This window comes from Phocoena phocoena, chromosome 4, assembly GCF_963924675.1.
Source record: "Phocoena phocoena chromosome 4, mPhoPho1.1, whole genome shotgun sequence".
NCBI lineage: Eukaryota > Metazoa > Chordata > Mammalia > Artiodactyla > Phocoenidae > Phocoena > Phocoena phocoena.
In genome coordinates this window covers 66,127,922-66,272,100 of record NC_089222.1, presented here as the reverse complement: position 1 = coordinate 66,272,100, position 144,179 = coordinate 66,127,922, and positions in this window count along the sequence as shown.

Below are 144,179 nucleotides of genomic sequence, written 5' to 3'. Positions count from 1 at the left end.
AGACATTACTCTTTCTCTCTGTAGAAGCTGGACTCTTTATCAAAAGCCCCAGGTGCAGGAGTGTTTCAGATGATTTTTGGAAACTGAAATGATTTCAGAGATAATAGGCATCAAGACCGTGGGTGTAAAATACAAACAGTAGGTGAGTTCATAGTGAAATCTTTGCATTGAGAAGTGGGTTTTCCTTTTTGTTGCTTTTTTTTTTTTTTTCCAAAAGCATCATCATTTATGTGGTTTAAAAATGATCTTTCCTCTGGAAACTAGACTTCGTGACATACAACACAGAAATGTATCTGATTAATTGTATGAACGGCTCAATCTCTTCTGAGCACGGCTTTGTCCTCCTTCAGGCATGGCAGCCTACAAGAATGAATTTGCTTTGAGTCATATATTTTACATAAACCAAAGAGGTTACCCCTAAGATGAACTGTCTGGCTTACTGTTCCCCACCCCACTGCGTCCCACACGCAGGAAGGTATTAGCAGTTTCAAAACTTGAACTTTCTCTCAAACATTTCTTTACTTGAACCAAGCAGGATTTCTATATTTAAAAAAATGATTATCACTGTACCAGTTGTAATGAACGATTATGGGCATGTTGTCCTTTTAGATGTAAAGCTAATGGGATAGTACTTCTCACTTGCCATCAGTGTGGCAAGTACTGGGGAGAGGTTTGCCCTGCTGGATCCAGCTGTGTTTTTTGTCTCTCTGGTCACACTGTGAACAAAGACAAGCAGTCGCAAGAGGCCGACCATGATTAGGGTTCTTGAAGCTCATCTAGTTTACCCCCCACCTCTTCTATTTTGGAAAGATTGAGGTCCAAAGAGAGAGAGTGACTTGCCGAAGGTCATGGAGGGGTTAGAACCTAGAACTTTTGAATCGCAGTCCAGGATTCTAACAATAGAACAAAAGATTAACAGTAGCCCATAACCACGGTGCTCCCATAAAGCGTAATAACATGATACGATAATATCTGGCTTGAATGGTTGTTATGGGGATAAATAAGATAAGGAATGTGAAATTTTCATGTAAAATCTTAAAGCACTACCTAGGTGGGTGATAAAAAGTGCCAAACATCTACCTAGGTCAAGGGAAAAATAAGAATTGTTTTCTTCCTGCAAATAAAACAGAAGTCCCAAGGTCATTTTAAATGTGTTTGCCTGTATGCCTTCTTTCAGCCTGAAGTTTCATTGCATAGTTCAGCACTAGGGAGTTTCATGTCATTTTAGGACAAAAGATAATTTGTCTCAGTCTATCATACAACTAGCGATCTCTAACCAAGCACAAATGTGGCTGAGGTCAAAAGCAGAAACACTACCTTAAACTTGAAGATGGCATTTGCAGACCTAAACCCAGAGCAGGAAGTCTACACTCAGAGTGGAGGATCCCCAATCAAACAGGTAAATAATACCTTTGGCATCACAAAGACTTCCCCTAGAGCAAGGAAGATGGGAAGAGACGGTAGACGGTTAGTTCACAGGATACTTTGGGCTTGAGAATGGAAGTACATGCCGCTCATGGGACTTTTAAGATAGGGATTTAAGACAAGTCAAGTCACCTGTGAGATTGGCAGCAACACATTGGATGCTGGTGGAAGCAGGATCAGACTTCTTCGGAGCCAACCACAGGAGGAAGCTCTCATGAGACAAAGTGTGGTTTAGAACTTTCGGACAATCTAAACTGTTAAAACACGGAGCCAGGCTGCCTCTGAGAGGAGAGCACGTCAACCCAGAAGCTGTCCTCCAGGGGCTGTGGAAGGGATGCTGAAAGGAAGAGTCAAGCTGAGAAGGGCTACAGACCAGATAAAAACCCTGTGCTCTGCCATACCCCAGAGTCTCTCCAAGAGTCTAGAATTCCTTTTTCCAAAGAGGAAGGATGCTGGAAGAGCCACAGGAGTCAGAATGACAATAGATAGAGTGGAAAATCCTTAAGCGGTCTCACCTTTCTTCTCTCGCGAAAAGAGGGTGATGGTACCCTGCTCTCAGGGAAATGAAAGGGCAGTAACTTTCCAAAGCAATCAAAGGAGCTGCCTCTAGTCCTATATTCAGGCCACATGTGCCAGTGCTTTCTTTCTGATGGATTGTGGTGGCTTCTCTTCAGCACAGAGGCTTCTGTGGCTGAAGTGATGCGATCCAGATCATGCAGTTGGATTGCTCCATGCTAGGTGGTACCCAGCGTGGAGGACCACCCACCATGGCCTAGCAAGTACAACACTGGTGTGGGGCGCAGCGAGAGGTGGTGGTGGTGCTGGAGTGGTTGTAATATTTCTCTTGGAATCTGTGATGCTGCTTTAAAAGACCAATGGGATCATCAGAGAATTTCCCGCTATTTATCAGTTTATCAAAATGGGCTCCATAGAACATTAATTCCATGAGATCCACGTTCTAGGGCTAACTTAGAGGAATGTTTCACATCCATAGTCTCCCTCCCCACGTAGATTTGCATGTAAAGGCTCTGAGAAGGGCCAGCGCAAAGCAACCTGTTTCATTTTGAATAATCCTGCTTTTTTCTAACTTATTTGACCATGGTAACCATTTTTACTTTATACTACAGTCATCCTGGGCACTGATGCTCCAGGGTGAATCCTCTGGGTAATATTTTTGGGTAATCCCATGGATTCAGTAGTCATTGACACAGGGACCCACAGAACGTTAGATCTGAAAGCAACACAGGATTTAATGCCTTCCTCTACATTTTAAATAAAGAAAGCAGAGACCTAGAAGGGTTGTACAAAAAGTAATGACCAACAGCCATTAACCCAGACCTATAAGAACCTAAAATTTAAAAATGTCGACACATGACTACATAACATTAGGTCATGGATTATGATGTAATATTATATTATATATAAGGTTAAAAGGGAGTTACAAGAATACTGGAGTTTGAATGAATAGAACTGGCTTCTAATCTGAGGTCTATGGCTTTTCCACTCTCACTGCTTGGGCCCATCACTTTTACTAGCACTGGGTACTCTCTCCTGTCTAAACTGGGGAGGATAATACTTGTCTGTATAATTTCACAAGTTCTGGTGAGAATGAACAGAGATAAAGGATGAGAAAGTAGTTTATAACTTGTAAGGTACTATATAAATGGTAGAGATCCTTCTCCCCCCTAATAGGTTGATGTGTCAGTTGGCATTGGGAGGATGTATACATTTTCCATCACTTTCCTGTTTCTTGAGGTTTGCATACACCTCTCCACACACTCCATCTTTTAACCACTTTCCTGGGCTAGTGAGGTGACCTTTTACCTTCGTGTGGAATCTCTCAGCAAAGTCAGTTGCCCCCTGGAATGAGACATGGAATCTAGGACCTTAACTCACACACAGCCAAGCTGACTCGCAAGAGAAAGCAGAAAGCTATGCGCAGGGCCAAACCCTCAGCAGTTTTAGATATTTGCCTCCTACTTCTCATAAACACCTGTGAAGAACACGAAGACCTCCAAATTCTGTGTTGTCAGGACTGAACAAAAGAAAAAGAAAAAAAAACAACAACATTAGCACCAAGAGAAAAGAGAGTGACAGAGACGGAATGACTCGGCTGACAAGCCTGGGTATCTTATCTCTGGAATGTTATTGATGATCTGAGTGTAGTGTGAGATCTTAAGTGAAATGAATTGGTGGTTTCAGTTCCGGATATGGTATGCAAAGAAAAAAAAAATTGCTCTTTGAAATTCAGAGCTTCCTCGTCTGGGCTTCAGGAAGCCACACGCCTGAAGTTGAGTGTGGAAACTGACTCATTTCTCGCCCTTTGAGATTAGTCTCTCCAGCCCCCAGACTGTGGGCAGGATCTGAGGCCTAATGGGAAACCAGAATTGGCTCCGGCCAAGCCTGGAGCAGGAGATCACAAAGAAGGGTGTCGGATGCACACCTCTTTTAAGGTGCTTGGCCTCCCAGAAGGTTCTACAGGCAGTGGACCTTCTGGACAAACTGTCCCCAAAGCTTTTCAACTTACAGTTGGTGGTGGGTGGGTGGCCTGAAGTGAGAGGAAAGAAAAATTCAAATGCAGCACTTACTTCATTTTCAAAGTCACGTTAAAGCAGGTTAGCTGGCTGACCCACCTGGGGGACCAACTTGACCCTGAGGTTCTGAGTGTAAACGATATCATATGTTTTTCCACACTGTCCAGCCCTCAGAAGCAATGAGTCATTCTCCACAACTGTCCCAACAGTCTGTGGATTTGGTATTCTCTGCTCCACTCAGGGACAGGGGAGGCCTAGGAGAGGTATCTTAAATAACTTCTTTAGAAGAGAAAGGCATGTTAAAGATCACATTTCCCCATTTTCCCTTTACACCTCAAACAGAGTTGCACATGATGTGCTAGTTAAACTGAAGCATGGAACCCCAGGAGGACAGAGGGGAACTCAAATTTTCTAGAAGAACCATTTCAAGCTCGACGCTTTAGACCTTAAATCAGTGGTTTCCAGACTGCCTGCAGACCATCTCAGCAAGAGAAACAACAACTAAGATGACCTTTTGTTTCAATCTGATCGACACATTAAAAAACCCCAAACAACTTGTTTGAGGATAATAAGACGAATGCTGGTTTAAATGGAAGCCAGTGAGAGACAAGGTGATATGGGGAGTGGGGACCAACAAAAGACACGGCTCTGGGTCAGAAGATCTGAGTTTACTAACTCTGTGACTTCGGGCAAGCCACTTAATCCCTCAAAACCTCAATTTTCTCATCTATAAAGGGAGAACACTAATTACAAATGACGGCACACATATGAAGCCATTTGCCTTATTTAGTGGTAAGGATTATGCAAAGGTCCATAGCTGTTATTACATATAAGCTTTTAAATATAAATGACTAATTTGTGTTAGAAGTGAAATTTCAGACTTCATCATAGAATAAGCATTCATCTTCCAAACTTTCTCACCTGGAAAGCACTCATGAAACATATTAACCCACATTATTGATTTATTTGCATGGCACTTCCCAAAAGTATCCAAAGTAACTCATAAGACATAGAGACAACAGCCTCATCAAAACACAGATAAAAGATTAAGACCTGGCCAGGAAAGAAGAGGACAGTGAGGAGGAAGAAAACTCAGAATCAGAGTAACTTTACTGAAGCGTATAGTGTGATTTTGAGCTTCCCAGCAGCTTAGACAAAAAGGGAAATGCGCGGTATTATGCAGTGCTTCTCATTCAGTAAAGGAAGAATGGCTATGTATGGATTGTGAAGGGGGACCAAGTCCTTCCTGTCTCTAAATGCCACAAGAAATGTATCACGGATATCTTTATTTAAGGGATTTGAAAAAATAAAAAGGGCAGGATCTTCAAAAGGAGATGCAGCAAAGATACTGTTCCAATCTAACCACTAGGCGATATTTTCCTCTGTGAAGCAGTGCTTGCCTTCCCAGAACGAATAAACAGCAAGATGATTAATAGAAGAAGTAGGCTGCCTTTAAAAAACAGGGCAGTGAATATTAGAATGTTTGTCCGTGGCTGGGGCACGTACTCACTGGCCCGGGTACTCATGGAGGCAGTCACCATTCATTAGGGGAGTACAGTCAACAAGGCAGTCTACAAGGTGCCTTGCACAAGGTCACTTGGTGTCTCTGAAACTGACTCTGCATTCTGAGTTCCTTAATATTATTTTTTTAGGTCACAGTGTTCTAGGCAAAGCTCCCTATTGATGTACATCTCTCATGCAAGATTTAGATCACCTCTTTTCGGGCAGAGCTCCATGGAAACACCGCCCATGGTTTCTGAAGTGGAGACTGATTGGGTCCCGGTAATGCCTAGCTGCAGTGGACAGTGAGTCTGCAGTTGACCCGTTGCTGGACAGTTGGTAAGCCTGAGATTCCCAGAATCTAGTCTGTAGAGGCTACCATTATTTTTTTTTTATTTTTTCATACATACACTGTATTTTATTTTTACAAGAGATAAATCAACTGACACCAAGCATTGTAAATGGATGGCCACAAGAAAAGCAACGTCATAATATTGACATTCAGTCCAGCAGTCCTCCACTGGAACAGCTCCTTTACTCTGCAGTGAAACTTGATTTGTATATTTTTTGTAGAGGCTACTACTATTTTGATGCTACAGTAAATTCCCATTTACCTGAGAGGGCTAGGGAATGGGGTATTCTGGGCAACGGAAAATTCCGGTTTGTCTGTTTACTGTCTATATCATTTACTGATGCTTGGCTTCCAAATAGTAAATTACAACACACTTTGCTAAACACTGAAATCATACGCTGGTATGATTTAACCTTTCTTTGATAATTCGTAAGACACGTCAACATCTATTCGCATTCAATATTAGCATTAAGATCATAACCTCATTTTCTGGGATCCTGGGTGCAAATGCAGAAGGTGTGGAAAATTGGGCTGCTTCTGTACTAACTCCCCACCAGGCCATCGGAATTGTTGCTGTGGTTTAGTTGAATCATTTCGTCCTGGATATCACTATGTTGGTTGGTGAAATAATAAATGTAAACGTATTAGCCTAGTGCCTGGTAAACGGTAAGTTATTGTTTTACCATTTTTTTTCCCCTCATGGACATCAGGAAAAAAAGGAATCTGATTCATTGAATTGGCTAAAGCGTCTGAACAAATTCAATTCACAGTTCATTTCATTAGTTCTGTCAGGGGCCACAAAAATAACATGCCGAATTCCCTGGATTCCTATAAAAGAAAACTAAGGCCCAGAAAGAGAGTGTGACTCTGCCAGTCTCGTGGCTCTTAAGGGCTGGACTTGGTGCAGAAGCCATATGTCCTAGGCTAAGGCCAGTGCTCTGCCTAGCGGTCTGACTCCTACCGCTAGGCAGAGTTTCTGCACAGCGGGAAGTCAAGATGGAGGAGAAATGTCCCCTTTTTGAATGGACTCTGGGAATCCATCGTTATCAGTACCGTTGGAAGGTTCTCAAAGTCTTCTCTGCATAAAAGCCTGGCCGTGGCTCTCAGACAGTTCACAGGGTAAAGGACCAATGACGTCCCCAGCATCCTGTCAAAATGAAAACTTTTCAAATATTGCCAAGACACACATTGCGAAGCAATTATACTCCAATAAAGATGTTAAAAAAAAAAAAAAAAGCCAAGAGCCATACAACTCCCCACATCAGCAACAGTAAACTTATAAAAAGCCACCAGACGAGTTTCAATTCCTAGCATCTTTCTTTGCGTTGCCTGTTCTGCAGCTTGATTCATTCCTACTTCTGCCTCTTGGATACTTTGAAAAGTAAGTTTGTACTCAACTTCCAGATTAATTTACGGTAAAGCCACTCCCTGCGTAGGAAGGGGAAGAAGGAAATGAGTGATCTGAATGCTGATTACATTTTTGAAAGGCAGGCCTCAATCCCTTCAAAATGAGCTGCTCTTTGGGTTTAGAAGTGTTTTCTTTTCCCTGGTTTCAAATTCTGACTTGTCTCTTTTCTCTTACCAGTCTCTGCAAGCTCTCTCCTGCCTTAATCCTGGGCCTGGGAATCTGCTGTTTGCACATGAGCGACCAGAGGGCTAAGATCTCTACTGCCTTCCAGAGGAAATCTCACAGGAGACCCATCCTAGCGTCTGAGGGCCCCAACCCCTGCTCTTACTGTTGTCAGAAAGGTACGTTTGGTATCTGGTGTTCTATATCACATCTTTTTAACGCCAGGAGACTTATTCTCAGAACTGTGTGTGTGTATCCTGATATTTCCTGTTAAAGTCTTGTGTCGATTAGAAATAGTAATTGATCACGTAACCTCCTAGGAAGGGATTACAGAGGTCATATAGGGAAAAGCAAGGTTCTCCACACTGTCAAACTCATCCCCATTCAGGATCCTCCAGTGGGTCCCATCGCTTACAGGATGCATTCTAAACGTTGGATATTGACCCTCAAAGGTAGGAACAGGGCCTGGCAAAAATTGGCACTGGATAAATACTGTGTGAATAAATAACGAGGCAGGTGTCTAACAGCTGGCTGACCCCTTCTGCCCCACCTCTTCCAGCATGGTGAAACCTCCCCCTCCCCTTCCTTCTCTTATGAACCTCTGCTGTAGCCAAACACACTGCCCACCTTCCTCCACTGCTCTGACTCTGATCCTTCCATGCCCTTGTTTGAGCACTCTTCCTGAGCGACACGGTCAGTGCCATTTCTGTCTGTTGCCTACACCTCCTTTTTTGTGAAGTATTCCTTCCTTCCTTCCTTCCCCAGCCTTCATCCACATGAACTTCCTTTCTTCTCTGCTCCCCAAAGAACTTACATCTCTTAAGTACACCACTGGCCTCCCTCACTCAAGTATAAGCTCCTTGAGGACAGTTGGGACCCATTTCATCTCTCTCTGCCCTCTGCACAGCCCCTGACAGAGGGCCGAGCATGTAGCTGCCATGCAGACAGGCTCTCTGGCTTGAACTGAATCTCTGGTCACCTTCTCCTCTAGCCCGATAAGGAGGGAATGCTGTGTCCTCACTCTTTTCTCCTCCATGAAAAGCTGAGTTAGGAATTATTTCTGTCCTCACCTCTGACCTAAATCTACACAAGTCTGTCCTGACAACCGCACCCACAGACAATGGGTAAGCAAAACTAGCCACTGGAGCTGTGTAACACAGTGGCCCATGCTTGCCTCTCCAGGCCCTCACTCGGCCCTGGAAATTTCCAGGCATGCATAGCTGTGCTATTGCGGAGCCAGCTCGAAACCTGTTCTGCTTGAGGCTTCTTCCCTCAGCAGTTATGTCAGGCTATGAGCGTTGCCAGCTGGGACAGGAGGGCACCCAGCCCATGCCCAGGCTTTCTTTATCCCAGTGCAGCAGGGCTCCAGGGGATTTTTGATCCTTAATCATGAACCTGGGAGCCCTTTGAGTTCTCTCAAGCAGTCAAGCCAAGAAGGCTTTCTGATTCCAATGGCAATAACCACTCGTGATTTATGGACTCTCAGAACCTGGAACATCAGAGCTGGAGGTAACCTTCAGAATCACCTAGTCTGATTCTTCATTTCACAGATGGCAGACCAGATTAGAATTGTCTTGCTTTTAAAATGAGGGGGGATAGACTGTATCCATCCATCTAGTAATTCCTTCATCCACCTACCCATCCTTCCATCCAGTGGTCTACCAGTCAACCCATTTGCTAAGTGGCCACTAACAGTAGGTGACCAGCTCTGCTAGAAACTGGACAGAAAGCACAACTAAGGCATGTTCTCTGCTTGCCAAGCATACACACACACACACACACGCACACACACACACACACAATTACAATCCTGTGTGATACGTTATAATGCAAGTGTGAACAAAATGTGTTATGAGCACATAGAAGGCAGTGACTAATTTGCTCTGCATGGAAGAGTGGGAGAAGACTTTTTAGAAGGGGAGGCATAACCTTAAAGGAAGGGAAACACAACCTTAAAGGAAGGGAAAGGGTTTTATAAAGGAGGGAAGAGGGTATCACAGAGTGAGGGCAGCCTGTGCCAATGCCCAGCCTCAGAAGAGTGGGCAGCATGCAAGTAGGGCAGTGAGCATCCTCAGGGGCTCTGGAAGAGGCTGCGTGGGGTGGGAGGTGGGACATGTCCTGAGGCTGCAGCAACGCTGATGCAGAGCCTCTGGTGGAGATCTCAGTAGCTGTGCCTACTGTCTGAGCTTGATCTTGGGGCTGACAGGGAGTTTCTGAAAGTTTCAAAACTTTCAAATAAAATTTACATTTTATTAAGACCTCTTTGGCCAGCCTTTACTAAGGGCTGGTGTAATTGTCTTAGAATAATAAAAGCAGACAGTGAGCTTTCGAACATAATTCAGATCACATCACCTCCTTGCTTACTACCCTCCGTACTTGTCCACTAACTGTAATTTTCATCACAAATTCCTGTTGTTCGTTTTTTTTTTTCTCCATAGAACTTACTACCCTCCGTACTTGTCCACTAACTGTAATTTTCATCACAAATTCCTGTTGTTCGTTTTTTTTCTCCATAGTACTTACTACTGTATTAAATCATCTTGTTTATTTGTTTGCATGTGAATTGTCTGTCTCCAATCCTAAAACGAGAGCCCCATCAGGTCAGAGCTATGTGTGTCTTACTCACTACTGTGTCTCTAGGCTTAGTACAGCACCTGGGACGTAACAGGTGCCCACAAATGTTTACAGAGTGATTGACAAGACCTTGACCTCAGGAAATGGTAATGAGGATGGAGAGGAGATGGCCTTAAAGGCAGAAAAACAGATCCTCCCTTTGCAGACTCATTATGTACTTAATGAGTGAATGGTAGATGGTCTTCAGCAGACAGAGGATAAGGTTATTCTCTTAGCTGACTGATGTTACTACCCACTTCTGAGAATTTTTATGACAGGCAACCCTATCTTTCCTCTTGCTCTCTTCACTCCAAGTGTTTCCACAAATTATCAGTCTCTAGAATATAACCATCCAAGGACCCTCTCCTTGGGCTTCTGCTCTAGACCCGGCTCAGCCACTAACCTTGTGGGGTAGACAACATACTTTTCTCAGCACTTCAGTTTCTTTTACTGTAAAATGAGAGTGCTAGCCCAGGACCTATAAGATGCTTGTTAACTTACATGCAATGGTTCTCAAGTTTCCTTAGCTAAGGCAAGAGTTCTCTGTTTTCATTTTTTAAGTATATAAACACCGACTATCTACAAAATCTCATAAAACAAATACTTCTTTTATATTTCTCTGTTGTCCCTTTCAATTTCTAGCCATAAGTATTTTCACAGAGCTGTAATCAGAGAGCATGTACAATTTTGCGTTCCACTCTTATCCTTGAATGTTATTTGTTATGCGCATTTCATGTTGTCACAATCCTTCCATGTATCATTTTAATGGCTACATAATTTTCCACAGAGTTAATATATCATAAATGATTTAACCATTCCCAAACTGCTGGGAATTTGGGTTCTCTCCAGGTTTTGATATTTTAAAGGGCTTTGAACAAATAGGTTTTTTTTTTTTTCTTTCTTAGAGTTATTTTCCTTAGGGTAAATCCCTCAGAGTGGGATTATTAGATGTGTTTTATGGCTCTTGAAAAGTATTGCCAAATGGCTCTCCAAAAGGATTGTTTCAATTTGTATTCGATTTGTGTTCCATGCGGGAGTGTACCAATTTCACAGAAACCTTGCCAGCATGTTTTTAAAAATCAATTTTTTTAAAGTTGAACTTGTATGCAATGGGGCTTCCTGGTTGTTGCTGTATCGGAGCCATCATCAGTCAGGCTAAAGTTATAATACAGTGCTCGGCAAATAGAAGCGCTCAATAACCAGTATTGTTATTATTATAGAAAGAGAGATCTTAGGAGAGCCAAGCATGCTTGTCCTGCCCTCGAACTCAATTTTTTTTCTAACATGGTCTCCAGTTCAGCTCACTGCAGATACATACCCCTTACCTTCAATGTTTCCTCCAATCAAAGTGCCACGAAGTGCCCTCTATTCTAAGGTGGCCAAGGTTCCTTAGACTTAGAAATCATGGGTCAAGCTCCACCCCTTGCTGATTCTCTCCTCCCTTCAATTTTCTGTGAGGAGATGGTCCTCGCTAGAGATGGGATGCTGACTGCTTCCCCCCACCAAATGCTGCTTCTATTAATCTGAAGTAATTCTCCATAGCTTCTCCCATTCCACATCTTCCTCAAGATAGCCCACTGGCTATTGGAAGATGGGAAATTAGTTCCCCAGTGCCTATTTTCTTCTCCAAGTTGGATATCTCATTTTAAATCTATCCCTTATCCTATTCAGGTTTTCACGGTCCTGGTTGCTCTCCTCTGAGTTCCGGTTTGTAAAGCTCTCCCTTGAAGTGTTGGGCCTTTTCATTTATTAAATTTACGGAGCATCTTCTGAGTGACAAGCAAGATATGAAGATGAATAAGCCCTAGTTCCTGGCCTCAATATGCACAGAGTCCAGTGGGTCAGAATGGAGCCCAGGTGTCCAAGGTTCTGGTCTTAGAGAACTCTTAGGCAGCATTGAAACTCTTAGAAAGGCATCCCAGAGCCTGAATTTCTGAGGTTCCAGCCATGAGAAGAGTTCTAGGAAGAGTAGGGGATGACCACCCACCAGACAGAGCTGATTCTGAGCCACATAGATCATGGAGGCTAAAACACCTAGGCAGATTCATTATTGAAGCTGCTGCCCATTCAGGGAGCTGGTACAAGTCTAAGAAAAGCCAGTTTCTTAGGGAGGAAGAAAGGGAATCTACTCTTAACCAGCAAGGAGATGAATGGAGAAAACTCTAATCCTGGTCTGCCATTGTTGGGTGACCTGAGTTATGTCACTTAACCTCTCTGGAAGTCAGTTTCTTCATGTGTAGTAATGGGTAGGGTTGGACTATTTATTTGATCTGTAGATGTCCCTTCCAACTCTGAGAATTTATGATCCACAGAACAGCAAATCCTGACTTGTCAAATCCCTTCAACGACTCCTCGCATGCTCCCTCATCCGTTCCAGAAAAGCACAGGAAAGAAGATGACCTCCTTGGTCACTGGACGGATGTTGGGAGAGTCCATTGGGATTCCGTGGCCTCTGTAGCTACTACGGTGACCATGCCCAGTTGCAGCTAAAATCTGTTGCTGGCAGGGTTTATACCCCATTTACTGAGCCTGGTGCTGTAACTGCTGACTTTTACTTCCTCTCATTAAGGCAAAGCACCATCTTATTTTGTTTTGTTTTCCCTGCATGTTTTGAGTTTGCTGCTTCCCAGCTCTTGTTATTAGAACAGACATAATTAATAACTCTTGGCACACAGAGCAGCCAGATTGGACAGTCTGCCTTTTGCTTTCTCGAACTGTCTTTTGAGCAATCTGCAAGCCTGAATTTATAGCCTGGACCCCGTACAGTGGATTGTTTTGTAATCCCCAGAAAGAATCAGGAACGCGCCACATTGCCAGCCTGAAAAAATAAAATTCTCTTTGTAGTTCATAGTGGAAGTTTTATCCAACCTCTTCAGTTAACAACCGAAAGCAACATGTGGTCTCATCCTTTCTTAAACCTCTCCTGAGAAGACGATTCTGTGGACCCCTTTGGTCAGCATTCTAGAATTTTTCACTCGGGATTATCAGGAGTTGGTTCCTAAGGTCTAATCCACTCAACTTTTGTGGCAGCCTAGACCCACTTCCTTAGCAGAGATTAAAAGTAGAGACTCATGGGCTTCCCTGGTGGCACAGTGGTTAAGAATCTGCCTGCCAATGCAGCGGACACAGGTTCGAGCCTTGGTCCGGGAAGATCCCACATGCTGCAGAGCAACTAAGCCCGTGCGCCACAACTACTGAGCCTGTGCTCTAGAGCCCACGAGACACAAGTACTGAAGCCCGTGCACCTAGAGCCCGAGCTGCACATCGAAGAGTAGCCCCCACTTGACGCAACTAGAGAAAGCCGCACAGCAACAAAGACCCAATGCAGCCAAAAATAAATAATAAATAAATTTATTAAAAAAAAAATAGAGACGCACCATTCTCATTTTACTTTTTCTTGTGATTGGAAAAAATGACTAAAAACCTTATCAGAGTCCTCTATTTTCACCCTAAGCAATCACAGTTTGTTGGCCTTTTCCACTTCAGGAAACACTCCAAAACATCAGGCATTTCCAATCCTGTCATTTGGACTTTTGTTAATTTGTCCATGTTTAAATTGTTAGAACCTAAATTAGACAGATGCAATCATTTAATAATATCCACCGAGCTACTACTTTTATCGTGAGGGATACATATTTAAATAAAATAAGATTTCTGCTCTCCAGTAGCTTACAGTTTATAATCATAGTACAGTAATTATAACCCAAGGCTGAGCTGTACCGATTTACAGCAGTACTACAAACTTGTCTGCACATTGGATCTCCTGGGGAGCTTATGAAACTACTGAGGACTGTATCCCAGCCCCAGAGAAGTTCTGATTTAACTCTTTTGCATGTATGTCTTGGGCTTTGGAAGTTTTAAAATATTCTCAGGTGATTTTAATGTGCAAACCACTGTGGGGACCACTGGTATATTTGAAGGACTGAGACACACACACACACACACACACACACACACACACACTCACACACGACATTTCAATAGAGAAATTGAGAAAGTCTTCACAGAAGAGTTTAGTATAAAATTCTGTTGGAGATTCAGTTTACTAGTGAGGATTAAGTTACTGGTTTTGAGGTGATGCAAACTAGAATTTGAACATCAGCTCTGTCTCTTAGTGGCTGTGTGTTCCTGGGTGAGTCACTTACCCTTTCTGAGGGACAGCCATGGGCAAGAGCACACAGAATCTGAAGGAATGTAGGGGTCATGAAGGAAGTAGTAGGAGGTAAGGTGGCAGGTGGGAGACATAGTTTTTCCTGCTGAGAAAAGGGGGGGATTTGCAGGAGGGCAGGCTCAGAGGAGACACAAAGGAAGTGGTGGATGATACAGATGTTATAGAGGAGGAACTTTTCCTAATGTCCAAACATCTCTCCTCTCCATCCAACCCACCCCTCCAAATCAAAGCCAGTTCAGTTGACTCCCTGTTATGAACCAGATCAAAAATCTATGGCTAAAGACTCAGACCAGAGTCATGTTTGAGCAACTGATTCCGATGAGCAGAGTATATATGTAGCTTCTTCATCAGCTGCTTCCTATCTCTCTGTTACTTAGATTCTTCGGCATTCCCATTGAGAACAAAGGAAATCATAAAAAAAATTACGCAGAATATATAATGAAACGTGGACAGAATTAGAAATTGAGACTGAAAAAGAGAAGGCTGGGAATAAAATACTTCTACTCTGAATAAATCCAGATATGCCCAAGTTAGCATTAATTGCTTTTCATGGTTCCATTGTAAGGTTTATTTAAGTAACAAGTGGTTATTACGCTGTGAATGTTGGTTCCTTAAGTTCTGTCATGTGGCCCATGACTGGGCTAAAAGGAAGTACACCTACAACTGCAAGTGAAGAACTCGTTTTGCTAGAGCAGACTGATGAATTCCAAGGAGAATGTCATGTAAATTGCAAACGCATGGAAGAGAAAGCTGTAGACATTTCGCAGAATAGAATCAAGTTATAAAATGTAGGGGTTAGAAAGGCCTTTGGAGTTCCTCTCATCCAACATTCAAAGTGTACAGATGAGGAGATGGGGGCGCAGGGTAGGTAACGTGATTTGTATAGGGTCACACAGTGAAATAACTGCTGGGGAGAGGAGGAAAATTAAGTGTTTTTTTCTCCTGGTGCTCATTTACCATGAGATAAACAATCTTTTTTGGTTTTTCAATCAGGAAGAGCTGGTCTTTTCTGGAATGACAGGTTACCTTTCAGCCACTGAAGCTTGTCACATCCCTACAACATGGCCAAAGGATTCTGTATGCATTTTGCAAATCAACCTGATTTCTTGAGTCCAGCTTGGTACTCTAGCACCATTACTTTGTTTTGTCTCATTTTCTTTCTTTCTTTTTTTTGCATTAATTTCACTTTTGTATATTAGAAACATGAGCGCAAATTGTCTTAATTCCTTTGTGGAACAAGGTAGCATAAAAAGATAAGTAGCTTTATTCCACTTGTACCATGTTCTCAGAAGAGAGAAGAGAACTTATATTTATTGTTATCAATTATGTGTTTATATACATTACTTTGTTTTAATTCTCTCAACATCACCATGAGGTATGTACTATTATCTTCATTTTACACGGGGAAACTGAGTCTCATAGAATTTAAGAAATTGCCTGAATCTTGTAACTGGCAAGTGGGAGGGATGAGGTTAAATCCAGGTTTGACTTGTCCCAGCGCTCATGTTCCTTCCCCTACCCTGTGTGACTCCCTGGAGATATTTACTGCCCTGAAGCAGGAAAGCTGCCCGAGCTCTGCTGAATGGCCCGAGTGTGCTGTTTCCCACAGTGCTTTGCTGCTTTATTCTTTAGAAGTGCCTAATTATTTCACTCAACGAGACCTCAAATCTTACTCCAAACAACTGGCTTCCAAAGAATTGGCTATATTCCCTATTTCTAGTGTTGGGGAAAGAAACTCAACCAGCTATTTTTTCTTTTTTACTCCATTACTTTACAAGAACAAAAATAGTGGCATTAAGATGTCAAAAATTAATTTTAAATGTGCAAATGTGGGAGAGAGATACCTCCTGTCTGGGAGAGTCCAAAGGAGTTTAAATAGACTCATGTGTGTTCTTTGTGTGAAATGCAGTGGCCACAGTTCAAATTAAGATGTTAATAGGACATTAATAAGAATGAGCTGGGGGATAAACACAGGACTGCAAAATAAGTTCATAAAGTCATGTAAGTGAGAAGCACATTATGTGATTGGGACTGTGCACTGTCCTGTCCCCGTTATCAGTGCTGACCCCACAGGGACAGGCTTCCTTCTTGCTACTGCTTCTACCAAGTAGATTGCAGTACCCTCTCTGCACCCAATCCTGAGCCAGATTCTTCAGCAGAGCAAAGGCACTAGTTTGTGCCCTTCAGAACTCCAGTATGGTTGATGAGTTTGACTTTGGTTACAGTGAGCAAAGCTTATACTCCAGAAACAATTAGAATTCATCTTACGAGGCAAAAAGCTAAGTTTCAGGGCTGAATGAAGTGATGCCACAAGTTTGGATGGCAGTAAAGTCTTGCAATGATGGCGCTTGAGGGAACCTCGGCGACAACAGTCTGTACCTTCACTTTGTATAGGAAGTTTCCAAGGAGGCCCAGGGAGAGGAAGGGGCTGGCCCAGGGTCATACAGTTAATACATGGTCATAATCATGGCTACTTGTTAGGTACCAGACCCTGTGCTACGCACTTAACATATTCAACTTCTTATACAATCCATGACAATGCTCTGAGGTAGTTATTATCCCCATTTGGAGATGAGAAAACTAAGGCATAGAGTTGGGAGCTGTTTGCCTGAGATCACACAGCTAGTAAGTTGTAGAGGAGAGATTTGAACACCAGTACAACTGACTGGAAAGTCCGCCTTCCTTTTAACCATTAACAGCAGAGCTGGGACTGGCATCAGAGTCAGGTTCATCTCGGAAATACTTTCTTTCGCATAGAGAATCTTTGAGTATATTCAGTGATTTTTCTGGTTCATATTGTTCTGAGGATCCACTATGAGCGGATCTTGGGCTAGACCCTGGGGATATCAAAAATTAATAAGTGCAGGTTCTTAACCTCCTGGATCTTAAATAATGGAGTGACTGACACTTGAACGGGAAAATTACAGTACAGTGTGGTAAGTGTTATTATGAGATATAAACAAGTGCTGTGGGAGATCAGGACAGAGTAAAAGTTCTGCCTGGAAGCAATGAGGGGTGACCTCACAGAGATGGTGAAATGGGAGTTGGGTCATGACATATGACTGAGTTTTCCAATCAGAGAAGGGAAGAGATACATTCCAGAAAAAGGGAACAGCACGTGCAAAAGCCCCAAATTGTGAAAGACATCGGTATGTTGGGGTAAGAAGTTCAGGGCAACTACATGAGGTGAGGAGGCAGGCGATAAAGCCTGGGATCAGGTTGTGAAGGGTGTTATGTGCTCCCATCAAGGAATTTTGTCTCAATTCTGTAGGCAGCAGGTCATCAACAGGGATTCCTAAGCAAGAACATATCTTGGTTAGATTTGCTTTTTGAGAATATAACGCAAGGAGACATGGCAGACAGGGGGCAGAAGTTGCAGTGGTCTGGCTGAAAACTGATGAGAGCCTGAGCCCAAGGCATTGTGGATGGAGAGGCAGGATGGATGAGAGCTATTAGTTTCCGGAGTCAAGCTCCCAGGGTGTGATGACTGGCTTGTGGAGGGAGAGGGAAGGACGTGTCTGAAGATGACCCCATGATTTCTAGCTCTAGAGGTGGAGTGAATGCAATACTCGTAACCGGGACCGAACACAAAGGATGTGGAGCAGGTTCAGTGAAGCTTGGGTGAGAGGTGGGGGAAAGGGCGTTCTCTACTCAGCCTGCCGTTTTAAGCTTTTACACAAACACGCCACTGGAGATGAGGGGCGCATTTGGAAGACAAATGCTGTGGTTAGGAGAGATGGAGGAGATGGAGAGAGAGATTCAGGAGACCTCAGGATATCGATGGTACTTAATACTCTAGAACCAAGTGAGTGTCCCCAGGGAGATCTTCAGGGCTGGAATAGTTGAAGTCCCATGGTAGACCATGAGCGTATTCTATGTTCCCTCTTAAGAGCCCCTTAAGCAGGCAGGGATTCCCATAGGGCTGGTTCTCACTGAAGTCACCCTGCCTTCCTCGAGTAGGATGTGGACCAAGAGATCACTCCATGCTGACGGCAAAGTCTCTACTAATTTACGGTTTTTTCAAATAATTTTCTAAAATTATTAACCTAATAACTAGTTATTGAGAGCATCGTGGCTGGTAGGGCATGGAGTGATGAATCAGACACAACCTCTGTCTTCAAGGAGTTTCTGTCTAATATTACAGGGTGCTATACAGCAAACTAAACAGCAAGTTGACAATGCTTAGCAGGGTGCCTGACTTAATAGGTGAGAAATTATTATTATTATTATTTTTTTTCTTTTTTTTGCGATACGCGGGCCTCTCGCTGTTGTGGCCCCTCCCGTTGCGGAGCACAGGCTCCGGACGCACAGGCTCAGAGGCCATGGTCCACGGGCCCAGCCACTCCGCGGCATGTGGGATCTTCCTGGACCGGGGCACGAACCCGCGTCCCCTGCATCGGCAGGCGGACTCTCAACCACTGCGCCACCAGAGAAGCCCCGAGAAATTATTTTCATTAAAAAAATGTTATCCATAAGTATCTGAGAGAAGGGATAAAGATGGTTCTGAGGAAGAGGAGATTCCTAGATTTATCAGAGGCATGGGGGAAGGCTTCTTAGAAGAGGTGGGATACAGGCCTGAGGTGTGGGTAGAGTTGGAGCAGGCAGAGGTGACAGTTGTTGGGGACAGGGACACATTGTCTGATAAGCAACTATGCTTACAGGTGGGACCACCTGTTAAGAGAGGCCCCCGGCAGTGTAGTGCCTCCTGTCCCACAGCAATGGAGCACGAGAACTGAGACTCATGCCAGACACTGGGTTCACAGGGCTGAGTGACCAGAAGCAAGACTTGTTCCCAAGAAGGGTCAGAGGGCTCCAGCCTCACACTCCCTTCCCCCATCCTGACTCATTGTGGGATGAAGCTGTTTTAGTGCTTCATTTCCCTTGGTCAAACCAGGATGATTTGAATGCACCTGCCTCTCTTCCGTCCCCACTGCCTAGCAAGGGTGGCCGTTGTGAGGGGCAGGGAGTGTTTCCTAATTGTGGTCCTGTGGCCCAAGCGCCACGTGAGGGCTCTTGGCGGTCTCACTCAAATGAGGTGGGGGCCGGCTGACTGCTCAGCCGCAGTTGGAGGACGCCTTGGTTATTCCTTCTCAGTAGACTTCTGGTCTGGTTTTGAAGTTGCACATTTCAGAAGCTCGCTGCTTCTCTTTAAAAAAGGTGAGGGGAGGAAGCGGGGGTGGCGGGGGTGGGTGAACGGACTTCCACCTGCCAGATGGCTGCCAGGCCTCGGCAGTGGCGCTCTGCATCTCACTCCCGTGGACCCACCATTGAACCTCCCAGCCACCCTCCTCCCCACCAAATTAGACACATTTGAAATGCAGAGCAAGTGGTCTCATCGAAAAAAAGAGAAAGATGAAAACCCCCCAAAAACCCAAAAAACAGTAAAAGCTATAAAATACCACCGTGCTCCTGAAAGGGTCTTAGGGTCCTTTCACACAAAGTGGATTTTTCGGGGAACGCCTACTTCATCGTGCGAGGGGTCACCCTGTTTATCTGCAAGGGCACAGGACCTTGGCTTCTCCATTCAGAGCTCTGCTCCCACCAACCACACCTGCACAGTGGCCAAGAAACCACAGAACCTTGAGCCACCATCCCCAGGGACTGCGAGACAGTTGGGGTCAATGTTTTAAACACAGCAATTAGAGATGTTGACCCGTTTGAATTCTCTTGGTCTGCGGGGCACTTGATGTTGATGATGAGGATGAGAATAATGCCATCAGTAACTTTCTGTAGTCGTGAGTCATACTGCTACAAAGCACTTTCACATTTATTGACTAATTTTCTCTCAAAAACATACTGGAGATCCCAGCTGCTTTCATAGTATCCCCAAAAGATAAGCTACCACCTCTAGCAACGTGAACTTAAATGTGGATTCATTATTTAGAGCTGCGCACGGGGGAACTTTTCAGATTTGCATTGTGGTCTTGCCCTTGCCAGCTGGGTGACCTTGGACAAATCACTTCACACCTCCTAGCCCTTAGCTTCTTCATATGTAAAATGTGTTAATAATAACGGTCTCAGAGGGCTATTGTAGGGATTTAAATGACTTCATGTAAATAGAAAAGGACATTATAGCCTCTAAAGCATTATGCAAATATTAATCACCATCTATACCAGGGTGCGGTATTTGCAAAAAAATGAACGTAAATATAGCTTTGAGCTGGCCAGTAGGATGTGCCTGAAAGAGCACTTCACTTGGAATCGGAAGACATGGGCTCTATTCTGGCCTCTACATGTCAGGTGACAGCGAAGAGTGTGGCTTTCAGACAGACAAACACAGCCATGCGAGTGATGCATTTACCAGCAAAAAAACGGCTGCCGCCATCCACCTGCCACCTTGTCACCTGTAGTAGGTTGAGTAACGACCCCAAAGGTGCCCATGTTCTAATCCCAGGAACCTGTGACTATGTTACCTTCCATGGTAAACGGACTTTGTAGATGTGACTGCCTTAAGGATTTTGAGATGGGAAGATTTTCCTGGATTATCCAGATGGGTCCAATGTGATCACAGAGGTCTTTGTAAGAGGGATGTGGGAGAGTCAGAGTCAGAGAGATGGCTGTGTGACAATGGGAGCAGAAATTGGGGTGATGGTCTTGAAGATGGAGGAAGACGAAACCAAAGAGTACAAGTAGCCTCTAGAAGCTGAAAAAGGCAAGGAAACACATTCTGTATAGAGCCTCCAGAAGGAACCCTCTCTGCTAACACCTTTGACTTTAAAGCCAGAAAAACCAGTTTTGGACTTCTGGCTTGCAGAACTGTAAGGGAATAGCTTTGTGTTGTTTTAAGCCATCTATGGTGGTAATTTGTTACAGCAGCAATAGGAAACTCATACACCACTTTTACCCCGAGCTCCCCAGTCCCTGAGCACTGGGGCTCCTGTTTTCTTCCTTCCAACCTGTACCTAGCACCTGAGTAGGCTAGTGGGCAGTGCCCAAGCGTCCCTCTACCAGCTTCCCAGTTTGGGCGGACCAGCATGTAGCTCACGTATTACTGGGATTGGAAACTGATGAACTCCTCGGCTCCGTACCTCTAATTGGCCAGAGACCTTCCTGGGGCACCGTGTCTCAGGAAACACACCTTGACTGTGGGTAAGTCATTTAAACCCTCAAACTGTCTATTTTCTCGTCTATCATTTGGGGATAAAATTTCCTTCCACCTCTACCTCACAGGGTATTCGGGAAACTTAACAGAAGCTCTAGCAATGAAAGCGCTTTGCCATCTATAAAATGCTCTGCAAGTGTGTACTCCTATCACTATAATCACCAGTAATTTAGAAACATAGAATTTTCCAGCTTAATCTCTTCTTCACTCAATATATATGTCATGGCACGTGACAAGCGCTCTGATTCTAAAGTGGAAGGGAAAAGTTTTTGGAAGGGGATTATCCAGTTGGGCATTCGATTTTGGACATATGGATTACCCATGAACTTGCACTTTCAATATGGACCTAAAACTATTAAAAATAAAACCAAACAGATGTTGTGAGGACATTAAATATTGCTCAGTAATATTGCCCATTTAGAGATGGTGAGATGGGGCAAATTTCACTTGCCTTTCTCTTTGTGGAACTAAAAATGGAAACGACACTTTGTTAATCAGTAACACAGAGTCTTCTGAAAACAGGAGCTTTTAAAACATCTTTCAGCCACAAGACTGCTGAGAGCCGAGAAGCTGTGTGTTACTGCAGACCTGTGCTTGTGCATCTTGCCACCAAAAAATGGAAACCCCCGCTAGTTATGGGCTCTTTCTTAAACATTAAAACCACAATTTACCTAAAACTCACCCTCGACCCTCAGAATGGTTTATGCACCATGACCTCACTAACCTTCTCTGACTTCATTAGGGTCAGAAAAAAGCAAGCAATCGTCTGGTAAATTTGGTCAGAGAGCAGAGAATATTAGAATGTAAGGCGAAGGAGTTGGTGGAAGGGAAAAAACATTTACCAACCACTTAGTTCAAGATGCAAGACTATGCTTTTCCACACATAGTATCTAATTTAATTCTCACTGCAATCTCTTTATGTAGCTATTATTCTCAGTTTACAGATGTAGAAGCTGGGGCTCAGAAAGATTACGTAACTTTCCAGAACATCACAGTAGAACACGGTAGAGCTGGCTTTTCAGACCACTTCTAGTTCATCCCTTTACAAAAGAAGGAACAGGAGAGGACTGATTACCCTGGAATCATATATTTACTTAGTGCCCTTACAACTTCTAAAATTTAGGTTCACTAAATAGGTTTTGACTCTCCCCTTCGAAACTTCCTCAAAGCTCTCTAAGTCCTTGCAAACCCAAGAGAACTAAATAACACTCCAGAACCATCTTCCTTGGACCCCAAATTTGGTACTTGAAGGTGTATTACCTTGGGTTCTGAGTGTGTTGAGGCCCATGGCTTTCCCATAAGAGGCTGAAGTACCTTCCTTGACTGTTTGCCATGTTCTGCTTTGTGATGAACAGCACTCAACTGGAAGCGCTGAGCAGAAGGTTTGCAATTTTTTTTCTCTGTGCCCAATGCCAGGGGTAAAACACATCTTGGCTTTGAAGCCACAATACTGGAGGTCAAGACCCAGGTTGGCTATTATCTCACTTTGCCATTGTGGGTCAGCCAGGAGTGGGCTAGGTAACCTCCCAGGTGGGGATTTCTCACTTCTAGGAGATTAATTTGATTGGGTTGGTTGAAATCCCAAATATATGAGGTTAGTGAGGGAAGCTCTAAATGGATTCTGGCTTTGGCTGTCTGAAATATAAACTCTTGTTCATTCATGGAGAATTCAAAACAATCCAGCACCCCTTCTCATGTTTCTTTGAGAGTGATGATCCAAGGGGAAACTATAAGGCTGTGATCAGCTGAGTCTGTACGAAGCTGGTAGAGCTGAAGATGGAGAGAGGGTTGGTTAGAGGCAGCAGAAAAAATGGAGCAGACTCTTAGGGAAGAGAGATAGGATATAAGTGGAGAGGAAACTAGAACAGGTTAGAGACCCTGGTATTCCATGAGATGGTGCAGACCAGGGCCAGGTTCCAGAAAGCAGAAGATCTGGACTCTGGCTCTGACTGGACCAAGTGCTCCTTGGACCTACCTAAGTCATTAAAGCTCTTTGGATATCATTTTCCTCCACTGACAAGAGGGATAATGGCATCTTCCCAGCTGCCTCAAAAAGTTGTTGTAACGATTAAAACGAGACGGTGTATGTGAACTTTCTCAGAAGAATGTGGAGTGAGTGTTGTACAATATAATAAAAAGCATTATCTGTAGAGCCCTCTCAGATGGTGCTGTTGGGAAACAATTCTTATTCGCCTTTTTCTGTTCAGGGAAACCAGGTCTGAGATGTGATCTTACTAAGAGCATTCATGTGGTAGGTGAAGGAACCAGGGTGTCGCTACTAACAAAGAGCAGAAGAAAGGGACATGGCTGAGTGTTTTCCTGGATACCGGAGATGCACTGACAGTAACCAGGTGCAGTGCAGGATGGAGAAAGGGGTATGTGCCAGTCGCTATGGCTGCGTTTAGCGATTTAAACTGTGAGTAAGGAGTTTAGTAGCAGCTGGTCTGCGTAGTTCTGGCTCAGGGGCTCTTGTATTGTTTCAGACAGGGGCTAGAGCTGGAAGAGTTGGGGAGGGGGTACTGGAGCAGCTGGGGGCAGGCCAGGCATCTCTCAGGACCCCTCCATGTGGTCCCTCTGTGTGGGGACCACACAGCGTGGCAGATTCAGGGCAGTTGGACTGCTTCTTTGGCAACTCAGGGCTCCATGTGAACAAGGAGGAAGCAGCATCATTGCCTTGAGCGACATAGCTTCAGAAACCATACATCGTCTCTTACACTGTATTGAAATGATTAACACCCAGTCATAACCCCGCTCAGATTCAAAAGAAGACTTAGACCCCCACCTTCTGATGGGAGGAGGGGCAAGTTTCTAGAAGAGCACATGGTATGGGAGAGATTGTTGCAGTCATCTTCAAAAAAATGCAGTCTGCCAAGGAAGGAAAGTCTGCAACATTGTTGGAATGAAGATTAAGGGTCTTGAATCCTGGGAGAAAGAGCAGTTACTTCTGCACCAAGGATGTTGACTATAAAGCACAGTCTCATTGACAGATAAGTCCTTTCATGAAGAGAGACTGAAAAAATACCAGCAATGTCCTATCATGTAACAAAGGAGTGTGTTAAACTAGAAATGGGATGGGGGCATTATTAGGGAAGGTCCTGAAATTATATCTGGGCACATCAGTCAGTTTGTTGAGAGGCTAACAGAGAAGATGTTTATGGAAGCAAACAGGAAGAGCTCTTTACAAATGGCCAGATTGTAACTTACGGACTCAACTTCTTTTTTTTCTTTTTCTTTTTTTTTAATTGAAGTAGAGTTGATTTACAGTGTTGTGCCCATCTCTGCTGTACAGCCAAGTGACTCAGTTATCCACATCTAGACATTCTTTTGTTTATATCCTTTTCTATTATGGTTTATCACTGGGTGTTGAATATAGTTCCCTGTACTATATAGTAGGACCTTGTTGTTTATCCATTCTAAATGTCATAGTTTGCATCTACCAGCTCCAAACTTCCAGTCCATCCCTCCCCCAGCCTCCTCCCCCTTGGCAACCACAAGTCTGTTCTTTATGTTTATGCAGACTCAACTTCTTGTTTGAAACCCTTGGCAAGCTCAGGTTTTCTACATGGCTTAATTATCTTGGAACATCCCTGTCTTCCTTTTGGCTTAGCTGAAAGTTGATGGATTCTGGATAGAAATCAAAGACGCCTTCCCACCCAATTATTCCTCAATAAAATTATTTTTGAAAAAGAAATATTAATTTATCTATCAGGTCACTATTTATTTAATTAAACTAATTTAAATTAAATTAATTAATTTACTTATTTATTTTCAACTGATATTTCACCTTGTGCAGAGAGAGCACTGTGATATCTCCTGGGACAAACAGATGCGAGGAGAGTGTCCTGCCCTCAACAGCCAAGAGCTTCCCCTTCACTAGAAAGGAGGTGAGAGAAGAGGGAGTCAAGTGTGGCCTGGGAATGGAAGCCCAGGTCCAGGTTTCTGGACTGTATAAGAGACTGTATTGAAATCCTGCTGTGTATATGACCTGGTTTAAACCTTGCTCCAAGCGTATGGTTACTGGTGAGAGTCCTCCTTGGGTCTCAACAGGCATTAAAAGAAATGGTGTATGTGAAGCACTTGTCATGTGGATGGCACTCTGAAAAGTGCACTTTTGTTATTAGGCTGTGTGTTTTTATTATAATTCAATCCTAACATTAAAGTATGAATAATAACTTCCTATTTACAAATTACTGATATTTTTCATGTCATTTAATATCAAAAATCTTGTCATTTAGGCAATGCAATTATGCCCCCGGTCTCCCAGTTTTACAGATTAGGACATTGATGTTCAGAGAGGTTAAGTGACTTACCCGGGGTCTCCTGGCTGATAACTGGCAGAGCTGGGATTTCGAACCAGGTTACCGCCCCAAAGTCATCCCTTTCCACCCTACCGTGTTGTTTCCTAAATTGCCAAGTGACCTCGTGCAAGCATTCTACATCCCGTCCCCCAATCTGGCCTTCAATTTCTACATCTGCAAAGTGAGAGGAATTAAATCATGCCTGAGGTCCCCTCCTGGTCCCAGTGTCTCTGATTAAAAGCGTATGTTCAGGAATGGACGCTGCTTGCTGCCGGGCTCTGAGATGCACAAGGAGCCTGGGCTCAGGGGGCTGGAGACTGGACCTGCGCCCAAACACAGGCTGGCTTGGCGTTCAGTACTGTATCTGGCTGCCAAAAGGCCAGAATTCTCTAGAGAACCTGAGTCCTATCTGGCCAACTTCTGATGGCCTTAAGTTATCCTCTGACCTCGAACTTGTGATTATCTGAAGCTTATTTTTAAAAAAGACTTAGGAATAGCCATTCTATCTCTCTGGAGACCCGCTTCCTTTCTTACTTTCTTTATGTTCTTCCAACAACAGGGAATGGGAACTAGGAGCCAGGCAATCTATCTGTAATTTTTGCTTCTGCTGCTGTCTTTCTCATGACTCTGGGCAAATCACATCCAAAGCAGGATTATCAAAAAGAAAGTGTTCCCCTGGCTGGAGGGTTTGTGAAGCCACATGGCTTCCTCTTGAAGAAGAAATGGAAGACCAAGGTTATATGCACCTTTAAGATATGAAACCTATCAGATTTACTAATAACGATGTCTGATATTCAGGGCTGGTCCACTTCAATTCCTTCTTTAAAAAGAGCTTTTCTACTGTATTACAAAGGAAATAGGTGAGGAAAATGCTCTCTGTATCTGGCCCCAAGAGCAGTTGTAAGGCTCAAAGGTAATACTAGGTTTAAAGCATAATTCCTTTTCCTTCTGCATACCTCCTTCCCCATTTTTGATGGGATGTGAAGTGACTCACAGTCACTCAGGAAGTACGTCTCTGAGCCATGCTGGATGGAGTCTGTCTGCACCTTGACCGAGCGTTGCTTCTCCTGGGTCAAGTGCCTTGCTCTGGTCTCACCCATCATCTGGTTTCATTCTGCAGAGACTGAAGCAGGAGATCCACCTGCCCCCAGGAGAAGGGCCTTCATAATCCCTGATGCTGGGGCCCTGCATAAGCTGAGGCTGAGGGGCACTCTCCTCCAGCCTCTCTGACCTGTAAGTTAAAGAGCTGGTTTTGCTTTGGAAGAAAGAGCCGATTTGATCCTTGCTCCACTTCCAGGGCAAAGACTGCTCAGACCCCTCCCCCACAGCCCTCTGTGTGCTTGTAATGGCCTAGGCTCATTTCAGACAGAAACTTCAGACAGGATATTGGGTAAGAGCAGGGTCAGCTTGGCAACTTGGCATCGTATATAGACAAAGAATTGCAGTAACCACCAAGAAACCCATGTTCTATGTCCAGCTTGGCCCGTAAATCACTTTGTGACCTTGAACAGGCCTCATTTTCCTTCCAAGCCTCAATTTCCCCGTATTTAAAACAAGTTGATTGAACTAGATAATCCCTAAGGTACCTTCCAGCTCTGCTATTCCCTAGCAGAATATTGCCCAATCTTTTAATTCCTTAGGGGATCTTGCTTAGAAACTGGGAGAATGATCTTTGCCACAGGAAGTCTGAGAATGTTTTCAGGATCATAAAACAAATATTAGGAAAAAAACATAAGAATATTATGTTGTCCTGTGCTTTGGGCTCATGTTTTCTAAGGTCCATGTCAAATATTTGCAGCATAACCACATTTTCATTTTCATATGCAGAGAGGAAGAAGGGGAAATAGGAGTAACAATTGCTATGGAAATTAGCCACGCTATATCAAAATATGATTGTATCTGGTGAGCCATGGATCCTCAGCATCCTGGACATAAATTCTGCCTTCAGAGCTTATATCTACCAGGGATCCCAGACATAGAGATAAGTAACTCAAATACAAAGTACGACATTTTAAAGCCAATATAAAGGACCTTAGAGGGGAGAGAGATCACTTGCTGTTTAGGGGTATCAGAAAAGTCTTCATGGAGAATTTTGCATTTGATCTTGGTTTAGGGAAAGAAATGGTCATGAGAAGCAAGAGGAGGCCAATCAGAGGAAATACTGTGAACAAAGGCAGAGGCAGGGAAACCATGCGAAGTTCGGTAACTAGTGAATAGATCGTTTGTTTGGCTAGAGCACAAAGCTGTGAAATGAAGTAGTGGGAAAAAGACTACTTAAATTTATGTGTTATATTTCCCTGGTTAGCATATACATTATTTTAGGGCAAAAATCTTAGCTCAATTTATCTTTGTAGCCCTATCAAAGATGACACATAATCATCCCTTAAAACTTGTTTAATGAATAGATAAATTATATTAAGTGGTACTTTTCCCTCTAAACCATCAATGCATATATCTTAGAATCTCAGAAGTTAAGTTGAACATGACACTTGTTGTGTTGACTGTCATGGATCTGAAGTGCCATCCCTCAGTCCTATAAATGTAGGTAGGTGATTTCATCTGGAGAAGGAGGTTGTGTCATTTTCATCAGCTTCTAACAGTTAAAATGTGATGTGTATTGGACAAGTACAAGAGGCTGAATTCAGCAATTCGGTTGCAGAAATAAGCCCATCAACCATTGTCCCTTGCAATGGCCTGTGAGGCCAGTTCTAGGGATAATAGAACAAAGGAGACCCTAGAAACACCCATGAGTTGTAACAAATGAAACTAAGGTAATGCACTGATACGTGTTCCGGTGAGTTTCCATCACTTAGCAGTGTAGTGTCCAAACTGCTGCAGAAAGGATGAAAAGAAATCTGGACTTTTCTGTATCTTGACTATGGTACTCAGTAATAAGATTACACATGTGATAAATATGTATACATGTGTATACTAAATGCTAAATTCTCACACAAATGGGAAATACAAATAAGAGAGGTGGACTGTATCAATGGTAATATCTTGGTTGTGATATTGCACTATAGTATTGCAAGATGTATCATTGTGGGGAACTGGGTAAAGGGCACATGGGATCTCTCTGTATTATTTCTTAGGCCTGAGTGTGAATCTATAAATATCTCAGTAAATATTTTTAAAAAATTGGGGCCCAGGTAGATTCAACAGTGAATTCTACAAAACTTCAAAGGAAGAAATTGTATTAATTCTCTACAATCTTTTCCAGAAAATAGAAGCAGAGGGAATACTTCCTAACTCCCTTTATGAGACCAGTATTACACTAATACCAAAACCAGTCAAAGATGAAGAAAACTATAGACCAGTACCTCTCATGAACATAGATACAAACATCTTCAACAAAATGTTAGCAAATTGAATTTAACAATGTATAAAAATAATTATAGGGGCTTCCCTGGTGGTGCAGTGGTTGGGAGTCCGCCTGCTGATGCAGGGGACGCGGGTTCGTGCCCCGATCCAGGAAGATCCCACATGCCGCGAAGCGGTTGGGCCCGTGAGCCATGGCCTCTGGGCCTGCGCTCCGCAATGGGAGAGGCCACAATGGTGAGAAGCCCGCGTACCACAAAAATAAATAAATAAATAAATAAAATAAAAAATAATTATATAACATGACAAAGTGAGATTTATTTCAGGAATGCAAGAACAGTTCAACATTCAAAAGTCAATTAATGTAATCCATTATACCAACAGGATAAAAAAGAAAAATCACATGATCATATCAACAGACGCAGAAAAAGCATTGGACAAAATTCAGCACTTTTTCACGATAAAAACTCTCAGCAGTCTAGGAATAGAGGAGAACTTCTTCGACTTGATAAAGAACATCTAAAAATCACCTACAACTAACATCATACATAGTGAAACTCTGTTTTCCCTCTAAGATCAAGAATAAGGCTGCTTTTCAACATCGTACTGGAAGTCCTTACTAATGCAATAAAGCATGAAAAATAGATAAAAGGCATACAGATTGGGAAGGAAGAAATGAAACCGTCTTTTTTCTTAGTTAACATGACTGTCTACATAGCAAATCTGAAAGAATCAACCAAAAAAACTCTTGGAATTAGTAAGTGATTATAGCAAGGTTGCAGGATACAAGATTAATATACAAAAGTCAATTACTTCCCTATAGACCAGAAATGAACAAGTAGAATTTGAAATTAAAAACACTACATTTACATTAGCACTCCAAAAAAAAATAAAATACTTAGGTATAAACCTAACAAAAAATATAAGAGCTATATGAGGAAAACCACAAAACTCTGACAAAAAATATCAAAGAAGGACTAAATAAATGAAGAAATATTCCATGTTTATGGTAGAAAGACTCAATATTGTCAAGATGCCAGCTCTTCCCAACTTGATCTATAGATTCAATGCAATCCCAGTAAAAATTTCAGCAAGTTTTTTTTTTTTGGTAAGCACTGATGAATTAATTCTAAAGTTTATGTGGAGAGACAAAAAGACACAGAATAGTCAACTCATATTGAAGGAGAAGACCAAAGACAGAAGACTAATACTAACCAACTTTAAGATTTACTCTAAAGCTGCAATATTCAAGACAGTGTGGTATTGGCAAAAAAAAAAAAAAAAAAAAAAAAATCAATGGAACAAAGTAGAGAACCAAGAAATAGATTCTCTTAGATACAGTCAACTGATCTTTGACAAAGGAGCAAAGGCAATACAATGGAGCAAAGATAGTCTTTTCAACAAATGGTACTGGGACAAATGAATATACATATATAAAAAAAAATCTAGACACAAACCTTCAACCTTTCACAAAAATTAACTCAAAATGGATTGTAGACCTAAATATGAGACACAGACCTCTAAAAGTCCTGGAAGATAGCATAGGAGAAAATCTAAATGACCTTGAGTTTGGCAACAATTTTTTAGAAAAACCATGATCAATGGAAGAAATAATTGAAAAGCTGGACTCCATTAAAAGTATAAACTTCTGCTCTGTGAAAGACAGTGTCAAGAGAATGAGAAGACAAGTTACAGACTGGAAGAACATATTTGCAAAAAACATATTTAATAAAGGATTGTTATCCAAAATATACAAAGAACACTTAAAACTCAAAACTAAGAAAATGAACTAATAGATTTTAAAAAATGGGCAAAAGACCTGAACAGACACCTTGCCAAAGAAGATATATAGAGGACAAGTAAGCATATGAAAAGATGCTTCACATCATATGTCATTAGGGAATTGAAAATTAAAACAACAATAAGACACAACTACACACCTATTAGAATGCCAAAATCTATAACAATAACACCACCAAATGCTGGCCGGGATGTAGAGCAACAGGAGCTCTCATTCACTGGTGGGAATGCAAAAAGGTACAGCCATGTTGGAAGAAAGCTTGGCAGTTTCTACAAAACTAAACATACTCTTATTGTACAATCCAACGGTTACACTCTTTGGTATTTACCCAAGTAAACTGAAAACTTATGTCCTCACAAAAATTTGCACATGGATGTTTATAGCAGCTTTATCTATAATTGCTAAAACTTGGAAACAACCAAGATATCTTTCAGTAGGTGAATAGATAAATAAACTGTGGTATATCCAGATAATGGAATGTTTTCAGCACTAAAAATATGACCTACCAAGCGATGAAAAGACGTGAGGAAACATAAATGCATATTACTAAGTGAAAGAAGACAATCTGACAAGACTACATACCATATAATTCCAACTATATGACATTCTGGAAAAGGCAAAATTATAGAGACAGTAAAAAGATAAGTGATTGCCAGGAGCTAGGGGGCAAGGAAGGCTCAATAGGCAGAAAACAGAAGATTTTTAAAGCAATGAAACAATTCTCTTTGATGCTACAATGGCAGATACATGACATTATACTTTTTTCCAAACCCATGGAATGTACAACACCAAGGAGGAAACCTAATGTGAACTGTGGACTCTGGGTGATAACGATGTGTCAGTTCAATCATAATGAATATACAACTCTGGTGCAGGATGTTGTTAATGTGGGAGGCTACGCATGTATAAGAGCAGGGTATTTATGGGAAATCTATCTACCCTCCACTCAATTTTGCTGTGAATCTAAAACTGCTCAAAAAAGAACAAAAGAAGGGAAGTAAGAAATAGCTTGGCCAAATGAAGATCCATAGCTGAAAATGCTCTAAGATGTGACCAACATGAGAACCATGACAAGTACTGTTCTTTCTGGTTCCCATATTCAAAGTAAATATATCTTCCCAACTGAGAAGTTACCAAGGTTAAGAGATCGTCTATAGATGTGAAAAAGATATAGGCCCACCTCTTGGTTTTCTCCAAGGATGAGCTTCTTAACTGCTATGCACTGGAGAACAATCAACTTTCCCCCTGCAGGGTCAAGGTGACATTTGCAAATTCTTGCAGGGTCTGAGTCTGACTTACAAATCCCTTTACATCTCTTCCAAGTTAGCTGCTGAAAGGGTGATTTCCTATGCAGCTAGCATTCTGGACAGCCTGAACAAGTCATGAAAACAGGGTATAGCTACCCTGTGCTCTAAATGGATTCTGAAGGTCTGGCACTGAAGACATCATCTTCAGCTGGTAATGTTAGGTTTTTCTTTTTTCCTGTCTCTGTGATACTTTTTTCAAGGTTTTTGATGAAAATATTTTACAATTGTCTGAGTATTGCTTAGTCAGAAGACCCTTAGAAGGAGCCTGTGGGAAGGGGTGAATGGCTTCAAGTCAAGGACAGAGGACTTGATACCAAACAGCTGACCACATTTCCTCCTACCAGCTGGAGATGTTCCATGATCGTACAACCTGAGAGAGATGTACACCTCCCCAAAATCGTGCATATACAATCCTAGAATTTTAGAGATGAGTAGAGTTTTGAGCCAACCTATCCATTTTATAGATGAGGAAAATGGCCTGAAGGGAGGAAACCACTTTTCCCAGATCTCACAGTGAGCCAGAGCCATGGTCTTCGAAAAGGGCATGTTTAGAGGTGCATCCAACAATCCACTGGGTTGCCACAAAGATATAAGAACTTTTATTTATGCAATTTTTGTAATAATTATGGATTTGCAGGAAGTTGCAAAGACAGAATTGAAGGAGATGGAATTATACCCTTCACCTAGTGGTAGCATCTTGCATAATTATAGTCTAGTATCAAAATAAGGAAATCTACATTGGTACAGTCCACAGACCCTGTTTAGATTTCTCCAATTTTCACTTAGACTTATTTGTGTGTGTGTATATGTATGTGTGTAGTTCTATGCAATTTTCACATATGTAGATTTATGTATCCACTGAGAATTTCTATTTTTATAATATAAATCTAAAAAAGGAAGAAAACTTTACCAATGTTTAATAAGTGGATGGGCACTGCTACCCATATTGGTGCTAATACATACATGAGACAATTGCATTCTTGTAACATACCTGAGATGTCTTGAAGGCAGAATGGGAGTTGAATGGTGTGGCAATCACATTCATTCTTTTTAGGCTCTCAGTGTATTGTGACATTCTCAAGTTTACATGAGCCCTATCAAGTGGCTCTATGGGTTATATTATCCAGTTTCAACTAAACTAACCTTTCTGAAATGAACTTAAATGAGTTAGAATGGTTTCTGCCTTAAAAGGGTTTGACAAGCAGCGGATTGAAGAAGATACCTATGCTGCAAGCATAAACAAACAAGGAAATGGAAATACCGACCCTTCTACTCCTTGTAAAAACTCTCTGCCAGTCATATTTCAAGGAAAATTCAGTAATCATCTCACCTGAGCCGACAGGAAGTCAACCCAAAATAATCAAAATTATTAAGATATTTAAAAAATGGATTTAATATTTCTGTCCAAAATGTACGTGCATATCGTGTCATGAGATGTATATTGTATCATTGACAGGATAAGCATCATGACGTGTAAGACATCTGGAACATGATGACAAGCCTTTATAAAATTTTCCGCCATGCTTAAAATCAGGTAATACATAAGGCAAAATACATACCATTAAGGAATATTTATTCCTCTTACAGTGTAGCAGCAAACTCAAGGGCAATCATTTGCTCACTTATTATCTGTGAGACTTTCGGTATAACATTAGGTCCCAGCCACAGTGCTTTTGGAGGACCCAGGAAGAGAAAGATGTGAACATGCTTTGTAAATGCTAAACTTCTGTGCTGATGGGATACTATTATTAATTTTTTTAACATAAAATTTCAGAAGAAAATTAATTGAACAGGAATTTTATCATCTAATAAGCAACTATTTGAATCTCAGATGAGAAATTTTTTGGTGGTCTGCCTGGAGAAACAATTCTTTGAGGCAGAAAACAATATTTAAGAGTAGCAGTATGGTGGGGTATCTCCAGACCCGGGTTTCAGGGCTGACTTACTACTGCTGTGAACTTGGGACAGGTTCTTAATCTCTCCAAGCATCTGTTTTCTTGTTTGTAAAGTCTACTAATAAATAACCCATGTCATAGAGTCATCGTGAGAATTGAGTAAGACAATATGTAAAGAGCCTGGCACAGTACCTGGTACATTGCAGGTTCTCAAGCCTCATTAGTCCTCTTCCTCCTCCCTCTCTTTTAGGAAGCCCAGAAGAAAGCCTCCATTCTACCAGCATTACATTTATTTCCTGTCCTCTTAACTATCCTGAATTTTCTTAGGGGACTGAATCGAGTACCCTAATTCCTCCAGAAAACTCACAACATTGAACAGTTTTCTGCTTGCAGTAGGCATTTAATAAAAGCTTATTAAATGAAAGGTTGAAATTAATGATCTCTAACAGGGAGCAAATGTGTGGCCTCAGGCCAAGACCCTTTGATCTCAGAATTTCAGACACTGACTGCCACTGAAGGATTATGAGTGCCCTCCTATCCTGAGCCATTAGTGGACGGATATAATATAAATGTAAGAATTCCTTTGATTTGTACAGAGCATCACAGTTTCCAAAGTGCTTTCACATCCATCATCCTATCTGACCCACACAACAAACTTTTGAGTTATTCAGTCAGTATTCCTAAAGAGAAGCCTTAGCCCCAGAAAAAGAAAGTGGCTGCTAGGTCAGTCATAGAACACAATACTGGTACCAGCCACCATTTTCCGCACGTGTGGTTTTTACCAGGTACTTTATGTAAATTATTATGTTCAGTCCTCAGAAAAATCTTTTTTTAAAAATTTATTTATTTATTTATTTTTGGCTGCGTTGGGTCTTCATTGCTGCGTGCAGGCTTCCTCTAGTTGTGGCGAGCGGGGCTGCTCTTCATTGTGGTGCACGGACTTCTCATTGTGGTGGCTTCTCTTGTTGCAGAGCATGGGCTCTAGATGCGTGGGCTTCAGTAGTTGTGGCACGCAGGCTCAGTAGTTGTGGCGCATGGGCTTAGCTGCTCTGTGGCATGTGGCATCATCCTGGACCAGGGCTCGAACCCGTGTTCCCTGCATTGGCAGGCAGATTCTTAACCACTACGCCACCAGGGAAGTCCCCTCAGAAAAATCTTTGATTTGGTTTCTATTGCTGCTTTAAAAACAACCCCAGGGAATTCCCTGGTTGTCTAGTGGTTAGGATTGGATGCTTTCACTGTCATGGCCCGAGTTCAACCCCTGGTCGGGGAACTTGACCACGTCAAGTTCAGAATCATTTGCACTATTTAAATTGTCCTCTCATTTTTCTGAGTGCTAATATTTAAATTCCCATAGATTTGATGCATTTTAAAGGGTAGATCCAGAATTGACTCAAGTCAGTCTGACTCCAAAGCCCAAGTGACAGGGTCAGGCCATGTCACTTGGTCAAGCCAAGTGACACGGCCAAATAAATAAATAAAATTTGTTTTAAAAAAAGACCCCAAAACTTGGTGGCATAAAAGAACAATTTTATAATGAGCATTGGTTCTGGAGGTCAGGAGCTCAGACGGGTCACAAAAAGAATAGCTTGTTTCTGCTCCACGATGTCCGAGACCTCAGCTGGGAGATACAAAGGCTGAGGGGCTCAACAGCTGTGGATTGGAATCATCTGGAGGTGTCATGAATCGCATGTCGAGCAGATGCTACTCTTTCCACTGGGATGGGAGCACCTACATGTGGCCACTCTCTGTGGCCTGGGTTTCTACGCAGCATGGTGACCTCAGGGTAATTGAAGTTCTTTCTAATTCTATAATAGTTCCTTCTTCATGGAGGCTCAGTGCTCTAAAAGCCAGTGTGCCAGGAAAGAAAAGGTGGAAGCTGGGTTGCCTTTTATGATCTAGTTCTGAAGTCAGATTATATTCCTTTTGCTTTACTTTATTGGTTATAAGCAAGTCACTAATCCACTTGTATTGCAGGGGGAAAGACATAGTTCCCGCTCTTTGTGGAAAGAGAGCTCAGATGGGATGGCAGATGTTGCTGTGATCATTTTTGGAAAATACAACCTGACTCCCTCTGAAAAGAGTTGAAGAATAAGGAAATCAAAGCTCAGGGAGATTGAGAGACCTGTTCAAATTCATAGCTCATACACCGGAGTAGCATTTCACCCAGTAGGATTTCAAAATCGGTGAATAAGGTAAACATTGCTGATAGTCAAAATTATCTTGGAAACCCTCTAATTTGCCAGTAAAGTACAGTGTATGTGGTTTTGCATAAGCAACAGTTTCTAGTGTGTCTTCTCATGCTTGCTGAGGTACAGTGCTAACTTAATGAAATGATAGGCAGAATCATTTGCTCTATTTCAAATTGTCCTCTCATTTTTCTGAGTGCTAATATTTAAATTTCCATAGAATTGGTGCATTTTAAAGGATAGATCCAGAATTGACTCAAGTCCGTCTGACTCCAAAGCCCAAGCTCTTTCTACACTGCTGCCTAGAAACCAACTCTGGGAGATAGGGAAAGAGATCAGAGTTTCATGCCCACCTAGGCTGGCACTACTGACACAGGTGCAGGTCACCAGAATCAGGCCTCAGTTGCAACCTGGATGTGATATGCAGGCTCTGTCACTGGTTTAACTCTGTGTGTCTAGACTTTGTCCGTGTTAAAGATGCAGTTATTTTTGAACCCCTGGATAGTCCCACCCTTCCTGCCCATTGCCTTCTCCCTCCAGGTCTTCATAGATTAGGAGGAAGGGGAGCTGAGATTTGAAAATGAGTGAAATGTCAGCAGGTAAGGATAAGGGTATTTCAGACAGACAGAACAGCATGTGCAAAGGCAGGCTGGTGTGGAATTGCAGGAAGTACTCAGGGATCGTTGAATAATACAATGCTATTTTGCTGGGGAAGGATCACTGAGGCCCTATAATACCCTGCCAAAGACTTGATCTAGAGATAGTGATGTAAGAAAAGTTTTGCAATTTAGCAGTAACTCTCTGGAGGCAGTATGGAGAAGAACTGCAAGGGAGGGTGGGGCTTAGGTCAGGAGACTGGTTGGGATACTTCTGCTGCAGCAGGAGCCATTCCCAACCTCTGGTTAATGTCAGGGTGTCTGAGTACGGAAATTTAGTCCTTGCACATGATCTTTACAACAGGTTTGGTACCAAAATTTATGGCACTAGGCAGGTCTACGGGGCTAATGGAGCAAATGGCCACTAAATACATGACTCAGCTCTGCTCAAAGAAATCTCCACCTCTAGGGTCTCAGTGCCTGCAGTCTCCATTTGAAATATTTCTTTTAGCTCTCAGGGATTTAGAACTGGATTAATCATAATCCTTCTTTCATGTATGACACTACTATATTTACTTATTTCGTTAATCTAATGTATTAAGCATTTGTAAATGACCCTTCACATGTGAACACTAAGACTTTGACAGTAGCTTGACTGCATCTTCCCCTATGGTCTTCCCTTACTCAATCGCCGGCACCGCCCCCCCCACCCAGGGTAACCACCATCATGCATCGTGTATTCATCATTCCCTTGCTTTCCTTTTTAAATAGTTTTGTCTCATCTATAGGTATTCCTTTAAAAAGTATATTTTATTAATATTGTTCTTAATATTACAAAAAAGACATCATGCACAAATAGTTTTGATATTTTTACTTTTTAATTAATATTATGTTTTGAAGACTCATCCATATTGTTGCTTGTTGTAGTCATTTAATAAGCTACAGCTTATTCATCATTCCCTATTGATGGGAATTTTTTTGTTAATTTGTAGAGTAGTGCAATGAACATCCTTATCCACATTTTCTAGTAAACATATGCAAAATTTCCTTTAAGCATAGTCATAGGAGCAGAATTGTTGGGTTATAGAGTCCATAAAGTTCAACTTTACGAGATAATACCAAGCTGTTTTTCTAAGTGGTTTTACAAATTTCTAGTTCCGGCCATGACTAATTTTCTCACCAAAAAAAAAAAATGTGAAAGTTGGTCACAAAATCACATCATCTGAAAATAATGGTAATTTTATTTCCTCCTTTTCAATTATTAAGCCTTGAATTTCTTTTTCTTATTGTATTAGCAATATTTAGCTGATATGGTAAATTACGCTTACAGATTTTCTAATGTTAAGCCTATCCTCATGTACCTGAGAAAAGTCCAGTGTGGTATATGATCATTTTGATGCCCTATTGAATTTGATTTACTAAACCGTTTTTTAGGATTTTCACATTTATAGCAGTAAGTGGTATAGTTATGTAGTTATCCTTACAGCTCTTTGCTAGTTTTGGTATAAAGATTGTGATCCTCATAGTATCTGATAGTATTATATCAGTGCCAGCTTTATTTTGTTCTACTTGCCTGATTAATCATTTTTTATCCTTCTATTTTTTGCATACATGTTGCTTAGGAATGTGTCTAGTGAATAGAAAATAACTGGATTTTAAAAAAAATTTGGCAAGTTAGTTCATTTTCATCTCTAGTAGTTACCATATATTAGGACTTTCTTCTACTTTATTATTCCAATTTGTCACACTTTTCCCCATGTTTTGTATTTTTTGTTTATTGTTTTAAAGTTGTCTATGTCTCCTCTCATATTAGATAAGGACATTAATATACTCTGACGTCCCTTGGTCTTCCCTTACTCTATCATATTGAGTTCATCTAGACTTTTAATTCTTCGTTTTTATGGACAAGCTTTTGTTTTCTCTTTTCTTTGGTCTCAGTTATTTTTTAAGGCAAACACAAACTTTAAAAAGATCTTTTATCACCTTTTCTTCACATATTTCTTCCATCATCCCTTATATTGGCTTCTATGTAATGTCATTAAAAAATGTTTCATGCATGGATCTTTGTGTGACAAATACTCTGAGACTGTGTGTGTCTTAGAGTATTTTTATCAGGCCTCACATTTGAATGAAAGTTTAGCTGGGTATGAAATTCTGTACTTGCATCCTTGCATGTGGTTGAAAACCCTGATATCAACATTATTCTTATTCCTTTGTAAGGGATCTTCTTTCTTTCTTTCTTTCTCTCTGGAAATTTTTGTTTTTGTTTATGTTTTTTGGTGTTTTTTGTGTTTTGTTTTTTACAATTTTACCTTATCTTTGATAAGGTAAAATTTGATATTCTTGAATTTTAACATAATTTATGTTGATATTTGATATCTTGAATTGATATCTGATTCAATATTGATATTCTTGAATTGTAACATAATTTATGTCTAAGAGTGTGATATTCCTTATTGCTCTTCTTTTGCTATGATTCCTATCAATCTGAGGCTTTTCATCATTCATTAATTCTGGGGGAATTATCTCCATTATTCCTTTAAATATTTCCTCCTTCAATTTGGATCTATTTTTTCCTTTTCCTTTTTTTCTTCCTGGGACTACTTTTGCCTTTTATACCTTAAGTAGTTTCCATTTTTAAAATAATTTTCTGCTGAGGAGAATTCCTCAATCTGATCTCCCATTTTTCTAATTCATTCCTCAGGTGAATCTATTCTACTAATCACCATCCATTGTGCTCATTATCTCAATGATTATATATTCATACTCAACATTTCTACTTGATTATTTTTTCTTTATATATTGCTAATATCATTCCTTATTTTGTAAATATAAAAAATTAAATTCTTAAAAATATATGTAAATTCTTGACCTGTCAGTTCTAATACCTCTGGTTCCTATGGAATCTGTAACTCAGTTTGTTGTTTTACTTTGGAAATATTAGTGCTTCTCTTTTCTCCCATGAGCTTCCATTCCTCTGGGGTTATGGGCTACTTGGTCCAGCAGTACTGATGGCAAAACTGATGAAGGGCAGACCTCCATCTATGTCGACACCAATGTGTTCAAAGTGGGGGTTGAGGATGGAGGATAAACCCAGAAGTGGAGGATTCCAGGCATCAGAAAACCAGAGCTAATCACCCCTGGCCCTACCAAATAGCATCTCAGATGTATTCTTTACTTTAGGAAGAATTAGTATCTAGAAAAGATTATAATCCACCAGCCCTGGGGGTTTAGAAGGAGAGGGTGGGGCAGTGACCACCTGAGACCAATCAATCTGCATGTGTTTTCCTCACTTCCACTCGGCATAAGGTTTCTGCACTGCCCTGCTTTACACCCCAGTCATACTCACTCAAGAAGTCTAAGCTCCAGCCCTTGTCTGTCCCAAGGCAGTAAGGGTGGGGAGAGAGGGGAGATGAAGACCCCAAGAAGAAATGGCTCCTTTCTTGTTTTATTCTGAAACAGCAGCCTTGGATACCCTCTGCCTTAGGTAAGGACCATTTCAGGCACATGTACATGCCAAATAAAAACAGCTCTGCCTCTCCAGGGAGATCTTACAGCTTTCCCTGCAACTTAATGTTTTTCCTCTGTAGTTCCTCAGAGTGGATCTTGAGGGAAGGAGCCAGTAGGTCACGCTAGTTCAGCATCTTCTTAGCAACCTCCCTTGACTTCTTCAAGGCTATACACTCTTCTTCCCATTCTGCCTTTCTTTAACACATAGGTGTCCCTGGGATGGCAGTACACTGAATACTAGTGTGAGTGGGTGCGCTGGGTCAGTGTGTCCCCTTGGAGTGGAAGAAGAGGCAGCATACAGGAGAAATTGGGGCTGGGCTTATGTTCTTTTCAGTCATTGACATGCTGTGTGGACTTAACACAAGTCATTTCACTTCCCTGAGCCTCAGTGTCCTCCTCTGAAACATGAAATTAAAATAACACCAACCTCTTTGGGCTGACACAAGATTAAAGTGAGAAATTGGTGCAAAAGGGGCTTTGTAAACTGATTTTATTGATTATCTGGAGTCAGGGAAAGGCGTCTAGGGCTGGGCGAAAGTTCACTTGCACAACCTCAAAATTTTACTAAGTGCTGGCCCTGCTAAGAAAGCCTGATGCAACGGAACATTCTCTTATTATAGAAAATGTTGAATCTGTGTTTGATGCCAGAGTTGTCACATTCTTCCAAGAGTACAGATTTTTATGGGCCCCTGGAAGCTCTGCTGGGGACTATTTCTGAGGACGGGAACATTGTGCCTTGTTGGCAAGGCTTGTTAAACCAAGGCCACTTGCGGTCATTGAAGAATCTGGGTCTGCCTTTGCTACACTGGGGGGGAGATGTCAGATCCTATCTGACATCTGCAGATTTGGATACACGGCTTCTGAACTTGGCGCCTTTAGCTTTGTTGTTTGGGAAGGGTCTTTTTCCACTCTAGTTAGAGGAGTGAGAAGTGGGAGAACAGGATGGAGCACGTCCAAATCAAAGACAAGTAGCAGAGGTAGAAATGAATAAGAATAATGTGTTCTCTCTGGGAATTTATACAAGGACAAAGCTAATGAGACTTTGTTTTCAATTACTTAAAATGTAGTCTGTCATTGAAAAGATGATGTAATGACTTTAAAACAGAACACAAGCCAGAATTCTACAACATATTCAACTATTTGTATTTTTGCACATTCTTGTCTATTTCTCATTGTCATCATCATGCATGCATAATGCACATTTCATTTTGTGGCCTGATTTTTTTTAAATTGTATAATAGGAATTATTCTTTTAAAATTGTATATTAATAACTACATAATAATTTTTCATACTGTTTTATAATTAGTAAAGCCATTTCCCTACTTGGGCTCACTTGGGTTGTCTTCAATTTTTTTTTCTTTTTAACATCTTTATTGGAGTATAAGTGCTTTACATTGTGTTGTGTTAGTTTCTGCTGTATAACAAAGTGAATCAGCTATACATATACATATATCCCCATATCTCTTCCCTCTTGCATCTCCCTCCCTCCCACCCTCCCTATCCCACCCCTCTAGGTGGTCACAAAGCACCAAGCTGATCTCCCTGTGCTCTGCGGCTGCTTCCCACTAGCTATCTATTTTACGTTTGGTAGTGTATATATGTCCATGCCACTCTCTCACTTTGTCACAGCTTACCCTTTCCCCTCCCCATATCCTCAAGTCCATTCTCTAGTAGGTCTGTGTCTTTATTCTTGTCTTACCCCTAGGTTCTTCATGACATTTTTTTTTTTTTTTAGATTCCATATATATGTGTTAGCATACGGTATTTGTCTTTCTCTTTCTGACTTACTTCACTCTGTATGAAAGACTCTAGGTCCATCCACCTCACTACAAATAACTCAATTTTGTTTCTTTTTATGGCTGAGTAATATTCCATTGTATATATGTGCCACAACTTCTTTAACCATTCATCAGATGATGGACACTTAGGTTGCTCCCATGTCCTGGCTATTGTAAATAGAGCTGCAATGAACATTGTGCTACATGACTTTGAATTATGGTTTGCTCAGGGTATATGCCCAGTAGTGGGATTGCTGGGTCATATGGTAGTTCTGTTCTTAGTTTTTTAAGGAACCTCCATACTGTTCTCCATAGTTACTGTATCAATTTACCTTCCCACCAACAGTGTAGGAGGGTTCCCTTTTCTCCACACCCTCTCCAACATTTATTGTTTGTCGATTTTTTGTTGATGACCATTCTGACCAGTGTGAGATGATACCTCATTGTAGCTTTGATTTGCATTTCTCTAATGATTAGTGATGTTGAGCATCCTTTCATGTGTTTGTTGGCAATCTGTATATCTTCTTTGGAGGAATGTCTATTTAGATCTTCTGCCCATTTTTGGATTGGGTTGTTTGTTTTTTGATATTGAGCTACAAGAGTTGCTTGTATATTTTGGAGATTAATCCTTTGTCCATTTCTTCATTTGCAAATATTTTCTCCCATTCTGAGGGCTGTCTTTTCATCTTGTTTATGGTTTCCTTTGCTGTGCAAAACCATTTAAGTTTCATTAGGTCCCATTTGTTTATTTTTGTTTTTATTTCCATTTCTCTAGGAGGTGGGTCTAAAGGATCTTGCTGTGATTTATGGCATGGAGTGTTCTGCCTATGTTTTCCTCTAAGAATTTGATAGTGTCTGGCCTTACATTTAGGTCTTTAATCCATTTTGAGTTTATTTTTGTGTATGGTGTTAGGGAGTGTTCTAATTTCATTCTTTTACATGTAGCTGTCCAGTTTTCTCAGCACCACTTATTGAAGAGGCTGTGTTTTCTCCATTGTATATTCTTGCCTCCTTTATCAAAGACAAGGTGACCATATGTGCATGGGTTTATCTCTGGGCTTTCTATCCTGTTCCATTGATCTATATTTCTGTTTTTGTGCCAGTACCATACTGTCTTGATTACTGTAGCTTTGTAGTATAATCTGAAGTCAGGAAGCCAGATTCCTCCAGCTCCATTTTTCTTTCTCAAGATTACTCTGCTTTTCAGGGTCTTTTGTGTTTCCATACAAATTGTGAAATTCTTTGTTGTAGGTCTGTGAAAAATGCCATTGGTAGTTTGACAGGGATTGCATTGAACCTGTAGATTGCTTTGGGTAGTAGAGTCATTTTCACAATGTTGATTCTTTCATTCCAAGAACATGCTATATCTCTCCATCTGTTTGTATCATCTTTGATTTCTTTCATCAGTGTCTTATAGTTTTCTGCATACAGGTCTTTTTTCTCCTTAGGTAGGTTATTCCTAGGTATTTTATTCTTTTTGTTGCAATGGTAAATGGGAGTGTTTCCTTACTTCTTTTTCAGATTTTTCATCATTAGTGTATAGGAATGCAAGAGATTTCTGTGCATTTATTTTGTATCCTGCTACTTTACCAAATTCATTGATTGGCTCTAGTAGTTTTCTGGTAGCATCTTTAGGATTCTCTATTTATAGTATCATGTCAGATGACACACAGTGACAGTTTTACTTCTTTTCTGTTTTGGATTCCTTTTATTTCTTTTTCTTCTCTGATTTCCGTGGCTAAAACTTCCAAAACTATGTTGAATAATAGCAGTGAGAGTGGGCAACCTTGTCTTGTTCCTGATCTTAGAGGAAATGGTTTCAGTTTTGCACCATTGAGAATGATGCTTGCTGTGGGTTTCTCATATATGGCCTTTATTATGTTGAGGTAGGTTCCCTCTATGCCTGCTTTCTGGAGATTTTTTATCATAAATCAGTGTTGAATTTTGTCGAAAGTTTTTTCTGCATCTATTAAGATGATCATATGGTTTTTCTCCTTCAATTTGTTAATATGGTGTATCACATTGATTGATTTGTGTATACTGAAGAATCCTTGCATTCCTGGGATAAATCCCACTTGATCATGGTGTATGATCCTTTTAATGTGCTGTTGGACTCTGTTTGCTAGTATTTTGTTGAGGATTTTTGCATCTATGTTTATCAGTGATATTGGCCTGTAGTTTTGTTTCTTTTTGAGATCTTTGTCTGGTTTTGGTATCAGGGTGATGGTGGCCTCGTAGAATGAGTTTGGGAGTGTTCCTCCCTCTGCTATATTTTGGAAGAGTTTGAGAAGGATAGGTTTTATCTCTTCTCTAAATGTTGGATAGAATACACCTGTGAAGCCATCTGGCCCTGGGCTTTTGTTTGTTGGAAGATTTTTTATCACAGATTCAATTTCAGTGCTTGTGATTGGTCTGTTTATATTTTCTATTTCTCCCTGGTTCAGTCTCGGAAGGTTGTGCTTTTCTCAGAATTTGTCCATTTCTTCCAGGTTGTCCATTTTATTGGCATATAGTTGCTTGTAGTAATCTCTCATGATCCTTTGTATTTCTGCAGTGTCAGTTGTTACTTCTCCTTTTTCATTTCTAATTCTATTGATTTGAGTCTTCTCCCTTTTTTTCTTGTTGAGTCTGGCTAATGGTTTATCAATTTTGTTTATCTTCTCAAAGAACCAGCTTTTAGTTTTATTGATCTTTACTATCATATTCTTCATTTCTTTTGCATTGATTTCTGATCTGATCTTTATGATTTCTTTCCTTCTGCTAACTTTGGGCTTTTTTGTTTTTCTTTCTCTAATTGCTCTAGGTGTAAAGTTAGGTTGTTTATTTGAGACGTTTCTTGTTTCTTGAGGTAGGATTGTATTGCTATAACTTCCCTCTTAGAACTGTTTTTGCTGCATGCCATAGGTTTCAGGTCATTTTGTTTTCATTGTCATTTGTTTCTAGGTATTTTTGATTTCTTCAGTGATCTCTTGGTTATTTAGTAGTGTATTGTTTAGCCTCCATGTGTTTTTATTTTATACAGTTATTTCCTGTAATTGATATCTAGTCTCATAGCGTTGTGGTCAGAAAAGATACTTGATATAATTTCAGTTTTCTTAAATTTACCAAGGCTTGATTTGTGACCCAAGATATGATCTATCCTGTAGAATGTTCCATGAGCACTTGAGAAGAAAGTGTATTCTGTTGTTTTTGGATGGAATGTCCTATAAATATCAATTAAGTCCATCTTGTTGAATGCATCATTTAAAGCTTGTGTTTCCTTATTTATTTTCATTTTGGATGATCTGTCCATTGGTGAAAGTGGGGTGTTAAAGTCCCCTACTATGATTGTGTTAATGTTGATTTCCCCTTTTATGGCTGTTAGCATTTCCCTCATGTATTGAGGTGCTCCTATGTTGGGTGCATAAATATTTACAATTGTTACATCTTCTTCTTGGATTGATCCCTATGATCAATCCATATTGATCATTATGTAGTGTCCTCCTTTGTCTCTTGTAATAGTCTTTATTTTAAAGTCTATTTTGTCTGATATGAGAATTGCTATTCCAGCTTTCTTTTGATTTCCATTTGCATTGAATATCTTTTTCCATCCGCTCACTTTCATTCTGTATGTGTCCCTAGGTCTGAAGTTGGTGTCTTGTAGATAGCATATATACGGGTCTTGTTTTTGTATCCATTCAGCCAGTCTATGTCTTTTGCTTGGAGCATTTAATCCATTTACATTTAAGGTAGTTATCGATATGTATGTTTCTATTACCATTTTCTTAATTATTTTGGTTTTATTTTTGTAGGTCTTTTCCTTCTCTTGTGTTTCCTGCCTGAAGAAGTTCCTTTAGCATTTGTTGTGAAGCTGGTTTGGTGGTGCTGAATTCTCTTAGCTTTTGCTTGTCTGTAAAGGTTTTAATTTCTCCATCAAATCTGAATGAGATCCTTGCTGGTTAAGGTAATCTTGGGTGTAGGTTTTTCCCTTTCATCACTTTAAATATGTCCTGCTACTCCTTTCTGGCTTTCAGAGTTTCTGTTGAAAGATCAGTTGTTACCCTTATGTGGATTACCTTGTATGTTATTTGTTGCTTTTCCCTTGCTGCTTTTAATATTTTTTCTTTCATTTAATTTTTGATAGTTTGATTGATATGTGTCTTGGCGTGTTTCTCCTTGGATTTATCCTGAATGGGGCTCTCTCTGCTTCCTGGACTTGACTATTTCTTTTCCCATATTAGGGAAGTTTTCAACTATAATCTCTTCAAATATTTTCTCAGACCCTTTCTTTTTCTCTTCTTCTTCTGGGACCCTTATCATTCGAATGTTGGTGCATTTAATGTTGTCCCCGAGGTCTCTGAGACTGTCCTCAATTCTTTTCATTCTTTTTTCTTTATTCTGCTCTGAGGTAGTTATTTCCACTATTTCATCTTCCAGGTCACTTATCCGTTCTTCTGCCTCAGTTATTCTGTTATTGATTCCTTCTAGAGAATTTTTAATTTCATTTATTGTAGTGTTCCTCATTGTTTGTTTGCTCTTTAGTTCTTCTAGGTCCTTATTAAACATTTCTTGTATTTTCTCCATTCTATTTCCAAGATTTTGGATCATCTTTACTATCATTACTCTGAATTCTTTTTCAGGTAGACTGCCTATTTCCTCTTCATTTGTTTGGTCTGGTGGGTTTTTACCTTGCTCCTTCATCTGCTGCGTATTTCTCTGTCTTCTCATTTTGCTTAACTTACTGTGTTTGGGGTCTCCTTTTCGCGGGCTGCAGGTTCATAGTTCCCTTTGTTTTTGGTGTCTGCCCCCAGTGGGTAAGGTTGGTTCAGTGGGCTGTGTAGGCTTCCTGGTGGAGGGGACTGGTGCCTGTGTTCAGGTGGGTGGGGCTAGATCTTGTCTTTCTGGTGGGCAGAAGTATGTCTGGTGGTGTGTTTTTGGGTGTCTGTGAACTTATTATGAGTTTAGGCAGCCTCTCTGCTAATGGGTGGGGTTGTTTTCCTGTCTTGCTAGTTGTTTGGTATGGGGCGTCCAGCACTGGAGCTTGCTGGTAGTTGAGTGGAGCTGGGTCATAGCGTTGAGATGGAGATCTCTGGGAGAACTCTTGCCAATTGATATTATGTGGGGCCAGGAGGTCTCTGGTGGACCAATGTTCTGAACTCGGCTCTCCCACCTCAGAGACTCAGGCCTGACAGCTGGCTGGAGCACCAGCACAGTGTTAGTCACACGGCTCTGGTACTGATCAAGCGGCTGGCTTGTTTTGACGATTGGCCAACACTAAAAAGGGTAAAGTGCATAATTGTGGGTACTGAAGAGCTGAGTGCAGTTCACTTCTAGCAGTCTCTAAATCATCTTCTAAAGAGGCACTGCCTAAAACATACATTACTCCTTGAGATCCTTGGTTGTAGCGGCTCCAGTATTTCTGGATATTATCAGCCCCTCCAAGTTCTTTTACATTCAAGATGGCATTCTGGAATGGCACTGCTTTTATACTAAAACCTGTGGTTGACACAATGCTGTCGGGATTTTCACTGCAGAGATTAGACAGCAGGCTGGTCTTGCCAGAGCCCGTGAGGCCTATGCAGACCAGGTCATACTCTGGGCATGCAGGTGGTGGTCCCTTGCAGCAGAGTGCTCTAAAACACTTGCTCTAACTTTGAACTTCTCATTGTAGTCTGACTTCTGGAGACTCAGTACAGGATATTATTTACATCCTTCTAATAACTGAAGCCACTGATCACAGTGTCTCCTTCTTTAAAGGTATCATCTTCCAAAAAGGATTTGCTGGGTCTTGGAGTATTAAAGCATGATAAGGCATTTAAAAAAAAAATGAAGAATCAGGGACTTCCCCAGTGGTCCAGGGGTTAAGATGCCACACTTCCAATGCAGGGAGCACGGGTTTGATTCCCCAGCCAGGGAACTTGGAAGTATTCCACAATTGGTTTCTCCTGAGACCTCTCTCTGTAGCTGGCAGATCTCTCTTCAATTTTTTTGTTTGTTGTTTATTTGTTTGCTTTTTTGCTATTATAGTGAATGCTCTTACAGACATGTTTGTGCAATTTGCACATTTTGCTTTTTTTGTTGTTGTTCTTGAATTGTTACCTTTGCATGAATTCTAAACTTTCTATGAATGAGATGACTGGGGAAATATGCCTGGGCATTTTTATAGCTCTCATATATTGTTTAAAAAAAGTGTTAATTTAAAATGCCACTAGCCAATTTAACCACAGCTCTTTCAAGCATTAATTGTTTTGTTTGCTTAAAGTTTTTCCTACTTTATTGTATTAAAAACAGGGCTTCAAATTTGTTTTCATCTGTACTTCCCTGCTTAACAGCAAAGTTTAATATTTTTCATGTGTTTTTGTTTTCATCTAGACCATGTTATTAAAATTAAAAATAAGCTGCCATACATTTTGAGAAATTTTTGAAAACCCCCACCAAAATGCCCCCCAAAATACTTCCTAAGGAACTCAAATTTCCAAATAAATCAGATATAATGAATCAAAGAGAAGTGTCAAATTAATTTGTCTTTCCTTTAGCTGGTTAAGTGCCTTTCATGTGTAATTCAAGTCCTGTTAGGAGTATTTTAAAGGATATTAAACATGGATGACCTCCCCAAAGTTTACATTCCAGTACAGTTATTACCATATGACTGACCAGGATTCAAAAATTGTTAAATGTTGTAAGAAAAGAACAGAACGAGAGTTATGGGGATTCAAAGAATGGGGAGATTATTTCTAACTTTAGTGATAGGATGTGAAGAGTCAGAGAAGGCTTCTTGGAGGAAACTGCATCTGAGTCGAATGACAAGGATCTGAGGTAGGGACCTATTTCAGGGCGGTGGGGGAAGTGTGTTGGTGAGAATTTTTTGCCCATCTTACATGAGGGAGCTCCTGAGATTTTTTTTTTTAATATTATTGGCGTATAGTTGATTTACAATGTTGTGTTAGTTTCAGGTGTATGGCAAAGTGATTTAGTTATACATATACATATATTCATTCTTTAAGTCTTCTAAGGGATAGCTAGTCTTCTTCATGTAGGCAAATGGAGTCAGGCAGGGACGACCAATCCATGATCAGCAGGTCACACAAAAGGGACAGGTTTCCACCTAAGTTTAATTTTAAAAACAAACATGAAGAACACTAAAATTGGCCAGTTGCAATTGCCTCCACAATATTAAAATTATATTATGTATTTTCAAAGGCCTAAAAGTTACAATGAAGCTCAGTGCTTCCCAGCCCCTTCCAAGACATGATACACGAAGAAACTGATAGTATTTATTTGTTATACTGGAATAAACAGACCAGATGCTACTGGAGGTAAGTGGCTCAGAACCCTGGCTGTTCCACGTCCTGCTGATGGTGCAGAAGGCTGAAAGGATCAATCTCTGGGCACTCTTGGAACCCATCGGGCAAACGCCACATGGAAAATTCTGCAGGTAGATAAAAATGATTGATAAAAACAGTTACTGGATTTATTCTGCATGAGAAATAATCAGTGAATTGGGCACAGAGATTGGTATAGAAAATGGAAAAATTATTATGGTCCTTAATTGGTCTGACTTTTACCAGGCAGTCTACCTTGAGATAAAGAAATTTTCAGTATTACACAGAAAGTAACATAATTGAACCCTGAAATTTTGACCATCTGTGTGATCAGATACGTTTCTTTTTGAGTTATCTTCTAAAGAGCAAGCCTTCACTAGTACTCTTTTTGTCTCCCAACACAGATTGTCTCAACAATTGATTAGAAAAGTAGAACCTCATGTTTTGAAGTTATTGTTAAGGGAGAGTCTAGTCTATTCTTCTTCCCAATGAAAGTGTCTGTTCTGCAGTTTCCCTAATAAGTCACTGGCGCTAACAGTCCAAGCTTGAAAATCATCTAGAGACAAGAAATTTAACTATAGAAGATATTATGGGACTGGCTGATGAGAATAATATTTTGCATTTATCTAGCGGTCCCATTTCAGTGAGTTCAAAACAGGGGATCAAATAATGCTCACATCCCAAGCAGGTAGAAAGATAGCAGACAGATTTCTTAGGATCTCCATTCAACAAAAAGAGTACTTCCGTCTAAGTATTTGTTTATTTAATTAAACCCTGTCTTGCTCTAGAAGCTGTTTCAACTAGACAGAATACATTGGCCATCAAGGATTTAATAGTTTAGAAGTTGAGAGGTTAGAAAACAATTTAAAAGGTGGTCTTTGCATAATAGAAAGAAATGGATTTGCAAGAATATTTTTCTAAAAGTTACACAATTGGGTGCAGTGCTTTTGTGGAAAAATTCCTGAAAACATTTGGTGTACCACCATACTTATTATTATATTAGAAATTCTAGCAGCTGTGCTTTTCTTCGAAATTAAGAAAATAAAGCAATATCATGAGCTAATGCCACATCAAAGTGGCATGTTTCAACACTTCAGTGTCATGTGTTGCCAGAGTTGAGTTTTCCAAGAGCCCTGGCTCTCCCCACTCTTCTTGGAGGCCGATGTTGAGGTGGTCACTCCAGGCCAGGGAAGTAGCAATTCTTGGTTCTCCTTCCAGATTGTGGTGAGGCTTTGGATACACTTTATCCCACCTCAGTTTCTCGGGTGAGGCCCTTTACCATGTAAAATGGTTGTGGTCAAATGGAAATATTTGAAGTGTTGCCACGTGGAAGAGGGATTTAACCTATTCTGCAAGGTCCCAGAGGATAAAACTGGGACCAAGAAGATGGTAATTGCTACAGAGAGATGGATTTGGACTCTACATGAAGATGGACTGTACGAAAAAAAAATAAGACTCATTAACACTCCTTCTTACTAGGACAAACACCTCAACTGAACTATTTAATTTAATTCTTTCAACAACCCAAGAGGTAGGTGTTATTAATTTTTACAGACTTAGAAACTGAGACTCGGAGAGAATAAGTCATTTGACTAAGGGCACACCACGACTGAATGAGCCAGAACTGAGACCCCCAGATCACTTCGAGACTCCAACTTGATCCATGGTATGGAATTAGCTCACAGAATTAACCACTGAGTTACACTCCCTTAAAAAAATGAAGTAGGGGAAAAAATCTCAAAATTAAACATTATTTAACAAGCAACAAGTTACTATGGGACTTGTGAATGATCAAGATGGACCTAAAGTCTAAAGGCAAAGGTTTAGGACTGGAGGTGGGAATACCTGCTGAGGCAAGACATCTGCAACCCAGCTGTCTTGCTGGAGACAGATCCCAAGGAAATAGCTGGTGAGCTGACTGCTGATGGTATTCAGGCTTGTGTTTTTTGTTGTTTTTTTTTTTGTGGTACGCGGGCCTCTCACTTCTGCGGCCCCTCCCGCTGCGGAGCACAGGCTCTGGACGCGCAGGCTCAGCGGCCATGGCTCACAGGCCCAGCTGCTCCGTGGCATGAGGGATCCTCCCGGACCGGGGCACGAACCCGCGTCCCCTGAATCGGCAGGCGGACTCCCAACCAGTGCGCCACCAGGGAAGCCCTCAGGCTTGTTTTAATTAAGGGAGCTGTCAGCTTTCCTTTGAAAAACTGCTAGTAAATAGAACTGCCCCAGATGAAATTAGCTGCCATGGGAGACACTGAGATCCTTGCTCCTGGGGATGTTCAGACAGAGCCTGGATGGGTAGATGCTCAGATGGAAGAAGGTCAAGATGTAAAGACCCTCAGGTCTCTCCCAGCCCAGAGAGTCTGTAATTTCTTCTGTGCAGGGGGTCTGAGCTAAAATATTTTAAAAAAGAAAGAGAAAGTGGGCACGTTTGAAAGAATTAGAGGAGATCAAGGTCTATAACATACTCAGGTTTCTGCAAATTTCTGTCCACGCAGTCAGGGTTAAGGCCATGCGCTGCTCCAAGGAATCCCCGTGTAAAAATGAGCAGTGTTAGCCACATGACCTGTGTTTTGAAGAAAGAGTCCCAGGCAATGGAAGAGGGACTCTTCCTGCTCCACCTCTGTCAAGGAAAAGGAGGGAAGATCTTCCTTTCAAGACCTTGTAGAAGAGTGGACATTAAACCGTAAATGAGGTCCAGAAAAAGGAATTAATCTTCCCAGCAAGGCAAAGTCAGGCTCTGCATAGGCACCCAGATCTCCTGACTTCCAAGCTTATGGAGTTCCCTTCTTCTGAGCAACTTTGCCTGCCCATCTCCATTCTTATTGAGGATCTTATTTTGCCCCAGGCTGAGGGCTCTGTGAGGGCACATCTCTCACATCTCTCCCTCATTTTTAACCCCTGCCTGCCCTGTGCTAGGTCCTCTATCTATCCCTGGGACCCCAACCTACTTTCCTAGTCTGATTTCCACACTTCCCGTTTGCTAAGCTAAGGTACTCAACTGACCTAAAAATACCAGTTAGAAATGGAAAATGTCTCAGAGATCATCTAATTTAACCCTGGCATTTTGCAGATGAGAAAACAGGAAGTCAGAGAGGAGTAAGTTAGGCATCTCAGCCTCTGATCAACATTATGTGAAGTGCTTATTAGATGCCATGCCTGGTGCTAGGAGGTGCCAGGAGCTACCACAGCCTGTGAACACCAGGCCTCCGCTCCCTGGGAGGACACAGAGCCTGGAGTGGGAAGGTCCTGGTGGCTGAGTGTGAGAAGCAGGAGCAGGAATTGAGTCCTGGGTGCTGGTGTTTTTAATGCGGATCGCAGGCAGACGTTGCATTTGTCCTGGGCTTCAGTTTCTCCAAGGATACCATGAGAGAGTTAATGTTTTCCATATTTCTCCTCTCAGGGCTGGTGCAGTGGTGGCAGGATTGTACCTGGAGAATTTGGAGAGGGTGCCGCAGAGGAGCTGGAGCACTGTTGTATGTTCCACACGGCTCTGTGGAGTGTCCTGCCCGTGAGCTCACCTTGTTAATTCAGGGAGGGCCTGGGGAGAGACTGGGGGAGGGAGTGGGGTGGAGTGGGAGTGGGGGAGACTCCATATTCCCACTGCTTACGGGCTTGAAGTTGTAGCGGTCAAACAGACTTGGCCTGGCACATGGCATAACAAAGAGACCCTCCCTGAGTGAGTCACTTCCTTTGAGGAAACTCCCTTCACCCGAACTTGCTCCTACAGGGCAAGGACCTTGACTCAAGGCTGCTCTGGGTACAGAACTCAGCTCATTCTGGGCACCAACCATGCGTCTAGGGTGTGTGTTTTCCTCCCGCAAGGAGCATCTTAGGATGAGGAGATACTGTGGTTACTCGCTCCATTTTCTCAAGTTATAAAAGTGTACACCAGTCCACTCTTTTGCAAAGGATTCTGACTGTTCTGAAAGTGAGTGGGGTGGCTGCAGCTTCAGGGAAGGTCTCCAGCACTGTGGGGCAGTGGAAGAATATTTAATATCTGAGAACTGGGTCTGTGCTGGGAGAACTTAGATGAGTCACAGACATCTGTACATAGCACTTTAAGGTTTAAAATCTTGCACGTACATGATTTTATATCATCTTTACGACAGCCTTCTGCAAGTGACATGATTTCCCCATTCTATCCCATTTTATAGAGAAGGAAAATCAGTCTCAGGGAGTTTAAGGGACTGCAGGGTCCCAGGAGAACTTGGCAGTGCTGAACTTGGATATGTCTTGCCAACCTCAGAGCTTCTTTCCACAAATGTTCATGTTATAGCCTAAGCCCCAGGTTTCCTCTCTGGAAACAAGAGTATTGGACAATCTCTGCAATCTGGTCCCATTCTGACAATCTGTTGTTCTGTGGAGTGGGTCATGTGCATTTTCTCTCTAATGCTATGTCCTTAGCACCCGAGTTTAAGGTTATACTGCCAAGCTGTGAGACAGAGAGAGACTTCAAAGGAAAAGTGACATGATTGCTATCACCTTTGGAGGGTGGGGTCAGAAAGGGAGAAGGGGATTGGCTTGGAGCCAGACCAAGGCAGGATGAAATCTTGACTCTTCCATTTCTTAGCACTGAGACTTTGAACAAATCACTCAACCTCTTTAAGCCTCGGCTTCCTCTCTTGAATTTTCAAATTGGGGCAATGACACCGATTTTGCAGGTGGTTGGTTGTGGAGATCAAGTGAAATTGTTTTAAAAAGGCTGATACACTTATCACCTGTTAGATAGGTAGCAGTGCTTATTTGAAGTTAGTTCCCTTATCTTACTTTCATCTGGTAGATATGCATATCAAACCTGTTGTCAACAACAAGGGTTTGCTTAATTTCTGGTGGTGATGACAGTATAGGTTGTATCTATTGGAAAGGGGCCTAAGACTACTGGCCTGCCTATCCACTGGCGTGTGCCCAGGGGCAAAGGAGAACAAATGTGCATTATTTGGTTGGAGTTGAGAGCGAACGGACACAGCTAGAAGTGCCCCTGTAGGTGAAAAATAATTTGGGGGACCATTTTTCACCTTAGATCCTGTAAATTATGCACATTATTCCATAATATATCCATGTTTACTTTGATAATAAAATAGTGTTTAAAACAGTACCTGGCATGTAGCCAAAACTTGATAAGCATTTGTTGACCAAGTGAATTAATTTTTGAGTAAAAAATAATGTTTTCCATCAGTGGATGGACCTAGAGACTGTCATATGGAGTGAAGTAAGTCAGAAAGAGAAAAACAAATATCATACATTAAGGCATATATGTGGAATCTGGAAAAATGGGACAGATGATTTTATTTGCAAAGCAGAAATAGAGACACAGACATAGAGAAGAAGGTATGGATACCAAGGGCAAAACGGGGGGTGGGATGAATTGGAAGATTGGGATTAACATATATACACTATTGATGCTATGTATAAAATAGATAACTAATGAGAACATACTGTATAGCACAGGGAACCCTACTCAGTGTTCTGTGGTGACCAAAATGGGAAGGAAATCCAAAAAAGAGGGGATATATGTATATGTATAGCTGATTCACTTTGTTTTACAGTAGAAACTAACACAACATTGTAAAACAACTATACTCCAATAAAACTTTAAAAAAATAATAAAATAAAATGTTTGCCATCAGGTAAAATTGATGTTCCAGGAAGATGAATTGTACTTGACAGTGGCCTCCAGCATCTGACTGTATAGCCCTACACACTCACCCCAAGGAACACGAGCCCCACAGAGATTCATCCTTTTACCACACAGTTGAGAAATCTAGGTTCACGTCTGTAAAGCGATAAGCTGAGCTGGTCTAAAACCCAGGTCTCCCGAGCCCCACCCCAGGCTCATACAACTAAATGTTCAATTCTTCATCCTGATGTTTCAAGATCTTCAAGCTTTTGGTTTCCCTGCATCTACTTCTTTGGTTCCTCCATACAGTAGCTAGAGGCCAGATTAAATTGGCTGGGGCTGTCCTTTGCTGGGGCTGTGTTTCACAGTTGTGACAAACACTTTGTTTGACCATGTTTGTTTCCAGAATCTCCCGTACTAACTGCTTGAATATTTATGAAGGGCTTTATGATGGTTTTGATGATTTCTTACATTTTTGTCTCAAGAGTATTTCAGTAAGACAGCACATTAAAAGGATCATACACCATGATCAAGTGGGGTTTATCCCAGGAATGCAAGGATTCTTCAATATATGCGAATCAATCACTGTGATACACCATATTAACAAACTGAAGGATAAAAAACATGATAATCTCAATATATGCAGAAAAAGCTTTCGACAAAATTCAACACTGATTTATGATAAAAATTCTCCTGAAAGTAGGCATAGAGGGCACCTACCTCAACATAATAAAGGCCATATATGACAAACCCACAGCCAACATTGTTCTCAGTGGTGAAAAACCGAAACCATTTCCTCTAAGATCAGGAACAACACAAGATTGCCCATTCTCACTGCTATTACTCAACATAGTTTTGGGAGTTTTAGCCATAGCAATCAGAGAAGAAAAAGAAATAAAAAGAATACAAATCAGAAAAGAAGAAGTAAAACTGTCACTGTGTACAGATGACATGATACTTACTATACATAGAGAATCCTAAAGATGATACCGGAAAACTACTAGAGCTAATCAATGAATTTGGTAAATTAACAAAATTAATGCACAGAAATCTCTTGCATTCCTATACACTAATGATGAAAAATCTAAAAGAGAAATTGAGGAAACACTCCCATTTACCATTGCAAAAAAAAGAATAAAATACCTAGGAAGAAACCTACCTAGGGAGAAAAAAGACCTGTATGCAGAAAACTATAAGACACTGATGAAAGAAATTAAAGATGATACCAATAGATGGAGAGATATACCATGTCCTTGGATTGGAAGAATCAGCATTGTGAAAATGACTATACTACCCAAAGCAATCTACAGATTCAAGGTAATCCCTATCAAACTACCAATGGCAATTTTCACACAACTAGATCAAAGAATTTTGCAATTTCTATGGAAACACAAAAGACCCGAATAGCAAAAACAATCTTGAGAAAGAAAACTGGAATGGGAGGAATCTGGCTCCCTGACTTCAGACTATACTACAAAGCTACAGTAATCAAGACAGTATGGTACTGGCACAAAAACAGAAATATAGATCAATGGAACAGGATAGAAAGCCCAGAGATAAACCCATGCACATATGGTCACCTTATCTTTGATAAAGGAGGCAAGAGTATACAATGGAGAAAAGACAGCCTCTTCAATAAGTGGTGCTGGGAAAACTGGACAGCTACATGTAAAAGAATGAAATTAGAACACTCCCTAACTCAGTATACAAAAATAAACTCAAAATGGATTAAAGACCTAAATGTAAGGCCAGACACTATAAAACTCTTAAAGGAAAACATAGGCAGAACACTCTATGATATAAATCACAGCACCTAGAAAAAATGGAAATAAGAACAAAAATAAACAAATGGGACCTAATCAAACTTAAAAGCTTTTGCACAGCAAGGAAACCATAAACAAGACAAAAAGACAGCCCTCAGAATGGGAGAAAATATTTGCGAATGAAGAAACTGACAAAGGATTAATCTCCAAAATATACAAGCATCTCATGCAGCTCAGTATCAAAAAACAAACAACCCAATCAAAAAATGGGCAGAAGACCTAAATAGACATTTCTCCAGAGAAGATATATAGATTGCCAACAAACACATGAAAGGATGCTCAACAGCACTAATCATTAGAGAAATGCAAATTAAAACTACAATGAGGTATCACCTCACACCAGTCAGAATGGGCAGCATCAAAAAATTGACAAACAATAAATGCTGGAGAGGGTGTGGAGAAAAGGGAACCTTCCTGCACTGTTGGTGGGAATGTAGATTGATACAGCCACTATGGAGAACGGTATGGAGGTTCCTTAAAAAACTAAAAATAGAACTACCATACAACCCAGGAATCCCACTACTGGGCGTATACCCTGAGAAAATCATAATTCAGAAAGAGACATGCACCACAATGTTCACTGCAGCACTATTTACAATAGCCAGGACATGGAAGCAAACTAAGTGTCCATCGACAGATGAATGGATAAAGAAGATGTGGCACATATATACAATGGAATATTACTCAGTCATAGAAAGAAACGAAATTGAGTTATTTGTAGTGAGGTGGATAGAGCTAGAGTCTGCCATACAGAGTGAAATAAATCAGAAAGAGAAAAACAAATACCATATGCTAACACATATATATGGAATCTTAAAAAAAAATAGTTCTGACAAACCTAGGGGCAGGACAGGAATAAAGACGCAGACGTAGAGAATGGACTTGAGGACATGGGGAGGGGGAAGGGTAAGCTGAGATGAAGTGAGAGAGTGGCACGGACGTATATACACTACCAAACGTAGGGTGGACAGCTAGTGGGAAGCAGCCACATAGCACAGGGAGATCAGCTGGGTGTTTTGTGACCACCTAGAGGGGTGAGATAGGAAGCATGGGAGGGAGATGCAAGAGGGAGGGGATATGGGGACATATGTATATGTATAGCTGATTAACTTTGTTATACAGCAGAAACTAACAAACCATTGTAAAGCAATTATACTCCAATAAAGATGTTAAAAAAAAAAAAAAGTATTTCCAAAGGGAGCATCTGGGGGTTTGTGGGAAAGATTCCAATTCTGGCCTTGTTTCTAAGGAGAGAAATTGAGATCCAGAGTGAAGAAAACATCTCAGCCAGATGTAATCCCAAGATGGCAACCTGAGTTCTCTAATTGTGTTCCTTTCGGGGACCTGTAGCAGACAGGTTTGCCTGCTTGTGCACAACCTTCCTGAAGCCTCATCTGGGAAATCTTCCAGAGACATCCAGTTTTGTTAACCTAGCTGCCACCTTTCCCAAGATCTCCTTTTACCACCATCCCAACAATTTCCTTTTTCTTCTTTTCACCACCCTCCCTTCCTCCCCTAGATCTCTTCCTCTGCCCAACATTTCCCTGGCTGTCAGAACTTGTTTCCTGTCAGTTGCTTCTCCCTAAGCCTAGATCCACCTCGGTGCAGTATCCTTGACAAAACAGTTGTGGTGATGCAAGAGCCCAAGGTGTCAAAGCCATTAGGTAATTAAAGCCGGGGAAGGGTTTCTTCTGTCTAGAAAGACAAACACGCACACTAAGAGAAAATCTAAACAAGGAAGACAATTTCACATCTCCTGGTCTCTTCCCTGCTCCTGGGCCATGACCCCATAGCCTTTGTACCTACAGTGGATCCTCTCAGGGCACTGGACTAAGAACCCACCTGACTTAGAAGGCGTGGGCAAGTTTGAACACCAAGGAATAGAACTTTGTCAAGATTTCAACACACCCCTGTTTTTGCCTTCTCTGTTTATTTTCCCATCAGCTGTACCCTAGGCTCCTGCTGCTGCAACAGCCCCAGTAGTGGCTCAGTGCCTTGGATGGGACATTGCTCAAAGGGGCCTGTGGGCGTAGCGGGCAAGGTCTCCGCCCAGGAAACCAAGCCCCTGAGGTCACCTTCCCTTGAAGGTGCATTCATTCAACACTCAACACTTGGTAAAGGCCTGCTATATTCTAGGGATTGTGCTTGGAGCAAGGGGATGCGGCGGGGAGGACGCAGAGTTGAATAGAAAATGGCTTCTGTTCTGCAGGATCTCACCGTCTATAGTGAGAAGTCTGGGCATACAGGCAAGCATCACAGGCTGCTGTGATGATGGGACTCTAACTTAGGTCTGAATAAAGTTCTAGAAGCCTCAGGGGAGTATGTGACCAACCCCCTCTGGGGGTCTAGGAGCCAATGACCCAGGAGGTGACACTTGAATTATAACCTGAAGGATGAGTAAGGTTTCTCCAGACAGGTGGGAGGAAACAGGGTGTTCTAGCCAAAGGGGCAGTGTATTCACAGGTGGGAAGGCTGAGAGAGCAGATTGTTTTCTGAGAATATGGGGTTCAAGGAGACTAAAATCGGGGCTGTGCTGGGGGGAGGTGGGAATGGGGGAGATGTCGCTGAATAAGTTGGTTGGGGCAAGATTGGGGTTTTTATTTTAAACATCTTGCTGAGGAGTGTGGCCTGTCCTGAAGGCACCAAGGCACCAAAAGAGGTTTCGGGGGCAAGGGAGAGTTGCGAGTAGATCCATGTGGCAGTGGCAGCACCTCTCTTCCCCAGTCGTCTTCCTGCTGGGGATCCACACTCTCAGGGTTCATCTCATCTATATTCAACCCTACTGTCCTCAGCCAGCAAAAAGGCAGCTTTCAGCACCAGCCCTTTCCCAGAAAGAGCCTCCCTTCAGATGACTGACTCCAGGGAGCTGGAGATGCAGCCATCCGTCTGGGGTAAGATGTGGAGTGGTTAGGCTAAGAGCTTTGGCTTCAGACAGCTCTGGTTTTAAAACGTGGCTCTGCCTCTTCTCAACTCTGCTGTCTTGAGCAAGTCGTTTCCCTCTTCTAAAGACTCAGTTTGCCCTTTAGGAGATGGGCTTGATGGACAGTAATGCCTTCCTTGTTGGGTTCCCTTGAAGAGGGCCTGATCTGTAGTACATGGAAGTGCTCCATCAACTGTATCTGCTGGAGGTCTGTCCAACCCGGCTATCAGTCCCTTAGCCATGTTACTTATCACATCCATGTGACTCTTACTGCCCTGAGACCCAGGCAAGAAGGCCCCAAGTTCACCTTTGAGGAAAGGTACCGTGGCATATCACAAACATGAAAACAAATAAATCTGAAAAAGACGGCATGGGCTCTTCTGTCATTCAGAATCTGGTACTCAGAGCTGGCACAGCAAGAACCATAACCAGAAACATCAGTTCTTGTGACAAACGCCAGTCAGGTCCCCAGATCTTCAGATCTTTTGCCCTATACTGCTTTGGAGAACAGGGAGGATTTGAATGGTTAAAGCACTTAGGTAAGAGAAATTAAACAATGAATTAACTTGTCACATCCTTCCTCTCAGATGGCATAAATATAATAGACCCTTAACAGGAAAGTACTGCTGGGTGTGCGTTTTCTTGTTTCTCTTTATGCTCTAATTCATGACTCTGGTAGTTCTGAATGAGCACGAATTTCCAGCAGTTTTACATGACAGTTGAGGAATACTTTGCAAAATAAACAATTCATATTACTCTTCAATTTGTATCTACGGAGGTTGAAACATAATCTCTCTGACAAGTGTGATATCGATTTATAACATTTGCAACTAAGCGGGCATTAAAAGCCGGCATTTTCAATAGTTTAATTTTTTACAGAGATAAATACAATTTGATTAAATTTTAAAAATTATACTTTAAAATTAGCTTTACTTAAATAATTTTTATTTACAATGTTAATATCTATTAATTATAACTTATTTGTAGTTTCCTTTTTAACTGGAGTTAATAATTTTTGATATTTAAGATGTTTCTGAAAATGCATATGGAAAGTAATTTTAATTTTTAAATGCATTACATTTACTTTCATGTACATTTTTCATGACATTATATTCAAATGTTATACGCTTTGAATACAATGAACAATTTGTTTTGTAATCCTTTAGATCAGTGTTGTCCAGTAGAACTTCCTGCTATGATGAAAATGGTCTACATCTGTGCTGCCAAAATGGTAGTCACTAGACACACGTGCCTACTGATCATGTGACATGTGGCTACTGGAACTGAGGAACTTTTACTTTAATAATTTCTATTCAATTTTAACTAATTTAAAATTTAAATATCCACATGTGGCTAGTGGCAATTATATTGAATAGCACATTTTTAGATCATTAAAAATGAGAACCTGTCTAGATAACAGAAATAGAAAAAGCACAGGAGGACCTAAGAAAAGATGAAAGTTTGAGGAGAAAAAGAAATAAAGAGGTGGTCTGCTTAATTCTTTAAAATAGAAGTAATGAAAGTGAACATATTGACATGTACACAGAAAAGCCTACTTAAGAGTAGGTGGTGGACTGAAAAATTAAAAAGCTGGAAAAAACAGCAGTTGATAAAATGCAACAGAGACAAAGAAAAGCTAACATTTGCTTTGAATATTAGTATAAAGTTTTTAGATTAATATTATTTAGCCAATACTTAGCCAAACATGATGGTGCTTTTCACGGTACAAATGGATCAATCTTTCCAGGAAAATTTGTGGATCTAGTAAAAATTATTTGGAATGAGGAACTGGGATGTCTCAAACCTAGAAGACAGATTAATTTCATTATTTGGGATGGCAATTTCAAAATGAGACTATTAATTAAATGGGTAGTAAAGTGCAAAAAAAAAAAAAGTAAAATTTTATAAAGTAAATATCATCTAGTACAACTAGATTGCTTCAGGGGCAAAAGTCATGAACAACTAACAATTATTATATATGTCATTGAACTATGCCAGATAGGAAAATAAAGAAATCAAAATTAATTTTCTTGGTTTTACATCCCTTGTTATAAAGTTCAGGTTTTGATTTAAGTAAAAAAATAAAAAGGAATTTTCAGCTTTTGGCATTTATTTAAACAATTGCCTTTTGTACATCTTCTTTGATGAAATTGTCTATTCAGTTCCTTTGCCCATTTTCAAATTGGATTAATTGTTGTTTGTTATTGAGTTGTAGGAGTTTCTTATGTATTTTGGATGATAGCCCTTTATCAGATACATGGTTTGCAACAATTTCTCCCATTCTGTTGGTTACCTTTTCATTTTGTTGATTGTTTCCTTCACTGTGCAGAAGCTTTTTAGTTTGATGCAATCCCACTTGACTATTTTGCTTTTGTTGCCTGCTCCTTTGATGTCATATCCAAGAAATCACTGCTAAAGCCAATATCAGGAAGCTTTCTTCCTATATTTTCTTCTAGGAGTTTTATGGTTTCAGATTTTATGTTTAAGTTTTTAATCCATTTTGACATAATACCACTTACATGAGGAATATAAAATAGTAAAACTCATAGAAGCAGAGAGTAGAATGGTGGTTGCCAGGGGTTGAGGAGCAGGAGAAAGGGGGAGGTATTAGTCAAAGGGTACAAAGTTTCAGTTATACAAGATGAATAAGTCCTAGACATCTACTGTACAACATAGTAGCTATAGTTAAAAATGCCGTATTGTATTTTTAAAATTTTGCAAAGAGGGTAGATATTATGTTAAGTGTTCTTATCACACATATAATAATAACAATAATAATAATAAATAAGAATGGGAAAATAAACTTTTGGAGGGAATGGATATGTTTTTGACATGGAGTGTAGTGATGTTTTCATGGATGGATACTTATCTCCAGACTCATTAAATGTATACATTAAATACGTGTAACTTTTTGTAAGTCAATAATATCTCAATAAAGTGGTTCAATAAAAATGATTGCCAAAAGCAAGTCTATAATGACACTAACATGGATGACAAGGAAAAAAGCTTATAAACTGGGATTCTACCCCAAAACCAAAGCACTCTCTGTGCTCTATATGGTTCATAGTTTAAATTTGTTACTGCAAGATGAGCCTCACTTGGATCCCTTAAACATGGTCTCCCTTAATTTTTAAGCTCTCATGCATTTTGAAGGGCATTGAAATCCACACATTCATAATCTTTCCACTCTTCATATACAGGCATCATTTTGCATGAGGCATTTGGTACATGAGAGGACTCATGAGGTCTATCTTTCCAGGGGAATTATATCCATACCCATGTGTGCATCCATATCTGTATCCATATCCATATCCATATCCATATCCATATCCATATCCATAGCTATGGGTCCAAAGTCTTTCTGACTTTCAAGTACACGATTTCAAACTTGTCACCAGTGAAACAAATCTAAGCTGGACCTGTGTTTGAAGATGAGGGTTCGGAAAAGATCACGTCTCGTGTTTAACCTTTCCGAAATGGCAACTGGGTGCAACATACCTCATGTTAAGGTGTTTTTCTTTTTCTTTTAAGTATCTGATGAACATCCATTTTGTTTTATATTATACAAATACATAATACCATGATTATGGAAATAAAAAGCCACCCACAAGCTTACTATCTTTATAGATCCTCTATTTCTATTCTTTCCTGTCTTTTCCAAAAAATCATATTTTCTCACAGTGTTGGACATGTAGCACAAATATAATTTTGCATTCTAATCTTTGTCATAGGCACCACACAATGAACAATTCCAATGTGGTCTTTATAATGACCCATTTGAATGGCTTCAAAATATAACTTTAGTGAATACATTGTCATTTATATCAGCATTTCGAAATTATGCTGGGCCATTGATATTATCTCCAATTCACTTCTGTTATCAAGAATACCTCTTTGGGCACTTTCCTGCCATCCCTTTTCCAAGGCTTGGATTATTTTCTTAGAATAAATCTCCAGTAGTGGAACTATTGGGCCAAAAGAGATGAGAACTTGATAAAATTGTTGGTTGTTACCTCCTTTAATGTACTTATTTTTAATCATAGTCTTCCCCCTTCATTTAAGCAAACTACCTTACTAGTTCACCAAGTCATTAATTAACTAGCCCAGTGTCCCAGTTTCCTGGTCTGTTCCTTTTCACATCCACCTGGTTCACAGAGTCCCTCATATTTGTTCCTTTCTGACAATGAGTCTCTGGTTCACATATTTTTACACAAATAAGTTGCAGTGATAATTTTTCCCCCTGAAGCTTGATCTCTTCACAGATCTATTGTCTGGCTTCAAGGAATTACCCATCTGTAAAGGTGTCCATGAGACACAGTTTCAGTGATTGTGAAAGGGGTATGCTGATAAGCCAGGTAAAGGCTGGGCTCTTGGCCATCTGTTTTTCTGCCTCTGACCAATTAAGTCTCTGCTTGGGCTCTGTCACCAACCTGTTCCACCAGCTCTTGCCAAAGTGCAGGCAACCAGGTGAACATGGGCATGAGTACTCACCATGTACCCACTCTACCTAGAATTGGCCTAGATCTCATGAGGGACCCTTTGGACACTCAGATTTAATCTCTACCCTCAAGAACCCTTTGAAGAGATAAGATATATATGCTCTAAGGCTATGGCTGAGAGCCTATGGTTCTATAGAGGTTCAGAAGAGATGGACAACATCATGGGCCCTGAGCTGGGGCTAGAAGGACAGATAAAAATAGAAGAGGCAGAAAGGAGTACAAAGGACATTTAGTTTGGAGGCATTAATCTATTCATTATTCAATCAATAAGCGTGGACCACATAGCAGGCTCTGGGCTAGGTGCTGGGCATACACAGATGAGTTAGATAGTATCCCAGTTCTTCAGGAGATCACAATCTCTTCAGGGAGAGACACTCATAAGATGATCAACAGCATATGGTGTAATGCACTGCTATCACAGAGAAATTGACAAATCAATGGTCATGCAACGGCCAGACCTGCTGGGGAAAGACAAAAGGAGTAACAGAAAAGGGAACTTCCCTCCAGACCAAAGGGATCTGGAGTGTTTTATGAAGATCACATGAACAAAATAGAGTGGAAAGAAGACTCTGCTTTTAGCCAGAAGACCTGGGTTTTCACCTGACTCTCCTCCTTTCCAGCTGTGTGATTGGGATCAGGTTCCTCAAAGTCTCTCTGGGCCTCAGTTTTGTCGCAAGTAAAATGGGGATCATGATACTTCCACGTGAACTGCTGGGTGATTGAAAGAGAAAGGAGGAGATAGAGGGCCAAGTGAAAGAATTTATTATTAATTATTATCATCATCATCACATACGAAAGTACTTCGGAAATTCTCTATCCCAGTACACGTGAGCAAAGCTACTGGTGTGATGACTTAATTATCACCACGATTACGTGCTCCTGTCCTCCAGGCGCTGGCTTATGTCTGGAAACAGAGAGATTGGCTATGAATGAGCATGGCTCACTCCTGTCACCCGCCACATCTTTTTGCTTTGTGTGAGTCTCACCCTGGAAGGCCTCGGAATGTTAACTTTGCATCTGTAAGTCCTTCTGAGCATGACTATCAGCACTCTTTCTTTTCTTTAAGGAAATTAAATCACGTGGAGTTCACTAAACCTAAGGATATTTAAAGTGCGTGGAGCGTTGGCCACATGCCCAGGATTCACCCAGTCACCCAGGCATTACTGCACAGTCCATTTATTTCATAATTTCTCACGAGAAACTGTGGCAATAGCCAGATATGACAGAGGTGACAGATGAGTCAAGGAGAGAGGGTGACTCAGAGGCAGCCATCTTGGCCCTGCCCGCCACCCCGCAACCGGCAGCCTTGAGTGTGCTGGCTTCCATAGAGATTTATACTTTTGTTTGGATGTTGCTTTAAGGAGATTAAAGGATCTGTATTCCTGGAAGCCTCCTTCCTCATTTCTTCCCCAGGGCCCCTCCGACCATGCTCCAGTTCATTCCTTTGTAATGAGAAGAACTCACATGCCTTGGGAATTTATTCTATGCTGAAAATCACACTCTGTCTTTCACGCCCATTGTCTTATTTACTCCTCACCACTACCGCACAGGTATGATGGTTAACCTCAACTTACAGATGAGGAAATCATGGCATAAAGAAAGTAAGGAATTGGCTAAGGTGAGTCCAGGAATACCTGGTAGAACTGGATGTAGATTGTCTAAGTGCAGAGCCCATGCCTCTGACCGTTCTGAAATTCTGCCTCTTTCAGGCAGGAAAGCCTGGAGCTCCCATGTCACAACGATAATCTCGCTCACCTCTGCTGTAAGTCAAAGCTGAGGACTGTTTCAGGATTGGTTTCTCATAAAGCTAGAACTGCAGAAGAGAGGAAATTAGCTGAAGGATGTTCTACGCAATCTTCTTCCTGTGCAGACAGCCAAAGAAAGCCTGGCTCTGGGAACATGTCCTACAGAGCTCCTGCTGCCAGATGCAGGAGGCCTGTGGTTTACCTTCGTAAGGAAGAGAGAACAACGTCTCTGAAAGAGGAAGAGCCAAGTTTAATGACTCTCTTTCAGACTCCACCTCTCTGATTCCTTGTGCAACACTTTTTTTTCCCTTGAGAATATGTGATCACATTTATCACCACAGACACAGCTCTCATCATGCCTCCCACTGTTGAAGGACTTCCAAGAATGATTTCTCTTGGCCCCAGTCAGCAGTCTCCAAACTCATCTGAGCATGGAGCCTCACCAGTTAAAAAGATTTATAATTTGTGTGCCCATCTTGATTTATAATACGTGTGTATGCATGTGCACCAAACCATGCCAATATACTATGCACATTATAAAAATAAAGCAAAAATAGAAATGACAAAAGGAGAGATACATAAGAATTAGAGAATGCTTTAAAATATGTGTTAATCTTCAAAACATCATACTATCTTTTCTACCATCCCAAGACATGATCAACACTGTAGGTGGGGTTCATCATTAATCACAGGAATGTAAACCCATATGTCAAGCATTCTTCCTGAGAATTTTAAGGGTATTTTATTGATTGATTGATTGATTTGCCTACTGCTTGTTATATGTGATTAGATCATCGTTGGCTTTAACCCCTGAAATGTGGCCAGTGACAAGCCAAGAATAGGAGAAAAATCAGCGTTGCCATTTTCTTGTTGTTTGCTTGTATTTGTTACAAGAGTCATTCTCAATCCATGAGTTCTTTGCAGGAATCTTTCAAAACCACGTGTCCATTTTGTGAAGATTTATTAAGTTAGATAAAGGTAAAGATTCCATAAATCCAAAAAATTATCTAAATGAGAACAGCAGTGTGGGTACCTCATGGACACTCTAGGGCATAGAATCCCTACCCCTCCCTCAGAATAACCAGAGTTGGAGATGTGACATGGAATCTTTTGACTTATGGATCTGACATGGGTCCCCTAGTCAATCTATAAAGGAAGTAATATGAATTTTAACTTCTTTTATGTAAATAAAAGTAAATATAAAAGAAGATTCCAATATGATTTGCACACCCTCCTGGGAGCATGCACTCCTCTTTGGAAACCCTTGTACCAAACTCAGAGCCCTCAGCCTTCTGAGATCGGTGACCTACTTCTTTAGCCATACCTCCAACCCTTGCTAACTCCACCCATTCCCATGATCACCCACACACTGCATTGTACAAACACACAGGGCTGGACATCTTTTTCTGAAAACTTTCTTCCCCTGAGCCCTTGCTCAGAATGTTCCCTCTGCTTTCCCTTGCTAGCTTTTGAAATCTTACTCAGCCCTAGAGGCTCACCTCAACCTCCACCTTCTGTGGGAAATAATAACAATATCAACTGACATTTATTGACTTCTTACTACATGTTGGATACTGCATTATCTCATTTAACCTTTACAACAATTGCAGGCGATAGGTACTATTATGAGAAATCTGAGGAATGGAGAATTGCTCAAAGCCACACAGCTAAGAAATGGGGAAACCAGGAACAAAACACAGGGGGACTCAAAATGCCCACACTCTAGCACTGTATGTGTGTTTTAATTTGATTTTATTTGTTTTGAGCAGGTAAAGTCTACACTAAGCCCTCCTCCTCTTCCCGCTAGTGGGGAGCAGGAATTGTTCTCTCCTCAAGTTTCCAAAGCAGGATGTTTGTAAATATCGTGCAGTACTTACTTCACTTTGCCATATGTTGCTGTTATATGTGCTCATCTCTCAAATCCCCACCTATACTGTAACCTCTTTAGACAGGAACCACTTTGAATACTTCACAGCACATAGCAGAGATGTAGTAAATGTGTCCATGGAGTGGATGAATTAATGGGTGGATGAAAGGATAAATGGATGGATGGAAAAAGCAACAACACCAAAGGTTCTAGGTGGGTGTGATTTTTTAGAATGTAACTTGATATTTTCCTGGTGGCCTGAGGTGCAAACTACAAAGATACACGTGTGTGGGTCCGTAACATATTACAAAGATTTCAAACTAGAATGGAAGACAAAAGTTCCTTTTCCCAAGACTTATAAAAGCAGTTAAGAGCCGTGTTATACTCTTTAATGTATACTTACTGGTTGATAAAGACTCAAACCTATTTATGTAATCTAACTTTCAAAAAAATTGAATGCGGTAAAAAGCTGTCACCTTACAGACTAGCACTTGCTATATTGGATGACTGGAGAAGGACGTCTGGGCAGACCATTCTAAAGTTGACAGTAGTTAACGCAGTTTACGGAAGAAACTTCCGCACATTTAATCCTGAAAACAGTGAGCTCGCACACTTGTACACACACACACAGCCATACACCCCACAGTTCAGGAATTTTTTTCTCCATTTTACTGATTCAGAAACAGGCTTATAGAGGTGAAGTGACCTGCCCAATAGTCACATAGCCAAGAAGCAACAGAGTCTATAGCCAGACCTAGGCTTTTGGACTCAAATCCCTTAATCTTTCCCCACTCTGCTTCTCAAACACAAAATGAATCCTAGAATGTCAGGCATCTGAGCCATCAGAAACTCTTTACCCTGGGCATAGAATATATAGCCTCAGTCTGGGTGTCTTTGAAATGCTCTTCCCTATAAGCCTGTGGTCTTGAGGATTGTTCATGGTAGGGAGGGACCAGTGGCTTCTAATCCCTACATGACTAAACAGAAGCCTAGTCCACCTGTGATAAATAGCCCTTCCAAGGGCCACAGGTGCACACGACAGAGCTAGCATCATTTTTTCTGCCTCAGTGCCGAAATCATCATAGACGCATTTCATCCTCCGCTAAATCAATTAATCCTTCCTTCCTTCCTTTCTAAATTGTCCTCCTAATGTTTGACTATGTCCTCATGCGGAGGTACAATACGCACCGCTCTGACAATAAGCTGCAGAGTAAAATGGACAGGCTGCCTGCATCTACTGAAGTCAGGGGGTAAAGGGAGCTCTTCGTTCTTAGTCCTCAAGGGCTGGAAGAGACAAAGGCAGGACCCAATGCCTCAGTGCCACTTTTCCCACCTTCTCTGAACATGGCATCCACACCTGTGGGCTCCCTTGAAAGAAAAGCCATTAAAGCCCCCTTCAAGTACATCCTGTATATAAAGGATAGAAGTGGGGGTCGACGCTAGATTTACTTTGGGGAGTCCCTAGAGGACAGAACTAGAGAAAAAGGATGAAAATTAAAGGCAACCAGCCTCATAAGGCAGAGCTTCCTGCCAGAGACGTACAACGGAGAAATGAGTCGTCTTCTGGAACAGTGAGCTTGCCATCACCGGAAGCATTCAAGCAGAGGCCGGGCCATGCCTCCCTGAGAGTGGTGTATAAGCATATATTTAGGGAGTAGATGGTCTGGCTAGATAACTGCTAAAATACCCCTTCCAGCCACAGCATTTTTTGTGCCTCCAAGTACTGCCCACTTGAATGCTTTGGGAGATGGGTTCAGACAAAGTGCATCTGTTCCATAATAATTGGCCACAGTACAAGCCTGCTGCCTGGTCACGAAGCATTCCATAGGCAGCTGTTACCACGCTTATTTCAGAAATGCGGTGAAAAGGGGATTCAGAGACAGGTGAGGGACCTGCAACCACGTGAGCAGGTACCAAGAGGCCCCCAGCTCCAGAGCTGCCCAGGGTCTGAGCCAACACTCTTCTCAACTGGATCTGAACTCAGTGATTTCCAACCCTGAGCAATGATCCCGACACCCCTGGGAAGGCCTTTGAGTTTTCCCCTTCTAGGTTATAAAGTCACACCATCTCAGTATTTGAATAGCCTTTGAAGTCATAGAGTCAAGCTCTCTGGAATCCACAGGAAAGTAATGATTCCCGCTGACTCTAGTTGAGAACTAGAAAATGGAATGAGCCCCAGGGAATCCTAAGAAATTCTGTCTGGGCTCAGGGATAAATAGGGCAAAAGTCACAGCCGAGTCTCCTGTCAGCTTGTCCCAAGGAAGCACTGAGGCAGTCTTTGTGGCGGGAAAAGGCTGAGTTCCAGGAGTGGGGCAAATGTAATAAAGTTTGTTAAGGTTGCGAGCATTTGGAGCCACAAGAGGCAATAATGGCCCAACAAGGAGCAATCTTTCTCTTGAAAGGTCTTTGCATTTCACAGATGGGGAAGCAGCAGAATCTCGGAGAAAGCAATGAACTGAGAATCAGAAAACCTGGGCCACCGCTGATCTCGGGAGAGCACTTCACCTCTTGGAGCCTCGGTTTCCTCACGAGGCTGACAATTTGCGCCTAAGCTCGATTAGAGGATCGATGAGGTGAGGGACGTGAAGCATTCTAACGCTAGACAAATGGGAGGTGCTAATATGATCATGCCTGCTTCGTGTGCTTTTCTAAAGCGAGTTGATTTTTGTATTATCCTCCATTTTCCAGATGTGGAAATCAGGGCACAGAGATACGAAGGGATGTGGGTCCCGTTCCTTAGTGCCAGGACCAAGAGAAGTGGTCTCCCTACATTGGGAGGGCTCTAGTGCCTCCTCAGGGCCTGGTACTTCCTCTCCTTCTGAGACTGACAGGGTTCCACACCTGTCTGGGGCAATGCTCCAGACTGGGGAGATTTCCTTCTGTTCAGCTGCGTGAGACACACGTATCCTGGCAGGGCATCAGGTAGATGGCCACTTTCGCGTCAACTCGGGAGCCCTGGCACCTACCTCTCTTCTCCACACACTCCCACTGTCCACCTTCCCCCACCCCCTGCTGTTGGGATGGTCTCTGCTATTGGCCAAAGGCTGCACCCACCAGTGCTACCTCAGATCAGGAAGTAATCTGTGGCCTCTGTCTGGTTCTCTGCCTCAAGGCAGGTCCCACCATCATCTACACTTTCTAACAGTCCCCAAAGCCTTCTCTCTTCTGCTTCTCCACCAACTTGGCCTCTTCTGCGAAGTTCTCTAACCATGGGTTTCCCCAACACCTCCCCCCCTGACCCGCAGGCTCCCCCTCACCATCATCTTCATTTCAGAAAATGAAATAAAAAAGAAATTCAAGTGACTCATCGGTCCACATGGCAGGAGGGGAAGAAGCAGAGAGAGTGAGTCTGTGGGCCCAGACAAGGATGTCTGCAGGCCTCTTGCCTGCTTCCCGTGGTCTGCTGAGCTTCACGAGAGGGAAGATCGAAAAATCTGGGCGATGCCATATTGTCTCCAAGAGCAGCTAGAGTGAAAATGAAGTGTGACTGCCGCCTCCCCAAAATGCAGGGCAGCTCCTGCTTCACGGGCTCAAACGTGGCTCAGCGGCCGGCTGCGCAGCCTCAGGACGGATGCTGCCGTGGCGGTCAGCATCACTGAGCCTCAGCTACCATCCTGGCCCAGGGTTCCCCCAGGCCTCAACGCCACCCTCCCTAATGCCTGAGGCCCACTCCGTATCAGGCCCCCTGGGGACCCTGAGCAGGGAGCCACCAAGGGGTGCCTGCTTGGGAACCCACCATCAGCCCCGGGGTTTGGCAAGCCCCGAATTCTACGCCTGCCGGCTGGCTGGAAACCTGCTAGATGGGGGATCATACCAGGCAGAGTGTGCTTAATGGGGAAGAGTCAGAGTGGGTGGGACTCAGCCTCTCCATCAACAAGAGGGGCTCTGCTCTAATCCGCTTTACATATGGGCATCTGCCTGAGATTTCACTGGGGGGGAAAAAAAACAACGGGAGTCTACTGCAATTACAAACCAAAAAAAGCAAACAACCTTAAAAGCCCCAACAGTCTAGCCCAGTGTTCCTCAAACTTGAACATGCCTCAGATCTCCTGGAGGGCTAGATAAAACACAGATGGCTGGGCCCCTGCCCAAAGTCGCTGATTCAGCATTTCAAGGTGAGGCTGAGAGTCTGTACTTCTAACAAGCTCCTAGGGGACTCCAGCGTTGCTCTTCTGGGGAGAAACTTGAAGAACCATGGATCTAGCCCAAATTTTCCCTTCAGAGCCAGGACAGGTGATTCCTCCAAGCTTCCTTAGCCAGTTAGAGATGAGCTAGAATACAGCCCACTCCCCCACAGGCCCCCCCTGCCTTGTCCAGGCCTTGTGCCTCACATCCTGCATCTGCTCCAGCATGACAGGGCCCTGGACACAGAAGGCCGGTCTGACCTGGGCTCTCGGGCTGCTTTATCCCTGGGACAATGATCAAAGGGGACAATTCCTAACCCAGAGCCCATGCTCAGAAGGCCTGTGTCCCCCATTTGGGGAAGTTGCATCATATCCCCAGGTCATCAGGATGCTTCTCCGTACTTCACTTATTCAGGCCTTCATTCATTATTGAGCTTTCCATGATCTCATTCCTTTGTTCTTTCGCTCAACACATCCTGATTGAGACTTTCTAGGTGCTGGGTGCTGTCTTAGATCCTGAGATACAGAGACTTCTGAACCTGAGGGATGGGTTCCTCCCTGCTCTCAAGGACTTTGCAGTCAGAGTGGAAAAATAAGTCCAATCAAGTTAGTACATTGTGAAGGGGAAAGAAGGGGGTGTGTTGAAAGGTGAATAAAGGAGAGGAGTGGGGAGGGTTGCATCAGGCGGGCAGGATGATGTTAACAGACAAGAGAGATGGGCATGGGGTAGGGAAGACATATTCAGTGTAAGGATTGAACAATGAGAAGTATTTACCGAGTGTTCGATCGCTGTACATCGATTGCTTTCCATACTTCTTTTATCCTCACAACCATCCCTACAGGAGATGCCATTATTAAATCCTCATTTACAGACGAGGAACCTGAAGCTCAGAGAGGTTATGCAACTTCCCCAAGGCCACACAGCTACTCAGACTCAGGTTTTCTGACCCCAGAACCTGATCTCTTAACTACTGTATCATCTCACCACGCTCAGCAAGGGAAAGAGACAGCTTGCTCCTGTCTGGAGGGAAGCAAGGAGTAGGTTTCCTGAAGCACTGGACAGGTGTGGGGAGTAGATGGAATGCAGAGGGAGAGGTAAGCTGGGGCTTTGTTTATTGAGGGGCTTGACTGCCAGGGAGAGGAATTTGAATGCAACTCAGGAGGCTGTGAGGCCACTGAAGGATTTTGAGCCGGAGCGGGGTACACAGCAAAACTGTGTTTAGGAAAATTGCTCTGATAGCAGTGGGCAGATTGGGTTGGAGAAGGGAGAAAACTGGTGACCAGAGTCTACTGCAGAATCTCAGAAGTGAAAAAAATGAGGCCTGGCTTGGGGAGGGTGGGAGACTCAAAAGCAGATGCTCTTCTTACCACTGTTATTACAAATATTTTTTGACTGCTGACCACAGGCTTTACCTCTATTAACTCATTTAATCCTGATAGCAGCTTGTACATCTGATCTCTGCCCTTCTGATATTTCTTGACCCTCCTTTATCTACACGCCTGGCAGTTTTCCTATTAGGGGATCAGGGCTTGAGATTTCTTCCTTGAAGACGAATCATGGGCTGAGACGACTCAGGATCAAGAAGTTATGATCAGTTTCAGAACTATTTATTCACCTCATCTTACAGGTGAGGAAGCTGACGTTTGGAGGGGATCAGTAACTTGTCCCCTCTGGCCAGAGGTGGGAAGTCTCCCCCGCCCTCACTTTCCTCTTTCTCCTGTCCTCCCGCTTCCTAGGGCTAGGCTGGAGGCCCTGAAGCTGCGGTGGGTGCCAGATGACATCTCAGTCACCAGGAAGGAGGACATCCGAGGACCCTGTGGTCAGCCCCAGGCTGGCAGCCCATCCCCACATCACCACTGTGGGCACGGGGCAGAGGCAGTGAGTGAAGGGAGCACGTGGGATAGAGAGGGCTGGAATGCGGTGACTCACGCCCCGTGTAGAGCTGCTCACAGCTGTTCCGAGGGCACCCCAGCCCGGGTGAGGCAGCTGCCATCTTCAATTTGTCAGTCACTCTTGGCCTAGGCAGCCACCACGGTAGGAGCAGAGGGGAGGGAGCTGGGCTGTAAACGGACAGCACTGGGCAGAAGAGCTAGTGCCCACCAGGGAGTTGGAAAACCTCAGCTCCACTCCCAGCTCTGCTCTTTGCTCTTTCCAGCGGTGTGAGCTTGGGTATGACATCACCTGAACTGGATGAGCCTGACTCCTCTCACGTGTTCATGGCTACATTGGAGAGTGACCAGTAAGCTAATGCACGGAAGAAAAAATAATAATAAAGCCTTTTGCAAATCTAGAGGGGTTTACACACGTGTTTTAGTCTGTTCAGGCTGCTACAATGAAATACCACAGACTGAGTGGCTTATAAAGAACAGAAACTTATTTCTCACAGTTCTGGCGGGTGGGAAGTCGAAGGTCAAGGTGCCGCCAGCATGGTGGCGTTCTGGTGATGGCCCACTTCCTGGTTCACACCTGGCACCTTCTCACCTTGTCCTCAGATGGAGGAAGACACAAAAGAGCTCTCTGGAGCCTCTTTCATAAGGCACTAATCCCATTCCTGAGAGCTTCTCCTTCATGACCTAATCACTTCCCAAAGGCCCTACTTCCTAAAATCACCTTGGGGGTTAGGATTTCAACATATGAATTTTGGTACTATTATCATTGTGAATGCTAATATTAACATCATTAAACATTCTCTAAGCAAACATGGTGGTAAAATGTTAACATCTCTCTGCGAAGGGTGTGTTTGAACCCTTTGTGCTATTTTTGCAACTCTTCTGTAAACTTAAAATTACTTCAAAATAAAATGTTTTTTAAAATGTTACCTTCTCTGTAATTACATTCTCTTTCATTCAGCCAAGTTCACTATGAGGCAGGCAAACGTCAGGAAGATCGCTGCCTCGTAGAGCTGACATCCCAACGGGCAAAGACAAATAGTAATCAGCACAAGAAATACAAAAAGTGTCCTGTTAGAAGGTGTTAAGTCTTACGAGGGGTAAAAGTAGGATGGATAACAGAAGAGGGAGCAGATGTCCTAGGTTTGAGGTGGTGGGGTGGGACTTGCAGGCTGATGTATCAATAGTCAAGGTGGGCCTGACTGAGCAGACTCCAGGAGGGAGGGAGGGAGAGGAGGGGATTACCCAAGCAGATAACTGGGAAGAGCCTGTCAGGGGCAAGCAGCCAGGAGGCCAGCATGGCTGGGGCAGTGTGGTCGGGTTGTGACCATGGAGGGTCATAGGAGATTAGGTCAGAGAGGCACTGTGCAGCCACGTCTGGTGGGGCCTTGAAGGCTATTTGGAGGCCCTGGGATTTCTCTCTGAAAGAAATGGGACACCAAGGCAGGGTTTTCAGCAGAGGAGTGACAGAATCCAATGCACATCCTGCAAGAGTTATTCTGAAAATATACGAAGGAGCACAAGGGTAGAAGCAGGGAGACCAGGTAGGAGGCGACTGCAACAATCCTTAGCGATGGCTGCAGGGGGTGAAAAGTGATGAGATTTGGGATCTGTATTTTAAAAGTGGAGCCAACACAATCTCCTTGACCCAAATTCAATTTCTAAGTCCCCTTCCAGCCTCCAAACCCTTTGACTGCACTAGAATTCCATCATCACCTCCACAAAGTCCCCTACCCAAGCGTGGAGAGAGAGACACCGGGATACTTTTTAAAAATAGATACAACTCTTCCAAGGGTCCTGTTTGTCTACATGATTTTTTTTCCCATTTTCTTTCTTTCTTTTCTTTTTTGTCTTAACTGAAGTGTAGTTGATGTACAATATCATATGTTACAGGTATACAATGCAGTGATTCACAACTTTTAAAGGTTATGCTCCATTTATAGTTATTGTAAAATACTGGCTATATTTCCCATGTTGTACAATATATGCTGGTAGCTTATTTTATACCTAAGAGTTTGTACCTATTAATCCCCTACCCCTATATTGCCCCTCCCCGCTCCCTCTCCCCGCGGGTAACCACTAGTTTGTTCTCTATAGATATAGAGAGTCTGCTTATTTTTAGTTATATTCACTAGTTTCTTGTATTTTTTAGATTCCAATAGTTTGTTGTATTTTTTAGATTCCACTCCCCCACCCCAGTAAGGCCCCTCCTTCCACTGGTTTGTTGTCTACATCTCTGAATCTGCTTCTTCTCTGTTATATTCACTAGTTTGTCATATTTTTCAGATTCCACATATGAGTGATATCACACAGTATTTGTCTTTCTCTGTCTGACTTATTTCACTTAGCATAATACCCTCCAGGTCCATCCATGTTGCTGCAAATGGCAAGATTTCATTCTTTTTTTTAAGGCTGAGTAGTATTTCATTGTGTGTGTGTGTATATGTATATGTGTGTATATATATACCACATCTTCTTTATATATTCATCTCCTGATGGACACTTAAGTTGCTTCCATGTCTTCCATGTCTTCCATAAATAATGCTGCTATGAACACTGGGGTGCACATATCTTTTTGAAGTAGTGTTTTTGTTTTTCAACATGATTATTAAGCCCACATGGAAGTTGTGACTCCCATTCCATGGCCCAAGGTTTCTGGGATGATGTTTACTCAGTCCTATTCTGTGCCCAAGTATAAGTATGGTGTGAAAGAAAACAAAAGAAAAGTCTGTCTTTCCCTCAATCAGAGGAACTGACAACCCCAGAGGCCAATCCAGAGGACAATGGAGAGGCTGGAAGTGTCCATAAAAGAGAGGTCTGAGTAAGAAGGTACCCTCCGGGCTTCCCTGGTGGCACAGTGGTTGAATGTCCGCCTGCCGATGCAGGGGGCACGAGTTCATGCCCCGGTGCGGGAAGATCCCACATGCCGCGGAGCGGATGGGCCCGTGAGCCATGGCCACTGAGCCTGTGCGTCCAGTGCCTGTGTTCCGCAATGGGAGAGGCCACAACAGTGAGAGGCCCGCGTACCGCAAAAAAAAAAAAGGTACCCTCCATATGAAGTGTCTGGTCCCTTAAGGACAAACTCCATCCTTGTCACTGTACCACACTAAGACAAACGTGCATGATCTGTCATCTAGACAATCCCTGTAATCTGCTACCTGGTCTCCAGCACTCCCCTCTCAAGCCTTCCTCTGCGTTGCCACCAGATGCATGGTCCCCAAGCAAATGAGGATGGCTCCTCCTGCCCTTGCCCTGTCCTTGCACCCCAGTATCTATGTTGGGTCCCAGCTTTAAGGACTCTCCTCCTTAGAAACCACCCGCTGCTCTCCCAGGTGCCCTGTCCATGGAGGAGGACATTCAGTTGGGGCAGGAGGCTGAGTTCAATCCGGAGGCATCGCATTCTCTTGACCTCAGTTCCACCTCAGCACTTACAGCGCGATGCAGCCTTCTTCACTTCCTGCCCTAATTGCTGTGCAGTGTTACTGTGGTCTGTTAAACAGCTGCCACTTTCCACCCCAGACCTGGATGCCATCCAAGGGCAGGTGAAAATATTCCTCTCTTCACAGAAATTGTCTGTGGAAGAGGAGCTTTCTGGAAGAAACATGCTCAGAAAATGTGCAGCATCACTGGGGCCCATCCACTGGTTTTGACCTGTCTCCATTCATTGCCTTGTTTTTTGGAATTGGTCACCCTGTTGGCCTTTCCTCCCCCAACCACGCCCTTTTGTGCTTCCTTTTTAAAGTCTGTGGGTGAGGCTAAGATTTCTGACCTAGAATCATGGAAGAGCACAAAACACTTCAGCGGTAGAGATCTCAGAGGCCACCCTTTCTTCTCCTTTCCCCCCGCCCAGCCCCCGATACAAACGTGATTTACACCCCCAATACAGGAGGCATATAAAGGCAAAGTGCCTTTGGCTGAAGAGCGGTTAGGGGGGCCCAGCTTACTTGCCCCCCTCCTCCCTCCTTCAGTGGTGCAGAGACCAAGCTACCAAACCCGTAAGCCCCTAATTTGTTCAAAACTTTTCATTTTACAAATGACGATCGTTGAGGCCTAGAGGCTTATCCCAATTCACTCAGTGAGTCAAAAGAAGAGGCAGGATTAGGACCCTGATTTCCCGCTGCTCAGCTGAGGTGGTTTAAAGAGCTCGGGCATTAGGTCCAGGTGCAAAGAGGTCCATGTCTCGACTTCAAGCCCTGGGAAGGCCATGGCAGCTGTGTGCTGGAGTCTCCCCCTGCCCATACCTCCTAGAGCCAACATTGCACATCTCCTCCCACCTCTACTTTCAATGAGTTCATGTTGAAAGCTTGAAATTGGCCATGGTGAGAAACTGGCAAATACTACAAATCAGGGCTTACCCTCTCCCTCCCCCCAAGAGCTGATTACTAAACACCACTGGTTTGGACATATTCAGTCTGCTTTACCAGGTCCTGAAATAGATCTTCTTATGGAATGTGACCCTTGCTTCTCAGTCTTTAAAGACTTCCAGGGAATAGTCATGAAATGTGAGCACTCAAGACCTTTGGGATGGTCTTTATCCAGAGAAGACGGGCTTAAGTGCCTGAAGAACCAGCTGAGAAAGTAAGCGAGCATAGCAGCTCAGTGGAAGAAAATAAATACAGAATGGTGAGGAATGTGGTGCAAAAACCCCAAAGTGTTTAAATCAACAACAACAATGGTGTAGAGTTTGCTAGGGCTGCCATAACAAAATTATAGTCTGGGTGGCTTAAACTAATTTACTGTCAAGGTGTCAGTAGGGTTGGTTCCTTCTGAGGGCTGTGAGGGAAGGATCTGCTCCAGGCCTCTCTCCTTGGCTTGTGGACAGCAGTCTTCAAGTTCACATGGCATTCTTCCTGTATGCATGTCTGTTTAATAAGTACACCAGTCATATTCGATCCCATTTTAACTCGATTCTTTCTGTGAAGACCCCCATCTCCAAAGAAGGTCACATTCTGAGATGCTAAGAATTAGGACTGCAACATACGATTTTGGGGGGAAACACAATTCAATCCATAATATATGGGCAGGACAAAAACAAATTTGAAGGTCCGATCTGACCTGCTGACTGTTCTGGTTTATAGTCCATTGTCTAAATTTGGCAGGTATGGAAACTAAAGCACTGAGGGATGAGAGTGGCTCTCCAAAGGTCACAGGTAGAAAAAGGCAGAGGCAGGCCTCCAGCCAAGGGCTTTTCTTATCCTCTTATTACCTCCTCTGACCTGAGGCCATTTCACCCTGTGTGTCATCTTGACACCCTTGGAGAGGCTGTAAGCGGCCTGAGGGTAGAGATGTATCTGGTGCCCGTTTCCAAACTCCCCACAGCTTATAGCACGGGTGAAACACACAGCAGACACTCAGAAAACCCATGTCGAGTTTTATCAACCTCAATTCTCTGTCCTTAGCAGAGGCTCTGGCTGCTTTGGAGCTTGAGGTTAATTGCTGGCTCCTGCACCATCGGTTGGCCTTAGATGCTTTGAGGCTTCTGTTTTTCATTAATGCTTTCTTACTACAGAACAACAAAGTGAGGTCAGAGAGGACAGGCAGTGGCACTTCAGGATCCTCCCACTCCTGCTGATAGTAAGAGCAAGAAGAGTCAGACAATTTGGTTCAAATCCTATACCTACTAGAACAAACATCTGCTAGAGGGCAATCACTTACTAACCCTTACTGAGCCTTGTTTTTCTTATCTGAAAATTGGGAACTAAAAATATTTAGCTCGCTCAATAACTCATTCATGTGTTCCTTCAACCAACATCTTGGGGGGTGTTCAATGTGCTAAGAAGTGCGCTATGGACTAGGCTTGTAGTGAAAAGAGACATGGCCTCCATCCTCACGAAGCTTACACTTTAATAAGGAAAACGGGTTGGTGTCTAATGTTATACTCTGTGGCAAAGCATGATAGAGGAGGAACTGCTGACTGAAGGAACAGGGGACGGGAAAACCTTGGCAAACTTGGGCCAGGCTGAATCTTGAAGGGAAAAAGTTATCCAGGTGACCAGTAGTGTAAGTAGGGGCTAGTGTGGTTGAGGTAGCAGAGGGATTCAAAAAAAAAAGAAAAAAGTGCTGGACCGAAGTGTTCCCTTGCCCAAAAACCTAGACTAGCAGTGAGGATTAATGAGATAATGAGACAATGCACATGGAAAATGTTATCACATGGTGCATGGCACATACTAAGTGCTCATGAAATGCCACTTGTCCTTTTCTTTTAACAACATACCTATAGATTTTATCTTCTCAAACCCAAGACCAGAGATGTAGGCTTAAGGATGAAAAAAATATACTTTAGTAATAAGGCTTTAAAATGACTGAATTCCATGTTCTGATTTATGATATTCTAATCAAGGCACAGTTTTTTATTGGAAAAACCCATATTTCAGTTTTCAGATACATGGAAGAACATTTTTGAAAATATATGTATATACATTTGTTTTTGGATTTTTTTTTTGCGGTATGCGGGCCTCTCACTGTTGTGGCCTCTCCCGTTGCAGAGCACAGGCTCCGGACGTGCAGGCTCAGTGGCCATGGCTCACGAGCCTAGCCGCCCCGCGGCACATGGGATCTTCCCGGACCAGGGCGCGAACCCATGTCCCCTACATCGGCAGGCGGACTCTCAACCACTGAGCCACCAGGGAAGCCCTTGAATTTTTCTAGTATGAAACAACCACTCTTCCTTATTCACACAGGAATGTACTACATTCTGACTTCAGAATTGAGTGAACACGAATGCTGTTGTTTGTTCTGTAATCTCTAATGATCTCCACCCAACTTTCCCTCTTTGACCATTCTAGGCTTCTTCACACCAGGATTCTTAGCTCAACTGGACCCTGGACTGCAGAAGCTGCGTGAAGCATCAGACTGCAGGGAACCCACTGAGGGCTCTGTTAATAAAACCAAGAATGAGAGCACAAACCTCCAATGCATCTGTGTTTTTATTTTTCTTGGAGTTTCTTCGTAAAGTATGTGCCACCAGAAAATAAGTCCCCTCTTTTTTCAAAGTAACTCTGGCTTATACTGTACAAATTAATATTATCATCTTGAATGATTCATAGTCTGGTAACAGAATACCAGTGTGAATAGGGACATGAGGGGACAGAAAAATCATGAAAGGATTGGTTAGGCAATTCGTTTTGTTTTTTTTAAAGATATTCACACCAGGACTGAAGATAGTCCTCCCTTCCCCTTTCCCTTCTTCCTTCCTTCTTTCCTTCCTTCCTTCTCTCTTTTTTTTTAAAAAATAAAACAAAATGTCTATTTGTCCAGGACTTCGCCAATGATCACGCACATCCTCATTTTTTTCTTCCCAGCATCCTGTAAGGAAGGCAGTTCTTATTTTTACCATTGTTCTCATTTTGCAGTAACTTTGACTGTTGGGCTCAGCTTTCTATCTCCACTGCTTAGCACCGTGCCTGACACATCCAAGGAGCTCGGAAAACAGTTGGTTTTTCATTAAATTGAAGTCCATGCCCTCTATCCCTTTTATCGCCTCAAGAGTTGATGCTGAAGTGATGACTTGTTGAGCGATAATAAGCAGCTGGTGCCCAAGAAGGTGACGAACTAAAAACCTATGTGTGAGACCCAAGATTAAGAACCTGACAGATAGCTGTGCCAGAGCGGCAAACACAGCATCCACAAGAGCATAGAGATTCATTCCACAGGCAAGCGTCACCGCTGCGGTGAGGGAGAGGGGTAAGGAGGCTGGTGGGACAACCCCTGACTCCCATTCTTGCATCTTCCTTTCCCTAAAGACGTCACGACAGGATGCTGGAGCTTTGAGGGTTTCCTATAATTTGCTCTAAAAAAATTCACTGGGTTTTCCCAATCTGTTAGTACTTCCTCCTTAAATCTTTAGTTTCTCAAATCGGTAAGCATTTAATTTCAGTTACAAAATTAGTTGCTTATTGGTATGACATATCAAACTGATAACTTACCCGAGAGCAACCTGTTATAATTTACACAGCATTTTCACAAGACAACCATTTTATAAAGAAAGAAGATCGGGAAAGTTAAGTGTTTAGCCCTAGATCATGTAGCTAGTAATTTATAACACCAAATCCAGACCTTTTTAGCTCAAGATGCTCTGTCATTCCATTATGACATTGCCAATGGGACATTGGTACTTGTCTACCAAACAATCCATGAAAATGATGGGCTGTAAGGGGATCAGGGAAGCCTACTCAGGATCCTTCCTTTATTCACTATGAATTCTACAAGCACAGCCCACTCTTTCCCAATCCCCCTTCCCAAATCCCTCCTTATTATGTCTGCAGTGGCAGTGGTGGCTGTAGCAACGTCTGTGAATTCTTAGGGTGAAGTCAGAGAACCTCTCTTCTGAGCATCTTGCCTTCTTGTCAGCTTCATGAGAATATTCCCCGGATGTGTAACCTCAGCATATAAAAGATTAAGCTCATCTTGCTCTCCCCAGACTTTCTCCTTCCTCCGTGGTCCTTAGCCCAGTTCCTGGCCTGCTCAGCCACCAAGTTGCCTAAGTGAGTAACCCAGAAGTCAGCCTAGGCTCTTCTCACTCACTTTTCTTCTCTCCATCATCCATTCCTTAAGACTGGTTAATTCTCTCTCTGAAGTCTTTCTTCAGACTGTGTCCAGTTCCTGACCCTAATGCCACTTTTAAGTCCCTGTTGTATCCCATTTGGGTTTCTCCTAACTGGTCTCCCTGCTGTTACCTCCCATCAGCACCTCTATGAAATGAGGAGTGTAATGTTTGACTCTGCTCTATACATAGTGGAAGGAACAGGGCCAGTGTAAGATGCTGTACAGCCCTTTCCAAGAGCAGGCAGTAGGCAATGCCACTGTGTGTGTGCTTGTCCTCTCCTGCCAACTTCCTCCCCACCTATCTCTACCCACATTTTTCTTCAAAGAAACCACACTGCTGAACAACAGTTGGATGTTCTAAAGTAGGGCCCTAGGCCTGGTCAGTAGAAAGTGATATCCTGACCTAGACCAGAAAGAAGATCACAGGCGGCAACATCTAAGAGGAAGTGGACATGACCTCAAAACATACATTACACCCTCGTGCTGGGCAGGGGTTGGGACTCCCCCAGGGAGGTTCTCAGCAGAAGTACCCAAAACCTCTGTCTGCAGCATTCTTAGGGAGCTCCCAATCTGCTCTGAATCGTTGTTATTCTTGCTCTGTTCACAATTCCCTCCTCTCTGGGGAGCTATTCCGTAGCAGGGACCAGGTGAGGAGGAAAGAGCACTGGATGTAGAGCCAGAAGGCCCCTGGTGAACGTGGCTGTCTTCTCCTCTTGGAACCTGTTCCCCCACCTGTTAAATGAGAATAATGAGCTTTACCAGCCTCACCTCCTGGGTCACAGTGAGAACTGAGACTCACATAACAAGTTGAGGTCAACCTTTGAAAGGGTGGAGGACATTGGTTTTAGAGTCAGGAGATCTGGGCTTTCGATCCAAGCTGTGCTACTCACTGTCTAATTTAGGCCCAGCCATTAAGCTTCTCTGAACCTAGTGTCTTCATCTGTTAAATAAATTAATAATACATCCTTCATGCAGGGCTCAGGCAGGCGAGACAATGCCTGTGAATCATGAAGCTCAATACACGTATAGTGAGATGATATGATTCTAATGTATATGGAGTGCTTTCTAGAGCACTAGATCATCCCAGGGTCCGCTTCACAGCCCAGCCCTGCATCTTGCTCTTCAGAGGTGCTCGCTCGGTGTCTGCTGTCTGGCACTCACTGCACTGAGCCTCTTGACTCCACCTACTAGTGGAGAGCATGTCCCTGGGGTGTGTGTGATGCAGGCCTGGAAACTCCCAGTGGAAGGGATCCTGGCTTGTCTGGAGATGGTCTCTTGCTGTTGGGGATCTGGTGCAAATGACTGTTAAGCATGAATCAGGCTCCAGCAATGGTGCCAGGACCACAGATGAGGCACTTATGGAATGCCTGGGAGCATTTTGGTTAAGATTGCCTGTTTTCATGTGAGTGCGCTCATGTGAGTGTTTCAGGGGTGTGTGTATGTCTGTGTGTGTGTATGTGTGTGTATGCACATATAAGAAGAGCAGACAGTAGTGGCCTCTTTTTGACCCATTCAGGTTCTTCAGCCTAGTCAATCATGCCTTCAATGGAGGTGGGGGAGGTCAGGAAGAGCACTGTGCTGGCATCACCAGGCCTGGGCTCCATCCTGGCTCTGCTCTGTCTCTACTAGGCTGGATCTCAGCCACATTGCCCCCTTTCTTGCCCCACCTCACAGAAGTCTGCGTGGGTCCTGGCAGGCGTTAGGGAACAGAAAGCCCTCTGTGGAACTGGGAGGGTCCTTCTGCATCAGGGAAGGACCCTTCAGTTCACGGAAGAACTGTATTTCCAAAAGTCAGGATTTATTTCTACTTGTAGTACCGCTAGCAGGTGCACCTGCTATGGGAAAAGCTTTGCTTCCAAGACTTCTGGGAACTGTGCTCTGTCAGGCCATACAAGGGCAATCTAACTAAGACTCTCAATTCTTCTTTTTTGTTTGTTTGTTTTTGTACATTGGAGTAGTATAGTTGAGTAACAATGTCGTGTTAGTTGCAGGTGTATAGCAAAGTGATTCAGTTATACATATACATGCATCTACTCTTTTTCAAATTCTTTTCCTATTTAAGTTATTACAGATATTGAACAGAGTCCCCACAGGATAAACCCAAGGAGGAATACGCTGAGGCTCATAGTAATCAAATTGACAAAAATTAGGGCTTCCCTCGTGGCGCAGTGGTTGAGAGTCTGCCTGCTGATGCAGGGAACACGGGTTCGTGCCCCGGTCCGGGAAGATCCCACATGCTGCGGAGCGGCTGGGCCCATGAGCCATGGCTGCTGGGCCTGCACGTCCGGAGCCTGTGCTCTGCAACGGGAGAGGCCACAACAGTGAGAGGCCCGCGTACCACCAAAAAAAAAAAAAAAAAATTGACAAAAATTAAAGACAAAGAAACAATATTGAAAGCAACAAGGGAAAAGCAACATATAACATACAAGGGAACTCCCAGACTCTCGATTCTTTATGGATCAAAGGTAAGAGTAGCATCGACATATATACATTACCAAATATAAAATAGTTAGCTAGTGGGAAGCAGCAGCATAGCACAGGAGATCAGCTCTGTGCTTTGCGATGACCTAGAGGGGTGGGATAGGGAGAATGGGAGGGAGGCTCAAGAGAGAGGGGTTATGGGGACATGTGTATGCATATGGCTGATTCGCTCTGGTGTACAACAGAAACTAACACAGTATTCTGAAGCAATTATACTCCAATAAAGATCTATTAATAAATAAATAAATAAATATTAAGGGAAAAAAAGTAAATAAGTAGGACACTGTGACCTAAAGACAAATTTAAGAAAAATGTGATCTAAAATTGCTGGGCTTGTAAAAATAAATAAATAAAAATAAAAACCGCTAAGGAGTCAAACTTTACCTAGTAATGAGAATAAACCAGGAGAAAGGGTGCTGGACCAGGGCTCAGGGAGCCTGTGTTCTTTCCTGCTCTCCCCAATTTGGCCTGAGAACTGGGTCTTGTTTTGCTCATAACTACCTCACTGTGCCTGGCACATACTAGGGAGCTGATTAAAAGTAGGTACAGTAGCCTTCCGTTATCCGTGGTTTCACTTTCCACGGTTTCACTTACCTGTAGTCAACTGTGGTCTGAAAATATTAAATGGAAAATTCCAGAAATAAACAGTTCATAAGTTTTAAGTTTCGAGCTGTTTCAAGTAGCATGCTGCAATCTCATGCTGTCCCACTCCATCCCACCTGGGTCATGAATCATCCCTCTGTCCAAGTAGCTGTACAGGCTACCTGTCCATTAGTGTAGGAAAAAGCCTAGTATATATAGGATTCAGTACTATCTGTGGTTTCAGGCACCCACTGGCTGTCTTGGAACATATCCCCAGGGATAAGGGAGCCTACTGTACTTATTGGCATATTGGAATGATGATACATTCACAATATATCATTGTGGGTGATAAAAGCACTGTGGACAATATGTATATATTCCTCTAGGGAGACGACTGGAAAGATATTAACACTGTTAAGAGTAACAGCATTATCTTTGCATGATGTGATTACAAGCTACTTTAATTTTCTTCCTTTTATTTCTATTCTATAACTTTCTACATATATATTCATTGTACAATAAAAAGTAGAAAGTGTACAGATAAATGTATAACTATGTCTTCAATACCTCCTTCAGTTTTTCATTTCCTTTTGGGCGATCACAGTAAACTGCAAAATAGAGATCTAGGGGTTTGAGAAAAAATACAATGTTAATTCATATAAAGATCAAAATGTTTGCAAAACTTGGCATCCGGAAGCAATAATGGAGGTTGTTTTTGTTCCCAGTGATGCACAGAGCACAGTTCAATGTGAGCTACCAACACCCAGCGGGAACTAAGAAAGGCTTCATACTCTCTACCTGTTAATTCCAATCAAATTGCAGACAACTCAAATACTCAAAAAAAAAAGACCTGGCTCACCAAATGACAGGATACTACACTCTGAACCACTAGAGTGCTTTGAAAGTATTTTGTAGTTTTAAAACATCAAGTATGCACATTATAATATTTTATAGAAAGATTTATATAAAGAATGCTAAGTGGCCTGTATATACTTATTTATAATTCTGTGAAAGCTGAAGTTTCTTAAAAAAGATCAAACTTCAAACAATGTGAAATAGAATGAGGTATTTTGTTGTATTGGTTAGTTTTATAATTTTTATAAAAATCAAGTGAAAAATAGTGAATGTCTACATAGCAATAATTAAAATATTTTCTGAAGTTCCTTGGAATTCCATAAAATTACAATCAAAATGTATAGAGAAACTAATGCTCATATATTACACCATTGCTAAGAATGTAAAAATGTAGATCCATGAAGCATGACTTGGAAACATAATATGTCAAAATTTTGAAGTGTCATTCTCTTCATTACACTAATTCTATCCTAAGAATCTCATCCAAGAATAACCAGAGATCCAGAGACATTTATCTCACTATTATTTTTGATGGGAGAAAAGAGGTGTTACCAAAGTATCCGTCAGTAAGAGATGGGTTGAATGAATAAACCAACAGCATGAATAACTAGGCAGCCACTGAAAACATCCCATGGAGGAGTATTCATCATTATGAAAACAAAGTTTCACTAGAACATGCAAATATTAGATTACCAAACAGAACATGCCAGTTAATTGCACTTTTTTTCAAAGACTGAAGAATGTAAGCCAAAACATTGACAAAGGTGGTTTCTAGGTGGTGGAATTATGGGTAGTTTTAATTCTTTCACATTTCTTCTAACTTCCAAATTTTCTATAATAAACATATATTACTTTCCAGTTAATGATTGTTCAAAATAGTAGCAGGTAAAATTGTGAGTTGGACTCTTGATTTCTGGTTCAGTTGAAGATAAAAATATCATCTGTCATATGCAAGCCGTTTTTACTCTACCTGCAAGCAAACCCCTTCTCTCCTCCACCCGTCCACGATGTACAAGAAAACTTCTCAGTGCAACCCGGGTTCCTGGCACCAAATGCATGCTCACACAGGCCTGTACACACACACACACACACACACACACACACACACACACACACACTCGATTGGATGCACCTGGCAGGAATGGTGCCCAGAGACCCTCCTGCAGCCCTAGCCCACCTGACTCCTTGAGGGCCCTTAGGCAAAGCATGTCCCTTCTCTGGGTCCCAGTTTCATCCAACAAATGAGTGACTTGAACTGGAATGTCTCTAAAGGCTCTCTGCATTGGTGCTATTTCATTCCAGGGGAAATGTTCCTGGATGGGAAGATTTGTAAGGGAAGTAAATCTCCTTAGCGGTGCTGTTCCCAACCTCTGGGTCCCTTTTCTCCTTTGGATTTGAAGTGAAGAAGGAGCTCTTGAGAGGCTCCTGTCTGGGGGTTTGGGGGTGCGGCAGGGGCTGTTTTGGAAAGCTAGCTCTCAGAAGGTGTGGGAGGAATGAAAAGAGTTTAAGAGTTTATGCTAAAGTCCCAGGAAGGTTTGAACATGCTCCATGCAGGCTGGGCAACAGTATTTTACTGCCAGCAGGGCTTCAGGACAGCCCACTCTTAGTCCCTTGCTTTAACATCCTGCATGGGAGGCATGGGGTTGCTGTGGGGTTCCAGGTAGCAGGTGGAGCCCTGTGAGGAGGCTGGCTGCCATGCTGGAGCCACAGCCCTGGGTCTCAGCTGACTTCCCTGCTTCCAGGCTGGGACACCTTTGCTCTGGGCCTCTTCCCAGGTTGGCTAGTATCAGTCTAGAATCAGAGGATCTACCTTCTCAGAGCCTCAGTTTCCTCACCTGTGAATGAAAGGTTGGACTAGGTCCTCTTCAAGTCTTACCCTGAATAAAAGCCCTGAATTTGAATACTACAAGCCCTTCCGGTTGGCTGATATAGAACATGTACATAATGTCCACACTGGCCATTAATGGTGCACTAAATATCACGAGGGTTTTCTCCTCTTATGTGAATAGTGGAACACTTCAAGTTGCATGAAGCTTCTAGACCTTTACCTGCCTCCCTTCTGTGTCCTAGAACAGCAGTACAGGCATTGTACCTCACTGATGTAGCAACTGATTTTTGTTTCTTACCATTTTTCCTACACATTTTAATTTTTTTTCCATTTCTCTCTTTCTTCTTTTTTTTAAAAAAACTTTTGGTGTGTTGCATGTAAGATAGAGGCCATTAATTTCGCCATGTCTCTTCTGGATAGGTGAACAGAGAACACCCAACTTCATATTGAGCAACAGACTCTACAGCCCAAGATACACTGATGTGAAGTCCAAATTTGAGTCTTCATTCAAATTTGATATCTAGAAACTGGCAAGCACATTAAAAACTAAATGTGAGTCCTAGTTCATGTTTACTACATACAAAAAGAAGTTTTGAGGTTACATAGAAGAAGTGAAGTATTAAACAGGAATTGTATACCTAGCACCTTGGTGGGAATTCTGCCCTCCAGCTGGGCTCAGCCCTCCAGTCCGGGAGACTCACAGGGTAGAGAGGGCTCCACCCAGGGTGGGGTGTTGGCCTGGGCTGGGGAGAAAAACAGGCTCATCTGGTGGTGTGCTGCATTGTCGGTTTGCTGCTCCCAGAAAGCATGCTGATGGCCTTCAGGTGATGCACACTTTGTGGGTAAACAGTTCTCTTGTCTACTAACAAGACCTTGACTATGGACTGTTTATAATCTCACCTTCCAGTCTGGGAGGGATAGCATTCAAGGTACAGTAGGACCCTAGGCTCCAAAACTTCCATTGTCATCCACGCTCCATCAACTTTGTAGAAAAGTCATTTTATCTTCAGATGAAGTAGATGGATCATTCTTTTATTCTAGTGCCAGAGTTGGGTAACGAATGAGACTTGTTCCTTGAAGAGCTCGCACAGAGAGTGTCAGAGTGCTGGCTCTGGACCAGGCTGCCTGGTTTTGAATCCTGGGTCTTCCCCTTCCTAGTTGTGAAAGCCTGGGTAAGTCACTTAGCTTTTCTGGTCCCTGGTTGCCTTGTCTATAAAATGGCGATAATAATAACATTTACCTCATTCAGTTGTAAGAATTAATTCTGTGCTCAAAACAGTGCCTGGCACAAAGTCAGCATGCAGAACATGTCAGCTGTCCCTGCTAATGAGGGAGAGCCTGGTCCATCATGAGAGTACAGCACAGTGTGTTGTGTGCTTTGGTAGAAGGGCACAGCCTGGAAATGACCGACTCTGGGGGCTTCACAGAAGACTCCTGATCACTTAGGTCTCCATCAGAGAAGCAAAACCACTTCATGTGGTGTAGAACTAGAGATTCATTATCAGGGCTCATTTCTCACAATTATAGGAATTGCCCATTCAGCTGAGGTGAGGCTGTTGTTTCAGAGTTTGGTCCTGGACTTGGAGTCAGCATGGCATGCAGTTAGGAAAGAGAAATGGGCATGAAGTGGGGGGAGCAATGATGGACTGCAACCTGCAAGGACCAACTGGAGTCCATTTCCACCTCTCACTCTCTCTAGGTGATGACCTTGGTGACCTGTAGGAGAACCTGGCCTTCCCCATGGAGCGCTACATGGTGGTCCAGGATTCAGAGGCACTACAAGAGGAGCTCTGATGGGAATTGGAGGACCTGAGGGCTCAGCTACTGCTCCACCCCAACAGGTAAACCAGCAGATCAGGAACAATATGAATGAGACACTGAGACACGTGGTGCCCTGCAACAACCTTCTAAATATTATAACATAGTAGCTTCACTTCTATATTCCAAATATTGTGATAAATGTCTCTTGTAGCCAACGCTACTATGTAAAGGGAGTCTGGGAACATATTTCCAGCTTACCTAAGGTGCCCCAGAACAAATCCACCACAGTTCCATAGAGGAAGTGATGGAATGGGGTCTGAAAGAGTGTTTGCCACAAGGAGAAAGGGGAAGGATATTCCAGACCGAGCGAGTATAATTTTCAGAACATGAAAAAGTCTGGTGTGTTCAGGATGTTCATAATGGGGCAGCATAAGGTGTCTTTGTTACTAGGTCATAGAATCAGTCCAACATAACCATGAGCCACTGCAGTTTGAGGAAGTACAGATCTATCTATCCATTCAGTTATAATTTTTCATTAAACAAAGAGTGACTTCTTTTCCTTCTAGGCTAATGTCTTGCCCATTACCAAGGCAATTAGACAACAGCAGTGAAAGGAGCATTGAGCGTAGAGCCAGGAGACCTGGGTTTTAGGTCCAGCTTTGCCCCACACTCTATGGGTGACCTTAGACAACCCTCCACCCTCTGAACCTCAGTAACCTCATCTCTAAAAGGAGAGATTTGAGATGAAGTGATAGCCAGCTCTCCAGAGTCATTTCAAACTTTGATATTCTCTGATTTTTCTGGCAATTACTGGGAGACAAAATGGGCACAGATATTTCATTTTGGTGAAAGCCAGAACAGAAAATGCAGCGCCCTTTGCCATAACACTTGACTTTTATCTCTAGAGCATGGAGGCAGGCACAGGACAATGCAGCCTCCCACAGTTGTTCCTGGGGTCTAGGCCTGACATAGGTTAGGTGTCCAAGGTCAATTCAAGACTAAATTGTATTTGTTTTGGTAGCGCTAGTCTTGCCCTGTGCCGGAAGCATCCAGGACTGTCAAAGAATGTTGGATGAAAGAACTTGTGATCTGGTCCCAGTTGCTCCACAGATTTGGAGACTGATGTATGGGCCACTTTGAGAAGGCACTATATAGACTCCTGTCTTAGGGGAGTCTCTGAATCAGAAACAGTTCATTCAAGCCCACTCTAATCTTGCCCTATATCCCAGGGAGGACTACAGGATTGAATACCTAGGGTGGGGGTCAGGACAAAATCCTGGTGCACATGGTGCATTTTTAAAGTAACATGAACTCTAAACAAAGAAACAGTCACCTCACCTTTAATCCTATGGATATATTAATAAATATTTTGACTGAAATATTTCTAGACATAGATATCCTCTCTCTTTAAAATTCTTGGGGAAAGTCAGACTAAAGCCTCACATTATCTGCCTGTTTTCAAAGATGTTCCAATGTCGGAACCCAGGGAAACCATGGTGTGGTTCTTTGTGGAACTCACTAAAATGCTGATATATTTAATTTCCCTCTCTTACAGAAAGTCAGTTTTGCTCAAAAACAGTATGTCTGTGTTTTCTGCATGCAAAGTTTTGATTGTGGAAATTCATGTAGGTTTTGGAGTCAGAAAAACTGGCTTCAAATCTGGACTTTACTGCTTGTGTGTATACTAGGCAAATTATTTTATTTTTTTCAAAATCTTTAACTTTTCTTAAATTTAATTTTATTTATTTTTTTATACAGCCAGTTCTTATTAGTTATCTATTTTATACATATTAGTGTATACATGTCAATCCCAATCGCCCAATTCATCACACCACCACCACCCCCCGCCACCTTCCCCCCTTGGTGTCCATACGTTTGTTCTGTACATCTGTGTCTCTATTTCTGCCCTGCAAACCAGTTCATCTGTACCATTTTTCTAGGTTCCACATATATGTGTTAATATATGATATTTAGGCAAATGATTTTATCTCTGAGTCTTAGTGCTTTCTTCTGCAAAAAAAGGCATGATAACACTGATTGCTTAAAGATCTTAAATAAGATGCTGTATATAAACTGTGGGAAATATTCAATAAATATTATTTTCCTTACTATACTTCAAAAGGAAAAATGATAAAGATATTGTATTTCTGAGTTTTCATGTGCTATTTGTCTGTTATTCATTTATTTGTTGTGTTATATGCTTGTCCTTGCAAGCAGACAAGTGAAAACAGGCATTAAGAGCTTGAGAAAAAAATGCAATGGAAAAAAATAAAACTGAACTTATATTTTTTTTGCATGCAAATCGCTGAAAGACACTGTTACTCTGTTTTGGATGCAGAACCCGTTTATCCCTTACAGGTTGAGAAGCCTTGAGGTACATCATGGTAGCAGTCAATTTCTGGCTTCCAACGATCAAGTTTTAGGCATGACATAGCTCTGAGCCTTGTCTTCTAGACCCACAGGCCATCAGAGCTGAAAGGTTCTTAGAGGTCACCCAGAAAAACCCTTCCATGATGGGGGAAAACTGAGACTCAGAAAGGGAAGTGAGTTGCCCTAGGTCTCTCACATGGTTAGAGATAATGTAAGGATTGGAATTTATGTCTTCTGATTCCTCATCCAGTAACAGAATGTTGCCTCAGAGCCTTTGCTGATTCATCATGAGATCTTGGAAAATGTCCTTGTTTTCTCTCCATTGATCTTTCCATGAAGCAAAAGATGGCAAGGACAGCTCAAGATCCATACCTTATGGAAGTGCCTGTGGATTAGTCACACCCAGGTTGCAATAGGCATTCAGCCCCCTGGAGTTGGGCACAGCCATTAATTATTCATAAAAGACACCTGAGTATTACAAAGGGAGCTGCTCTGTAATTTTCAAATGGAAGGATCCTCCTTCCCCACATGGTGGGGAGAATCAATGGTGTGGTCCATGAATGTACTGAGTAACCTACTTGCCTTGCCTCAGTTCCATTGTACTTATCTGTAAACAGAGGAATATGGTCCAGAGAATCTCTAAGCTTCCTTCTAGCCCTAATAGTCTAACATTCTGTCAGCTTCTTCAATTTAGGAACCGGTCATGGGCTGACTAACTATATTTGCCAGTGATAGGGACCCTGATCAAAGTAGAATCACTAGCTATAAAATCACTAAAGCTAATGAATGAGAATGAAATTGAACATAGGAAAGGAATACTATATAGGTTTTAAAGCATTGCTTATCTGTTCTACAATCATAACCACGTAAGAAACCACTAAGTTCTCTTAACCTTGAAGAAGATTTCCAATCACCATTGTGAAAGTATTCCAGGGTTCTCATCTCTCTTCTTTCTCAGGGTAAACATCTTTCCATGGACTCAATCTGTGGACCTGTATTGAAAAGCAGTGATGGGGACTTCCCTGGTGGCACAGTGGTTAAGAATCCGCCTGCCAATGCAGGGGACACGGGTTCGAGTGCTGGTCTGGGAAGATCCCACATGCCTTGGAGCAACTAAGCCCGTGCGCCACAACTACTGAGCCCACATGCCACAACTACTGAAGCCCACGCGCCTAGAGCCCATGCTCTGCAACAAGAGAAGCCACCGCAATGATAAGCCCGCGCACCGCAACGAAGAGTAGCCCTTGCTCACCGCAACTAGAGAAAGCCCGCGCACAGCAACGAAGACCCAATGCAGCCAAAAATAAATAAATTAATACATTAATTAATTAATTAATCAAAAAAAAAAGAAAAGCAGTGATGAAAAGCTAAGTGGGTCCAGGCCAGGATTTAGGACCAAGTTTTTGTCTTTATTTAATTTCACTTTCTCCCAGGATGAAAGATAGCACTGGGGAGAGCTATGAGCCCTGGCCAGGAAACCGGGGAGGCCTGTCACTGGCTGGCTGTGTTAGCCTTGGCCTTGCTTGTTCCACTCTGAGCCTAGGTTTCTTCCTCTGTAAGGGAAAGGAGTTAGGTTAGTTAGGTTATATGTTCTTTAAAGTTCATTTAAGAGCTAACATTCCACCATTTTGCTTTCCTGGGTTTTTAGAGCAGAGTCCCCAAAGCAAGCATCCTTGACCAAGGTTTGTCTCACAGCCCAGAGATCCTCATCTATTTTCCCTCAAGGGCTCCAGCACAAGGATTATGTTTAATCCATTTGCAAATCATATCTGTTTCCTTGCAATGAGTATTTATGTTCCGATAATTTCTTAAAAGCTTGCAATAACTAAGCCAAAGGCATCCCTCAAGGAGCTGCGATTAAAGCTGCATTAATGGTAAGGGGTAGAGATAGGAGGAGAGGGAAAGGGAAAAGCACAAGCAGCCACAACTCTGCTGAGTTGACAATGCCTTAATGACATCACCTCTCTCTAGCCTCAGTTCAATACGTTCCCACAAGGAATCCTTCATCTGTGAAGACAGGCACAAGTTGACACATTCATAGGGACTTCTTTGAAAAGTAAACCTAATGAGTTCACTCTCATTTTAGAGGCTTAGGAATTAATCTGTGGATGAAAGAGTTAAAATTTCACTGGCTTGGGCTCTGCATCAGGGAAGCCCCAGCTGAACATTTGAGGAGTGAACAGGCAGACAGAAATGGGCAAAGTTCTTCAAGTTCAAAGACTCGTTTCGGAAAAGAACACTACAAGTTCAGATGCTTTTGCTGAAGCTTATCTGATTTTTTCAAGCTAGGAATTGGGGAATGCAGAGGCATTTGTGGAGCCAACCAAACCCAAGATGTGCTCCACTGTCCCTGCCTTTGCCTTTAAGCTTATGAGTGTTTTCAGGGGAAATCTAATCCACGTTTTGATTCCTTTGCACTTGAATGCATGGGGGTGCTGGTTGGTGAGAGAGCAGCCCAGATGGCCAGGTGACGGTGACGGCTAAATAGTGGGGAAACCCTTAAGCAGAAATGTGTCAAAGAATGGAGAAGAGTCGTTTCCCCAAGTGCAGGCAGAAAATGAGAAAGAAAAATAGTGGATACAGAGAGGGCAAACAAAGTGACAGGACAGGACAGAGTCTGTGACCCTTTAAGAGGTTGGAGGATAGTACAGAAAACTCTGAATTTGGAATTAGAAAGCTGTGGCTTGAATCTCTTCAGCAACAGTAGCCTTAGTTTCCTCACCTGTAAAATGGCTATTTTCATCAACAATTCCTACCTCATGTGGCTGTGAAGATAAAATAATGTTTATAAAAGTTCATGGTTTTGTGCCTGGCACATAATAGTCACTGAATAAATATTTATTATTTTTTAACGTTTCATTTAAGTTCAAGGCAAATCCTGATTCTTTTATGTGTTTCTCAAACTGGTTTACCCTGTCTCCTACCCACAAATCCTGTCACCCTGAGAGCAGCAAGGAGTACACTCTCCCTAGAAAACAATATCAATTGGCTCACAGATCTTTTTTCACACCAAGTAGCATGATTTCAAAATGCTCAAAAAAAACCAGAGCCAAAGCACTCCCACCCCCCCTCCCCAAACACACACCTGAACTTTTAAACCTTGGAAATCAGATGAGAGAGAAAGGCCAGCCTTCCATTGCTTCATATCGTGCATATATACCGAGCTCACTTCGCAAACACAAGGTGCACTGTCAGAAGTGCCTTGGGCAAAGTTTGTACTTTGCTTGAATTCAAACTTCTGTTTACCAAGGCAATAAACCGGTCCTCTGCTGCTCCAGGTGTAAAGCTATTATGAAAAGGCATATTTGTATTTCACCCCACCTCAGATGTACGGTATGTGGGACGTCCTGCACAGTAAGAGCAGCCAGGATTTATTTACAGAGAGAAGCACCCAAGCACGAGAGGAGTGTCGTCCGGCTGGGAAAGGCTGAGCTCTGGCAGAGACGGGCCATCTAACTTTCCTCTTCCTCTTCCACAGGCCCCTCAGATGCCAGCACTTTCCTCCTCTGCGTCGGCAAATAATCCAAGCTGCGGGTGACCCTCCAGGGGCCTTGGCCATCTCCGTTTAGACAAATTACATCCTCTTGGGCTCTCTGTCCTAAGCATTCCAACTGACCCACTACTGAAACACTTCGTACAGCCAGAAGAGGGTGGAGAAATGCAGTAACTGCCAAAACTTTTGCTCCAATCCCGTGCCTGAAAGTCTCCACAGTGTTTCTTCCCCCTCCTTTGTGCGGGATGTCACCCTCCGAAGGGTTATCTGAGGTCTGGGATGGGTGGGAGGAAACTTTCACCCAAATCTCTGACTGAGCTAAATGGCCTGGAACCCATTCTAAATCATCTACTGCAATCTTGGCATGGAAGGAGGAAAGAATGTATGCAAAAGGGCAGACTTAGAATGCCAGGGCCGTTAGCCTGGGCAAGTGGGAGAGTTACTGAGGGGTCCCAGCCATGTTGTTGTCTCCAGGCAGGTCTGGGAGACCACGCAGAGGCTTGCCCCAAGGCACACAGCCATGGCAGCATCATAGCTAACAACAGAAGCTGCAAGACACAGGCAAAGCTCTCGGTCCTGGGCTTGAACTGGGGCCTCCCTTTTATTTTCTGGGAGGTTTCTTCAGCAATTTGGGTTTCCATGTTTCCTGAGACCCCTACTAGGTACAGAAACTTTAGACAGGGGCTAGCACATTGTACGTACTCCATAAATGTTTTTGAACAATGAATTAACACCAGCTTCATCCCTTGAAAAAGCAAGATCTTGAACGAGATAATTAACCTCTGAGCTCAGACACATCAACTGTAAAATGGGGGTCATAATAGCAATTTCTTTTCAGAGTTGTTATAAGGGTCAAATGAGTGAACCCTTTGTTAACTCTAAAGAACCTCACAAACATTGGTAGTTATAGCGATGCAGAATACCTGCTTAAACTCACACTTGCAGACCATGCCTGGTCACTGTCTCCCTCATGCTGCCTAGAAACTCAACGCAACAACACACGACTATCAAACACCTACAAAGGCTGAGGCTCCATGAAAGCCATCGAGAGTCCAGAGGTGAATATACAGGGAGCTTGGCAGGTAAGGCATGAGGGTAAGGAAAAGGCATTCCTTCCCTGAACATGTAACTACTGAGTGTTTAACAGTCAATCATTCGATAGCTACTGAGAGCCAATTATGGACAAGGCTTTGGGAATTCTTGGCAGTGGGAATTGTTTTGGTTAGGACAAGCTAATGTAATGACTCAACACAAAACACATTTGTTTCTTGTTCACATAATAGTCCTGGATGGGTATGCAGGTTGCTGGGGCAACCCTTCTTCACTTAGTCATTCAGCGGCCCAGGTTCCTTTCATCTTGTGCCTCCACCATCCCGTAGGGCCTTTTCAACATCTGGCAGAAAGGGGAAAGCATGCAGGAGTGTGCTTGAGAGGTTTTCATGGGCCAAGCCTGGGAAGCAGCACTGAATGTTTCCACTCCCATTTCATTAGCTAGAACTCCATCACACCTAACCACAAAGGAATATGACATGAGCCTTACTCTGTTTCCAAGAAGAAGAGAGAGATTTTGGTGAACATCTAGCCAATGCTGATACAAGGACACAGCAAGCAGCAAGACAGATCCCTACCCTCAAGGAGCTTACAGCTTGGGGAAGGTTATGATAAATAGATACACATATAACCAAGATAATTTCAGATAATAATAGCTGCTCTGAAGAAAAAAAAATAGGGGAATACGCTGGTGACTTTTGGTGAGGGGGCCTATTTTAGATGGGGGAGGGTGTTACATAAGCTGAAACTCAAATGATAAAAAGTGATCACAGGGGAGAGACAAGAGGAGGAAAGTCCAGCAGAGGCTACAACAAGCAAGTGCAAGGTCCCAGGATGGGACTTGTCTGGCATATGGAGGCCAGAACAAAGGCCAGCAGGGTTGGGGTGCTGTGAATGAGGGGAGAACTTTATAGGATGAGGGCAGAGAAATCAGAGGAGGGCTAGGTTATGTCAGGTCTTAGAAGTCATGGACAAGAATTTGGATTTTAAACAATAAATTATGTTTCAAGATTCATGGTGATCAAAGCAGAAAGGAGGTATGTACCAGTCTGGGGCCTATTCATCTACAAATCCATTAATCCATTCACTGCTGTTTCCCAGCTCTGCTCTGTCCTGCAGGAGGGCTTCCTCCTGTGTACCCCAGGCTCCCACGTCAGCTGCCTTCCAGCTAGTAACAGCCAATGGGAGGTCTTGGTGGGAGATTGGAGGGTAGGAGAAAGGGAGAAACCAGGGTGTATATCTCTTTCCCTTTCTGTCTCAGGCAGCTTCTACAGCAGGGCTCTGTTCCCTCCATAGCTCCAGCTCCTGCTAGACAGGCCCACCATGGTCCAGCTTCTACCAGGTGATCCTGGCCTCTGGACTCCGGTATATGATCTCCTCTCTTTGTCCCTCTATCTCAGCCTAGTAGCATCCTAGTAGCAGCCACTGTTATGGCTAATGGCTGGACTGGCTTTGAACTTCTTCTATCATCTATATAGCCAATGACCTGCATTCGATTTCCTGTGTTTAGACACTTAGAATGGCCTCAGTTTCCCTGGTTAGACCTGATGACTAATACAAGGTAGAAATCACATGCTTGGGGAATGTTCCCTCAGCACCGATACCAGGCCGGCTACATGGCGAGTCCATGGTGACAGTCCTGGTTTCCTATGTCTGCTGTAACAGCACAAATATTACAGATCTCAAAGTCAGAAGTCTGAATAGGCCTCACTGGGTTAAAATCAAGGAAGCTCTAGGGGAAAATCTATTTTCTTGTCTTTTTCAGTTTGTAGAGACTGCCCACATTCCTTGGTCCGTGGCCCCTTCCTACATATTCAAAGGCAATCACAGCAGGTCCAGTCTTTTTCACGATGCCACCAGTCTGCTTCTGACCCTGCCTCCCTCTTCCTTATTTAAGGACCTTTGTGAATACATTGTGGCCACGTGATTCGTCCTGGATAATATCCCTATTTTTTAAGGTAGGTTGATGAGCAAGCTTAATTCCATCCGCAACCTTAATTAGCCCTCGCCATTTAATATAACATATTCACGGGTTCTGGGGATTAGGCTGTGGACGTCTTCGGGGGCATTTATTCTGCCTGTGCAAGTGACTCACTGAGCAGATAAGTCAGAATAGGGGGAGGGAGGTCATGGAGGCTTCCCTAAAGGGGACAGTCGCTTGATGCCTTACCCTGTACACAAGGAGAATCGATGCCCGTGAGCTGAAAGGAACACAGAGGCTCCAGTCCTCCAGAGAGAGCATTTGTGTCCTGTGGTTCAGGGGGTCTCTCTAGAAATGCTTGAAGCATGGCTTGCTGTCGGGAACCCCTCCGAGTCTGCCCTTCCCTGTCACTCCAGGGATTCGATGCTGGGACGCAGCTCCCATTCGTCTCTCACCCAGGATGGCACGTAGGTTTCTTGTTGTCCCAGAAGAAGGTTCATTGGAGAGAGGGGAGTGGGTGAAGGCAAACTGCTGGCTGCAGCGCGTGAGGCCCATCAATTCCAATTCAGGGGCAACTGGGGTTGATGCCGGCGCTCCAGCCAAATGTAATCAAGCGCTTCCTGTTGCCAGACGACGTGTTGTTCAGTGAGGAGCTGGCGGGGTTGTTGTGAATCCAAGATGCTGCTGTACCTTTATCAGATGGATCCTGGGAGGCAGGCGAGGAGGGAGAGAAAAGAAGATTCACTGCCCTGGCAAATCAACTTGCAAATCGTAGCCGATTCCTGAAAAACTCTTGCAACTGCCTACAGGGGAGAAAATCCACAATGAGGTGGTGGCCAGCACACACTCAGAGTGGGAGGATCTGTGACCCTGTAAGCCCCTGGAGCAGCATGTGTCACCAGATCTCCAGGAAAAAACCCTGGGCCACTCCTCCACTTCTTTGTGTGTAGGGCGGGGTGGTGAGTTTGACGAGGACAGAGTTTGGTAAGTATAGAGTGGCTTTCTCTATTTTGAGCCAGAATTTAAGGAAATGAGTTTTAAAAAAAACTGCTTCATTGGAACTGGGATTCCCCCACCCACTCTTCCTACACGTCCCAGCCCAGCAATCTCCCAAGGGCAGAACAAGATGAGGACGGCCTTGCCAGGTCTGAGCTTGGGAGAAAGAGAGGCCTGCCTGTAGGGATGGGCGCCTGGGGTTGATGTGTCTTAGTCACTGCAATCCAGACACACAGACTCTGATTTCAAGTTCTGAGCTTTGTGACGATTCAGGGAAGTCTTTGGGACAGAGATCTGTTGAGGGAGTGTGTCACTGCTGAGAACCGGCAACTGCCTTTGTCAGTTAAGAACGCTCTTTAGGAAGATTTGCAGGATATAATTCTGATTATGTAACTGGCATCCAGGTGGTATAATTGTATCTTTTATCAGCACAGATACATTATATCAGGGACATGTTTTGTTCTTACAGACAATTTTTGGTTCCTGAGAACCTCGAAGGACTAAGGGCTATTACTCAAAAAAATGGACGGAGGATAAGCATCGGAGTCCTCTCGAAGGAGATCGGGGAGACTTGGGAGAAAGTTGGGTGGTGACAAGCAAGAGCAAGAGAGAGACTGACTTCTCCCTGCCTGCCCTTTCGTGACTTTTAATTTGTGTGCCTTATGTATGCGTTATTTATTCTAAAAATAAATTTTAAATGGTTTGCAATAAACAGTATGGTCTCAACTTCATCAAATCAAACAGGTAGAACAAGAGAACTACGGTGAAATGTAATAGTACCCCACTTGCTATGATGAGGTTGTTTCTCTTATCTGTACCTTTGGATACTTTTATATATCTTCCTCAGTGAACAATCATAATAAATAACATTGTTTCAATGACTGTGAAAGTTACATTTTTTAAACAGTCAGAGGAAATATTTCCATAGGCCACTGCTACGTTAATCTGTAGATGAGGCCCAAGCTGATAAGACAGTCCCCACCCAAATGCCTTTTCCATTTTCCAGTTTCCTCTCAGTTTGCCAGTGAGTGGGCTATGTTTCTAGGTCTGATTCATGGATCTCTTGTTGTTCACTCAGTCATAGCGAAACATCGTGCGTACATCACCCTTCGTGACGGCTGGGTTTCGGTTCAGTTAACCTCCCTGTTATCACTATCATCTCCGCCGTCATCCAGCACCATCACCCACTGTCAGCAAGCTTTTTTCAGTTCAGAGCTGTGTGCGTTTTTAAGTGCTTGCAACCTTCAGCCATGTGCTATGGGGGATGTGGAAGTGAATCTGTTCTGCCCCTAAGATGCTCCATAGCAGAAGGGAGAGAGCATATATGGAATTAACTTCCATTGGAACCAGAAAGTGATGAGACCTTTAAAAGGTACCATGCCGTATAATGACTGGCAGATGGGAGAAGCAGGAAAGGCATGCTTCAGGGAGGAAACCTTCTTTCCTTTGACCCTCCTGAGCTCTTCATCTGAGCTTTTCTCTCTAGTCTTTGTCACAGTCTGCCACATGTCATGGCCTTATCTCGGTCCTTTCTCTTGCCCACCATGTCCCAAGTGAGTGTCTGGGTGTAACAGAGATACCAGCAAAATGCTGTGGAGCTTGGAGGAAACTGAGAGTAACTCTGAAGGCAGAACATGTAGAGGAGCTAGCACGTGAACAGGCTCGAGGGACCGATGGCATTTAGATAGCAGAGATGGAGGAAAGAGTGAGTTAAGGCGAAGAGGAAGGCAAAGAGGCGGGGGGTGCTCTGTGGGGATACACTTGTCTGAACTTTAGTGTCCACATCTGCAGTGTGAAGATGATCACACCACTGGCCTCACAGGTTGCTGTGCGCATCAAGTAGCCCATCAAACAGTACAGCTAACATTTACAAAGCACCCACTGGGTGCCCACGGACACACAGCTAACTAGGAGCAGAGCCAAGATACACACTCAGGGCTCAGAAGTGAGCACCCTTAGCCACTATTCTATACTTCCCCCAAAGGATGAAAAAGTGGTCCATATGCTAAAATATGTGCAAGTGTGTGTTACATCATTCCTTCTCATTTGAACCTGTCCCTTCGACCTGAGAGGTTTCTGAAATTCTAGATTGTTTCTGAGATAATTGAGCTTCCTGGAGAGTCACCCTGGACCACCCCCCTGATTTGGCTTTTGGACTGAGGTGTTGGAAGGGCCACCCACTCCGGGCCTGACCATGACTGGAGCCCCTTGACTCTCACTCTGAGAAACCACCAGGCTTCAGAAGCCTCTCTTAGTTCTGAAGTTCTCTGTTGTCAAAGATAGGAGTCCCTGAGGCATCTTCCAGGCTGATAGCCTTGTTGAAGAGTCAGCCCAGGGCCAAGTTACTTCCAGGTAAGTGAACAGCTAAAGGCTCATCCTCACCTTTGCCTAATAAATACCATGACACATTCTTTGAGGAGACTTTTTATTTTTACTCGAAAACCTTTAACGAATTCATGGCGCAGTGGAAATCCAGTCTTGGAGCTGGCAGTGTGGCAGTAATTCCCTAAGTATTCTCTGTTATTTGTTCTCGTTATTGCCGTGGTATCTGCAATGGTACCATTACTGCTCTTGACAGAAAAATTATCCAGGAATAAATTTCCTTTTCTGCGCTCTCTTAGGGAAAACAAACCTTTAGAGCGATAACACATGTTTGACTTTTTAGCTCACAGTGTCTTTCATATACATAACTTTTGGTCCTCTTAACAATGTTTTGGGGGTGTGTGTGGAGGCTGACAGAATGGGAGGAAGATGCACGGAGGAGAGGTACCAATTCCTTCAGATTCATAGGGACTCAGGCTCAGAAAGGTTAGCAGTGTGGTGAACGTCAAAAAGCCAGCCAGCAATAATGTAGGGACCCAAATGCCAATTTCCTGCCTCCAGACCCCATGCACTTCTAACTTTCCTGAGCTCTGTGAGATGCCCCATCCCCAGGCCCTTACAAGTGAAGGGAGACACTGTGCCTGGGTTCCACACCCTCCCAAGTCCATCCTCAGCTACATTATTCTAAGGAATCTGTCATTCCCAGTTGGGAATGCAACTCAGGGCCTATGGTTCTCAACTGTGGGTGATTTTGCCCCCAGGGAATAATTGGCAATTTCTGGAGACATTTTGGGCGGTCACAACTGGGGAGAGGGAAGTGGATGCTACTGGCATCCAGTGGGTAGAGATCAGAGATGTTGCAAGACGTCCTACAATGGAAAGAACAGCCCTTTATAACAAACAATTGTCTGGCCTCAAGTATTAACTGAGCCAAGGTTGGGAAGCCCTAGGTTAGAGTAAAAGGAAAACCCTCCAATTCCCAGATTCCCATGGACATAAGGAGCTTTCCATGAATGTCTCCTTTTAAAACACATCCATAGATGTTTTCATGGATTTTTTCCCCTCCTACCATAATGAGGATCTACCAAATATGTCAGAAATGAAAGGGGAAACTGAGGCCCAGAGTAAGCAGGTGACTGCCCAGGGTCACCAGCTCGTATGTGGTGGAGAAGGAACAGGCCTGTCCTCCTGTCCCGAGTTGAATGTGTTTTCCACTTCATCATGCTAAATTTCCCGCTTACCAGCTCTGCTTTGAGCCATTGTCTGACTCACTGACTCAACAAATGTTGTGATCTGAATATGCTCACTGACACAGACATGCTTATAGCTTATTCTAACACAGAACAAGGAGATGGGAAACAACCTAATACAATGTGAGAAGAGCCTCTTTGATTCTGCCTCAGTTCCCTTTGTGTCTTCAGACCCAGGTCCCTGGCACAGCTGCTGGGCAGGGTAGAGGTGGGGGCCTTTTCCTTTTTCCTTAGGAGACAGAAGGTCAAAGCTCTCTCTACTGGAAATGAAACTGACACCATCTAAGCCCTCAGGCTTCCTTGCAGTAGGCACATTACTGAAAATACCTAAGTTTCTTGGAACTGAAAGATTTTTTTTTTTTCTTATTTGATTTTTCATAGCTTGTTCTGTTGGTTTAATGTTTTTTACTCAGCCAGTCAGTGAAACTTTCTAGGGACTGGAGGTTTCACTTTCAGGGGCTGAAAGTTTGGGTTTGGGCTTTTAAAGACTTGATAAAGACAATAAATTCTTCTAGGCCAGGAGTGAGTTTAAAATTACACGAACACACAAGAAATCGCTTAGACAGTATTTGTTGAGTAGGTTCATTCACACAAAATATTTATTCGACATGTGCTCTGTATTAGAGTCTGCCGTGGGCAATAGACATACAGCCGTGAGCCAGACCAAGACGTTTCCTTTCCTCGATTGCTTACTGTCTGGCTGGGGAAGTGAATCAGTTAAATAGCTCCCCTCTCCTCCCCCGAAACACCCTTTATTCACTGTATCAGGGACTTAGCTCACATTTTATTCTCTTACTAGAATACTCTTACCTTTTTTCTTTGTCGGATTCCTCTTCAGTCTTCAAGGGCCAACTCATTCATTCAAAAAACCAATAGAAATCTCCCTAGCTGACTAGGAAATGCTTGTTGAGTATATCTTCAACCTCTTCTCCAGGTGGCTGCAAAACCATTTCACATTTACTGGGGCTCCCCGTAGGGAAGCAGTGTAGCCTGGCTGTTAAGAGGCACCTGTGTTTAAATCTAAATTGTATCACGTACCTGCTGGTGCCTTGAGCAGGTTTTACTTAGCCTCTATTGGAGCCCAGTTTCCAGGTCTGCTGTGAGGATAAAATGTCACAGAGCTTGTGCAGTGCCTGGCAGGTGGCAACTACTCAGGACAGAGTCAGACCAAGTGCCAGGCGCTAGGTAGGCCCTGTGCTCTGAAGGATCCAAGAACCCAAGGGACGTGGGCGCTTGCCCCCAAGAGCTCATCATATAGGAAGTAGACAGACGGTTCACAAAATATCTGCAGAAGATAGACATAGATGTGTTAGGACCTTCGCTATAAGAAGTATTCGGGAACAGGTGAAAATTAATTCTGAGCAAGTGGATCTGATTCTCTGCAAAAGTTCTTGGAAAGAATAGAAGAGGGTTTGGGATTGAAGTGGGATTGGATATGGGCTGATGAGCAGAGTTAGTTGGAAACATAGTTAAACCTAAACTCTTAAGGGTTTTGAGTGCTCAGTATGAAGGTTTGGACTTCCACCCGAGGGCAAAAAGGAGCCACTGAAGGGTTCTGACTTGGAAGCCTGGCTTAAGTTGATTAGATCCCTATCATCATGGAGTTCACAGTCTAGTCAAGGAGAGAGACAAGTGGAGAATGAACGGTAAAAGGATGTGATAAGTGAGACGCCAGAGGCATGAGAAAAAGTGCTGTGAGGTACATGGAAGAGGGAATGACTAAGGAAGAAAGTTCTGTGAGAGGAGAGGAAGAAATCCAACACTGAGCAGTGTTAGATCCTCCGCTCTCGCAGTTCCGGATCGGATTGTACTCATTCTTTAATTTTGTCTGCCTTCCTCTCTGGATTGTGAACTCCTGAAGGGTCCAGGGAGAGTGACTATGCACAACAAACCGTCCAAAAATCTTGATTAAAATCAAAGATCGGAGATAACTCTGGGCAGAGCATGCAAGTGGATTGAGAAGGAAGATTATTGAGGCTGGGAGACCACTTAGGAAGTTTTTGCAACTGCTCAGGTGGGAGCTAGTAGGCAGGAAGAAGAGTGATAGGATGAAGGGATAGGATGAAGGGCAGGAAGAAGGGATAGGATGGGCCAGAGATAGACACAGAGAAAGAACAAACATTGGGAACTGGTGGAAGGTGAAGAGGGTTGAGGGAGGGGGAGGGGTCAGAATTTACTCAAGATGTTGAATCTTGGTTCTCAGAAGGGTGATGATGCTGTCAACCTATCAACGCAAATCAGAAGGGCTCAAATCATATAGACATAACACAAGTAGGAATTCAACAAATATTTGTGGAAAGGATGGATGGTTGGATGGATTTTCAACACTAAGCAGGGGATTATGGACTCGTTTATTATTGAAGCTGAAGGGGAGCTTACCTGTCCTCAACTCACTCATTCTATACATGAGTGAAATAAGGTAAGAAGGGGGAACTGACTGCTTTTGATCACACAGCTACTAGGTGATAAATTTAGGGCATGAAATTAAATCTCTGGACGCCTAGGCTAGCGTTCTTTCCAGTATGTTATATGGTTATTTTCTTCAATTCTTAAAAAGAATTTCAGAGGAAATGGTATGCATGAATATCATATACCACTTGTAATTTGTTTTTTTTTTTTTTTAACTAAAAGCTACATTGGAATTTCATTTCCGTTTTGCTGATTAAAATAGGAATTCTGAAAATCATGCATATTGAATGAGGAGTCCTTGGCTTTGGGGCCAAATTCTTCCAGTGGCTGTTACCTTCTACAATGCCATTTCCCCAGACATTCCTCTCTGGCCCACCCAGATGCAAAACTTGCTGCTGAAGAATGTGGGGCATGCCTTGGTGAATGTGCAGGAGAGAGGCTAGCCTCATTCTGAGGGTAGTTCCAAGGGTATATTCATTATTTTGCAAAGATGAAATTGACTTTTAGACAAATAGCCACTTGGTGGTTTAGTCAATCAACATCTCTGAGTCACGACTCTAAAGCAAAGGGACTGGTTTCCTTAACCAGTTTCCTACCCCTCCTCCAAGATCCAAAACCAGGCTTGTTATTGGCCCCCACTTTGTATGTACTGAGTGTCTCCTGTGTGCCCCTCAACACACTAGTTTTCACGGTGGAAGAGAAAATAAGTTCAAGATATAATTCCTACTTTAAAGAGTTTGCATCCCGATTGAGGAGAGGAGAGTCACAAGCAAAAAAAGTCACACTATAATTTATCATGTAAAAGCGCTTTGGTAACTTTCAGGCATTAAACATATAACAGAGTGAAAGAATCTCAAGCTCAGAAGTTTATCACTTTAAACTTCTTTGGGGTATTTGAGGAGGATGACAGCATCCTAGCTCATAGGTCATCAGTCTCTGAGCCCAGAGAACACACCTTCTCACTTGCTTGTCCTTCAGGGACAGTATTATGGGGAAAGATGAATCAACTAATTAAATGGAATGTCATGAAGAGGTAGTCACAGAGTGCTAGGAGAACAGGAGAAGGGGCATTCCACCCAGCCTGGGAGGAGCCACCTGAGCCTCTGTCCTCTCTCCTCTCCAATTCATCTTCCAGCCTGAGCCAGCTGTTAAAGCTTCTGATGGGTCCCTATTGTGGCAGTGTGCTTTAATCATAGCCATGACCAACGTTTATTGAGCACTTACATTGTGCCAGGCATGCTCCTTAATATTCTGCACGCATTATCTCATTTTATAGTGACAGCAGATCTGAAATCTTGGTGCCAGCATTGCCAATACCTAGGTGTGTTATTAGAGCTGTTCATTTCTCTAAGCCATTTCCTCATCTGGCAAATGAGGAGGCAGTTCCCGTGCTGGAGGGCAAGTGTGAAAGAGGCCGTCCCATTCTACTGTCCGTAGGAGTGTAAACTAGTACAACACTCTTCAAAGGGAATGAGGTAATTCCTACTAAGATTTTAAATGTGCATAGTCTTTGATTTAACAACCTAACTCCAGGAATCCATCCCATAGAGATCATAACGAGGGCACGTCAGGATTCACACGCAAGGATGTTTGCGGCAGCGTTATTTACAAGCAAACAGGTTAAAGCGTCATCAATGTCTATCAACAGGAAAATAGTTGAAAACTTGTGGTCTATCTAGTCTATGGACTAGACTGCATATGAAGTACGGGGTTGGAAGTTTTTTCACAACATATTTTTAAATTAAAAAACAGATCAATATGTAAGGCATAATTTCTTTTCTATAAATACGTGTGTGAGTGTACACGTATATATATATGTAGAGGCAGATATATTTGCTTTAACTTGGGAAGATATCTTGACTGATAAATGCTAACAGACTGAAGGAGGAAACTTTAAGCTCGTTATGTAATTTTTAAAAAGAACTGCATAAGGGTAATTTTTACTTTTGGGGGCATTTAGAACTTTTCAAATACAAGCTAACATCTGCCCTCTAAGGAAGGAGGATCAGGGCAAACAGGAGACTTTGTTGTTCTCCGATTACTTACTGTTACCTAAAGGAGACCCAACAGAGAGAATTTTCTGTGCCTGGGGCGGGCAGTCTGGAGGGCTGGGTGAAGATTTGAGACGAGAAAGAAGGCAGAGAAAAAACCCTGAGAAGGCCGGAGGCTGGGGGCCACCACTCAAGGTAGCGCAGTCAGTAAAGATAGCCTAGCAGGTCTCTTCAGAGAAGAGGAATCACATATTCAGTTTGAAATTATTTGAACGTTTTATTTTATTTTAATTTTTGGCCGCGCCACGCGGCTTGCGGGATCCTAGTTCCCCAGCCAGAGATCAGACCTGTGCCCCCTGCAGTGGAAGCACAGAGTCCTAACCACTGGACCACCAGGGAAGTCCCCAGTTTGAAATTGTTGGAGTTGCTGTCACGCCTCCTTCTTCTGTGTCCAACCCTGGATTCTCTTCAATGAAGCCTATTTCACACACAAACGCTCACATTAAAATTTAAAACTTGTGTAACAAGGACAAAGATGACTTCCATCATCTCTAAGCTCCCTTCTGACTAAGATTTGGGGTGTCTCTGTGCCTTTATATTTGTCTGTCCTTATCTGGACCCACCTCCATCCCACCTTTATCTCCAGGGAGGCCAGCGCGTCTACTAAGGCGTTTCCTCCAGTTCATCCCCCAGGTAAGCCACCTCCCCTTTCACACTTTCCAGCTTCTTCCTGTGATTCTCTTGGTCTAGGATTCCTCCACTTTCTCTGCCTCGTGGATCCTACTCAACCTTTATGGCTGTACTCCAATGTGCAGTTCCTGGAAAACTTGCTTGTCCTGGAAACAGGACCAGTCACCTTCGTGCTCCCAACACACTCCACGCCTACCTTCCTACTGTTAAATTGGGTAGAAAAAGCAAAGTCGCCATTGTTCTCTCCCTGAGGCCAGTGGATGTGTTTACTTAACTCTTCAGCCTCTAGCACAATGCCCCACCCATTGTAGATGCTCAAAAATTGTTGGAAAAATAACAAATGTACAAATTAATGAATCCAGCTTTGTCTAGCTTTGATTTCAAAGTCCTTCCTGGTGCTGAAATCTTTCTCCCTATAACGTGCACCCAGTGATCCAAGATCTAAGGGAACATTCTGCCCCAGACACCTCCTGCCCCACCCACAAATATGCCCTAAGATCACTTCATCAATTGGATGTTCCAAGCTGTGCTGGACCCCAGAGGGTCCTCGAAACCTGCTCAGATTGCCAATGGTCAGTATCCCCAGGCCAAGGGGTGCGGGTTTACTGGGTCCAGGGCTGGGCCTGGCTGAGAGGTGGATGCTGGGCCATCGGAAGTGATGTCCGCATGGGAAGAGGGGTTTTCTCAGCATAAAAGGCTGATTCTGCCCTGCAGCTGATGGACTTTTAATAGCTCAAGGATCACATGAGAGTCCTTGGCCTGGCCTAGCTGGGCACTGAGAGCTGGCAGTGCCAGGCCTGGCACAGGAGATCCCCACCCAGGTTAATTGATCTGTTTCCTCCGACAGGCCCTGGGCAGGAGTCAGCCCATTTTCTTCCCTGTCCAGATCTTTCCTGTGCCAGGCTCACAAACGAAATTTTTCTGAGCTGAGCAGGTCAGGTTGGCATTAAGTTGTCCCTGTCTTGTGTGTGTACACACGCTCCTTCACTGCATCCCTCTTCTCTCTCCTCACAGTTTTCTTTCATTCCCAACCTAGTTCTGATTTTTTCTCCTGATGTCTGTGCCTCTCTCTTTTTAACATTTTAATGTCCTTTCATTCGTTCCCTCTCTCCTTCCCTCCTTCCTTCCCTCATTTCCTTCCTTCCCATATGTATTTGCTCTCAGTCTTTCTTATATCTGTCTCTCATTCCTCCAGCCTCAGTCCAGACTCTTCCTCTATCTCCTGTCCACAAGGACCTTCTCTCACTCCCTCATCCCTGTGCCATCGCATCCTTCACTACCATTTAAGAAGCCTCTCCTTTCTCTCTTGCCTGTACCATTGGACAGAAGTCACATGGATTTTTATATTATCTCCCCCTCCTTCTCCTCCTCCAAGCTTCTGAGTAAAAAGGCCCCTCGATCCAACATTGTTTCAGGTACCACCCTTGGTGCCTGTCTGTTGCCAGGATCCCCTCCCAATGGCCAGGTTGACAAATGCTTATGCACAGTGAACAGACCTAGGTCCCTGGCCAAAGTCAGTGGGGGGTTGTCTCTGGGATGCCCTCATGCTGAGACTGACAACCCAAAGTTTAGGAGTTGGCTTCTTGCTCTTGTTCCCCATCTCCTAAGCCTGGGCAGGGTCCCTCTGTGTACTCTGGCCACCCAGGAGTGCTCTTTGATGAGTTTACAGCCATAGAGACATAAGGTAGGAAATCCAATGAAGCCAAGCCAGATCTGCCCATTCTCTGACCTTTTCTGATTCCTCATAAAGGATGAAATGGAGGCCACTGCTAAGCTTATCATCACTCTGAGGTCCTTCAAGGGCACAATCTGGATACGGATGAAGTGCCTCTTTCTTCCATGAATGTATTCAATCAACAACTGAGCAGCATTTCTGGTCTTGGAAACAGAAATCCAAAGATGTTCCCAGTTCTCAAAGAGCTTATGACTTACCAGAGGAGATGGATCTGTACATAGGGAAATTGGAAACCTCGAGGAAAGTATGGACGAGGCGTTGGAATATAGACTGACTGGCAGATGGGAAGATACACAAGAAGGAGCTAGCTCAACTCTTAATTTTTGGAAAAACATTTGTGTGTGTGCAAGGTGGTTGGGGAAACTGGTATTAATTACAAGGGAGAAAAATGAAAAATTAGGAGGAAAAGTGTGAAAACATGAGTGACACCCTAACAAAAACTAATGGTCAAAGATTTAATCCACTCCCCACCCCTACAGAAAACTGGTATTTTTATTTAAAGTGGACACATGTCATCAGTCCCTAGGCTCTTATTACGGGTTAGAAATACCAAAGCCAGAGGACGAAAGACATGGCAGAAAGAGGATTGGGAGCCAATAAGTTGAACCACAGTTGTCTTTAACTTGCCACTTTGAGCAAATCTCTCCTTCAGCCCATAATGATTCCAAAGTCCATCAACTTTATTTGTTTATGACTGTGCTTGGTCTTTGTTGCTGTGTGCGGGATTTCTCCAGTTGCGTTGCGTGGGCTTCTCATCGCGGTGGTTTCCCTTGTTGCAGAGCATGGGCTCTAGGTGCGCGGGCTTCAGTAGTTGTGGCTCTCGGGCTCTAGAGCGCAGGCTCAGTAGTTGTGGTGCACGGGCTTAGTTGCTCCACGGCATGTGAGATCTTCCCAGACCAGGGATCAAACCCATGTCCCCTGCATTGGCAGGCGGATTCTTAACCACTGCGCCCCGAGGGAAGACCCCCCCCCCTCAACTTTTTTTTTTTTTTTTTTTGCGTTACGTGGGCCTCTCACTGTTGTGGCCTCTCCCGTTGCGGAGCACAGGCTCCGGACACGCAGGCTCAGCAGCCATGCCTCAGGGGCCCAGCCGCTCCACGGCATGTGGGATCTTCCCGGACCGGGGCACGAACCCGTGTCCCCTGCATCGGCAGGCGGACTCTCAACCACTGCGCCACCAGGGAAGCGCCCCCCCCCCCCGCCAACTTTAAATGTGATGTTTGTTTCTCAGGCTGATGGCGATCTGCTGGGTTCTGCCCTGACCCTGCCAAGTGGACCTTCTGTGTCTTCCTTGCCAGTCCTGTGTTCCTAAAGCCACAGTCTTTTGGGGGAAGGGAGTATGGGGTATATTTTCACACATTTTTGAGGAATAGAAAAATATTTGCGTCCTACACCTTACCTTCCAGCCTGCCATTCACTACATGTTTCCAAGCAGGGGGATAAAAAGAGGCAGAAAAAGACTTGTTTTTAAAGGGTAAAAAAAACCATATGGAATAAAGTAAAAAGGTAACCCAGTTCAGCCCCTAATTTTAAGGATGAGGAAAATGAGGCCCAGAAAGAGCTAGTGGTTTGAACAAGTTTACAGAGCAAGTTAGTGACACAGCCTGGACTTAGAGTCCTGTCGAGCCAGCAGCCAGCGCTCTTTATCACACCTCAGTCCTTCAGGTGCTCCGTGCTCAGTTTGCCTCTGCAGTCTGATACCGAACGCCAATGGTGAGACTCCATCCTTGACTGAGACATTCCATGTCCTAGAGAGTGCATCAAGGGCCACTACAAAGCGTGCACTGCTGGGTTCCTGGGAGCTGCCACCCTTCCTCAGGGTGGACCACTGAGGCTTTCTCCAGCAGGCAGGTGTCCCATGGCTGAAGGTCAACACTGCTGCATGCAAGTGGGCTTCTGGGGGCAGATCTGCTGAGCATTTCAAGACACAGTAGATCCCTTTCTCGTCCGTGCAGAGGATGGGTTGAGGCCCAGTGAAGAGGAGATGGAGCCCTACCTGTTTGGGTGCTAGAGGCTACACACCTCTCAGTTTCAACCAGGACAATACACACAGAATCATGGCTCTCCTCCCTAACCCTCACAAAAGAAAACGGATCCTTTAGCCATTGCAGTAACATGACTGAGGTCAGGAAGGGTGCATGGAGGTCATCATTGTGGACATTTATATAAATACTAATTTTCCAGTGGGAACTGTGAACTCTCCTTCTCTCTTCTATTTTTAAATGCTAATTGCTTCTGATTTTGTTGATGTAGGCGGAGCTAATAAGAACGTTTGCTTCCTAACCATTGAACTTAATGTATCTGTTTTTGGACACTTGTGATTTATTTTTGCACACAAGCTCCAAATTGGTGCTAATTACTTGAAAGGATCAGGGTTTCTATTCCAAGAGGGATGACGACAGAATGTCAATTTGCAGTCTCTGAGCATAATGTCCCAATTATCAATGCATTCCAGACCAGAATGGACTTGGCACCTCCTTGAAGGGATTTGGCTACACTTTTATCAGCCTGTCCCTGGACGTAGCTTCATTAAAACTTGCTTTCTAGTAACTTGTGGGTGTGCCTATTCTTTCCTCTGTCTCGAAGATCCTTTAGTGACATATCAGCGTCCCAAATACCTACCTTTCCATGTCCAGTTTGAATGCTTTGATCTCTTTGGTTAAAGACAAGTTTCACTTCCTATCAAAGTCCCAGAGTACTTTGCTGATCCCTTCCTCAAAGGACATAGCACTTTCTACATTGTATTGAAATTATTTGCTCACCTTCTTATCTCCCTTCTGCATTATAAGCCCTTCAGAGACAACACCTTATCTGAGTTATCTGTGTCCCCACTGACTGCACACTGGAACTTCACCTGTGCCCTCTGGTTAATCAGTGCTTTGTTCATCGATTTAACTGAGTTTTGTTTTTTTTTTCTCTAATACTTTACCTGCTCAAAAAAGGTTTTAAGATAGGTTTAAATAAGTATGGAACAAAGGAATGACTACATCTATACACACACAAATAAAATGACTAAAGTCTATAATGATGATATGAAGGGCATCTGGAGAATCCAACATTTAACTATCATACCAAGTAAAAAACAAAACACTGTGCTGTGGGGGACGGTTGGGAAGTAGTGACAAAGGATTTAAAACTTGACCACTACCACCAAAGGAACCAAAACTTCTGAGACGGTATTTGCTCCACACAAACGTGTAGATGAGCACGCCAGATGAAAACCCCCTCATGGGGGTTCACTGACTACATAAAATGCACGTGGAGAATATTGTGACCAAGGAGATATGGCCACAGAGGAAAAAGGTCCATCCTTATTAGTTCATCTTCCATTCACTCATTCATCCAACAAAGTTTCCTAGAGGAGCCTGTATGTCAAGTACTGTGTCTGCAGTGTGCATACAAAGGTGGATGAGAACATACTAGCTTAGCTTTTTTTTTTTTTTTTTTTTTTGCGGTATGCGGGCCTCTCACTGTTGTGGCCTTTCCCGTTGCGGAGCACAGGCTCCGGACGCGCAGGCTCAGCGGCCATGGCTCACGGGCCCAGCCGCTCCGCAGCATGTGGGATCTTCCTGGACCGGGGCACGAACCCGTGTCCCCTGCATCGGCAGGTGGACTCTCAACCACTGCGCCACCAGGGAAGCCCTAGCTTAGCTTTTTAGACCAGGGGTCAGCAAACTATGCGCAACGGGCCAAGTCTGGCTCACCATTTGCATCTGTGAATAAAGTCTTATTGGAAGAGAGCCAGGCCACTAGTTTGTGTAGTGTCTGTGGCCACTTTCCCTCTCCAACTGCAGAGCTGAGTAACTCTGACCGAGGCCATATGCCCTACAAAGACAAAAATATTTCTTATCTGTAATCTGTCCCTTTACAGAAAATGTCTGTTGACTTGGTTTGTACCCTGGTTTTAAAATCCTTAAAATACACCAGAGACAGTGTCATGTAGAGTGGACCTAACACAGACTTGGGGTAAGACCAGCACATAGCTGGTTAAGAGCTGTGACAGAAATCCAGGGGCCTGCATTAAGGTAGCGACAATGGTGATAGGGATCAGTGGACAGATTTGAGAGATATTTAGGAAGGAGAGTTAATAGGACTTGCTGGTTGAGTGTTGGGGGATGAGGAGTTAGAGAGATGAGTTAAAGGGGATGACCAGATTTCTATCTTGAGACGCTGGGTGGAAGGGAGGACACTTCACTGAGATGGGGCACACGTGAGGAAGAAAAGGTTAAGAAGAAGGAAAAATATGGGCTGTATTTGGGGCATGCTGAATTCAAGGTAATATCCACAGGGTAGTTAAATATGTGGGTTTGAAACTCGGGTGGGTCATCCATTCTAAATATCAAAACTCAGGAGTCATTAAGATCTAGAGAGTAATTAAGGCCATTAGCGTCCATAACATTTCCTCGGGAGGCTATGTAGAGTGAGAAGAGGAAAGGGTCGAAGAAAAAATTTCAAGACCCCGAGGAATGCCAACAACTTACTGGAAGAACAGAGCTCAAGCAGTCCTTTAAAGAGCCTGAGAAAGGGGATCTAGGAAGGAAACCAGTACAGTTTTGTGTCACAGAACCAAGGGACATGATCTAGCAGGGGCAAGAGTTTCTAATAATTATGAAATGTCTACTGCAATAAAGATTGAAGCAGAGGGCTTCCCTGGTGGTGCAGGGATTAAGAATCCTTCTGCCAAGGCAGGGAACCCGGGTTCGATCCCTGGTCCGGGAAGATCCCACATGCCGTGGAGCGACTAAGCCCATGTGCCGCAACTCCTGAGCCTGCACTCTAGAGCCCGCGAGCCACAACTACTGAGCCCACATGCCACAACTACTGAAACCTGCGCACCTAGAGCCCATGCTCTGCAACAAGAGAAGCCCGCACACCGCAACGAAGAGTAGTCCCTGCTCACCGCAACTAGAGAAAGCCTGCGTGCAGCAACGAAGACCCAATGCAGCCAAAAATAAATAAACAAAAATTTTTAAAAATGAATAAAATCTATCTTAAAAAAAGAAAAAGATTGAAGCCGAGATAGAGCCAAGACACATTTACTATGGTCCTTCAGCACTGCAGCTCCCGTAGGATGGTCAGAGCAGAAGCAAGATTCCAGTGAGCTGAACCATGCCCGGGAAGTGAGGAAGTGGAGACAGCGCACACCATATACAAAGGAATCTGGATGGGTCGGACAGCTGACAAGGCACGTTTCTTTTCTGTTCTTTGTCTTTTCTTCTTCTTTTTTTTTTAAGTTAGGAGAAATTTGATCATGCTTAAACATTAACTGGGAGGAAACAATGGTCTCATTTTAATAAATCACTAGGGAAACTTGGCCTCTGCCGATGACTTCACAAGTCATATCTCATTAGAAAAAGAAAATTCAGTAACCCAGTGTGTTCTCTTTTTGTACTTAGTTCCAGGAAACTTACAATCAAATTCAGTTCCTTCTAGATGTCTGGTAGTATTTACTGCCACTTCCTTCACCTGCTTTCTGTTCTGTTTTGTATCTCAGTATCTTATTTCTAAAGAATAATTATTGTGAGCAGTTTACAAGGCACTTTCACAAATGATATGTCACAGCATTCAGCCTCCACTTGGCACGCATTTAATGAGTGCCCTTAGTGGCCATGCCCTTTGCTCCATGTAGCAGACACAACGGTGAGTAAAACAACTCAGTTGCTTCTCTTGCAGTCTGGTTGACATCGACTGAATTAGTATAGTAATAATTACAACCATGGTAAGTGTAACAAAGGAAAGTACTGGAAGCCCTAAGAATCTGAGGGGTCAGGAAGAGTATCTAAAGCATGAACAGAGACTTGGAGATGGTGAGGGGAGCTTCCAGTCACAATGAAATCTCCTCTATGGGAACCCTGTACATGATCATCCAGCTCCTGCCTGGACACTGGCAGTGATGGAAACCAGTGTTGCATTTTTGGACAGTACAGATAGTCAAAAATGAGCAGAATTTGGCTCATGTAACCTCTGCCCAGAGACCTATGCCTTGAGCTCACACAAAGAAGCTTAACTTCTCTCTAGCATGGTCTTTCACAGCTGGAAGTTGGCAGCAGAAAGGCTGCAAGTACATACACTTGTAGATAGATCTATTCTCTCAGTTAAAAACAGGTTTTCCAATTTTCTTTTTCTCTATTCCCAGATGGTGTCATGTTTAAAAAGACTTGTAATTGTTTACAAGTATTCTTCCTTAGCTTTTTCTATAGAAATACAACTCCTTCCTCCCATATACAGAATTGTTGGCTAGACACCTGCTGCCCAGCTAACAATTCCATATCTGGGAGCAAGGAGTTGTAAAAAAAAAAAGACTACATTTTCCAGCTTCTCTTGCAGCTAGGTGTAGCAGATTATAAGTAAATTTTAATAATCAGCTCTCATGGAAGGAGACAAAAGCCTTGATTCATAGCATTTGCCAATTTCTGTGGTGTTAATTCTCCTGTGACTGATTTCAAGCTGCCAACATGACTCACTGAACGTGGAGTTGAGAGGAAATGCACACAGTGGGCCTTCACATGCCCTGGGACTGGGATCCAGCACACCATTGACTAAATGGACCAGAAGATGTAGTTCTCAACGGGATGTGAGTGGAAGCAGTGTGTACAACTGCCCAGATGTGCATTAAGTGGAAGTGGGGGACCTCCATCTCCCCCTTTCCTCCTTTCAATGGTCTGGAATATAGACATGGTAGAGAACCCATTTTATACCATGAAGATAAGGGCAATATTCTGGAGATGGCAGAGCAAAAATATAGGAAGAGCCTGGCTTCCAAATATTTTAGAACTACCTTACTAGCCCTAATTTCCTTGTGAGTAGTTTTTTTTATGTAAAAAAGAAAGAAATTTCTAACTTGTTTCAGCCATTACTATTTTCGGTCTCTTGCAGAACAGGTGAAATTGTACCCCAACTGATACAGTCATCCATTACAGAATGGCAACCAGACCATTGCTCTAACATCATGCAGAATCCTGCTACTTACAAGGCACAGCGTGAGCAGATGAATTAGACATGCTCCCTGCTCCAGAGAGCCCAGCCCAGGACAAAAGATGTCAGGTACTCAAATCGCTATGAGGGAAGGTAGAGGTCATGAGTGCTGTAAGGCAGCGCAGATGGTCAACCATGCAGATTTAAAAGAGGGAACGATGATGATGATGGTGATGGTGATGAATGAGGCAATATTTGAACTCAACCTTCAAAGATGGTTATAATTTTGACAAGTAGAATGGAGCAACGAAGTATTTCAGGCAAAGGGATTGTACTTTTCATTCAGATTTTAGATTCCAATCATTCTGAAAATGTGATCCCTCAAAAAATATCTAGATTGTTATTTTTTCTTCCATAATAGAACAAATTAATATTGTAAAACTATGACAAAAATGTTTCAGATAGTTAAGAGAATCAATTGTTTTCTGACTCTCTGATCCCCCCCATTTACAAAAAGCCCTTGATTTGTTCATTTCAAAGCATTTTGGTGGATTAATTAAAGCATTCCTCTAAGTGCTTTCCTAAGCAGATCTTTCTGGGTTTATTTTGAGCTATGAAAGGTGCATAGAGACACTAAAACTTCATTCCTTAAAAAAATCTATAATGCAAAATTTTCACTAATGCCAAAAGGCCTCTCTTTCAATTAATTTTCCTTAAGGGAAGAAATGATGCCTTATGTTCCTTTTTCATTACTTTGCAGTGCCCAGTACAGCGGTGAGCACAAGAGAAGCTCTCAGTAAATATGGATTCATCTGAGTGTGAGTCACAGAATTTGAGATTATGAAGGAGGATGTTGAGATTGTAGGGTGAGGAAGGGACTGCATAAATGGCCTGGGGATGTAAAGAAAAGTCTGGCATGTGCATGGTAAAGTCTTAGGAGCGAGGCTTTGAGATGCCCCAGCAGATGCTGGCAGCAAACTCCAATCTCCTCTTCCCTTCATTTCATAGGTCAGATGGTAGAGTTCCTGAAGGAAAATGACCTCAATGAAGGTGACAAAGCCACTGAGTCCTAGAGCTGGGTCTAGCTTTCTAGTGCTTTTCTGAGCTGACTGATCCTTGTTTTCAAGTTTTGTGTTTTTTTTCCAAATTTGTGTTACCATAGACATAATAAAAAGAATCCTATGCATTTTTTGACATTCAAATTCACACTGTGTTCCTTCCTGAGAAAATTAATGCATGAGTACATATAAAGTAGTGGGAGCAAAGCCACATATTGAAATTCCAGGGCTTGAAAATGTGACTCCTTTTTGTGAAGGAACAAAAACATTAAAATTGGGGAGTTCTCCCGACCCATCAGGACATCCAGGTATCATCTGCTTAGCTTCTCCCTCTCTGTGGACTGAGAGTGTACAAGCCAGGCAGGCAGATTCCCCAAGTAAAACAGAGCAGAAGATAGCTAATCCCCATGGGGTTATGTGAGGATAGAGTGTGAGACAGGGAGAGAGGAGATGAAGGAACCAAGACGGTATGGTCAGGATGATGCGGATGGAGCCGGTTCTTGTCAGGTGTGTGAGAAACGGAGAAGACTGGGGTTCTTAATAGGAGGAGCCGTGAATGATACTTCAACTCCTCTAATGCATTAGCGACAAAGTATATTCATAAGGAGAACTTTTTATGGATTAGGCATCAGGCTGGAGTGAGAATCAAGTTCTGGACCAAACTTACTAACTTTTGTGTAACTTGGACAGTTTACCTCCCTCCTGAGTCTCAGTTTCTTCATGGACAAAGTGGGATCTCCTCCACATCTGGTGACTTGTGCCTCTATCACATGTTCAGATAACAATATTTACATTTCTGAGAGAACTTCAACTTTTCTGATTGCAACATACTCTACCATTAACTTCTGTCGAGTCCTGACAATTATTTTCTTTTGCTTCTTTTATCACTTAACAACTGGTTAAATTATTCAGCTCACAACCCATTTCATGATTCAAGTCATAGAAGAACCAAGAGAAGTAATATGGAATGTTACTTTATTTTCCAAAGTTGGAAGGGGAAGTTGCCTATATATTTACTCACCAAAGATAATACTTATTTGTATTACCCTAGAGAGGTAGAAACAGTCACATAACTTTACACTGTGTTTAAATTTTCCTGAACTCTCTCCCATAGTTCAAGCCTTTAAAGATAAATCAGCCTTAAATTTGGCCCAGAGATTTCCTTTATTTGGGGCCAAGATTATGGACTGTTGTGGTCCAAGCCACAATAATTTTAGGCTTAAACTCTTGGAATAGGCTATCCATCCACCTCTCTTCTCCTCACTGTACCCACCTCCCAAGTCTACTTTCCACATAGCATCCAGGGTCATCCATTTGAAACCCAAGTCAGATCGTGTGACACCTCTGCTCAGAATGCTCCAGTGACTTCCTGTCTCACTCAGAGTCAGAGCCATGGTCCCATTCAGGGCCCGCCAGACCCAACAGGCTCACCTGCTGCCTGTCAGACCTCGATTCCTACCCCTTTCCCCTTAGGGACTTTGTTCCAGCTACCCTGGCGTCCTTGCTGTTCCCAGGACACCCAAGCAGCCTCCAGCTGTAAGACCCGTTCCGATGATGTTTCCTCCTCCGGGAACACTCTTCCCCTAGATGGCAACAGGATGCACTCCTTACTTCAGGCCTTGGCTCAGATCTCACCTCCACTAAATAGTACATCCATGCCCTGTATCTCCCATCCCCTAACGTGTTCTGCATAGCATGTAGCATCCCTGTTATATTTCCTTTCCGTGTCTTTCTTGCCTGTTTCTTCCCACTAGACTGTAAGCTCTGTGAGTTCAGAGATTTTGTCTGTTATGTTCATTCACTCTTGTATCTTTAGCGCTTAGAAGTGAGTGTGGCATATAGTCAGCGTTCAATAAATATGTATTAAATGAATATTCAGAGTGAGTAGTTTTTTACATATTTTGTATGTATTTTGTATATTGACTTTATTTTATTGGGCAATGTGTACAGAATAATTCGAATCAGGAAAATTTTTTTTTTCTCAGATATAAAAACAATGACCACAAAAACTGTCAAAAGTCTCTCTGAGATCATTGCCAAGCATGGAAAATTTCAGGGCACTGTAAAAGGGCTGAGCTAGTGGTCAACTAGATAAAGTTCAGGAGACTTGAAAATGCAGAAGTTTGACTCTCTCACCCATCATGAGGCCAATTCTACCAAGGTGCAGTGTATACACAAGTGACCAGTGTTTTCCTTCCCTCCTGGGGAACTTAATTTTACAGACAGAGGTGCTATGTTGCTGTGTCACGCGACAGTAGCTGTACTGATGTGGAGATCTGCCTGTAGATCGTAAGACCGTCATATTATCTTGATTCTACCAGTGTTAACACCATCAATGGCTGGGGCTCAGGCAGGCAGTATTCCTGCGTGGCTGAGACTGTGGGAGGCGGGAGAGATACACACAGGGAAAGGGCACTGGGAAAAGGGCCCAGAGCCTCAGTGGGTGATTTCAAGTCTGGGCTCAGCCGCTCCACCCTGGGTGAGCTCAACTTCCCCAGACCATAGTCTTCTCTTCTGCAAAATGTGAGTCACAAACAATTCCTGCTTTACCACCTCACGGCATGAAATAAAGAGTGTGAGAATTCCTCAAAGTAAATAGGACTCCATGCAAACCACTCAATAGATGACTAAATGCCATTACCTGTGTTCCTTAGGCTGATTCCTGAAAGGATGAGTAGACATGTCTAGGTAAACAGTTTCACTTGAGTCCTATCTTTCACCAAGAGAGTGAAACCAGGGTAGGGTTTTATGCCAGTTTTATGGCATTTGACTTTAGGAGTTATACTTGGGGATGTGTTCATTCATCCAACCACACATCTTCTGAGTACAGCCCTGGTCAGGGGTTTCAGTTCAAACTAAGGCCTCCTAGCTCTTCTACTGGGGAGGGTGGTTCTGGGATCTTGGACTCTTGGACATTTCTGAGTCCCTAAACCAAATACTAAACAGTGAGGACTAGAGCAAGTCACATTACTCCCCATCATATAGGTTAAGTAATAATGCCTCCCTAATAAGAGTTGTGAAAATTAAGGATTAGAACAGATAATGTTTGAAAAAGCATTAGGAAGTCAATAAAGGACTATATAACTATTTTGTTTCAATAAATGATTCATGCTTTTCCTAATCCAAATGTTAATGATGATATTGTTTACACTATTTTACTGTAAGCCTTCTCAAATATGTTGATTAAATGGGTAGTCTATAGCTAATAAGTGCATGAATAATTAAAATCTTTTATTGGATTTTTATCTGACATCTTACCAAAAAAGAGGAAGTTGGCTTATTGCTTATAAATGCATATCACTGTGCCAAGATGTTTATCTAGACAAAAAATCACTGTTGTCATCCTAACAGATGTTTATTGAGCACATGCTAGGTGCCAAAGACTGGACTAAATACTCTATTCTCTAACACCTCATTTAATTATCAAAAGGTAGGTACCATTATTATCTGCATCTTATAGATCTGCATCTAAGTAACGTGACAAAGGTCACACAACTCTTAAGTAAAAAGACAACTTTTTAGACATATACACAGTGTATTTGATATAATTTACACTACATCTGTCAAAATAACACTTTTCAAATGTCTTGAGTGACTTTCAATCAAGGTCTCTGGCACAATAGAACACAGGCACAATGTTAAAACATAACTAGTGAACTTGTGCGTACGTGTGTGTGTGTGTGTGTGTCAGAGGGATGGGAAACAGGCAAAGAAGCATAAGAAAATTCTAGCTAAAGAAAATCACTGTGGTTGACCACAAGTTGTCCCTCTGCACTTCTTCATGTGGAGAGACACTTGCATGCTTACTAACTGACAAATGACTAACATCGACAAATGACCGAGCACTTATTATGTGCAAGGACAAGTGTTCGAGTCTAGGGAACAGAGAACCCTTAGTCACAGAGCCTCCTCCTTGGACCTCACAAACTCCTGGATAAATTGTTAGATAAATGCACTGAAATTATTTTGTGTGTGTATATGTACTACTTAAGTAAATTGCCTCTGGGGTAGGCTTATAGGTTGGTTCTTACCCAAACTGCCTTTTTATGCAACTGCTTAAGAAAAGACATAAGGGAGAATGTCCAACTTTGTGAAATATGAGGATAGGATTTGGAGAAGAGGGTGAGTTATTTAAATTGGTCAAGACGTTGAGACATAGGATACTTTTATCTTCAGTGGAACTTTGAGGTCTTTGCAAAAGAAAAAAAGAAAAAAATCCAATGCCCTGAAAGCTAAATAAAGCAAACTGGGCCTCTGATTCCCCAAGGTTCAGATTAACAGCCCGACTCTTCTGTGGAGGACAGGAGGAATGAGGGACTGGATTTCCATTAAAAATAACCCCAGAGTTCAGTCAATACCTATTTCTTTTGAAGCCCTTTAAGAAACTTGGGATGAGGCCAGAAGGGACATACCCACCAGGCCAAGCCAGGAGAGAAGGGAAATATCTATAGCTGATTTCACTCTGCGTAGCATTTACTGCTGCAAATCACAGCTAAAGAAAGCAGCCAGTGGCAGCAGAGACAATCCCCAGCTGGAGGGCCCTGTCACCAAAATGTCTCTTCTCTGCCACTCAGGCAACATGGCCTTGGCTTCCATCTTGCAGTATATTTGCACTTCCCCACCTCAGAAAACAGAAAGTCTTGCAATTAGCAGCCATGACATTCATATCCCAGTTCATCCAAGTACTAGCCACGGACAGGTTAACTTACCTGTCCATGTGAGTTTCCCCATCTCCCCATGTGGTTGACTTCACAGCACTACTGAGTCACTCAGGTGATATGAAGGACCTTAAAGCACATTGGGAGGTGATCAGATTTCCCAAACAGGAAGGCATAAATAACTTAAAATCTAAAAAGTTTTGAATACAGATGACCATACCCATCCACAGTCGAAAACGAAAAAACTAGTGAATGATGCACGTAAAACCATGGATACACACCCAGTTGACATAGAATGGAACCCAAACTCACTCACTGGTTCTCAAGATCCTTTTTACTACCATTGCCTCTTTCCCTATCCCCCTTATGTCTCTTGTAGTTGATCAAATTAATTGCCCATTGACTCAGGAGCCCAGAATATGGACTTGTTCTTTAATACCTCCATTTACTTGTTGGGCTATTTCCACCACCTGGCATGCCCTTCCCCTACACGTCTGCGTATCCAAACCTGCCCAAATGCAGCCTTCTCCAGGAATGCTGCTGTCTCTGATTTTCCCTGCTTGTAAACCACCTCTACTTAATCTGAGCATCCCTAGCATTTTTATTTGTACCTCATATTCTAAAAATGTATATTCCCATGAATTTGTCGGCTCCTTGAGAAGGGTTATGTCTAATTCCTCTTCGTTTCACTTACCAGGGAAATGATAATAGCTAATGGCTAAGATTTACTGAGCACTTAATGTGTGTGATCTCTTTTAATGCTCACAGCTAACTGAGGATGTTGATACTGGTATTTCCCTCATTTTGCAAATAAGGAAACAGGGGGTTCCCCTGTGGGTGCTAACGTTTTGGTAAGATGAAAATTGACTGGAGTTTTTCAAGTCTGAATAAGAGCAGACATTGGCAGAGTAAAGATAACTCAAGCTCAGGGAATGACCAACAAAACATTCCGAGATGAAAAGCGAGGTAAGCCTAGTGCTGAAGGAGCAAGAGCCTCCCCTTAAAGAGGAAATACAGCTGAAGATCATGAAGAGTGACTGACGACTCGCCCATCAAAATAGGAAGCTCTGTCTGGTAAGGAAGATGGTGGCATCCAGGCGGCTGAAACCACGAAGATCCTGAACAAACACTTACCACAGTCGACTTCACCCTTGCTGCTTGGGCTAGTGACTGAAGAGTGGAGGACCCACTCACTGGCCAGGGCTGCAGGCATGGCAGCGCTGTGGTGGGAGATCCCAGCCTCTTGCACTCTGAACAAAGACTCCCTCATATAGCAGCTCTACAAATTAGGGCATTTAGGAAAGTAGATAATCACAACCCCTTTTTCACTGAGTTGTTGTGAAGACCAAAAAGCTAATACCTGAAAAGGGCATAGAACAGTGCCTGGCTTATAAGAAGCATTCACTTAGGGTTAGCTATTTTTATCATACTTCTATCATTGATTCTAATTGTTTGTGTATTTGAACTGAAGAATCCCTAGTGAATTTTAGAAGGAAGAGAGGATGCTTACCTTGCACTTGGGTATGAAATAGGAGTATAAATCCTACATCTTGCACCTTATAACTACTTCATTCCTAAGAAGACAGTACTCTTGTTGGCTCGGGGCTGGCTTCTTTAAACTGCCATACAGTCGTCCTCTGCAGCAGAGCTCCAAGAGGACTGTGATGTTCCATGTTTGTGGACTTTAACCCAAGACTTTAAGAGGAGCATAGAATAACTCTGCCAAAGTCACACAGTTATATCTTCTTTCACTTTACCAGACCACTGTATCTATCAGAATCCATGATCTTTTTTTTGGCATTTAAATGTTACTCTAACCTAGAAAGTAGATATTTCTTTATTAAGGCAAATGCAAATTTAATTCCTGTATTTTTTTTCTATTTAAAAAAACAAATGTATGTTTTAAAGACATATATATTAAAGAAAATTTTTTATTTATGCAAGGAATTTATAACCAGGTGCTGGACCTAATTCTACAGCAAAAAAAAAAAAAAACCTCTGATTTTATATTTCATAGTCTTTTAATATAAAGATGTTTTGGTACAAACAACAGTTTTTAAATTTATGACTAATGAATACATTTTTTGGAATGTTATTATTTCTACTTATTTATGTTTACATATCAAACATTGCAACTTACCACCAGATGCTAGGGTCTTACTTTGCCCTGTTTTCTATAAGATGCCTTAAATAAAAGAACACACCAGAGAAAGGGGAGATACTTCCCAAACTGCCTGAGGAGATAACTAAGTTGAATCGTCAAAGAATTAAAAAAAAAAAATCTCAACTTGATTCCACACCAGGACCAGCAATAGAAAATATTTGGGGCTTGTTGGTGGGTGGGACACAGGAGTGGGTTTGAGATAATCTAGAGAAGGTGATGGCTATGGTGAAAACAACACAGGCTTTGGAGCCGGGAAGACTGGGCCCCAAATCTTGACTCTGCCACACTGGCCATGCGTCATCTGAGCCTCAGTTTATTCATATAAGAAACAATAACGTTAACCTCACAGAGTCTTTGGGAGGATTAGAACTAATAAGTTATGTAAAGTGCTTGGAACATGGTAGATGCACAGTAACTAGTAGGTCTTATGACGAGGACCATTCGGATATATTTGCATGCAGATACAATTAGACAGTGTTCACAGTGTATTTTTGTTGTTGTCCTTGTGTATTGACATCTTAAAAGGCATTTTAGCAATCCTTCCTCCACAAGGTTGCCACATGGGGAGACGGGAGAGGCACGCTCGTTCCTCTATTCCATAAAACTTTCTGTAGCACCTGTCCCAAAGCACACTAGAGAGATCATCACCCTTTGTACATACTCAGCATATCACCATTGATAATGAAGAGCAGAGCACTCTACTAGGAGTAGGGAGACCAGTGATTTAGTCCTGACTCCATCCCAAAAGGGCTCTGTGACTTTGGGTCAGTTGCTTCCTCTCTCTGGGCCTTAGTTTCCTAGTTTTAAGATGAAGAAATCAGGTAAGGTTTCTTCTGGGAATCTTCTAGTCCTAAAACTGTGCTAGGCGCCCAAGTCTATGATTTTCCGACCTAGGTATCAGTTCAAGAGGAAGAAAACCTATAGAAATTACTAAGCTGGTGGGAAAGATTAAATGTCTATCTGGTGTCTGAAAAACTATGATACTGACCTGGATTTCACATGTTCTCTTAAAAGTGAAAGTCAAAGGAGATCAGTTCAAGTTCCTTTCTCTGTGACCAATGAAGGATTTTCACACGAACTTTATCATAAACACCTAAGACTATCTTTTGTAAATATATCTCTAGTCCTGGCACTGTGTGCAGCATCCAATATTTTTCTGTTCACTCTGCTGACCAAAGACTTATATGAGTTGGGATTTGGGGTATAGTCTGTGGTCATGGATCCTGTTTGCCTCCATTGAGGTCACCAAGCTACACACAGCCCCAAATGTCTTTGGTGAGTGCTCTCTTGCTGTGATAAATTCCTCCTTATAATTGAACCAATAAATACGTTTAAAACACCCAACTTCTAAATCTGACCAACCATGGAATGGGTCACCTTGGGAGACAGAAAGTTCCCAGCCTGGAGATATAAGACCTGAACCCAACAATTTTACGATTTTCTGATCCTACCTAATCTTATCAGGCTAATTCTGGAATGTGGGTGATGGGTTTTATCTTTACATTAAAAAAAAAAAAGAAACAAGTTTTTCAACCCTGCTAAGGAAGAGAGAGAGGCCAACTGGGCACAGGGGCTAACTGAGTCTTTTAAGACTAAAGACACCAATATTCCAGGTTTCTGAGCCATGGGTTATAAATTTTGATTAAATAGGAACAGCAGCAGTGTGCAAAAAAGTTCAGCAGAGGTAACTGACGTGCCCAGACCTGGACTTGGCACACAGGAGGGGGCAAGATCACCTAGCTGGTATTTGCTGTGGTGCCCGACCCTTACCTGCCTGCCCACTTTTTCCTGGATCCTCCGAGAATCCCGGGACCCGGCTTGGTTTGTGCCCAGCTCAATGCCCATGGCTCAGAGAATTGTTCTCTAGTTTAATCCAGTCCTCCTTCCCTTGGCATGCTGCCTGTTCCAACTCAGAAGTTAAAGGTTGCACTTCCTTAAAATGTAGTATTTCCCAACCAAACCTGCATCAATCAACTGATTAGTATAACAACACATGCATTGCTCAAGGCACAGAGCTGGCTAATGATCACCGGCTTGGTCTTGTACCAGGCTTGTCTTTCCCTCCAGCGGAGAACTGACCACTTGAAAAACGATGCATAGGAAGCTCTAAAATACAATGGGGAGAAGACCATGTCGAGCCGTCATCGCCTCTGGAGGCAGCATTTGTAGCATCTGGCCAGATGTGGTAAGGCGGTTGCGTCCTGGTGTGCACGGTGGGGTGTGGAGAGTGACTCATGAGTTAAAGAATGACACGGTAAAGGAGCCACTAGAGAGGTTTCCTCCCCTAATTCTCATCATGCCTCATCTTGGGTTTGCATTGATTTGCTGGCTGGATTGAAGGAGTGCAGCCCGACGCTGGCAGGCATGGCAGCTTGGTCTGTGTGGATCAAGAAGTGTTCGGAATCTTTGCAGGACTCGCCCTGACTTCAGGTGGAACCCAAGATGAAGGAGAGAGCCCCATCCCTAGAAGGACTGGACCTGAAAGGCCAGGTCCATGCTCACTGATGCCAGGTGGGGTGTTAAGTCCTGGCTTGCTCCTCTGTTCTCTCTCAGGAATCACAAATGGGTGGTAATATCACTAGCTGGAGAGTAGCACTCACGTTTCTGCTCCCGCCTGCTCCTGTCTGGAGTTACACTAAACTTCTCTGTTTGCAAAAAGACTATTTGGCTCTAAACTAAAATATAAGGCTCACTAAACATCCTCCTTCCAAAGAATACAACCTTACCTCTTTCTTTCTTCTCTCTCCTCTTCCTTCTCTGTCTTCCTTTTGGTTGTTTAGGTTATAATACATGATCCCAGGGGATTTAAACGTTTATCGTGGTCACCAGAGAAGCCCAAACATGAGGGTTTTGAATCTGTTGGGGAAAAAAGGGAAGTGATACTGGCTGTGGGGTGAGGGTGACATCAAAGAGAAGCTGTGTTCTGTTCCCTACAGCATGGCCAGGATTTTTTACTCCAAGAATAGGATTAAACAACAGAGCTTTCCAGGAAAAGAATGAATTTTTCTTTTTTTCTTTCTGTTTTTTTTTTTTTTTGTCCTTCCACATTCTTTTCCCAATCCATTCAGAAATGTGCATCTACATTTGATACCCAGAGACCCATTTCATTTTGTGCAGAGGCCTAATGCTGTTGAAAACTTGTACTAAAACTATAATTAATGAAACAATAGTATTCAAATGGTTTTAAACTCACTGTGTTTATCCTCTGGACAACACAACAGAGTTTGAAGGGAAAAGTATGAATATTACCCCAGGTTTCTGGGAAAAGCAGGGCCTGAAAATGAAATGCCTTGTTCAGGATTGAACACCTGGCAGATGGAAGCATCAAAACATCATCACTCTTTTGGCTTTAGGCTCAGTGTGATTTTTATTACATCGCACTGCCTCTTCCCACAAAATGATCTTTTAAGATTAAGTCTTTAGACTCTAGAGTTGAGTCCGTGGAGTTACTAAAATGACTCAGAAAAAAGGAGCTTTGGAAAGGTTATATTCTCATCCTTCTTTCTCTGCACAGTGTCTGGGAATCAAGGGAAAGGATTATTTTTTAAGACTGCTTTGAAAATTGGCCGGCCCACGATTACTTGACTAATGCCAGTAATAAAATCCTGTATATCAAAACCATACTCTTTTTGGTTTTTCTTGGCTTATTACTTTTCTTAGCTGAGTCGTCAGCTATGTGCAAGTTTACTAGTAGGGAGGTTTTCTGGGAGCAATGACCAGTTATGTGGTTTCTGTTGAGATCCAGGAGCAAATTTAGGCAGGTCCATATCTGTTATCAGGGAGAGGCACCAGTTACAGAGCACGCTCCGAGCCGGTCGGCACTGCCCAAGAGCTTTGTCTAGCAGAGTCTAGACTGATCACACCTGGATCACCTCTGGAATACTAGAGAGAGAAGTGATGACTATTGATCAGAAGCTGGGTCTGCTGCTGTGGGCAATCAGGTTCTTGAAGAAAACTAAACAATTTACGGTGCCTACTCATGGGAGAAAGTTTCTAGTTCCCATCAAGGTTAAGGTCCTCCTCTCTCAGTCATTATCATCATCTTCACCTCAGTCACTGGTGGGACCTTGGAGAAATCAAGGTAGGATGACCAGTGCACTCAGCTAGGAGCCTGTTTCTCTCCAGGCTCTGTGTGGTCTTAGACAAGTGATCTGCCTTTGTGGGTTTTCATGTCCCCATCTTAAGGGTTGGACTACATAGTCTTTGACATTTCCAGGCCTGACATTCTTTGGCTCTATCTAGAATATCAGATTCTGGTCTGTACGTGCTTCACCAAGAATGTTAAAAAATCCTCAAACTTCCTGTCTTGCCTTTGGTCTGCCTCTCTCTTCTCAGGGTTGCCAGGGTGACAGTGAGCAGGAGAAACAGCACCTTTTCCCCCACAGTAGTCAGAGGTCTCACTGTGATCGCCCAGCACCTGCCTCCCAACCTCCCCAGTCGCCCGTCTACCAATGACCTTAGGCTCTGGCAAATAAAATGCACAGACACGACAGGAAACCCCTTATGCAGAGGGCTCTCACTTTAGAGAGGGGAAAAGGGAGTCACAGGGAGGGTGAGACGCAGTCAGTTCCTGAGATGGGCCAGGACTCCAGCCCAGACACACTGACATCCCAGTTGAGTGTCTGTTTCATGGCACCAACACGCTGGATATTTCTTTTTATTTTAAGCTCTCACTTGGATACGATATCTTCTGTTCACGATTCTCAGAATCCAGAGGATTACACTTCCTAAATTAAATCAATTTCAAGTGACTATCTGCCCTACGTTCCTATCCCATATCCATTCTAACTCCTTCTTGTCGCTTCTCCATCATTAGCTTTATAATCATAAGTGTTTCCAATTCTTTATCTTGTGGCTTTTTTAGAGAAAAAAGATGTTAGGTAAAGAAAGAAAGAAATGAACAATAAATATTAACAATTAAATAATTTCTGATTTGAATACCTGTTTAGTATACAAAATTAGAAAGCAAATAAAAGATAGTAAATTAAGACCTCTCATCACTCAGAAATATCCACTGTGAATTTCCTTCCAGTAATTTTTCTATACATACACCCACGTATTTACTATTTTTACCTTTTCATTGATATTTCAAAGAGGTTTTTAGGACTTATCATAATGATACGACATGGGTCTTGTATCAGTTGTGTAAGATCTAATTCCATATCACTTCTCTTTTCTAGTTGAACCCTAATTGATACAGAGCGTGTTGTTGGAACTCCTAAAACATGTCAGGTCTGGATTTTGGTACTGGCTTCCCCACCTAGACATATTCCAGAAATGATTTTTTTTTTCTATTCTTTTTCAACTCTGCTCAATGTTATGTGGCAGTCTAAATGAGAGGGGAATTTGAAAAAGAATAGAAAAAAAAAAAGACCAGAAATGAATTTTGAAGCATTGGACAGTATGTTTCAAAACAGTTCCAGGGTTTTTAAAAAGTCAGCCATTGACTATTACATTTCATATTTATTGAATATGTGCTATACATATCAGACATTACTAAGTGATTTACACACATTCTATTACTTAATCCTAATCCCTGAGGGTAAGTACATCATTGTTCCCATTTTGTAGATGAGGAAACTGGGGCTTAGGGGAGTTCCAGGGCCCAAGGTTGCATAGCTAATAAGTGGCAGAGTCATGATTCAAGCCCAGGCAGTTTGGTTTCAGAATCCACGCTCTGGACCCAAAGTTAAGTCACTCATTAACACACCAAGCTGGAGGGGAGTCACCTATGGGTAGGAGGGCAGGGTCTCTGGGGCAGTCGATCATACTGTGGGAATACATAACCTTGTGAGACAGACCTGCTGAGGAAGGTAGCAGATGTGCTGGGGTGAGCACTGGACTCTGAGACAAACAGGCGTGGCCTCCAATCCTACTCTTCCAACATGCCAGCCATGTGACCCTGGACATGTCACTTTCCTGTCTGAGCATCATTGCTCTCAACAGTAAAAGGGGGATAATAAGATCCGTCTTAGAGGTGGTGGTGAGGATTAAGAATGATAACACGTAAAAGTACCTGGCATGTTTGCAGGCATATAGTAAACGCTCATAGAGTTTAGTTGAGTCTGCTTCTGAGCAGAAATTTTCAAGTTGAGACCTGGTGTCTAGTCTTGGATCCAACACACTTGGTATGTGATTTTGAACAAGATAACTGGGGCCTTTCTAGGCCCAAGTTCCTCATCTTTCTAAGAGGTGGTTGGACTAGATGATCTCTACTCTCCTGTTTAGGATCCTGGGCCTTCAGCTGGTCTTAAGAGGAAGGAATATGGCAGACGGTGTCTTCCTTTCTCAAATCAATCTGCAATGAGGCCGGACTCTCAGAGAACAGTATGTTGCATGTTGCTCCTTAGCCCCTCTGGCTAGCAGATTTTCTTGACTAGATCCAAGCCCTTGGAGCTTTCTGAAATGTCTGATGTCTGATGGAAAGCTCAACTATTTCTTAGAAGGAAGGGGTGAGGCCTTTGATTGCCAGAACACTGTTGCTTTTATTAGCCCTTCTAGGAAAAGAGAGGTTTCCCAATGATGAAACAAAAGAACTCTGCCTTGCTCCAAAGAATACAGTTGGGAAATCATAGATCCAGATGATTTCTTGGGTCCCTTATGCTTGATCATTTTGTGATTCAGCTGTAAGACAACCAGCTGAGTTTTAACCGAAGGGCTCCTAGATGCTGAGCGCCGTGGAGGGTGGAGAAGTGATGTGTATTCACTCTAAAGATGCCTGCAGTCTGCCTCCACCCAAGAAACATAAGCCAAGAGTTGAAGAGGACAGACAGGTTTTGTCAGGTCTTCACAAAAAGGATATCAAGGTTTCCCCCTATCTCCCTGACCACTCCTCATTCACCTTGGCTGGTAAACTTCTTCCAAACCTCTGACCAGGACGTGTCCTAAGGCTCAGCCATCAGACCTCTTCCTGTTTGTGCTCACTTCCCTGGGGATCTTATTCAGTTTCATGGTTTTAATAAAATCTGAAGAGTGACAACTCCTAAATTTCTATCTCCAGCTTCAATTTCTCTCTGGAACTCCAGACTCCGAAATCCAGCGGCCTGTTCAGTCATAGTCCTTTGCCTGTGTATTTGGCTTCTCTGACTGAACACCTCCAAGCTGGAGTTCTCAGTGTTCCCCTGACTCTTTCAGATTTGTTCCACTTGCACCCTTTCTCTTCTTGGTAAATAGCAATTCCACTTGTCACAGTGGCTCAGGCCAAAGAACCTGGAGCTGTGCTTGACTCTTCCTTCCCCATGACCTACGTCCAAACTATCAGTGATACTATTGGCTCTGCCTTAAAAATATATACAGAATTTGAACACTGCTCACCATTCCCTAGTCCAAGCCACCATCATCTCTCTCCAGAATTATTATCACGCCTCCTAAATAGTATATATACTCCCTCCTTGCCCATCTCAACAGAGCAACCAAAGCTCTGCTGTGAAAATAAACTTTAGATTCTGTCCAAACCCTCAATGACTTTCCATCTCATCCGGAGTCATAGAAAGTTCTTCCAGTGCCCAATGGGTTGTGTACGGTGTACTTCCCCTTCCTCTCTGTCCTCCTCTCCCACTGCTCTGGCCTCCTTCACTCTGCACCAGAGACACCGGCCTCTGTGCTGTTCCTCAAACACCCAGCGCACACGCTGGCTCAGGGTCGTGGTGCTTGCAGTCTCTGCCTGCTGCTGTCACCCCGATACCCAAGCGGTCCTCTCCCTTGCCTCCTTTCTGCCTCTAGTGTAACCTGCTCAGTGCGCCTACACTAGCAGTCTGCCTCACTTTGCATCCTTACCCCTCACACATGCCCTGTCCCTCTTCTCTGCTTTTTTCCTTTTATTACCGTAAAAACTAATGTTTTTACGGTAATAAAATAAACTCTATTTACTCTTGAGTTTATTGTCTGTTTCTCCCCACTAGAAGACAGTAGAGCACAGAGTCTGGCATTCAGTAGATTTTAGATTAAAAAGTGGGTGGTGGTTGGCCAAAGGCTTCGTGGAGGAGCGTGGGTTTAAGAGATGCTCTGAACCATGGGGAGGACCTGAATGACCAGCGGCTGAGAAGGGAGTGCCCAGGAGAGAAGAACACTGGGCGAGGGCCTGGTGGGGACCAGGGGGGATGGGGAAGGTCAGACTAACGGACTTGTTCTCTGTCAGTCTATACCTTCCTGTTTTTATTTCTTCCAGGATACCTATTGTCTGTCTTTTAGTATGTAGCAAAAATCCCATGGCTGCTTGGTATAATAGAAAGCTCATGGATAGAATTCAGAGTCATAGACCTGAATCTGGAAGTGTGACCCTAGACTAGCCACTTAACCTCTTTAAGCCTCTGCTTGCTCATCTGCCACAGAAGGATAACAACACTGGCTTGTGTTCTCATGGGGCTGTTGTGAAGATCAAATGAGGTGATGGATGGGAAAGTGCTTTACACTCTGAAAGCAGGATGATTGTAGGGGATTAGTGAAATGCATGAGAATGTCGCTGAAATTATCCCAGTGGCAAGGAAAGGGGAAAGGAGGCTCCAAATTGGTGATGAATTCAGAAGTCTTTCATCAGGGCTTTCAAGTACGGGAGGGACATGGAAGGCAGGATTGGAAGATGTACCTTCCTGAAGACATGGATAGTGTCCAGATGAGGTGCTATTTATCCCCTGTGCTATTGGTAAATAACAATTCCATTTGGTACACTCGCTCAGGCCAAAGAACTTGGAGACATGCTTGTTATTCCCTGTACACCAGGTTCTGGGAATTACTTCTCTTTTCATCCTTACATACATTTGGAAGTTGGGTATTATTCCCCTTTCTTTAGAGCTAAGAAAACTGAGGCTCAGAGAAGTTAAGTAACTTGCCCAAGGTCACACAGGTATTTGGCGTCAGAGCCAGAAGAAACTAGCTTTGTTTTAAGAGTCTGTGCTCTTTCCACGGGCTGCCTTTTCAGAAACCTAGATGCAACTAATTCAGCAACCAACAGCGCTGCCTCAGTCACCTGAGTTTGGGCAAGTGAATAATACTCAAGTCTAACATCAGGGGTCCAGGCACATAACAGACTCTAAGCCGTTAAATGGAATTCAAAAAGTGAAAAGGAAGGTCCATGTGCCACCTGTGAATCTAAACCCTTCTCTAGGCCACTGCCTTGTGCTATGAATGTACTATGTATGGCAGTATATGGTAACAATTTAGAAGAAATCAGGATTTTGAGCTAAATTTTCAGCAGAGCATAAGAATAATATAGCTTAGGGCTTCCCTGGTGGCACAGTGGTTGAGAGTCAACCTGCCGATGCAGGGGACATGGGTTCGTGCCCCGGTCTGGGAAGATCCCACATGCCGCGGAGCAGCTGGGCCCGTGAGCCATGGCCGCTGAGCCTGCGCGTCCGGAGCCTGTGCTCCGCAACGGGAGAGGCCACAACAGTGAGAGGCCCGTGTACCGCCAAAAAAAAAAAAAAAAAAAAAAAGAAGAATATAGCTTATAGCAATGCCCTCTGGTCTTTCTAAGCATCAGAAACAATTTTTTAAAGCGATGGTATAAGAAAAAACTTTTTGGATGGTTAACAACCCAGTCTAGATTTTAACCTATAACCCTGCTGCAACAACTGGCCTGTTACCTGCCACATATGGGATTTAATCAATGTCCACTAAATATATGCAGGCATCTCCATGTGCATGTATACCATGTATGTAATAGGTGTGATTTTGGTCATTACGTATGTAAATTCATTTGGATGGATAATGGATGTACAGATGGATGGATACTGGAGTCACAGGTCAGAGAAATGCCAAAAAAAAAAAAAAAAGAAGAAGAAAAGAACAAAGCTTGTAATAGTGCATAGGATGCTGATAGAATGCTTGCTTTAAAAGTTTATGCACTGGGGGCCTTCCCTGGTAGCGCAGTGGTTGAGAGTCCACCTGCCGATGCAGGGGACACGGGTTCGTGCCCCGGTCCGGGAAGATCCCACATGCCGTGGAGCGGCTGGGCCCATGAGCCATGGCTGCTGAGCCTGCGCGTCCGGAGCCTGTGCTCCGCAACGGGAGAGGCCACAACAGTGACAGGCCCGCGTACCGCAAAAAACAAAAACAAAACAAAAAAACAATTTATGCACTGGGCTTCCCTGGTGGCGCAGTGGTTGAGAGTCCGCCTGCCGATGCAGGGAACGCGGGTTCGTGCCCCGGTCCGGGAGGATCCCGGGTGCCGCAGAGCAGCTGGGCCCGTGGGCCGTGGCTGCTGGGCCTGCGCGTCTGGAGTCTGTGCTCCGCAGCAGGAGAGGCCACAACAGTGAGAGGCCCGCACACCACAAAAAAAAAAAAAAAAAAAAGTTTATGCACTGGGCGATTTGGATTGACATATATATACTAATATGTATAAAATAGATAACTAATAAGAACCTGCTGTATAGCACAAGGAACTCCACTTCGCTGTACAGTAGAAACTAACACAACATTATAAAACAACTATACCCCGATTAAAAAAAAAAGTTTATGCACCTGAAAGTGTATTAAGCACCTACTGGATGCTAGTGGTAGGGAAAAGGAGATAATCTCTTTGCACTGACTTCAGATAATCATAAGAAACATGTACAGACAATTTTAAAGAAGTGATTTGGAGGCAAAGGAGAACCATTTTCTCTTTGGTGTGAAGCACCAATTAGAGTGTTAGGGGTGAAAGAGGCCTGGGGCATCTGGTGCATTTAGACATTTTAGACTGTAAAACTGAGCTGCATAAAGCAGGGTTACACAGTGACTCATAGACAGACTTTTAAATAAATAAATAAATAAATAAAAACAACCTTCTCCCTAGCCGCCACTGCTTTCTGAAGGTGCTATGGAAACCTTGAAAAATTGGTCTTTGCAAGGAAGCAGAAAACCCGGCGAGATAGTGTACGGTCAAAAGCATGGGCTTTGGGGCTTCCCTGGTGGCGCAGTGGTTGGGAGTCCGCCTGCCGATGCAGGGGACACGGGTTCGTGCCCTGGTCCGGGAGGATCCCACATGCCGCGGAGCGGCTGGGCCCGTGAGCCATGGCCGCTGGGCCTGCGCGTCCGGAGCCTGTGCTCCGCAATGGGAGAGGCCACAGCAGTGAGAGACCCGCATAACGCAAAAAAAAAAAAAAAAAAAAAAAAAAAAAAGCATGGGCTTTGGATTGAACTCAGCCAGGCTTCGAACCCCCCTCATTGGCTTAGTAGCTCTTTGATCTCAGGGATGCTATTTCCATTTGGAACCTCTGGGTCTTGGCTTATGAAATGAAGACCCCTGCCTATGTCTCCTGTCAGTATGAAATTAGATTATGCCACAAGGGGCTCAGCAAAGCTCTCAGGATCTCACTCCTCCCCACATCCACAACCCCACTCAGCCTCTCACTTCCTCGGCAACCTTGGGTGCCTTCTCCATTCTCATCTACCACATTCAGGTGTTGGATCAGATGATTTCTAAGTTTCTGTTAAATGAGTCTAACTCTCTACTCCCATTGTTCACCAGATGGCTGGGATAGCTGGACAGGATATCAAACAGTCTATTTTCTACCCATTTATGTTAATGAGCCATTTACTGTGCTCTACCACATTTAATCCTCAAAAGAATACCTGTGAGCTAGCAGTTGCTTTCCCCTTTTATAAATCAGCACACCAAGGCAAGAGGCATAGAGAGAAATCATCTTAGACCTCTGGCTTGGCATCCGGCTTGCAGGGAGACTCTTGAAAGGCTTGACAACAGCTTTCAAAACCAGGCCCTTCACTGTATTGGTGGCCGTGAAAATCAAATGGAAACTTCCCAGTTTTCATTCCATGCATCCTTCCTCCTCTTTGCACTAAAAGCTTTAGTCATCTTATCTCTCGTTTTTGTTGTCTTTTTCCAATGTTGCCCTTCGAGGCTGAGGTCGTGACCCTCCTAAGAGCCTTAATCAAATCCGGAAGGCAACAGGACTACAGAGTCTTCTCTACCTGATTCCCAGGCTGAACATGCGCAAACAAAGCTGATGCTTGGGAATCCAGCCCTTGCTGCCTCAGGCTGTGGGACTGGCTGCAAATTTGTACCAGCTTTTGCCTGATGGGTTTTCTTTGGCATTTGACATACATGTCACTGGATCCACGGTACAGCCAATCTTTTTCTCTAGCCACTAATTTATATTTCTCCTGGAGGGCCTAGAACTCTGCCCTACACAGCGGGTACTCACTGAGTTGCAGCTGGTACCGCCAACCAGTGCGGACCCAGGTTACATCAAGTATTTCAGCAATTGCACCAAATTGCTGGCCAGCCTTGAGGGTTTTGTCAGCCTCGTTCCCAGCCTTTCCCCTCAGAGAATCACAATGCCCAGTTGCAACTAATTCTTAATAATGCAATTAAATTTTTGGAAACCAAGCCGGGTTTCATATTTAAATGTTGACTTTCACCACACTGCAAAGGTTGGCCAAATGCAGGAGTGACTGGAAGGATTTGGCTAAGAGATGAATCGGGATTTTCCATTTTTAGAGAAGCTGCCTGTGCTCAACCACAGGTAATACTCCAGCCTCAGGGGTTCCCAGGGACCAAAGGGTGGACAAAGCATGAACCCGAAAATCAGCGTGCCTCATAGGGAATCATTAGTATTCTCAAAAAAAAAGTAGAGGCAGAATTGAACTGTTTCCTCTTTGGAAATGCAACAACACCTAACTCTCAGGACCATTGTGGAGATGAAATCAGAACATATATGAAAAGGCTAGCTTGGAGCCTTGCTCAGAACCGGGAGCAATGAATATATTTAGTTGCTAGCACTGCAACATGGGAAAAGGCACTGGTCTGAAGTGAAATGACTGGGTTTTGAATTTCACACTGCATCTCACTAGCCCAGCTGGTGCCTTCCCATCCTGGCTCCCAATTTCCTCATCTTTCTAATTGGAATAATACTTCACAGGGTCACAAGGAGGAGCACATTAAAGAATGACTGAGAAAGTTCTTTGCAAACTATACAGCTTTCTAGGCAAAATAAAGCATTATTAGGTGTATCCCTATCTTCTGTGCTTTTGTTTCAGCTCTTTGTTCTGTCTGAAATGCCCTCCTCCCCACACCCCCTCTTCTAAACCTGGCTGTTGAAGTTCTAACCTTCATTCATAAGGCAGGAGACATTAATGACAAAGAGCAAAGTATTACATCACTAGGGTTCAAATCCCCATCTCTGCTGTTTGCTAGCTGTTTGACCTTAATTACTTTCTGTGCTCCAGTTTCCCATCTGTAAAGTGAGGATAACAGTACCACCCATTCTATGAGATTGTTGTGAGGATAAAATAAGCTCACAAGTGTAAAGTACTTTAGAACAGTATGTACTAAGTCCCGTATATGTGTTAGCTCTTATTATTTCAGAGATTTATTACTTTGATGATTATTTCAAGGATACTTTCATTATTTTACATTATTATTGTGTTCAAACTCCACCCCTCCAAGAAACGTTTTTAGACCTCTTAGTTTGAAGCAATCACGTTCCCATATTTAACCAAGTATATTGTTTGTAGCTCAGTGATGGCCCTTGTCATTGCTAGTGTCCAGTATATCTCTCTCCTGCACTGACCTTATAGCCCTGAGTGACAGAGGCTTCCCTTCTTACCTCTATACACATGGCTGATGCACAATATTTGTTGAATTGGATGGAAGGTATGCAAAGTATACAGATGAATATGACTAAATATACTGGATGAGAGCTGATCGCGACTGTTACATGATACCTGCATTTTAAAGACTGAACACAATTGCAACCTTTAGCACCATACCTGACATATAGCATGTGCTCTGTAAATGTATTTACTTGGAAGGATGGAAAGATAACTAAAGGTGCATTAAATCCAATGGAAGGTTTCAGTTTATTGGGTCCCCCTAATTCAAAACATGTATTAGATGACTAAGTTACTTATCACAGATGCCAGGGCGAGATTAAGATACATACCAAGGAAAGTAAAAGCAGCTCCTGACTGTCCGGCACTCACATTCGGGAGGAGAGATGGTCCGGTTACTAAATAATTGCAGGGGCCACAGGTGCTAAACTGAGTAGGATGGAGCTGCACAGGAAAGTCCCTTGGCAGCTCAGTCCCCACTGTAAGGCATGGACCCCCTCGATAGCAAATTGCCCAGGTATGCTCATTTGAGATGACTGCATCATCTTTTCAATAAGTAGGGAACCAGCAGAAAAGGTTCCAAGTTTCTGAAAGGAAGAGGGGAGCAAATTACTTATGAGGACATGGTGGTTTACATATAGCATATATAAAATAAGAGACATGACACCATGAGCCATACCTGTATAATTATGTCTCACATAGGCGATTTCTCAGTCTCCCCCATTTTGATGTCAAATGTTGACAAGACATTACAAAACAAGAAAAGTGCTTTTCCAAAAGGAAGACCTAGGCTCCTATCAACTCCATTTCCACCAATGGCTTCACTTTAGCTCCCAATTTTGCTATCAGTTGAGAAACGAGTTTAGACTGGAGTATTTCTAAGATCCATTCCACCTTTACCATTTTCTATTCTATTTTTCAATGCCTGGTCTGATATGGAAACCAATATTTTCTCCTAGCTTCAAATACTACCTCTATTCTGACAAATCCCAAATTGATATCTCCAAACCAGACATCTCTTTTGAGAGCAGATCTTAAATATCTAACTGCCTACTTGGACACCTACTTCAGAGACATCTCAAACATACCATGTTCAAAACTGAGTTCTTGATTGCCAGTAATTACCCCCCTGCAAGTTCTTCCTTTGCGGTGTTTCTAGCTCAGTAAATAGAAACACATCCACCCAGTTGCATAAACTGGAAACTTGGGATTCATTCTTGATACCCTTCTCTCCTTTACCAGCCACTCCTACTCAACCCAATCTCTTTTTCAATCTTGTCAATTCTACTACCAAAGTAGGTCTCAGACCTTCCATACCTCACCACCTGCACTGCTACCTCACCACCTGCACTGCTACCTCCCCAGGCCCAGCTACCTTCATCTCTCCCTGGGACTCCTACCACAGCCTCTTCAAGAATCTCCTCATGCTTCTTTCTAATTCATCTTCCACGCAATAGCTGGGATGCTTTTCTTAAAATATAAATCAGGTCATGGCATCACCCTGCCTAAAAACCTTAAATAACTTCTCAACACACTTAGAATGATCTCTAAACTTCTGACCATGGTCTACAAAGACCTACATGGTCTAGCTCCTGATTCTCCCTCCGAATCCATCTTTACCACTCTCTCTGTGCAATGCTGGCCTCTTTCAGGTCTCTGAACATGCCATGGTTCTACCCCCTTTAGGATTGTTGACCTCTGTTCCCTCCGCTCAGCAAACTTTCCTCTGCACTCTTGGCCTGGCTAACCCATCCTACTTTTTCAGATCTCAGCTTAAAGTTTACTTTAATAGAGAAGCCATTAGGTAAATTCGGTCCATCTCACAGCACCTTACTTATTTTCTGATTCTCAGTTATCATAATTATAATGCATACTCATCTGTGGATTTACTTGTATAATGCTTGTCTCTTCCACTAGACTACAAGCTCCTTTAGGGACAGGTCTGTAATTGTTCTCTGTATATGCAAAGTCCAGCCTGGTACTTAGCAGAGGTGCTCAATTCATAACTTTTGTGCCTGCGTATTGATAAGACCTGAAAATAACAACATATGTTTATTCCATGCTGAAGAAGTCCAACCAAACAGGTGATAAAATAAGGGAATAGAGTTGAATATTTTCTGTTTCTCCAACCTTTTCAGTTCCAAATCCCTAGAATCTTATAACACTCCTCCATTTTCTTACTGAATCTTCCCAGCTTTCAGAGTTGAGAAGGGAAGTATCTTTATGTTCTTTTGCTTTGCTCCGCCATCCCCCTGCCTTCACTGACAGATTTAGCTTTGCGCAGGAATGTGGCTTCCACAGGTATGATTGGATGAGAGGTGTTGGGAACAGGAAGGGTAGAAAGGGAAAAAAAAAAAAAAAGGAACCATATAGGGGAGGCGGCTGCCCTTGTACATCATCTCAGCCCTCCCACGTTGGAGGGTTTTTTGTATTTTTTTTTAAATGCCATATACATCCAGTATTCTCTTCTTCCCACCTCTAGGAATCCAAAAATAAATGAGCCGTTGATCATGGGTTTGGTGCTGGCAAAACTGGTAAGTATGGGCAGATGTGGTCTCAATTGAAGGAACTTTTTCTTGATACATGCCCTGGCCCCTTTGGCTTCATCTTAACCATTGCCTTGTTCTGTTACTAGAGTGAAGCCCTTACCTTCTCTCCAGCACCCATGCTCATGTTTTCTTTCCTCCTCCGTATCAAGACCAACTTGCTCCTAATCCATTTTTATATTCACCGCGACATTCGTGAGATCTGTTGTGCATTTGTTGCAGAGGTAGGAAGGATAGAGAGCTGCACAGATTCTCTTAGGGGACAGAGCTGGCCCAAGGTTCCCCCTGTCATTTGGATCAGGCCTTTGGTAGAAAGTTATCCTACCTCCCTATTTTAGTAACTCACCCATCAACTCAAGACTTAAAAAATTTATAGAAATCCACCTTGTTGCTCCTAGAAAACAGCCCTGATAAATTTGTGCTTTGTTTATACCTTTTTCTAAGACTAAAGTTGGCTCAAAACAAATGATTTTTTCCAGCTGGGTGAAGGGGATGGGTAGGGAGGGGCTAAGGTAGAAAGAGGAGGAAGAGGAAGAAGGTACCAAAAAGGAGGATCTAATACTGGATTTCAGTTCCCACTACTGGGAGATGGTTCATTTCCAATTCTGCATTTCAAGGACATAAAGACTTTCTGATCTTTTTTATTCTCTTTGGATGAGTATGAATCCTCCCCAGTAATTTATGTCTTCCTGTACTGAAAGGGTTAAAATATTTCGGGAAGTGAAATAACCATTTTTAAGGATGGTTACAGAGTCAAGGCAGGACACTTCAAATACATTGTTCCCCAGATAAAACCTGAGTCACAAAATCAGTTATGGAATAACCTGATGGCTTTGCTTCTCTGTGATGATTCACTCATTAGTTTGTCCATTCGCTCCACATTCAACGACCACTCTGAACTGTGCATTATAATTTCCAAAGTACTTTCCCCTCTATGGTACTTGATTCTCATGGGAATCCTGTGATGTAGTCCCTGTACAGAAATGACCATTTTAGAGAACAAGAAACTGAGACTCACAGAAGTTAGTCAGTTGTGGAGCTTTAACTGGAACCCAGATCATCAGATTTCACCCTGAATTCTCTTTCAGTTCTACCTACTTGAATTCAGTCGACATTTCCTAAGTGAGCACCATGTTTTGGATGCAAGTCCAATACAACAAAAATGAAGTTCTCTTGTCTTTGAGGAGCTTCTAGCCTACCAAAGGCAGCGTTCAACACCTGGGTGTAGAGTGGAGGTAAGTGCCTGGGTTCTTGGAGAATGCTAAGAGTCTGAGGTAGAAAACTTACAGGAGACGGGATTGGAAAGAAGTTTGAGGGCCTAAGGTGCTTGATTTATTGATTCACCATCACCATCGTCAAGTCTTTTCAATATACCTTCCCAAATTATAGCCTTTATTAATGATATTATTCATCTTTTTCTGTCCCATTTTCTTTTGAGCATTCTGCTGGCATTTCACCCTCCAAAGGGTGGGTGTTTCTTAGCAACCTCGATGTGGAGACATTGAAAGCTGCTAGACTTCCAGCTAATTGTAAGACTGCTGAAATTGTATCCGGTGGTTTTATGCATGTGCCATAGGAAGGAGATGGTTACAACTCCTGGCACATGGGCCCAACCCTCAGGCAGTCTGGGTCTTGGCAATAAGGTGCTGTGAAAAGTGGTCTGGGTGCAGGGCTGGCATCTGTTTATATCACCTGTTAGTTTATTATCCAAAGGTCTGGGATGCCCAGAGGGTTGGGGTAAACTTGGGTTTAGTTGAGTAAGCTTCAGGATCTATTAGGTGTCTAGATCCTGTCAGAGGTGGTGTTGGGAGCTAGAGTCCAGGCTGCAGATGCTACTTGAGGCTGTGTGCTTTGGAATAGCATGATGCTGGGCGATCTCTCTGTTCACGGTAGAACCTGTCAGGCCCTCGAAGTTGTAAAAATCACAGTCCAGCTCTGGCTTGCAAGCTGAGCCAACCTGGTGATGGTGGTGGTGAGGCTGTGTGTGCTCCAGGCTCTTGTGGATTTTCTTTGCATTGGGTATTGGGTATTACTGGATGGTGCATGGAGGCAGCTGGGTTATATCCTGTTCTAATCAACACTGGATGAAAAACCCAGAGGCTGAACCTGCCCAGGGAGGGAGTCGGTGCCTCACACTGGTGCTGGAGCAGGAGGTAGGACACAGCTGCTGGGAGGAGGCCAGAGAGTTTGGCTCAAACTCAGGATGTTTGGCCTGGCAAGGGGGCCATCGTTTGCATGACTTAAAGCCTCTAGTTGCGGCAAGCAGGGGCTACTCTTTGTTGTGGTGCGCAGGCTTCTCATTGCGGTGGCTTCTCTTGCTGTGGAGCATGGGCTCTAGGCGCACGGCCTTCAGTAGTTGTGGCACATGGGCCTAGTTGCTCCGTGGCATGTGGGATTTTCCAGGACCAGGGCTCGAAACGGTGTCTCCTGCACTGGCAGGAGGATTCTTAAACATTGTGCCACCAGGGAAGCCCCAGGAAACTCTTTTAACATTTTCAAAAGCTGTGAAATAACCAACAAACAAGATAAGTACACTAAGACCCAGCAGGCAGAGACCGATCAAAGATTTACAGGATCTATTTAATCTCATTATGGTCAATGTGCTCAGAAAGGGTGAGGTTTTGTTGGTGTGGAGACAAGTGTCTCCCAGAGTGAAAGGTCTTCTCCAAGAATGAGTGGGCAGTTCTCACTTTTGCTCTAGGCCCTAAAGATGTGGGAGGCTTCAACTTTAGGTCAAACATTCAAAACTGTGAATTAGAGGACTAATTGCTTGCATTGAAAAGATTTCACTTAGGGCTTTTCAGTGTCTTGAGTGTGTGCTTGTGAGATAGATGGAAATCAAACTAATATATAAACATTACACAGTTTGGAAGATAAAGAAAAGAATAAAAGGAGAAAAAAGCATCCATAATCCTACTACCCTAAGACAGCCCATGTAAATAGTTTATTGTTAATTGTGTACTTTTGTTTATAACCAGTTTATTTTTTATGTATAGTAAATAAATATACTACATACAGATGTGTAGTTATAAATACACTACATACATATATATATACTGCTTTTCACTTTACCTGTTACCATAAGTGTTTTCCAATTCTAATTTTTAAAAATTAGTTGTATTATATTTAACCATTCTCCATCCAATACCCTTCCCTCCAACCCAGTCATGATGGAACATGTAGGTTGTTCAACTTTTTTGTTGCTAGATATAATGCTTGAATGCATATATTCATTCAAAGATTTTTTCCCCTATATGTTGAATTAT